Source organism: Schistocerca piceifrons, chromosome 11, assembly GCF_021461385.2.
Source record: "Schistocerca piceifrons isolate TAMUIC-IGC-003096 chromosome 11, iqSchPice1.1, whole genome shotgun sequence".
Taxonomy (NCBI): Eukaryota; Metazoa; Arthropoda; class Insecta; order Orthoptera; family Acrididae; genus Schistocerca; species Schistocerca piceifrons.
In genome coordinates, this window is record NC_060148.1 from 96,135,598 (window position 1) to 96,279,776 (window position 144,179).

At 40.8% G+C, this 144,179-nt stretch overlaps 1 protein-coding gene across 1 annotated transcript; it reads left to right on the forward strand.

Annotated features, from left to right (window-relative positions):
* The first annotated feature begins 42,947 nt into the window (after positions 1 to 42,947).
* On the forward strand, positions 42,948 to 99,384 carry LOC124719748 (beta-1,3-galactosyltransferase 6-like). The gene is made up of 4 exons (XM_047244949.1): positions 42,948 to 43,061; positions 54,391 to 54,578; positions 76,215 to 76,331; positions 99,087 to 99,384. Exons 1-4 carry the CDS (start codon positions 42,948 to 42,950, stop codon positions 99,382 to 99,384), a joined length of 717 nt encoding a protein of 238 aa, XP_047100905.1.
* The last annotated feature ends 44,795 nt before the right edge of the window (positions 99,385 to 144,179 follow it).

Below are 144,179 nucleotides of genomic sequence, written 5' to 3' on the forward strand. Positions count from 1 at the left end.
TTCTAAGCAAAGAGGGGAAGGCAAAAGGTGGAAGGAGTATATAGACAGTCTATACAAGGGCGATGTACTTGAGGACAATATTATGGAAATGGAAGAGGATGTAGATGAAGATGAAATGGGAGATACGATACTGCGTAAAGAGTTTGACAGAGCACTGAAAGACCCGAGTCGAAACAAGGCACCCGGAGTTGACAACATTCCATTAGAACTACTGATGGCCTTGGGAGAGCCATTCCTGACAAAACTCTACCATCTGGTAAGCAAGATGTATGAGACAGGCGAAATACCCTCAGACTTCAAGAAGAATATAATAATTCCAATCCCAAAGAAAGCAGGTGTTGACAAATGTGAAAATTATCGAACTATCACTTTAATAAGTCATGGCTACAAAATACTTATGCGAATTCTTTACAGACGAATGGAAAAACTAGTAGAAGCCGACCTCGGGGAAGATCAGTTTGGATTCCATAGAAATGTTGGAACACGTGAGGCAATACTGACCCTACGACTTATCTTAGAAGCTAGATTAAGGAAGGGCAAACCTATGTTTCTAGCATTTGTAGACTTAGAGAAAGCTTTTGACAATGTTGACTGGAATACTCTCTTTCAAATTCTGAAGGTGGCAGGGGTAAAATACAGGGAGCGAAAGGCTATTAACAATTTGTACAGAAACCAGATGGCAGTTATAAGAGTTGAGGGGCATGAAAGGGAAGCAGTGGTTGGGAAGGGAGTGAGACAGGGTTGCAGCCTCTCCCCGATGTTATTCAATCTGTATATGGAGCAAGCAGTGAAGGAAACAAAAGAAAAATTCGGAATAGGTATTAAAATCCATGGAGAAGAAATAAAAACTTTGAGGTTCACTGATGACATTGTAATTCTGTTAGAGACAGCAAAGGACTTGGAAGAGCAGTTGAACGGAATGGATAGTGTCTTGAAAGGAGGATATAAGATGAACATCAACAAAAGCAAAACGGGGATAATGGAATGTAATCAAATTAAGTCGGGTGATGCTGAGGGAATTAGATTAGGAAATGAGACACTTAAAGTAGTAAAGGAGTTTTGCTATTTGGGGAGCAAAATAACTGATGATTGTCGGCGTAGAGAGGATATCAAATGTAGACTGGCAATGGCAAGGAAAGCGTTTCTGAAGAAGAAACATTTGTTAACATCGAGTATAGATTTAAGTGTCAGGAAGTCATTTTTGAAAGTATTTGTATGGAGTGTAGCCATGTATGGAAGTGAAACATGGATGATAAATAGTTTGGAGAAGAAGAGAATAGAAGCTTTTGAAATGTGGTGCTACAGAAGAATGCTGAAGAATAACTAATGAGGAAGTATTGAATAGGATTGGGGAGAAGAGAAGTTTGTGGCACAACATGACTAGAAGAAGGGATCGGTTGGTAGGACATGTTCTGAGGCATCAAGGGATCACCAATTTAGTATTGGAGGGCAGCGTGGAGGGTAAAAATCGTAGAGGGAGACCAAGAGATGAATACACTAAGCAGATTCAGAAGGATGTAGGTTGCGGTGGGTACTGGGAGATGAAGAAGCTTGCACGGGATAGAGTAGCATGGAGAGCTGCATCAAACCAGTCGCAGGACTGAAGACCACAACAACAACAACAACAACAACATTATTATAATGCAAAATAAAGCTGAAAGCTTATGATATACGCTGGAAAGTGACCAAAATTTTGAAATTGTCCAATTGCATAGATAATACAAGGAATACAGTGTGCCTGGACCATGATTTCATTCTCAAAATCCCATCATTAATCTGCAAGGCGGATTTAATCTGGGGCTGGTGCACATTCCTGTGTCCCGGAAGCAGGTGCTTTAACGTGCTATCAGGGCAGTTGGATCAACTATAACTGGATAAAAACTGCAAAATTCTGGATGTAATTCATTTGAAGCTTCCTGGAAGATTAACCTTTTCACTGCTCTGGACGTGTTAACGCGCACGCCTTTGTACCTGTCCGTGTGTGCTCTGAATGTGTTTACACGCGCCACCAGACCTTCTACCTGGTACTCTGAACGTGTCAGATCCTTTCCACCAACACCAGCTTTTCTGAATTGCGCAGGTGGGAACTTTCCCTGCAATACATCCTACGTTCTTGTAACCTTCCTGGCCTCCACCTTCATTAGTCACTGTCCTCACCCATCCAGCCCCCTCCCTGTTCCCATTCCAGCACTACACAGCCCTCATTTCACCGCCACACCCAGTCTTTTAATTTCTTTTTATTTCTCTCCTTTCCGCTACTTACCCTCTCCCTCTGTGCACCTTCTCTCCTGCCCTCCGTCTAAACTGCAACACTTCACTGTCTGCCACTCCCACCATGCTATCCCTCCCCCTCCCCGCCACAGCCTCCTCCTTATCCCCACCCAGTTGCCACTCCCATCATGCACTGGTGCTGCTGCTCGCAGTGTGGTTTCAGCTCTCTGAGACTGCAGACGTGTGTGCAAGTTGCATTTCCATGAGGGGGAGAGAGAGAGAGAGAGAGAGAGAGAGAGAGAGAGAGAGAGAGAGTCTACTGCTGACAAAGGACTTAATGGCTGAAACCTTTAATTGTGAGAATCTTTTTGTTGTGCCTATCACGACTCGGCATCTCCGCTATATGGAGAGTAGCAACTTTCCTTCTCTGTTATTGTTACATAAATGCTCTGTTTGAAATATTAGATAATAACAGCAACCGAAAAATATATTATTGTATTTTACTGATATTCTCTTGTCTTTTTATGTACATAGATACAGTGAGATACATGAAAGTAAAGTAGTGCGATATGATGGGTACAACTTTTGCAGTGCCTTTGGAACAGCAATAACAATAATTTTGTGTGGCTTAGTGATTGGGTGCAAGTGTTTCAATTGGATGCCATCTCAGTAGATTCTGTGACCCTAACCTACTCCATTTATCCAGCCAGAGAAAGGGGTCCTATGGTTTAACAAGAATCTGAACCACTTGTCATTTCTGGCAAGTCTCCACATCATTGAGAGGTGAATGCTAAGTTAAAAGGCAGACTGAAAAATCTGTAGTCCAATTGGGCTTTGATCTAGGACCTTTTGGTTTTCAGACATGTGCTTACCGGTAGAGCTTCAGGGGTCCAGTGTAGAGTCACACAAAATTTAGCAATAGTAGATAGTGAAAAATCATACAGCTTTTCACATATTATGCAGCATATTATCTTAACCATTTTAGTACTAACAATACATTTTGTTAACAGAGTAACATTTATCACTTTACAGTTTATACATATGGCAGAAAAAATGAAATTCTGCTGGCAATATAGCACCATTTTTCCTCAGTGAAATGACAATCACAGCCAATACCTATCTTAATGTGTTTCAGTTGTTTGTTGTGCCACAGATTCAAGACATTCCAGACTTAATTTTTCAACAAGACGGTGCACCAACTCATTGGGGATTAGATGTTTATGCTTGTTTGGATACAACAGTTTTGGGAGATGAATCGAGTGTGATGGTTCCATCAACCATCCTCCGTGATCACCGGACATAACACCACTGGATTTCTTACTTTGGGATTATGCCAAAGATAATGTTTACCAAACACCAGGCACAGAGTTATTGATATCATAACATCCATCGTCCATGAAATGTTGACCAACACACAAGTGGAATTGGAATATTGCTTGGATATTCTTCGAGTAATGGAAGGAGCACTTGTCAAAATTTTTTAAGAAAGAGAGAGAGAGAGAGAGAGAGAGAGAGAGAGAGAGAGAGAGAGAGAATGTGTGCACAGTTAACTTATATGTGTTTACGTGTTTATGTATCATATTCTCTGTCTTATGCATATTTGTAATCAGGGAATCAGATTCTCTGCCTCATGCATGTTTGTAATCAGTGAAAGACTTATACGACACCCTGTACTTTATACTGTTAAATATTTATTGACATTGTAATTGTACTATTTTATAATAGCACTATCATAGAAGGTGCATGTTAGATGGTTGTCTTGAAGCATGTAATATTTTGTATTGATTTAATGTGGTCAGGTAATTTGTTCTAAAGCTTTTTCACTGTTGTAATGGTCCATTTTGCTTCAATTCTGTGTGTTGCAGCTTTTGCCTGGTTTGTATAAACAAGTTTGTCTCTGTTCTCTAGAATATTCTTGGCAAATTATGTGATCTCAGAGAAATATAGGCAAGGCAATGTAAGGGACTGTCCATTTTTAAATAGTGGCTTGCATGAGTTTCTGTAAGTTGTTTCTATTTTCAGGATCTTTTCCCCACAAAAATGATTCCATATCTTAACAATGATTTCACTTGTGCATTGTACGTATTTCTTATAACCTGCTGTGTTGTGTAACCTATAAGAATTTTCATACAAAAGAACATTGCACAATAGGGTCCAGCCAGAAGAGGCAGTGCAATTGCTAGGGAACAGACCTCTGGGATTTTACTCCATCTGGCCATCTTGATTTTAGTTTTCTATGGTTCTCCTAAGCACCTGGCCTACTCTTGTAGAAATGTCCTTGTACATTCTATGTGTATGCACATAAAATAAAGGAAAGTCAACCACTCATCTGTAGCTGAGTGATGTGTGGCACATAGAAACACACAACAGGAAACAGTATTTACAGCAGCTACTGAGTTCTCACTATAATGAAGATAACACAGGTGATCAGCTGTGGCCTTGCTTTGCTTGAAATGAAAAGATTTAGGAGAACCTGAGAAATCCTTAATGAGGATTGCCAGACATATGTGAAGTCAATGTCCTAACAACTGCACTGCCTCTTCCAGTTAGTCCCTATTCTGCAGTATTCTTTTGTATTGAAATTCTCACAGCATAGACAACACAACAGGCTATAAGAAATGTGTACCATACACACCAGTGTGTACTTCTATTAAAGAAAGAAGGGCTTGAAAGGTAGTATAAATGCTTTTTAGTGTTGTGTGCATCACACATCAGTTGGCTATAGGTGAAGAGTTGTTCCATCCAGGAATTTTCATTGTTGTTATACTATGTGTATGCATGGTTGAGCTATTTACAAAAGCAATTGTGAAAGTAATTTCCATTTGGTAATAAAAAAGGAATTGGATACAGATAAAGAAAGCAATTTATTTCACAAAAATGTGTAACGCACTACTTTTCAACATAGCCCTCATAATTTTCCAAGCATTTCTCATAGTGTGGTATAATTTTAAGTATTCCTTCGTTATATCTCACGAAATAAGCAGCAAACGAAAAAACTACAAAGATGAAACTCGTCTAGCTTGAAGAGTGAAACCAGATGGCGCTATGGTTGGCCCGCTAGATGGCGCTACCATAGGTCAAATGGATATCAACTGTGTATTTTAAAATATGAACCCCCATTTTTTATTACATATTCGTGTAGCACGTAAAGAAATATGAATGTATTAGTTGGACCACTTTTTTTGCTTTATGATAGATGGTGCTGTAATAGTTACAAACATGTAAGTACGTGATATCACGTAAAATTCCGCCAGTGTGGACGGTATTTGCTTCGTGATACATTACCCATGTTAAAATGGACCGTTTACCAATTGCGGAAAAGGTCGATATCGTGTTGATGTATTGCTATTGTGATCAAAATGCCCGAAGGGTGTGTGCTATGTATGCTGCTCGGTATCCTGGACGATATCATCCAAGTGTCCGGACCGTTTGCCGGATAGTTATGTTATTTAAGGAAACAGGAAGTGTTCAGACACATGTGAAACGTCAACCACGACATGCAACAAATGATGATGCCCAAGTAGGTGTTTTAGCTGCTGTCACGGCTAATCTGCACATCAGTAGCAGACAAATTGCGTGAGAATCGGGAATCTCAAAAAAACGTCGCTGTTGAGAATGCTACATCAACATCGATTGCACCCGTACCATATTTCTATGCACCAGGAATTGCATGGCAACAACTTTGAACATTGTGTACAGTTCTGCCACTGGGCACAAGAGAAATTACGGGACAATGACAGATTTTTTGCACGCATTCTATTTAGCGACAAAGCGTCATTCACCAACAGCGGTAATGTAAACTGGCAGAATATGCACTATTGGGCAACAGAAAATCCACAATGGCTGCGACAAGTGGAACATCAGCGACCTTGGCGGGTTAATGTATGGTGCAGCATTATGGGAGGGAGGATAATTGGCCTCCATTATATTTATGGCAATCTAAATGGTGCAATGTATGCTGATTTCCTATTTAATGTTCTACCGATGTTACTAAAAGATGTCTCATGGCATGACAGAGTGGCAATGTACTTCCTACATGATGAATGTCCGGCACATAGCTCGCATGCAGTTGAAGCGGTATTGAATAGCAAATTTCATGACAGGTGGATTGGTCATCGAAGCACGTTCACCGGATCTGACGTCCCCAGATTTCTTTCTGTGGGGAAAGTTGAAGGATATTTGCTAGTGTAATCCACCGACAACGTCTGACAACATGCGTCAGCACATTTTAAATGCATGTGCGAATATTACGGAAGGCGAACTACTCACTGTTGAGAGGAATGTTGTTACACGTATTGCCAAATGCATTGAGGTTGACGGACATCATTTTGAGCATTTATTGCATTAATGTGGCATTTGCAGGTAATGATGCTGTAACAACATGCATTCTCAGAAATGATAAGTTCACAAAGGTACATGTATCACATTGGAACATCCGAAATAAAATGTTCAAACATACCTATGTTCTTTATTTTAATTTCAAAAGCCTACCTGTTAACAACTGTTTGTCTAAAATTGTGAGGCATATGTTTGTGACTATTGCAGCGCCGTCTATCACAAAGCGAAAAAAGTGGTCCAACTAAAACATTCATATTTCTCTATGTACTACACAAATGTGTAATATAAAATGGGGCTTCCTGTTTTTAAAAAATGCAATTGATGCCCATTTGACCTATGGCAGCGCCATCTAGAGGGCCAACGATAGCGCCATCTGTTTTCCCCCTTCAAGCTAGACAAGTTTTGTTCTTTGTAGTTTTTTCATTTGACGCTTATTTCGTGAGATATTTGGCCCGGTCACAATCAATGGACCACCCTGTAGAATGTTGCCACCTGTGTTTTCAACCATGTGGTAACATCTGCTTTTACCTCTTCTTCATTATTGAAGTGCTTACCACCAAGGAGCAACTTCAGACACTGAAAGAGATGAAAACTGCTATTAGTGAGATTGAGACTGAATGGAGGATGGCCAAAAGCACCCTAGCTAAAGCTCTGGAGGAGTTGCTTTCTCACTTTTGTAGTGTGTGGTCAAGCATTGTTGTGAATGGAAACCACACCTTTTGAGAGGATTTCTCTGTGCTTGTTTGGTATTGCACAGTGCAATTTCTTAAGCATCTTGCAGTTAACATCCTTATTAATTGTTTTACCGTGCAGTAAAAAATCAGCCAGTAAAACGCCTTGTCTGTCCCAAAACACTGTGCACATGACTTTTTGGGGTGTCAAGAGTTGCTTGGGTTTATCCTTTCCTGGGGACAAAGTGTGCCTTCATTCCATTGATCATTGTTTCATTTCAGGGGTGTCATAAGGAACCCAAGTTTAATCCCCTGTGACTATCTGGAATAAAAATTTCTCATCATCATCATTGTAACATGTCAAAATGTCAAGTGTGCTACCCATCCACTGTCGTTTGTGTTGTTTGCTAAGAAGTTTTGTTACCCAGCATGTGCAAAGTTTAAGAAAACCCAGTTTTTTCAGTAACAATCTCATAAATTACACTGTGAAATTTGTGGAAGTTGATAAGCAATAGCATTAATTGTAAACCTATGGTTTTAATCATTTCTTTGACTGCACTAACCAATTCACCAGAAGACACAAATGAAAGTCCACTTCATTCTTCGCTGTGCACTTGATCGTGCCCTTCCTTAAACTGTCGGACCCAACTTCTCAGCGCTGAAGCACTCATTACATTTTCTCCACAAATGTCACAGATTTGTCATTGAATGTCACTTAATTTAATCTTCTTAACATTCAGAAAACGAACTACAGATCTCAATTCACATGCTGTGGGACTTTTGATCGATGATACCATTATGAACAATGATTATGAATGACAGACAGAGAGAAAGCTCAAAATGGCATCATTTCATTCTGCTGGAACCAGAGATACTACTGCTTATGAGTGGAGCTGCAATTGCAGCAGTGCTGCAGAGAAAAATCAAAAGGGAACTTACTTTCCAAACTACCCCCATATTTTCATTGTATTGTGATGACAAATCCTACACCATTACTGGATGATTTGTGGAGAAACGAATAAAAAAAAAACAATGAAAAATATATAATGTGTAGTAATTAGTGTAATTTTTATATAATTCTCCCTTTCATCCCATTTTAAATTATCTTGTATCTACAGACCAAGGAAGTTAATGGCATATACAGTTTCTAGTTTCTTTTTAAATGGAGTTACTTTTGGAGTTTGTAGGCATTTCCTTCGTGAAGGATGAAATTGCACTGCATCTGTTTTTTCTGCATTTCTAATTGTGTGATTTGTTTGAAGAACCATTGTGAAATCCTTGATACACAGGCTTCCATTTAATTCTGCATCTCATCTGCAGTCTTCTTTGTAATTATCAGATATGTGGGCTAACATCTACAAATTTCATACATTTTAGGAAAAGGTTGGATTTTTCTTAATCATATATGTAAAGTAGGACCCATATTGGGTCTACAGTTGAGGTGTGAGCTGTGGGATACAACATATTTAATGTTCTGTTTTTCTAATTGGTATACATGTATACTGTTTTCTTCTCGTGCATTGACTTCAGTTACTTGTTGACCATTTTGAAAGTAACATGACACCTATTTGAGGGCAGTTATGTTTTCCTACATAGCTGCTTTTCAAGTGTTAATAAAGTAATGTTTTTTGCATCATATTCACAAATGTTCATCTTGTGAACTGTTAGTCACACAACACATGTCCAACCTATTGTCCAGCTTGGCTCACTGTTGCCCCAAAGTGTCTGCATTGCTGTAAGTCACAGCTTCCCTGGTACAGCCTCATAAGTCAGAGATGTTGTGGGAAAGTGGAGGCATGGAAACAGTGTCTTTGATGTACCCTCATAGTATGTCATGTGAGAAAAGTGCAAGCTGGGTTTCACATGATCAATGTTTTCAAAAACTGTGCCAGTTGGCATTGACAAGGTTATTCAGTTCAAAATACCTCATTATGTTTGAGCTTGGAATATGTTCTAAGATTCTACAACATATCACTGTCAAAGATATTGGATGGTAGTTTTGTGGATCACTTCTACTACCCTTTTTGTAGACAGATGTGACCCGTGCCTTGGTCCACGAACTGGGGACGGTTTTTAGTTCAAGGGATCTATGACAGATTATAGTTAGAAGTGGGGCTAACTCAGCTGCAAATTCAGTATGGAATCTGACAGGGATTCCATTGGGGCTGGAGCTATGTTCATTTTTAATGATTTCAACTATTTCTCAACACCACTGACACTACTACTTATTTCATTCATCTTTTCAGTTGTATGAGGATTAAATTGGGGCAATTCTCCTGGGTTTTCCTTTGTAAAGGAACTTTTGAAAACAGAATTAAGAATTTCAGCTTTTGCTTTGCTACCTTCAATTTCAGTTCCTTTCTCATTTGCTAGGACTGGACACTAACTTTGGTACCACTAACAGCCTTTACATATGGATTTTGTGAAATGTCATTTGACAATATTCTGCTATGGTAGTCATTGAAGGAATCAAGCATTGGTCTCTTGACAGCCAAATGTGTTTCATTTAGCATCTCTTTATATATAGCCCTACACTTTGTTTTACACCCCATGAACCATGGACCTTGCCGTTGGTGGGGAGGCTTGCGTGCCTCAGCGATACAGATAGCCGTACCGTAGGTGCAACCACAACGGAGGGGTATCTGTTGAGAGGCCAGACAAAAGTGTGGTTCCTGAAGAGGGGCAGCAGCCTTTTCAGTAGTTGCAAGGGCAACAGTCTGGATGATTGACTGATCTGGCCTTGTAACAATAACCAAAACGGCCTTGCTGTGCTGGTACTGCGAACGGCTGAAAGCAAGGGGAAACTACAGCCGTAATTTTTCCCGAGGGCATGCAGCTTTACTGTATGATTACATGATGATGGCGTCCTCTTGGGTAAAATATTCCGGAGGTAAAATAGTCCCCCATTCGGATCTCCGGGCGGGGACTACTCAAGAGGATGTTGTTATCAGGAGAAAGAAAACTGGCGTTCTATGGATCGGAGCGTGGAATGTCAGATCCCTTAATCGGGCAGGTAGGTTAGAAAATTTAAAAAGGGAAATGGATAGGTTGAAGTTAGATATGGTGGGAATTAGTGAAGTTCGGTGGCAGAAGGAACAAGACTTCTGGTCAGGTGACTACAGGGTTATAAACACAAAATCAAATAGGGGTAATGCAGGTGTAGGTTTAATAATGAATAGGAAAATAGGAATGCGGGTAAGCTACTACAAACAGCATAGTGAACGCATTATTGTGGCCAAGATAGATACGAAGCCCACACCTACTACAGTAGTACAAGTTTATATGCCAACTAGCTCTGCAGATGACGAAGAAATTGAAGAAATGTATGATGAAATAAAAGAAATTATTCAGATTGTGAAGGGAGACGAAAATTTAATAGTCATGGGTGACTGGAATTCGAGTGTAGGAAAAGGGAGAGAAGGAAACATAGTCGGTGAATATGGATTGGGGGACAGAAATGAAAGAGGAAGCCGCCTGGTAGAATTTTGCACAGAGCACAACATAATCATAACTAACACTTGGTTTAAGAATCATGAAAGAAGGTTGTATACATGGAAGAACCCTGGAGATACTAAAAGGTATCAGATAGATTATATAATGGTAAGACAGAGATTTAGGAACCAGGTTTTAAATTGTAAGACATTTCCAGGGGCAGATGTGGACTCTGACCACAATCTATTGGTTATGACCTGTAGATTAAAACTGAAGAAACTGCAAAAAGGTGGGAATTTAAGGAGATGGGACCTGGATAAACTAAAAGAACCAGAGGTTGTACAGAGATTCAGGGAGAGCATAAGGGAGCAATTGACAGGAATGGGGGAAATAAATACAGTAGAGGAAGAATGGGTAGCTTTGAGGGATGAAGTAGTGAAGGCAGCAGAGGATCAAGTAGGTAAAAAGACGACGGCTAGTAGAAATCCTTGGGTAACAGAAGAAATATTGAATTTAATTGATGAAAGGAGAAAATATAAAAATGCAGTAAGTGAAACAGGCAAAAAGGAATACAAACGTCTCAAAAATGAGATCGACAGGAAGTGCAAAATGGCTAAGCAGGGATGGCTAGAGGACAAATGTAAGGATGTAGAGGCCTATCTCACTAGGGGTAAGATAGATACCGCCTACAGGAAAATTAAAGAGATCTTTGGCGATAAGAGAACGACTTGTATGAATATCAAGAGCTCAGATGGAAACCCAGTTCTAAGCAAAGAAGGGAAAGCAGAATGGTGGAAGGAGTATATAGAGGGTCTATACAAGGGCGATGTACTTGAGGACAATATTATGGAAATGGAAGAGGATGTAGATGAAGATGAAATGGGAGATACAATACTGCGTGAAGAGTTTGACAGAGCACTGAAAGACCTGAGTCGAAACAAGGCCCCCGGAGTAGACAATATTCCATTGGAACTACTGACGGCCGTGGGAGAGCCAGTCCTGACAAAACTCTACCATCTGGTGAGCAAGATGTATGAAACAGGCGAAATACCCTCAGACTTCAAGAAGAATATAATAATTCCAATCCCAAAGAAAGCAGGTGTTGACAGATGTGAAAATTACCGAACTATCAGCTTAATAAGTCACAGCTGCAAAATACTAACACGAATTCTTTACAGACGAATGGAAAAACTAGTAGAAGCCAACCTCGGGGAAGATCAGTTTGGATTCCGTAGAAACACTGGAACACGTGAGGCAATACTGACCTTACGACTTATCTTAGAAGAAAGATTAAGGAAAGGCAAACCTACGTTTCTAGCATTTGTAGACTTGGAGAAAGCTTTTGACAATGTTGACTGGAATACTCTCTTTCAAATTCTAAAGGTGGCAGGGGTAAAATACAGGGAGCGAAAGGCTATTTACAATTTGTACAGAAACCAGATGGCAGTTATAAGAGTCGAGGGACATGAAAGGGAAGCAGTGGTTGGGAAGGGAGTAAGACAGGGTTGTAGCCTGTCCCCGATGTTGTTCAATCTGTATATTGAGCAAGCAGTAAAGGAAACAAAAGAAAAATTCGGAGTAGGTATTAAAATTCATGGAGAAGAAATAAAAACTTTGAGGTTCGCCGATGACATTGTAATTCTGTCAGAAACAGCAAAGGACTTGGAAGAGCAGTTGAATGGAATGGACAGTGTCTTGAAAGGAGGATATAAGATGAACATCAACAAAAGCAAAACGAGGATAATGGAATGTAGTCTAATTAAGTCGGGTGATGCAGAGGGAATTAGATTAGGAAATGAGGCACTTAAAGTAGTAAAGGAGTTTTGCTATTTGGGGAGCAAAATAACTGATGATGGTCGAAGTAGAGAGGATATAAAATGTAGGCTGGCAATGGCAAGGAAAGCGTTTCTGAAGAAGAGAAATTTGTTAACATCCAGTATTGATTTAAGTGTCGGGAAGTCATTTCTGAAAGTATTCGTATGGAGTGTAGCCATGTATGGAAGTGAAACATGGACGATAAATAGTTTGGAAAAGAAGAGAATAGAAGCTTTCGAAATGTGGTGCTACAGAAGAATGCTGAAGATTAGATGGGTAGATCACATAACTAATGAGGAAGTATTGAATAGGATTGGGGAGAAGAGAAGTTTGTGGCACAACTTGACCAGAAGAAGGGATCGGTTGGTAGGACATGTTCTGAGGCATCAAGGGATCACCAATTTAGTATTGGAGGGCAGCGTGGAGGGTAAAAATCGTAGGGGGAGACCAAGAGATGAATACACTAAGCAGATTCAGAAGGATGTAGGTTGCAGTAGGTACTGGGAGATGAAGAAGCTTGCACAGGATAGAGTAGCATGGAGAGCTGCATCAAACCAGTCTCAGGACTGAAGACCACAACAACAACAACATGGAGTAATCTCCATTTCTTTAGAAGTTTCTTTACAGTGTCTGTATACTATGGAGGTTCCCGCCCATTATGAATTGTCTACTGGGTAGATATCTATCCAGTGCATGGTCAACTATTCTTTTAAACTTGAGCCAGACTTCCTCTACATGCTCGTGACTTGAGCTGAAAGTTTTAAGTTCCTAATTGAGATATGACATTATTGATGTTTTGTCCAGTTTACTGAAGATACATATCTTTCTGCTTGTTTTAGTTATCCTTTGTATTTTGATAATCATTGTTGCCACAACCACATCATGGTCACTGATACCAGTTTTGATGCGGACATCCTCAAAGAGGTCATGTCTATTCGTTGCCATTAGATCCAGTATATTTTCAACATGAGTGGGGTTCCTAACTGTCTGTTCTAGGCAGTTTTCAGAGAAGGCATTTAGTAAAGTTTCACAGGAAGTCTTATCATGCCCACCACTAACAAAATTGTAATTTTCCCAATTGATTGTTGGATGATTATAAATTCTCCGCCGATAATTACAGTATGACTGGGAAACTTACGTACAAGTGAACTAAGGTTTTCTCTGAAGTTTTTTGTTACATCAGGAGATGAGTCATGTGGGTGATGGAAGGATCCAATTAATGCAAGTTGTCATTGGTAATATATTTAATACTCCACAGCTCTTCTGGCAGCCTTTTACAATATCAAGCTCAACTGGGTATAAATCACCAATTCCCCTATTCCACAACAACTTTCTCACGCATACATTTACATAATTTTAATACAATATCATATTCTCACTTTATTTATGTCCTCCATTCACTCTCTCTCTCTCTCTCAAAATGCTCACAGAACTAAAACATGATGAAATAATAATTTTCCAAAGTACTTTTAATTACGTCAGAAATATGTGGTAATGAAACTATAGAAAATTTTGGAAAATCATATTATATGAACCTATCCTCCAGGTTGTAGTTTGAATTTATACTATGCATGAAAACATTACAGTCCCTAACTCAGTTTAAGGGGGGTAGGGCGTCAAACAGGCCGACGTGGAGCAGGAGAGGCATCACAGGACATTTTAATTTCCAGAGTCTATACTTTTACAAATAAATTCATAAAACTTTGTCAGCATCACCAATAAGGATTCAGGATTCACACTCATTGCAGTGGAAGTTCGAAAACATAACAAAATAAATTTTTTTTGCGTGTGAAAATTCATCATTTTTTCACTTACTAATGGCTGCATTTGTTGCTATAGGTACACTTTTCTTCATACGTTAGAGAGATTCTTTGATGAATTTTGCACAGCATACATACCATACTTACAGGTGTATGAAACTCTAGAATTTATTTAATTTATGAAAAGACGAAGGAGCTGTTGTATTTTAAACTTCATGTTTAGAAAAAACGCAAATTTTGTAGTTAATTACCTCAGTTTTTACCACAGTTTTTAATAGATTTGGAAAATTATAGAGTTTCATACAGCTTTAGGTATGGTTTGTATGCTGTGCAAAATTCATCGAAGAATCTCTCTTATTTATGAAGAAAAGTGTACCTATAACAACAAATGCTGCCATTAGTAAGTGAAAAAATGATGGAATTTCACATGTAAAAAAATTATTTTGTTATGTTTTACAACTTCCACTACTAAGAGTGTGAATTCTGAATCCTTCCTGGTCATGCTGACAAAGTTTTATAAATTCATTTATAAAAGTATAGACAGTGGAAATTGAAATGTCCTGTGGTGCCTCTCCTGCTCCAAGTCGGCCCGTTTGACGCCCTACCCCCCTTAACAATGCCAGCACGGTTATTATGTGTTTTTGGCAAAAATTTATATCTCTAGAAGTATTGACATTATTGATTTGAAATTTTAATGGTTTGTTGTTGTTGTGATCTTCAGTACTGAGACTGGTTTGATGCAGCTCTCCATGCTATTCTATCCTGTGCAAGCTTCTTCATCTCCCAGTAGTTACTGCAACCTACATCCTTCTGAATCTGCTTAGTGTATTCATCTCTTGGTCTCCCCCTACGATTTTTACCCTCCACGCTGCCCTCCAATACTAAATTGGTGATCCCTTGATGCCTCAGAACATGTCCTACCAACCGATCCCTTCTTCTGGTCAAGTTGTGCCACAAACTCCTCTTCTCCCCAATCCTATTCAATACTTCCTCATTAGTTATGTGATCTACCCATCTAATCTTCAGCGTTCTTCTGTAGCACCACATTTCGAAAGCTTCTATTCTCTTCATGTCCAAACTATTTATCGTCCATGTTTCACTTCCATACATGGCTACACTCCATACAAATACTTTCAGAAATGACTTCCTCACACTTAAATCTATACTCGAAGTTAACAAATTTCTCTTCTTCAGAAACGCTTTCCTTGCCATTGCCAGTCTACATTTTACATCCTCTCTACTTCGACCATCATCAGTTATTTTGCTCCCCAAATAGCAAAACTCCTTTACTACTTTAAGTGTCTCATTTCCTAATCTAATACCCTCAACATCACCCGACTTAATTCGACTACATTCCACTATCCTCGTTTTGCCTTTGTTGATGTTCATCTTATATCCTCCCTTCAAGACACCATCCATTCCGTTCAACTGCTCTTCCAAGTCCTTTGCTGTCTCTGACAGAATTACAATGTCATCGGCGAACCTCATAGTTTTTATTTCTTCTCCATGGATTTTAATACCTACTCCGAATTTTTCTTTTGTTTCCTTTACTGCTTGCTCAATATACAGATTGAATAACATCGGGGAGAGGCTACAACCCTGTCTTACTCCCTTTCCAACCACTGCTTCCCTTTCATGTCCCTCGACTCTTATAACTGCCACCTGGTTTCTGTACAAATTGTAAATAGCCTTTCGCTCCCTGTATTTTACCCCTGCCACCTTCAGAATTTGAAAGAGAGTATTCCAGTCAACATTGTCAAAAGCTTTCTCTAAGTCTACAAATGCTAGAAATGTAGGTTTGCCTTTCCTTAATCTTTCTTCTAAGATAAGTCGTAAGGTCAGTATTGCCTCACGTGTTCCAGTATTTCTACGGAATCCAAACTGATCTTCCCCGAGGTCGGCTTCTACTAGTTTTTCCATTCGTCTGTAAAGAATTCGTGTTAGTATTTTGCAGCTGTGGCTTATTAAACTGATGGTTCGGTAATTCTCACATCTGTCAACACCTGCTTTCTTTGGGATTGGAATTATTATATTCTTCTTGAAGTCTGAGGGTATTTCGCCTGTTTCATACATCTTGCTCACCAGATGGTAGAGTTTTGTCAGGACTGGCTCTCCCAAGGCCGTCAGTAGTTCCAATGGAATGTTGTCTACTCCGGGGGCCTTGTTTCGACTCAGGTCTTTCAGTGCTCTGTCAAACTCTTCACGCAGTATCGTATCTCCCATTTCATCTTCATCTACATCCTCTTCCATTTCCATAATATTGTCCTCAAGTACATCGCCCTTGTATAGACCCTCTATATACTCCTTCCACCTTTCTGCTTTCCCTTCTTTGCTTAGAACTGGGTTTCCATCAGAGCTCTTGATGTTCATACAAGTGGTTCTCTTATCTCCAAAGGTCTCTTTAATTTTCCTGTAGGCAGTATCTATCTTACCCTTAGTGAGATAAGCCTCTACATCCTTACATTTGTCCTCTAGCCATCCCTGCTTAGCCATTTTGCACTTCCTGTCGATCTCATTTTTGAGACGTTTGTATTCCTTTTTGCCTGCTTCATTTACTGCATTTTTATATTTTCTCCTTTCATCAATTAAATTCAATATTTCTTCTGTTACCCAAGGATTTCTACTAGCCCTCGTCTTTTTACCTACTTGATCCTCTGCTGCCTTCACTACTTCATCCCTCAAAGCTACCCATTCTTCTTCTACTGTATTTCTTTCCCCCATTCCTGTCAATTGTTCCCTTATGCTCTCCCTGAAACTCTGTACAACCTCTGGTTCTTTCAGTTTATCCAGGTCCCATCTCCTTAAATTACCACCTTTTTGCAGTTTCTTCAGTTTTAATCTACAGGTCATAACCAATAGATTGTGGTCAGAGTCCGCATCTGCCCCTGGAAATGTCTTACAATTTAAAACCTGGTTCCTAAATCTCTGTCTTACCATCATATAATCTATCTGATACCTTTTAGTATCTCCAGGGTTCTTCCATGTATACAACCTTCTATCATGATTCTTAAACCAAGTGTTAGCTATGATTAAGTTGTGCTCTGTGCAAAATTCTACCAGGCGGCTTCCTCTTTCATTTCTTAGCCCCAATCCATATTCACCTACTACATTTCCTTCTCTCCCTTTTCCTACACTCGAATTCCAGTCACCCATGACTATTAAATTTTCGTCTCCCTTCACTATCTGAATAATTTCTTTTATTTCATCATACATTTCTTCAATTTCTTCGTCATCTGCAGAGCTAGTTGGCATATAAACTTGTACTACTGTAGTAGGTGTGGGCTTCGTGTCTATCTTGGCCACAATAATGCGTTCACTATGCTGTTTGTAGTAGCTTACCCGCATTCCTATTTTCCTATTCATTATTAAACCTACTCCTGCATTACCCCTATTTGACTTTGAGTTTATAACCCTGTAGTCACCTGACCAGAAGTCTTGTTCCTCCTGCCACCGAACTTCACTAATTCCCACTATATCTAACTTTAACCTATCCATCTCCCTTTTCAAATTTTCTAACCTACCTGCCCGATTAAGGGACCTGACATTCCACGCTCCGATCCGTAGAACGCCAGTTTTCTTTCTCCTGATAACGACATCCTCTTGAGTAGTCCCCGCCCGGAGATCCGAATGGGGGACTATTTTACCTCCGGAATATTTTACCCAAGAGGACGCCATCATCATTTAATCATACAGTAAAGCTGGTCCATGGTTCATGGGGAGGATTTTAATGGTATGGTAGTGTTATCCGTAGAATTTATTGTTCTAAGTATGAAAAAGATCAATCAATATTTAATAATACTTCTTCAGGTTCACAGAGAGTGTGTGTAACATATTGCACGCAGTGTTAGACAAGTAGACGGCTTGCTCGGCCCAATAGCCAGTGTCAGCTGTGCCAGTATGAGAACCGAACAAAATCTGCTCTCCCCCCGGCTCGACAGCAAGCTACGCTTTCTTTGCAAGATGACAACTCTTAATAATTTCCTACATTACAAACTGTTAGAACTGTTAATGTCACAGTTCGGAGTATTTCGGTTTCTGTTTGATCCTTTTATGTGCTAGAGTAAAAAAAAAGAAACACCGCCGATATACAGGCTCCTACTTGGTGTTGTATGGACTAACAGTGCAGCATTTCCGCAGGTGGACTGGTAGCAACGAGGGTAGAGGGATGGGTTACCTGTCAGCCATTGTCCCTACACCCTCCATCTCCATCGAACAGTTTCCCCTTCTTCCCCTACTTCTACCCTTTCACCCCTAGCCAATTCACACACCCAAGTCACCTTTAGTGTGCACCTCTCCTCACTGGCTCCTACATTCGTGTATCACATGCCTAGCCCGTATACCTGCCAGACACAGTGTGTGTATTCACAGGAAATTTGGCTTGTCACTGTAACTGGCACAGAAGTAAGTAAATTTCACAAAACAAAAATAATTATTACTGAAATGAAATGTGTTGTGCACACATTGAAAGAACACATCCTAGCATCTGCCTAAGTCTCTTTTAGCCACACACAGAACAGGTTTCAAAACTGCTTTTAGCAGGCTCTAATACAACCTGCTGCAGCTAGCTCGCAACACTGACTCTCCCCTATTACGCAGTGGTACTAGGAAAAGTGTCAGAAAGGGGGGGAGGGGGAGGAGGAGGAGGAGGAAGCAGTAACCAGTACCAGGATGGCCAACATGGCCTATGCTAGCTTAATATATTTCAACACATTTACCAATATTTGGGAAAACCATCTGCTATCTCACACATAAAATTCTCAAACATCTGTAATTGAAGTTTTATAAGACTGTTGCTCTAGTAGCACTATTATCTCTCTCTTTCCAAGCATTAATCTTGACTTGTGAGGTCTGCTGTTATGGTTAATCGGATGTGGCATGTTAATTTTAAGGCGTGGTCGGATGCCTTTCCTGACGCCCCCCCGTATCCCCCGGGATGGAATTTGTGTACCCCAACTGTCTGCGTCTAGTGTAATCCATGGAATAGTGCAAGCCATGTAACTGAGGTGGGATGTGGGGACCGGCCTGGTATTCACCTAGTGGGATGTGGAAAATTGCTTAAAAACCACATCCAAGCTGGCCGGCACATGGGCCCTCATCGTTAATCCGCCGAGCGGATTCGATCCGGGGTCAGCGCGCCTACCTAAGGCCAGGAAGCAGCGCGTTAGCGTTCTTGGCTACCCTGGCGGGTTCTACTAGCACTATTATATAGAAATTAATTTTAGATGGTGAACAATTGGTGCATATCCAGAGTACAGAGAGAACATTTCTAGGAAGTACCAAATGATGTTGAAAGAAGGGACATAATAACAGATAAATCAAACATAGGCAGTATGATAATATTATGGAAATGGTAGTTGCTACTCGCCAGATAGTGGAGGACTGTCAGAAAGGAGGCATTAGGCCAACAAGGCCTTCATTGGAAATAGACAAAAAACACGCACAAACAAACACAATTCACACACATACATGGCTACAGTCAGGTGACAAGTCAAACACAGGACAGAAGAGAAAGAAGGATGGACACTGAGTATAGTAATGAATTAGAAAATAGTAATAAAGGAGAACAGCGCTGGGTTACGGGATGGAAAAGTCATTAGGCAAAACTGAACAATGGATAATCAGTATGGAATATGAAAATATTATGAAAAAGATCGTAGCTACTCACCATATAGCTGAGCTACTGAGTCACAGATAGGCATAACAAAAAGACTGTCAGAAAGTAAGCTTTCAGCCAACAAAGCATTCATCAGAAATACACAACATACACATGCACACTCATGCAAACACAACTCACACAAACATGGCCACACTATCCTTTGAATGATATTGTCATATTCCATTCTGGATTTTCCCTTGTTTAAACGTATGCACTATAATAGAAAGGCAGAAGAAAATAAGATATATTAGACTGAACTACAAAGAGCGAAAGATTACCAGTAAAAGCACAAGTAAAATTTGCCAGTAAAAATACAGAAATACAAACCAAAAAGCAAAGAAGACCAAGGAAAAATTGGGATCAATAACAGGGAGTAAAGAAGTAAGGAATTAGATCAAGAACTGAAAAAGTGTCAAATGATGTCTCTGTTACCAAAAGATTCCACATTATTCCCCCAGCTGGGAGGGTAGTGCCAAGAGGGAGATGATGATGAAAAGTTAAATACAGGGTTACAATCTGTAAGTCAGAACACGGAATGTCAGAAATCTATACACTCTAGGGAAGCTAGAAAATCTGAAAAGAAAAATGCAAAGGCTGAATCTAGGTGTACTGGGGGCTAAGGGGTCAGTGATGTGAAAGGGGAAGAAGATAAAGACCTCTGGTCAAATGATAAATATAAGTTGATGTCCAAAAAAAAAAAAAAAAAAAAAAAAAAAAAAAAAAAAAAAAAAAAAAAAAAAAAAAAAAAAAAAAAAAGACAGGAGGAGGACATATTATAATGGTAGAGCAGAGAGTGAGTTATTGTGAACAGTGTAGTGATAGCATTATTCTTATCAGATTCAACAGATAGCAGCACTAACAACAATAGCTCAGGTATACATGCCAGTGTTATGGGCAGAAGATGAAGACATAGGAAAATATTGAGGGTCTGATCTTGTAATTCAGTGTGTAAAGGTAGATGAAAATCTAATAATCATGGGGGATTGGTATGCTGTCATAGGAGAAGGGATAGGATAATATGAGCTTATATAGATGTATGAGGCAGCCAAAAAACTCTTTGAGCTCTGCAGTCAGTTTCATCTAGCAGTAGTAAATACACTGTCAAAAAATTACAAGAGGAGGAGGAATAAGTTGAAGAGGTTACGAGATGCAGAAAGATGCGAACTGAATTATGAGAGCACGCTACAAATTATTGCCTCAGAATTTTTTTATGTGGAAGCTGTGGTAGAACATTAATAATATTTGTTTTATTTAAAAATCTTTAAGATGTTTAAATCTTAAGATGTTTAAATCTTAAAGATTTTTAAATAAAACAAATATTATTAATGTTCTACATCTTTATTCAATATTATGAAAAGGAAAGTGGAGATGCTGAGTTGCAGATGGGTACAAAAAAAAGACTGTCACAAATAAAGCTTTTGGCCAGTAAGGCCTTTGTCAGAGGCCTCGCTGGCCGAAAGCTTTATTCGTGACAATCTTTTTGTTGTGCCTATCTGTGACCCAGCATCTCCGCTATATGGTGAGTAGTAACTTTCCTTTTCATGATGTTGCTACATCTGTATTCTGAGCTAGAGGTAAACACAAACAAATCCTTATAATGAAAGAACTCAAAATTTTATGTTTTTGGGTAAATACGTGATCAATAAAGAGACATATCCAAGATGTGATCCTCATCATTTCATGAATAGCACTGAGTCGCATGGTGAGTGCACTCCAGTGACTAGGCACACCTATCTCAACACATTGACGAACTATATAGTTCCACAAATTCCATCTGATGTCATTTTCTGGCATTTTCCCCCACCTCTCCCCCTTCCCCCTGCACTCACTATTATGGGGATGTTACCACATTTCTCCATGAAATTTTTCTGAGTGTTGGATTGGAAAAGGGGGGGGGGGTTCCAATTGCCTGGCTCCCTTGGTATCCAGTCTAACTCTGCTGAATTTCAGTGCATGCGGGTTTATGATGGACATTGTATACAGAACAAGCGTTTGAGGTCTGATAGATGTGAGACAACACTGAGTAAGGCCATAACACCTGTCATGCTTACGAACTTGTGGTATGAGTGGAATACCATTTCGATACCTATAGATGATGCCTGCATGGAGCTGTAACAACATGTGTAAAAATGTTTGACTTCCTGTGTACAATGTTGGACAAATAAACTTTTAAACCTTAACAGGTACTGAAATATGAGCTAGTGTTTTTGTATACCTCTAGCCGGAATACCCTGTATATCAGTTTCTCCTTCATGAATCTGATATTAGGTGAATCCTTATTCAACTCTTCCAATAAGTTTCTTACATGTCTTGCTTCTCTGTAGATATCACAAACACTCTCAAAATGCTGCTGACCTTATTTGATATTTCATTTGTGTACACTGAGAACATTAGACAGTGTATTACGCTTTGTGAGATGCCTACCCAATACTGTATGTGTTTCTTTGCCTCCATTATTGTGCAGAGGCTGCTATTTCTAAAAAAAATTCTTGATGTATGGATAGAGGGATTTTGATTTTATGGCACTGTGGTGGGACATTATTAGTGCTCTCTCAACAATGTCTAAAGCTTAGAAATTGAAGAACTGTAATGTATCAAAGGGTGTTTGAGAAAGTGGAATTCACTAGATTTTCATAGATTATTGAGCACTTTGAGGTGAAATGGAAACAATGTATTAACAATTTCTGTAAGAAACTCAACTCGGTTGCATTTATTATAAAATAGCTATTGCAGTATGCAGACAAACAGCTTGTGTGTGTAGTATTGTGTAGACTCTTTGAACCTCACCTGCGGTAAGTCTGGGAAACTGAAAGATACAGGAAATAAAAAGTGTGTTTATACTTTGAGGTTTGCCAGTAGACATCCGGGGTGGTTAAGTTGCAAAATGAAAATGAGGTGAATCTGATAAAAACCTTGTGGCATTTCTTCTGCCATTAGAGATTCTTATGACCCAACAGGTGCCATTACAGTTCTGGATAGAAGAATGGAGAGCAGGAGAAGGACGTGTTGTCAGATTAGGAGCCAGCATCCAAGAGAGTGAAGTATTTCTCTGCTGGTCTTTGGCTCCCAGTCCCCAAGATCCCATGTGAGCCTTTCCTGCACTCCTGTTGGTTGACGGTTGTGAACGGCACTTGCCAGGGTATCCACCTATTATCAGTCCTTACTGTGAGAACTGTGCTTAGCTCAGAATTACATGCTGGGATGTTGAACAGGTTGTGAGAGCGGACTCCCAACAAGCAGCAGACTCTATCACAGAAACAAACAGTGGAAAATTCAGCATGAAATGTAACAATATTATGAAAAGGTTAGTTGCTATTCACCATATAGTGGAGATGCTGAGTTGCAGATAGGCAAAACAAAAAGAGTGTCACAAAATAAGCTTTTGCCCAACAAGGGTAAAAAATAGACACCAGGCTTCAACTTTCAACTGCCAGAGACTGTGGTCATGTGTGTGTGAGGTGTGCCTGCGCACGTGAGAGACAAAGAGAGAGAGAGAGAGAGAGAGAGAGAGAGAGAGAGAGAGAGAGAGAGAGAGAGAGAGTTGCCTATTTTTGACAAAGCCTTGTTGGGTGAAAGCTAATTTGGTGACAATCTTTCTCTTGTGCCTATCTGCAACTCAGTGTCTCCACTATACAGGGTGGTCCATTGATAGTGACTGAGCCAAATATATCACGAAGTAAGCATCAAACAAAAAAACTACAAAGAACGAAACTCGTCTAACTTGAAGGGGGAAACCAGATAGCGCTATGGTTGGCCCTCTAGATAGCACTGCCATAAATCAAACGGATATCAACTGCGTTTTTTTTTAAATAGAAACCTCCATTTTTTTATTACATATTGATGTAGTGCTTAAAGAAATATGAATGTTTTAGTTGACCACTTTCTTCGCTTTGTGATAGATGGCAAGGAAACAGGAAGGAACGTCAACCATGACCTGTAACAAATTATGATGCCCAAGTAGGTGTTTTAGCTGCTGTCATGGCTAATCCGCACATCAATAGCAGACAAATTGCTCGAGAATCGGGAATCTCAAAAACGTCGGTGTTGAGAATGCCACATCAACATTGATTGCACCCGTATCATATTTCTATGCACCAGGAATTGCATGGTGATGACTTTGAACGTCATGTACAGTTCTGCCACTCAGCGCTAGAGAAATTACAGGACGATGACAGATTTTTTTGCACGTGTTTTATTTAGCTACAAAGTGTCATTCACCAGCAGCGGTAGCATAAACCGGCGTAATATGCACTATTGGGCAATGGAAAATCCATTTTATCGGTGGCAATCTAAATGGTGCAATGTATGCTGATTTCCTACATAATGTTCTACCGACGTTACTACAAGATGTTTCATTGCATGACAGAATGGCAATGTACTTCCAACATGATGGATGTCTGGCACATAGCTCAAGTGCAGTTGAAGTGGTACTGAATAGCAAATTTCATGACAGGTGGATTGGTCGTCGAAGCACCATACCATGGCCCGTACATTCACCGGATCTGACATCCCCGGATTTCTTTCTGTGGGGAAAATTGAAGGATATTTGCTATCATGATCCACAGACAATGCCTGACAACATGTGTCAGTGCATTGTCAATGCATGTGCGAAAAATTACGGAAGGCGAACTACTCACTGTTGAGAGGAATGTCATTACACGTATTGCTAAATGCATTGAGGTTGACAGACATCATTTTGAGCATTTATTGCATTAATGTGGTTTTTACAGGTAATCACACTGTAACAGCATGCGTTCTCAGAAATGTTAAGTTCACAAAGGTACATGTATCACACTGGAACAACCGAAATAAAATGTTCAAATGCACCTATGTTCTGTATTTTAATTTAAAAAACCTACCTGTTACCAACTGTTTGTCTAAAATTGTGAGCCATATGTTTGTGACTATTACAGCGCCATATATCACAAAGCGAAAAAAGTGGTCCAACGAAAACATTCATAATTCTTTATGTAATACACGAATATGTAACAAAAAATGGGGGTTCCTATTTAGAAAAACACAGTTGATGTCCATTTGACCTATGGCAGCGCCATCTAGTGGGCCGACCATGGTGCCATCTGGTTTCCCCCTTCAAGCTAGACAAGTTTCGTTCTTTGTAGTTCTTTCGTTTGACGGTTATTTCGTGAGATAGTTGTGTTGGTCACGATCAATGGTCCACCCTGTCTGGTGAGTGCCAACTATCCTTTTCATAATATTGTTCGAAATAAATATTTTAGTAAATAACACCCACTCCCTCCAAATGGGTGGCCACCAGTACAAGATGAATATCGAAAAAGTAAAATGAGGGTAATGTAATGTAGTCAAATTATATCTTGTTGCTGACAGATAGAGATCAGAAAATGAGGTACTAAAAGTAGTAGGTGAATGTTGCTATTTGAGCAGCAAAATAGCTGCAAAATAAACAGGAAAGGAAAGTGGACTGACAACAACATGAAAAATGTTTCTGAAAAAGGGAAATTTGTTAATATCAAATATAATATTAAATGTTAGGTAGTATTTTCTGAGGGTATTTGTCTGGAGTGCAGCATTGAACGGGAGTGAAAAATATAAGCTTTTGATACAGAAGAATTTAGAATATTAGATGGGTAGATTGAATAAATAATGGGGAGGTACCAAATCAAATTAAGGAGAAAAGCAATTTATTGCAGAACATGACTAAAAGAATTGATCAGTTGATAAAGCATGACCTGAGGCATGGAGGAATCATCAATTTGGTATGGAGAGAACAGGGAGAAGGGGACATTGTAGAGGGAGATCAAAGTTTAACTAAAGTTTGCAGATTCAAAAGGATGTTGATTCCACATGATAGACTACTGTGGAGAGCTGCATCAAAACAGTTTTTGAAGTGATCCCAAGAACAACAACAGCAATAACATGTTAAAGGAGAAACGTCTGTTTGGATCATTTAAAGAAAAAGGAAGAAATTCCCTCAAAATCTAGGTATTGTAATCGTTACATCTCTGTGCATACAGGGTTTTTATAAAGAATGGTGCAGTTTCAAAAATTAGCAGTATTGTGTGTTTGAGAAACGTAATGAGAATGACAATACTTTAAGCGATCTGGAAATGCTGCATTGTTCTGCTTGTGTAGACTGGTGTATTCATCCCTTCCAGATGCACAGTGCAAGTTCAAGTTCCATACAGCCATCATGTAATTTTTTAGAGTGCCATATCAGTTAATCTGTGTGTATTAATTTTTTTTTATCTTCAACTTCAAAAACTGATGAAGTGTGCATGCTCTTGTGAAATCAGACTGACATTTAACAATAATGGTTATGGCTGACCTGCTAAACTTAAACACTATCATTGCACATCCAATTTTGACTGAGGTTTTGTGCATACAAAAGGTTTGTGCCAAAATTGTGTAAAAAAAAAAAAAAAAAAAAAAAAAAAAAATCCCTCACAAATGAGATCCATGTGGATTGATCTTCTTGAGAGGATTACCAATGACCACCAATGGTTCAGTCGTTTGACCAGAGGTGATTTTTGAGTAAGATTCTGAGACAATGTGGCAGAGTGAGGAATGGCATGCTGACACATCTCCTCGACCGAAAATGCACGAATCAGCAAATGTAGATCAAAACAATGCTGATTTGCTCTTTTGACAGTAGGCATAGCGTGCATAGAGAATTTGTTCCTCCAGGGCAAACTATCAACCACTATCGACCACGTATTTCAAAAAGGTATCCTCAAAAGGCTCAGGAAAAGCATGAATCGAGTGAGAACGGCCTTGCAAACAAGTGGATGCTGCACCGTGACAATGTCCCATGTCACACGGCCACTACCGCCGTGGAATTTTTGACCTCAAAAGGCATTCCTATTGTTCTACAGCTCCCCCCCCCCCCCCCTATTCACCTTATCTGAGCCGTTCTGACTTTATATTTTCCTGAAATATCTTAGAAGGGTGTCATTTTGGGGCTCTGGAGAATATTCAAAAGAATGTGACCGACGTGTTAAAGGTACCATCAGTTGAAGCCTCTTAGTGGTGCTACCAAACTGGGGAACAATGACTCTGCTGGTGTATAGCTGCCGAAGGGAACTACTTTGACAGGGAGAATATTGTTATTTGAAAACAAATGAAAATTTTGTAGAGAAAAAAATTAATCTTATTACTTTTTCCACACAGCTCGTAAATCAATTTATTATTTTATATGTGCAAATCATATGGCATGAGCAGTGGCAACTGTCAAAATTTTATGCACTACCCACTGTTTGCTTGTCATGTTTTCTGCACAGGCACAGCATCAGTTTCCAAGATGCTGCTGCAGCAAGAAAACACTTTCTGAGTGCTCAGTTTCAAGGTGTTCAGATCTGTGGTTACAGTGCAGTGTGAGTTTCATACATGGTTTAGGAATGATTCACCACACAAGAATAACAAGGGTAGTTGGTACTGACAGTTCATGGAAACTGGATGCCTTTGTAAGGGGAAGAGCTCGTGTGTCTGATGCAAGTGTTGAAAGAGTGTGCGAGGCACTCTCTGAAGTCCTCGCAAGTCACTTAGTAAGGCACGCAGGAATCTGTGCTGAAGATTACAGTATAGGAGATGTTGCATAAGCGACTATGTTTGAAACTATACAGAGTGGGATTAATGCAGGCCCTTACACTAGCAGACAAAGTGAAAAGGTGTGTCTTTTGTGCATAGCTGTAGTTAGAAATGGAGGATGCTGATTTTGTACAAAGACACATTTTCTGTGATGAAGCACTGTGTACATGACAAGGTGAACACACAAAGTGCTCTCATCTGGGGAAGTTAGAAACTACACATGCTGATGGAGCATCACAGTGACTCTCCAGAAGCATATCTTTTCTGTGTGGTGTCGTGTGAGAAAGTGCACTATTTTTCTTGACACATGTCGAAAACCTGGTTGTTACCCAGCTGAACACCAGTTATGGTGATAGCATTTTGTAACTGGATCTCTACATCTACATCTACATCAACGTGATTACTCTGCTATTCACAATAAAGTGCCTGGCAGAGGGTTCAATGAACCACCTCCATGCTGTCTCTCTACCGTTCCACTCTCGAACGGCACGCGGGAAAAACGAGCACTTAAATTTTTTCGTGCAAGCACTGATTTCTCTTATTTTATCGTGATGATCATTTCTCCCTATGTAGATGGGTGCCAACAGAATTTTTTCGCAATCGGAGGAGAAAACTGGTGATTGAAATTTCATGAGAAGATCCCATCGCAACGAAAACGCCTTTGTTTTAATGATTGCCACTCCAATTCACGCATCATGTCAGTGTCACTATCTCCCCTATTTTGTGATAATACAAAATGAGCTGCCCTTCTTTGTACTTTTTCGATGTCATCCGTCAGTCCCACCCGATACAGATCCCACACCGCACAGCAATACTCCAGAATACGGCGGACAAGCGTGGTGTAAGCAGTCTCTTTGGTAGACCTGTTGCACCTTCTAAGTGTTCTGCCAATGAATCATAGTCTTTGGTTTGCTCTACCCACAATATTATCTATGTAATCGTTCCAATTTAGGTTATTTGTAACTGTAATCCCTAAGTATTTAGTTGAATTTACAGCCCTCAGATTTGTGTGACTTTTTGCGTAATTGAAATTTAGTGGATTTCTTTTAGTACTCATGTGAATAACTTCACACTTTTCTTTATTCAGGGTCAATTGCCACTTTTCACACCATACAGATATCTTGTCTAAATCATTTTGCAAGTCGTTTTGATCATCTGATGACTTTACAAGATGGTAAATGACAGCGTCATCTGCAAACAATCTAAGATGGCTACTCAGATTGTCTCCTATGTTGTTAATATAGATCAGGAACAATAGAGGGCCTATAACACTTCCTTGGGGAACGCTGGATATTACTTCTGTTTTACTTTCCGTCTATTACTACGAATTGTGACTTTTCTGACAGGAAATCACGAATCCAGTAGTACAATTGAGGCGATACTCCATAGGCACGCAGTTTGATTAGAAGACGCTTGTGAGGAATGGTGTTGAAAGCCTTCTGGAAATCTAAAAATATGGAATCAATTTGACATCTCCTGTCGATAGCACTTATTACTTCATAAGTATAAAGAGCTAGTTGTGTTTCACAAGAACGATGTTTTCTGAATCTGTGCTGACTCAATGTCAATAAATCATTTTCTTCGAGGTACTTCATAATGTTCGAATACAGTATATTTTCTAAAACCCTACTGCAAATCGACGTTAGTGGTATAGGCCTGTAATTCAGCGGATTACTCCTACTTCCCTTTTTGGGTATTAGTGTGACTTGAGCAATTTTCCAGTCTTTAGGTATTTATCTTTCTGTGAGCGAGTGGTTGTATATAATTGCTAAATATGGACCTATATTATCAGCATACTCTGAGAGGAACCTGATTGGTATGCAATCTGGACCGGAGGCCTTGCCTTTATTAAGTGATTTAAGCTGCTTTGTTACACCGAGGATATCTACTTCTATGTTTCTGATGCTCCTCCCCACTTTCACAGAAATGTACAAGACTTCTTAATCATATTCATCACCAACACTGGGTCAGACTTGTTGCAACAGCAGACAACAACCTTTTCCCTTGGCCACCATGTTCATTGGGTTTAACACCCTGCAATTTCTTTTTCGGGGGTTTGAAACTGAATTTATGTACAGCTCCAATGGTTGAGCCCCTTGAGGAAGCATGTGATCAGATAAAGAAAGCACTGCAGACCCTCACAGAGGACATGCTACAATAGAAACATTGGAAAAATCCGTATATGAGAAACTAGTGCAGAAATGTTACTATTCAGTAGAAGAATTCATAAGTGACAACCTGAAAATATGATCAGGAGAGAACAAGTATATAGGACTGTTAATTTTCAAAGGTTTGTTACTTTTGAAGAAAAATTATTGGTTGTTTAATTAAATAATTATTCAGTTCTGCATATTATGTTACTGATATTATAAAGAAAACTGTAAACCAGTTTTTGTGTTTTGACGAGCCTCATGTACATTAAGTCAATGGCTTGAAATTGTATGTTACAAGAGAATAAACTCCTATTCTATTCTAAGTATGGGAAGGATATGATTACTGCGTAGATGTATGTTGTGTGACCAAGGATGCACATATTGGCGAACTGTGATTAACATATCAAAAACTTGTACAGTAGCCACTGCTTATGCTTTGCTCATATAAAATAATAAATCGACTTCTTATTAATTTTTGAAATCACACCATTCATTTATATACATCCTAAATATGAACAGAAGAAGAAAATAATTCAGACTGGATAACAGTTTGAAGTGTCCATAATCAGAAAGTATGGAGAATCAACTATATTTCACTCCACCAAGTGACAATGCTTTTTCTGGTATGAAGTTCATATACATCTGCCCAAAAATATGCATGACAGTAACTCTACAAAGAAGCTCAAAGTCTATCCAGTGGAAAAGAAATATTTTGATGTTAAATAAATTGAAATTGTAAATGCCCTTCTTTGTAATCACTGGAGTTTGAAAATCTATTCAAATGTGATGATAATATTTTTCATTCATGTGCCCCATGTTACACATACACACACTGTACATGATATAAGCCTATAGAATTAAATAAAAGTCAAATCAAAGTGAGCAGTGAGAAATGGAAGAAGTTGCCATTTCCCGGGTTTATCCTCACAAAAGGGTTGATTTTCAAGTATATGTGTTTGAAGAGGAGCTGATGTTTTCATCCCAGATTTTTTTGTGCATGTGGGGGGTGGGGGGGGGTTTGCCTTATGACATCTTTGTTTAGGAAATTTAGAATATTATATGCAGTGCTGGTTTGAGATCATTTTTCCATACTTGTCATTTGATGCCCTGTCCTTCCACCCATACATTTTCACCTGTGTCATTTCTTGCTGTTAATTGTGATACATTCTGTATACAGGTCTTGCACTCAGTTGCCCCTGACACCCATGTCAGCTTTGTGACTGCTACTAATTGCAATATATCCTGTATAGAAGTTGTACACTTGTGGCACCTTTCAGCTTGGTGCCCCAAGTGTGGCTTATGTCCCATGACCTTAAACTGGATCTGATTGTCAGATGTGGGATAGTCTTTTGGTTGGGTCTGTGAGGGCACTTTGTTGTTTAACGGAGCTAGGAAACAATTATTATGCACACATCAAAAAAAGTCTTGCATCACCTCCGTTTCGAGAGTTCCGGAACCTGTACAGAAAATTGGAATACAGATCAATGTAAACATCATTTCTGCCCCTTTTACTGCTCATGAAAACCACACATTGCATGTTGTACCCGCATACAGTGGCCCAGATTGCTGTACACTGCGGGATCTCCCATACCCAATAGCACACCCTCTTGCATTGATGCATGCCTGCATTCATCATGGCATACTATCCACAAGTTCATCAAGGCACTGTCAGTCCAGATTGTCCCACTCTTCAACAGCAATCGGCATAGATCCCTCAAAGTGGTTGGTGGGTTACGTCGTCCATAAACAGCCCTTTTCAATCTATCCCAAGCATGTTCGATAGGGTTCATGTCTGGAGAAAATGCTGGCCACTCTAGTTGAGCGATGTCGTTATCCTGAAGGAAGTCATTCACAAGATGTGCATGATGAGGGCCCAAATTGTCGTCCATGAAGACAAATGCTTTGCCAATATGTTGCTGATTCGGTTGCACTATCAGTTGGAGGATGGCATTCACATATCCTACAGCCATTACAGCACCTTCCGTGACCACCAGCTGCCCACATTGGCCCCACATAATGCCACTCAAAAACATCAGGGAACCTCCACCTTGCTGTACTCACTCGACAGTGTGTCTTAAGGTGTTCAGTCTGACCGGGTTGCCTCCAAACACGTAACCGACAATTGTCCGGTTGAAGGCATATGCGACATTCATCGGTGAAGAGAATGTGATGCCAATCCTGAGCAGTCCATTCGGCATGTTGTTGGGCCCATGTGTACCGCGCTGCATGATGTTGTGGTTGCAAAGGTGGACCTCGCCATGGATGTCGGGAGTGAAGTTGCATATAAATGATGATTAACTGAAACCCTCAGCTGCCAACAGGTGTTGTTGATTTACCTCGATGTGGACAGCTGAAAATTTTTGCTCCAACCGGGACTCGAACCCAGGATCTCCTGCTTAGATGGCAGACGCTCTATCCATCTGAGCCACCGAGGGCACAGATGAATGGCGTGACTGCAGGGACTTATCCCTTGCACGCTTCCTGTGAGACCCACATTCCGAACTGTCCGCAATTCTACATATGTAATGTACTTTATAGATATTTGCCCATCCATTCATTACTCGCGCACACTTTGGTGATTCCCGTAAGAGTTTGGGCAACCTGTGCGCATTCGCACAGACGAAGGTCAATTGCTGGGTAGCCTTTAACTATATGTATGGAAACAGTAACTGTTCTTTTGAGAACAGTTACTGTTTCCATATATGAAGTTGCATATCATGCAGTTTGAGCCGTAAAAGCATTATTCGACATGGTGACGTTGCTGTCAGGGTTCCTCCGAGCCATGATCGATAGGTAGCAGTCATCCACTGCAGTAGTTGCCCTCAGGTGATCTGAGCAAGGCATGTCATTGACAGTTCCTGTCTCTCTGTATCTTCTCCATGTCCGAACATCATCACTTTGGTTCACTCTGAGACGCCCGGACTCTTCCCTCGTTGAAAGCCCTTCCTGGCACCAAGTAACAATGCGGACGCAATCGAACCGCGGTATTGACTGTCTAGGCACGGTTGAACTACAGACAAAACGAGCCCCGTACCTTCTTCCTGGTGGAATGACTGGAACTGATCGGCTGTTGGACCCCCTCTGTCTAATAAGCACTGCTCATGCATGGTTGTTTACATCTTTGGACAGGTTTAGTGATATCTCTGAACAGTCAAATGGACTGTGTCTGTGATACAATATCCACAGTCAACATATATCTTCAGGAATTCTGTTAACTGGGGTGATGCAAAACTTTTTTTGATGTATGTATATACCTGGTGGCCCAGGCATGCTGTCCTCCGATGACGTTAGTTAACCCTGAGTACTGCAGATGCTGAAAAGTTTGCCTAAGCAGAACAGTAAAGGGGACTCCACATTGACAGAGAGGAGACTCTGCTAAATGTGAGAAACAAACACTTTACAGCTGTAACTGGTCCTACAGCTTGTCGCTAGAAAACTTCATTGCTGTAGGAGAAGTGCTGGCTTCGATTCCTGGACTGACGAAAGGTGTCTGTGCAGAAGAAAGATTGTCCCTGACCAAAACAATGAACGTAAGGGACAAAGCATATTAATTATCTGTTTCAAGGCATATCAACATATGACAGCTAATTTATTAACAACACATAAGGCACCAATTCGTGCTTCACAACTGGCAATATTACATAAATGCTATCATATCTTTGATTGCAATAAAGAACAATGACTATAATGAATATCATAAATGATGCTCCTTTAAGCCTATATTATAGACTGACAGTTTTATAATTGCATTATTCATAATACAAATGTTTAAATACGTGTCTGCCTTGTTCAGTGCAGTGACGTAAGCATCGCTCGGTCTTTGCATGGACACCTCTTAATGTTTCTGCAGATCTGAAGTGCAAGCATGACAATTCATTCTTTTAACACATGTGGATTTTCCAGTTCCATTTTGATGTAACCCCATCCAAAGGCATTGAATCAGGCAATCTCACTGGCCGCCGAATGCAACCACCACAACCTATCTAATCTTCAAAGTACACATTGTTGAGATATTCCCTAACCCGTCTACAATAATGGAGTAGCCCACCATCATGCTGAAATCAGTGCCTCATGGCTAACTCGGGTGCAATGTCTTCTAGGAGATCCCAAGATTCAGCTCATTCTGTATGAATTGCAAATACAGCTGACCAGTTAGTCTGGGAGCCAAATAAGTGCTGTGGTCTCCTTGAATGCCACACCATATGTGAGGTCAGATGGAAGTCTGTTATAAAACGTGGTTTCTGTTGTATGTCAGATGGAAGTCTGTTATAAAAGATGGTTCCTATAGAATGTGGACTTGCAATTCTATGAAAATTTTCCCTTCCCCATGTATTATACCTATGTACATTTCTGTTTGTTTCATTATATTCTGGATTTTGTTGGACAAACATTATTGCCTGTAGGATGTACATAGAGCAGATGGTTTGTATTTTATATTTTCTGAAGATTTCTCTACAAGGGTTTTTACCTTGGCTACCACTCTTACTGCCTTTTCATGTAATCTGAAGAACCTGGCTGTGTAAACTTCTGTCCCCCCCCCCCCCCCCACCCCTGCCCCCATTATCTCAATACCATACTGAAGATGGGGATGCATCACTATGAAGTACAGGGTGATTCAAAAAGAATACCACAATTTTAGGAATTTAAAGCTCTGCAACGACAAAAGGCAGAGCTAAGCACTATCTGTCGGCGAATTAAGGGAGCTATAAAGTTTCATTTAGTTGTACATTCTGTGATTTTATCCTTGCTCAAATGGAAACAGATGAATCTTTCGTTTCAAAGATTGTGTTTAGTGATGAAGCAACTTTCCACACTAATGGGAAAGTCAACCGTCACAATGTCTGTATATGGGGCACTGAGAATCCGCGGGAAACAACTCAGTATGAACGTGACTCGCCCAAGGTGAACGTTTTCTGTGCCATTTCAGCCAATAAAGTTTTTGGTCCCTTTTTCTTCGAAGGTGCTACTGTAACTGGACTACAGTATCTGGAGATGTCAGAGAATTGGCTGTTCCCTCAGCTCGAACAAAAAGCACAACAATTCATATTTCAGCAGGATGGAGCGCCACCACATTGGCACTTATCTGTCCGTAACTACCTGAACGTCAACTACCCGAGGCGATGGATCGGCCGCCAGGCAGCCCGTGACAGAGCACGTCATCACTGGCCTCCAAGAAGCCCTGATCTTACCCCCTGCGATTTTTTCTTACGGGGGTATGTTAAGGATATGGTGTTTCGGCCACCTCTCCCAGCCACCATTGATGATTTGAAACGAGAAATAACAGCAGCTATCCAAACTGTTACGCCTGATATGCTACAGAGAGTGTGGAACGAGTTGGAGTATCGGGTTGATATTGCTCGTGTGTCTGGAGGGGGATATATTGAACATCTCTGAACTTGTTTTTGAGTGAAAAAAAAACCTTTTTAAATACTCTTTGTAATGATGTATAACAGAAGGTTATATTATGTTTCTTTCATTAAATACACATTTTTAAAGTTGTGGTATTCTTTTTGAATCACTCTGTATATTTGTCTCAAGCTGTCATGGTACAGCAAGGCTGAGACTCTTTTTCAGTAGATACACGTATGATGTGGTCATAACCAGTGAGGACATGCTGGAGCACAGTAAAGTCTATTGACAGTGGCATCACTGTCGTACTAGCATTCATCTCTACATATAATCTCCCTGATGGAATCCAGATTTACAGCTACTTTCTTTATGAGATGTCTGCAAAACAATATCTAGTTTTGTAAATCTTTTCTGTATGTTGTTGGTGTAGGAGCAGCTTAAAGGAGTGCCATTTTCATTCCTCCAGATTTTTTGTACTGAAGACTTCAGTAGCCCCAGGTCTGGTGTACCTCTTCTTTGTCCTAACTATGGTGAGAAATAAATATTTATAGGCAAACTGCATTCATAATTTTAATAATGACAATAATAGTATTACGAGGCATGTTTTTTAAGTAAGAACCGTTTTGCCACACCGCGGCTGCAGCGCTGCGGTTGGCGTTTTCCACATGTGCACTGGGTACCTACATCTGTTGTCTACGCACTGACGCCATTACAGTCTCATTCTTCCTTGTTTACGTGTTGTCTACTGAGTGTTTAAGATGCCTCTGATAATCGTGAAGTACTGTGAAGTACGGGATGTTACAAGATTTCTTAGTGCTAAAAGCCTAAAAGGGATCGATATTCATCATGAGATCTGTGCAGTTTACGGAGAAAACGTTATGAGTGATGAAAAGGTAAGAAAGTGGGTGAGAGCATTTAAAGATGGCCGCACAAATGTGCACGATGAACGACGGAGTGGGCATCCTTCGGTCGTTAAAAAAAGTTTGGTGGAGGAAGTGGACAATAAGGTGAGAGAAAACAGATGCTTTACAATTTCCTCCTTGTGGGATGACTTTCCTAATGTTTCTCATAGTGTTTTGCATGGCATTGTGACTGAGCGCTTGAATTACCGAAAATTGTGCACACGTTGAGTACTGAAAATGTTGACGGATGTGCACAAAACCAAACGTTTAGGCAGTGGCTTGACTTTCCTTGAATGGTACCACAACGACGGTGATGATTTCTTAAGCTGAATTGTTGCGGGCAATGAAACATGGGTGGCCTACGTCACACCAGAATCAAAGCAACAGTCCACTGAATGGCGGTATTCAGATTCACCCAGGAAAGTGAAGTTTAAGCAAACAATTTCTGCCCGGAAAATCATGTGCAAAGTTTTTTGGGACAGAAAAGGAGTACTGCTTGTGGAATTTCTGCCTTGTAATGAGACAATCAATGCAGCAGCTACGCTGTTCAATTCAGAACAAAAGATGCGGCAAGTTGAGCAAGGGCATCATTTTGCTGCAAGACAATGCCTGTCCGCATGTGGTGAATCGGACCAAATATTTCATCACATCTTTTCGATGGGAAACTCTTAGATCATCCTCCGTACAGCCCCGATCTTGCACACAGTGACTACCATCTGTTCCTGCACTTGAAGAAACACTTGGGCAGTCAGCTCCTTCAAGACAATGACAAAGTCAAAACAGCAATGATGCAGTGGTTAACAAGTCAGACAGCAGACTTCTATAAGGAGGGTATTTAAAAGCTGGTACAATGTTATGACAAGTGCCTCAATATTGTCAGAAATTATGTAGAAAAGTAAATTAAGGTACAGGCTTTCATGTAAAAATAAAATTATTGAGATATCTTAGCACATCTTTTTTTAATTTCAAAACGGTACTTACTTAAAAAACATGCCTTGTATTCATTCATTCATTCATATCATTTTTGGCCTTATGGACAGTGTTTGAACTCAAATATCTCATTATAACACAATTTTCACTTCTTTCCTTTCTTCATTTCCTCTTCCCAAAATCTCTTCATCCTTTGACTATGCTCTTGTTTCCTTTGTTCCGTCCGTAATGCTCCCGCCTTCCTCTTCTCATTTACTATAAATTTTGCATTCCTAATGAAGAAGCTTGCACAGGATAGAGTAGCATGGAGAGCTGCATCAAACCAGTCTGATGACTGAAGACCACAACAACAAGAAACAGTTTTGTTCCTGAATTCCTTTCTGTCTTTTATCATTTGTTTATTGATCCCCAGCCGCCTTATGTCTTCCTCTATTTCATGATACCAATTTGTTTTAAGGCTTGAATGTTTTACTACACCAAAGATTCTCTTTGTAAGTCTGGTGTTGTCCATTGTCTGTATGTGTCCATAGAAATTTAGTCTGCGTTTTCTGATAATGTCTGTGAGTCTGTTAGTGTGTTGGTGTAACTCATTGGTATTTCTTTTCATCCCTATGCCATATTTGTGTATTGGTCCGAATATTTTCCTGAGAATTTTGTGTTCTATTTTTTCTGTCTCTGTAAAGCCTGATGCTCCAATTGTGGTTGTTTCTGACACATATAGTGCTTCCGGTAATGCAACTTTTTTGTAGTGTCTAATTTTGGCCTGTCTTGATATGCTTTTCTTATTATAATGTGATCATGTGAGTTTGTATGCTTTCTGAAGTCTTTCTGTTCATTCTATGTCGGATGCCTTGTTTGATCCTCCTATTTGTATGTATTCCCCTAAATATTTAAATTTTTTGACTGTTTTTAGGGATCCATACATGGTTTGCATGATGTGTACATTGTTGGTTTGTCGTTCCATGTACTGAGTCTTCTGTAGACCTGTTTTGGCAGCTATTTCATGTAGGTGTTCCAGTACTTCCTTTGCCTCCTGTGTGTTATTACTAAGTATGGCTGTGTCATCTGCAAATGCCAGACATTTTATGATTGTTCTTGTTTCACGTGTTCTTCCTAGCTGTATTCCTTTAACTTGTTCTTCCCATTGTTTGACAATTTTGTCTAAGACAAGATATGTGAAAGCCCATCTCCTTGGCGGACACCTGTGTATATCTGGAAGGGTTCTGAAATTTCTCCCATGAACTTAATCTTCTAGGTGGTGTCTGTGAGCGTTTGTTGTATAATTGACTGGTTTTTCTGTCGATGCTGTATTCTTCCAGTATGTCAAAGAGCGTTTGTCGGTCTATGGAGTCGTGTGCTTTTTTAAAGTCAACAAAAGTAACTACAGTGTTTCTTGTCTGTCTGACTTTCAAAAGTGTTCTCAAGTTCCAGATCTGTTCTATGCCTGATCTCCCTCTTCTGAAGCCTGCCTGGTATTCCCCTATTTGCGGATCTGCTTGAATTATTTGGATCTGAGTTATCACCCTTTTTATGTAGGGGATGGATCAAAGCACATTTACATTCCTCTGGAAACTTCTCTGTGACCCAAATTTCTGAGATAATCTTACAAATTTGCTTCGTGATGTTTTCATCATGGAACTTCCAGATCTCGGCAATAATACCGTCTTCTCCTGCTGCTCTGATATTTTTCGTTTGTTTAATGATACTCTCTATCTCTTCTATTGTGGGTGGGTGGGTGGGTTAATTTTTCTGTGGGTTTCTAGCAATTGAGAAGTTCATCTAAGTATTGTTTGAGGATCTTGCAATTTTCTTTCGTGTTCGTTTCGATGGATCCGTATGTTCTTCAGGAGCAGAGGCTAGGAGGTTGATAACCCTTCATATTTTCTTCGAATGTTCTGTAAAAATTTCTATTGTTATTTCTCTTGAAATCTTCGTCAATTTCTTTCAACCTGTTGTTAACATATGCCCATTTTTCTATTCCGATTTCCTTTGTTGATTGTTTCTGAATCTCGTAAAATTCCTTCCGTGTTTCTGACGTTCTGTTACTGCTGAATTTCTTCCATGCCTGTGTTCTTCTTTCAATGGCTAAATCGCAATTTACATTCCACCATCTGTGTTTTCGTTTCCTAGGAGGTTGCCCCCATCACATTGTTTCCGCAAAGTCTGTCCAAGTGTCTGTTGGATGCCTGTTAATCTCTTCAACAACTTTGTCCCTGTTTATCTTCAAGTATTCCGGATCAAGTTTGACTATTTTGTTTCATGGTGTTTTTTTCTGTCTTGGGATTGTCCAAATCTTAACTTGTAGTAAATAATGATCTGACTCGAAAAATCCCTTACATGTTCTGATATTTAGAATTTCCCTTGTACATTTGGTGGAAATTGCCACATGATCAATCTGGAATTCTCCCCACACGGTGTGGGGTGCTTTCCATGTTGTAAGTTTTCGTCTTGGCTTTTGAAATTGCATCGACATAACTTTGAGATTGAAATTTTGATATTTTATGAGGTGTTCTCCATTTTTGTTTGTACGAATGTGCACTGAGTGCAGACCTGTGATTTGTTAGTACTTTCTTTTTTTACCTAATTGTGCATTAAAATCTCCCATTAAAATTTTCATGTGTCTTTCTGGAATGTTGTTAGTTACTTCTGCCATGTCTTCCCAGAAGTTTTCAACTTCTTGTGGCTTTTTTCTATTATGGTCATTTGTTGGTGCATGAGCATTGATAATTGTGTATGCTTTATTACTTGCTTTGAAGGAGAGTGTGGAAATATGTTCTGATATGGAACTGAAGTCTACGATGTTTTCCATGACTGATTTATGTACAGCAAATCCTGTACCAAACAATGATGGTATGCCTCTTCTGACAGCATGTCCTGTGTGTAGATCCTGTGATTTTCTGTATTGAAATGGTTTTCATCTCTGAAGCGCATCTCTTGAATGGCGAGAATTTTGATATGAAGTTGTTTTAGTTTTCCAAGTTTGAAGAGTGTGTTGGTATTGAAAGTGCCAATGTTGTGTTTGCAGAGAGATTTTGAAAAGCTCCGATTCTTTTCCTCATAATTTTCCTGGTCCCCCAGAATCCGATGACCAGGAAAATCCAGTGCGTTGACTAGGGTAGTGGATTCATTTTGTTCCATCACAATCACTTCAAGTTGAGTTTAGTTGTGGTGATCTTTGAAAAAGATCACAATGATTGCAGACTTGATTGTTGAGATCAAGCCATATTTCACAGCCGCACCAACTAGGTGGACAGATGCTGACCACTAGTTGCTGGATTATTATTATTATTATTGTAGGAACAAATAATACTGCAACCTAAATGCAATATAACAATAACACTTTCATTTATACTACATTGTACGTATGCATTATTTTAATTTAATCTATGCTTACTTCAAAAGCTCCCTCAGGAAATCAGTATCATATTGGTGTTGTCTTCGCTGGAGTACATTTCAGTCATGGAATCGAAAAGTTACCCCAGTATTGGCAGACTGTTGTAAATTAGTGAAGGAGAATTTATTATTGATGAGTAAAGTCTCTGGCATGTGTACTGTTGTGTTTATTAAAGTTATGGAAAAATAGTATGAACTCATGCATCAACCCAATACCTTTTTCACGGTTAAACGTAAATTTTGTATAACTATTTTATAAATAATCTGCACATACCCACTGGTGATTTCTGCACCATGAATAAACTGTTATGCTCCTTGTAGTCCACCCTGTCTATTCATAAATCTTATTCCAAGCCAATAAACATGGTGCTATGCCATATGCTTGTCTCTGTTTCCTCTCTTCAGTCCGTCTGTAGTCATCGATACCATGTAGTATAATTAAAAAGAGTACTGCCTGCTCCCATACAGAACTGGTAGCAGTTATTGCATTATGTAGCTCTCCTGACCTGGTGCTTATAGCTCATTTTACAGTCTTAGCTCTGGTGGGAAAGACTAGAGTGTTACCATCAGTATCTACGTGTATAAAGAAGAATGTCCATTTCTTTGTTTGTGGTACCTAAAACTCTACAATTTTGTTTCAGTCTTGATGGAATTATGCACACATCACCTTCAAGACAAGAGGAAGAGCACTGTCTACATAAGATTTCTTAATCTGACATGAAACATATATGTATGTAAGATATAAAAGGGAAAAATGTCTAAAATTTCTTGATTGATGTACTTAAAGTTTCTACATTCAGATGAAACAATGAAGAAAATTAATGAAAAATTAAATGCCTAAGAAATGGAAGATATCATGGTAAACTGACTTAATTCATGTTGTGAGAATAAACTACAGTGGCAGTACCCGTTTTGGAGACAGTACCATCAGATATCACTAAATTGTAGGATGAGGCACTCAAAAATTATTTGCAAAATTATATTGATTGATTAATTGCCATTGTTACATATGCAATGCAACAAGGCTGGCTGTGAAGAATTTATTGGTGAAGCTAATAGAGGCCACCAGCATCATGGGAGCACCTCAGGTGAAGACGTATTTGGTCCTCGCATTCTGTCAATACCCAGTGATTTAAATATCCCCTTCAATTTCAAGTGATTGCAGTTTCCTGTGTGGCTCCCATTTCACTACGAGTACTGATGAGGTACAGGGCCAACAACTGTGTGTGGCATATATGAATAGTGAGACTGAACAGTTCAAATTTGTAGATGTTCGGATAAATAGTAAACTTGTCACGGAAAGCCCTTGTTCGGGATCTTGTTCAAAGATGTATGCTGCCATTTTTATTTTTAGAACAGTATCTAATGTAAGTGATTTTTTGTTCGACATGAAAAGTAGTCTACTTTACTTATTTTCATTCACTTATGATGTATCGTATTATATTTTCGGATAACTCTTCCTTCTGAAAGTGTATTTTTGGCTCAGAAATGGGCAATTTGGGCAATAAGTGGTGTGAGTTCGCTAACCTGTTGGCAACCCAAGTTCATTAGTCTGGGTATTGTGACATTGGCCTCTCCATATTTATATTCTTTAGTTTCATTTCTTGTTAACAATATCAGCTTATTCCCAAGAATTAGCAGCTTTCACTCAGTTAATCCTGGGCAGAAATCCAATCAGCATTTGGGTCACACTTCCTTAACTCTTGTGTGGAAAGGCGTGTGGTATTCTACTGCATTCGTTTTCAATAAGATACCACAAGGATTCAAAAATCTTAGCAGTAATCCATGCATTTTCAAATCTAAACTGAAGAGTATCCTCATGAGTCACTCTTTCTATTCTATTTAAGACTTCTTTGAAAAATTATGAGCCGTGCATGGAGTGGCCGCACAGTTTGAGGCGCCATGTCACGGATTGGGGGGCCCCTCACGCCGGAGGTTCGAGTCCTCCCTCAGGCACGTGTGTGTGTGTTGTTCTTAGTGTAAGTTAGTTTAAGGAGTGTGTAAGTCTAGGGACCGATGACCTCAGCAGTTTGGTCCCTTTGGAATACAACCACATTTGAACATTTGAAAAATTATGCTAATTCCAGTGTTACACTGTTGACTGATTTTATATAAACTTATAGGTTGTCGTCTTTCCAGGATTCATAAAAGTTTAATTTTATCTATTATTACTTTTCTGTTGTAATTTTATGTACCGATACATTCCATGATCGAGGAACTTTTGTCCTACGGAAGTAGACGTTGAGAGGGGGGGGGGGGGGGGGGAGGGAGAGGGGAAGAACGGATAGTGCCATGTACTGCAGCTAGTTTTCAATCTTTGTAACACTATGAATGACATTCGTGTACACAGGCAAACTTTCTGCACCAGGTTAGCTCAAAGCGCCAGAGCCCTGCCGCCCACGGACATGTTTTCGAAAGTGCTGCTGCACGCAATCGTGCGGCGCGTGCTGTTCGCGACGTACACGGTGGCGGGCGTGGGGCTGGCGTGCCGCCTCACGATGGTGGTGCTGGCGCTGACCGGCCTACCGCAGCCGTGGCCGTCGTGCACCGACCGGCGGCTGCCGCCGGCGGCCCCGCAGCAGCTCTCCGCGCAGCAGCTGCCCGCGCAGCAGCCGCCCCCGCACCCGCCGAGGGACGAGGAGCCGATCAGCCAGTTCCTGGTGGTGCTGGCCGTGTCGTCGCCCGCCTCCGAGGAGCGGCGCCGCGTGCTGCGCGACACGTGGTTCCGGTCGTGCTCGCAGGACTTGGACGCCAAGTGCTACTTCGTGGTGGGGATGGCCGGGCTCGACGAGGAGGACACGCGCCGGCTGCTGGAGGAGCGCGACCTGCACCACGACATGCTGCTGCTGCCCGACCTCGTCGACACTCCTGCCAACCTCACACTCAAGGTTCGCATCTTAACGTGCATCCTATCGTCCCGTCCTTTCTGCTAATTAGTATTTTCTACTGCAGGTAAATTTCGTTATACGCGTCAGCTACATCCACAGAACTGCCGTGTGTACCGAATTTGTGTGAATCGAGAGCCATTTTATATATAAAATGTGGGGTTAGGTTCTCATTTACTGACATATTAAGTTTAAAATCGCAGTTTTCGACAAAGTTCAAAACTTACGTACAATATGCATTAGATCAGTATGTGCCAAGCAAGATCGTAAGAGATGGAAAAGAGTCACCGTGATACAACAACCGAGTTAGAAAACTGCTGCGGAAGCAAAGGAAACTTCACAGCAAACATAAATATAGCCAAAGCCTTGCAGACAAACAAAAATTACATGAAGTGAAATGTAGTGTGTGGAGGGCTATGCGAGAGGCGTTCAATGAATTCGAAACTAAAGTTCTATGTACTGACTTGGCAGAGAATTCTAAGAAAGTTTGATCTTATGCCAGAGCGGTAGGTGGATCAAAACAAAATGCCCAGACACTCTGTGACCAAAATGGTGCTGAAACAGAGGATGACAGACTAAAGTCCGAAATACTAAATGTCTTTTTCCAGAGCTGTTTCACAGAGGAAGACTGCACTGTAGTTCCTTCTCTAGATTGTTGCACAGATGACAAAATGGCAGATATCGAAATAGACGACAGAGGAATAGAGAAACAAAAGGAAAGGCCGCTGGACCTGATGGGATACCAGTTCGATTTTACACGGAGTACGCGAAGGAACTTCTTGCAGCGGTGTACAGTAGGTCTCTAGAAGAGTGTAGCGTTCCAAAGGATTGGAAAAGGGCAAAGGTCAGCTCCATTTTCCAGAAGGGACGTCGAACAGATGTGCAGAACTATAGACGTATATCTCTAACGTTGATCAGTTGTAGAATTTTGCAACACGTATTATGTTTGAGTATAATGACTTTTCTGGATATTAGATATCTGCTCTGTAGGAATCAGCATGTGTTTTGAAAAAGACGATCGTGTGAACCCAGCTCGCGCTATTCGTCCACGAGACTCAGAGGGCCATAGACACGGGTTCCCAGGTAGATGCCGTATTTCTTGACTTCCGCAAGGCGTTTGATACAGTTCCCCACAGTCGTTTAATGAACAAAGTAAGAGCATATGGACTATCAGACCAATTGTGTGATTGGATTGAAGAGTTCCTAGATAACAGAACGCAGCATGTCATTCTCAATGGAGAGAAGTCTTCCGAAGTAAGAGTAATTTCAGGTGTGCCGCAGGGGAGTGTCGTAGGACTGTTACTATTCACAATATACATAAATGACCTTGTGGATAACATTGGAAGTTCACTGAGGCTTTTTGCGGATGATGCTGTGGTATATCGAGAAGTTGTAACAATGGAAAATTGTACTGAAATGCAGGAGGATCTGCAGCGAATTGACGCATGGTGCAGGTAATGGCAATTGAATCTCAATGTAGACAAGTGTAATGTGCTGCAAATACATAGAAAGAAAGATCCTTTATCGTTTAGCTACAATATAGCAGGTCAGCAACTGGAAGCAGTTAATTCCATGAATTATCTGGGAGCAGACATTAGGATTGATTTAAAATGGAATGATGATATAAAGTTGATCGTCGGTAAAGCAGATGCCACGTGCAATTGGAAAACAAAGGAAGTAGGTTACAGTAGATTTGTTCGCCCACTGCTTGAATACTGCTCACCAGTGTGGGATCCGTACCAGATAGGGTTGACAGAAGAGATAGAGAAGATCCAACGGAGAGCAGCGCGCTTTGTTACAGGATCATTTAGTAATCGCAAAAACGTTACGGAGATGATAGATAAACTCCAGTGGAAGACTCTGCAAGAGAGATGCTCAGTACCTCGGTACAGGCTTTTGTTGAAGTTTCAAGAACATACCTTCACCGAGGAGTCAAGCATTATATTGCTTCCCCCTATGTATATCTCACGAAGAGACCATGAGGATAAAATCAGAGAGATTAGAGCCCACACAGAGGCATACCGACAATCTTTCTTTCCACGAACAATGTTGTTGTTGTGGTCTTCAGTCCTGAGACTGGTTTGATGCAGCTCTCCATGCTACTCTATCCTGTGCAAGCTTCTTCATCTCCCAGTACCTACTGCAACCTACATCCTTCCGAATCTGCTTAGTGTATTCATCTCTTGGTCTCCATCTACGATTTTTACCCTCCACGCTGCCCTCCAATGCTAAATTTGTGATCCCTCGATGTCTCAGAACATGTCCTACCAACTGATCCCTTCTTCTAGTCAAGTTGTGCCACGAACTTCTCTTCTCCCAATCCTATTCAATACTTCCTCATTAATTATGTGATCTATCCACCTAATCTTCAACATTCTTCTGTAGTGCCACATTTCAAAAGCTTCTATTCTCTTCTTATCCAAACTATTTATCGTCCATGTTTCACTTCCATACATGGCTACACTCCATACAAATACTTTCAGAAATGACTTCCTGACACTTAAATCTATACTCGATGTTAACAAATTTCTCTTGTTCAGAAACGCTTTCCTTGCCATTGCCAGTCTACATTTTATATCCTCTCTACTTCGACCATCATCAGTTATTTTGCTCCCCAAATAGCAAAACTCCTTTACTACTTTAAGTGTCTCATTTCCTAATCTAATTCCCTCAGCATCACCTGACTTAATTCGACTACATTCCATTACCCTCGTTTTGCTTTTGTTGATGTTCATCTTATACCCTCCTTTCAAGACACCCACGAACAACACGAGACTGGAATAGAAGAGAGAACTGATAGAGGCACTCAAGGTACCCTCTGCCACACACCGTCAGGTGGCTTGCATAGTATGGATGTAGATGTAGATGTAGAGTTTCCTACTACTTTTACCAAAAATAACCATTATCGTCCTTTGGAAATGCATTTTAATGCAAAATTAATACACTTAAAAATTTAATGCTAAGGCACATAGTAAAACTAAACTCCATCCGAACAGGGCATGAAGGCCCAACAGCAAGACCGACCGCCATGTCATCCTCAGCCCAAGGCATCACTGGATGCGGATATGGAGGTGCATGTGAGGAGCACACCACTCTCCCAGCTGTGCGTCAGTTTACGAGACCAGAGCCACTGCTTGTCAGTCAAGTAGCTCCTCAGTTTGCCTCACAAGGGCTGAGTGCACACCGCTTGCCAACTGCACTCGCAGACCGGATGGGCACCCATTCGAGTGCTAGCCCAACCCGACAGCACTTAGCATTGGTGACCTGACGGGAACCACTGTGGCAAGGCCATTGACGAGGCACATAGTTTTCCTTATTGTGGGCCTTCAGCATATATTATGTCACAGTAGGACATTATGCAGAGAATTGTAATAAGGTATGCTGCTTGATATTTTATGAAGGACAGACAGAAAGAAATTTCATCATTAGATTCAGAGAACACATGAGAGAAACAAATAACAACCAATCCACGTTCTTTACACACCTTGAAAATAATAAAAACAAAGTCGACAACTCTGAAAATGCATCACAAATCCTGCACAAAATATGAAAAGGTACAGTCGTCGATATTTTGGAGGAATCTGAAATACACGTACACACCATGATTATCCATACAATATACTAAATAAACAAACTGATTTCAAATGCAGACAGTTTTTAAAAACTTTTATTGAAATTTTGCATAGAGATAACAAATAAACAAAACACTGAAGATTACAAACACATCAGTAACAGTTCCATAGAAACGTGACCCACAACAACTTTAGTATCTTTGACTAAACAGTTAGCTGTTACCCTTGAATTTCTACAACTGTCATATAATAAAAAACATATTATAATATATGTGCAACAGCAAATTATAGAACAATGTTATAATGCTGCTGAAAACTAATATTACATGCAACTGCAGACAGCAATAATGGTTTACACAAAGTTGACATATGTCCATCTACAATGTCAGGAAATGAGTACAAGATCAAATGCAAAAATAAACCTTATAAATTATATTTTATACAAATTATAAACAAAGCTGAAATAAGTTATGTTCTAAAATAATGCATCAAGCAGCATACTGTCTTCCAGTTCCCTACCTAAAATCATTTTCATTAAGTCCTCATACAACCTAAATAGCTTCTGAATCATCTGAGAGACATTTCATAAACAGGGTGTTACAAAAAGGTATGGCCAAACTTTCAGGAAACATTCCTCACACACAAATAAAGAAAAGATGTTATGTGGACATGTGTCCGGAAACGCTTAATTTCCATCTTAGAGCTTATTTTAGTTTCGTCAGTATGTACTGTACTTCCTCGATTCATCACCAGTTGGCTCAATTGAAGGAAGGTAATGTTGACTTCGGTGCTTGTGTTGACATACGACTCATTGCTCTGTCAAGCACATCAGTACGTAGTATCAACAGGTTAGTGTTCATCACGAATGTGGTTTTGCAGTCAGTGCAATGTTTACAAATGCAGAGTTCGCAGCTGCCCATTTGATGTAAGGATTAGCATGGGGCAATAGCTGTGGCACGGTACATTTGTATCAAGACAGATTTCCAGAACAAAGGTGTCCCGACAGGAAGACAGTCGAAGCAATTGATTGGCGTCTTAGGGAGCACGGAACATTCCAGCCTACGACTCGCGATTGGGGAAGACCTAGAACAACGAGGACACCTGCAATGGACGAGGCAATTCTTCATGCAGTTGACGATAACCCTAATGTCAGCGTCAGAGAAGTTGCTGCTGTACAAGGTAACGTTGACCACGTCACTGTATCGAGAGTGCTACGGGAGAACCAGTTGTTTCCGTACCATGTACAGCGTGTGCAGGCACTATCAGCAGCTGATTGGCCTCCACGGGTACACTTCTGCGAGTGGTTCATCCGACAATGTGTCAATCCTCATTTCAGTGCAGATGTTCTCTTTATGGATGAAGCTTCATTCCAACGTGATCAAATTGTAAATTTTCACAATCGACATGTGTGGGCTGACGAGCATCTGCACGCAATTGTGCAATCACGTCATCAACACAGATTTTCTGTGAACGTTTGGGCAGGCATTGTTGGTGATGTCTTGATTGGGCCCCATGTTCTTCCACCTATGCTCAATGGAGCACGTTATCATGATTTCATATGGGATACTCTACCTGTGCTACTAGAACATGTGCCTTTACAAGTACGACACAACATGTGGTTCATGCACGATGGAGCTCCTGCACATTTCAGTCAAAGTGTTCGTACGAAACTTCCTGGCAGATTAAAACTGTGTGCCGGACCGAGACTCGAAAGGCAAATGTCCCGAGTTTGAGTCTCGGTCGGGCACACAGTTTTAATCTCCCAGGAAGTTTCATATCAGCGCACACTCCGCTGCAGAGTGAAAATCTCATTCTGGAAAGTGTTCGTACGCTTCTCAACAACAGATTCAGTGACCGATGGATTGGTAGAAGCGGACCAATTCTGTGGCCTCCACACTCTCCTGACCTCAACCCTCTTGACTTTCATTTATGGGGACATTTGAAAGCTCTCGTCCACGCAACCCCGGTACCAAATGTAGAGACTCTTCGTGCTCGTATTGTGGACGGCTGTGATACAATACGCCATTCTCCAGGGCTGCATCAGCGCATCAGGCATTCCATGCGACGGAGGGTGGATGCATGTATCCTCGCTAACGGAGGACATTTTGAACAGTTCCTGTAACAAAGTGTTTAAAGTCACGCTGGTACGTTCTGTTGCTGTGTGTTTCCATTCCATGATTAATGTGATTTGAAGAGAAGTAATAAAATGAGCTCTAACATGAAAAGTAAGCGTTTCCAGACACATGTCCACATAACATGTTTTCTTTCTTTGTGTGTGAGGAATGTTTCCTGAAAGTTTGGCCGTATGTTTTTGTAACACGCTGAATAATGCACAATAATTTTTTTTTACTTACGTCTATTTTTTTCAATGTTTCTTTACAGCCCTCCAACATAGTCTCCCTGCTTCTCTATGACTCAATCCCAATGTCTTGGAAGCTCTAGTATTCCATCCAGGACCATCTTCTGTTCATCTGTCAAATGGCTCAGGCAACAGTGGTAGAAAGCTCTTCCTGAGATAGATAACAACATCCACACATATTTTTTCAACTTAAGGAACATGTCAAAGTCTGGTGAACTCATATTCAGGCTGTAGGGAGGATGCAGCAACACTTCCCATCCGTATTTGTGAACGTTTGGGCTGCGACACTGCCGATATAAGGGTGAGCATTGTCGTTGAGAATTTGGGCCACAGCCTCGACCAACTGAGGTCGTGTTTTGTACATTTTTTCTGCACAGGTTTTGCATGGAGGTACAATAATACACTGCTGAGACACTTGTTCCACATGGGATCTAACTGTCATGTTGATTCCTTGGTGATCATGAGCGAAAATCATCTGTTACTTGAGCTGTGACTGAGCACATAAAAATGTTTGTGGAGGGGGAGAATCTGAAGCTCTCTACTCATTGGACTGTCATTTCAGCTCCGGTTCATCAGTTGTGACAATTCGACCCAAGAATGCTTGACCTTCTTGGTCTAATCATTGTCTGAGCAAGGTTACAATGTCCAGCAGTTTCTGCTTGTCTTCAGCAGTCGAACAGTGTGGGATCCATCTGGCAGAAATTTTCCTCTTCTTCAAATCATCTGTGAGAATACGAAATACTACATCTACATTTATACTCCGCAAGCCACCCAACGGGGTGTGGCGGAGGGCACTTTACTGATGTTGGGGGAATTCTCGTGGCTTCAGAGACTTCTTCACAAGTGGCACTGTGATCTTGTTCAGCAGCATCTGCCACAAGCTTCACACTTTATTCATCTGTTGACATTTTTGGCCTTTGGATTATCATCTATGCTCATATGGTCATCACAAAAATAATTAACCAAACGTGAAACTGTACTACAGTCTACTGTGAACTCACCACAAACTTCACTTAACGCACTGTTGATTTCTGTTGGGTTTTTGCCTTATAAAGTTTTGATCATGATGTATGACCTCTGCCCTTCAACAGTCACAGTACCTGAGACTCTTGCAGTGTCCATTTGTATTGCTTACCAATTTTTTGTTAGAGTACACTGTGAAAAAACAAAGACACATACTTCTTGCTCGAGCTCCCAACTACATCTGTCATAATTTTTATTGTTGATGCATCAAACAATACACAGAATAATACCAACCGGTCACTTATCCATGAAATACCTCTCATACATTGGAAGAGTCTGATGATGCTGTAGTCGGCTCAATTTCTGTAACATATTTTCTTACATGCAAATCTTCATTGCTAAGATCTTTGTAATGAGAGTTTAGGAGGTCGCAGACATTCTGTTCGTCGACATCAGTGAATCTAATCTGCTGTGCCACGTCCACAGCTTATTTTGTTGCAATGGCGAGGTCACTACTTCTCCTAGAACTGGCACAGAATTGCACCACAGTTTCCTCTATTTACCATTCACACATTTTGGAATGATACCAGTCCGTGCGTCTCTAATAACATCGGTCGCCATCTTAATATTGAACTGTTGGCAGAAAATCTGATGGTAAGCTTGTCACTCAATTCACATTCTTCTATGAGACTTGAGAAAGTTTTATGCAAGTAATATGCCCTGAATGTAGAAATAACTCCTGGTGCACGGGTTGCGGGACAGATGTAGTGTTCAGCGGCAGAAATGGGCTCCAGTGTTTTAATTTGAATCAATAATGGAGAATGGGTGGCTGGGAACATTGCCAAGGAGGAGAAGAATTCTGAAAGGTTATTTTTATTTCTCACAGCAGGCCTTCAGTTCCCTATTCAGTTCATTAATATAATAATTGCTGAGAATGGCAGAAGTCATCCATTCTTTTTCACTCCACCTGAGTCACTCTTGTCGCGACCCTTTAGTGCCCTAGGATTTTGAGAGTGGTAGATAATAAGGGGCTTTAATTTGCTGTCCCCTGTAACATTTCCTCTGGAAAGAATAGTGCACCAGTCCTTGGCAGCCTTAAATCCAGGTGCTGTTTTTTTCAATAGAAAGGAATGTGCAGTTTGGCATCCATTTCCGAATAAGCCTGTTCCATCGAGGTTGAAAACTGGCTTCAGAGTATAGCCTTTTTCTGTCACAATTTCTTTCAACCTCTTTTTAAGATCCTCAGCTCCAGTGTCAGCTGCCTCTCCTGTCATTTTTAATGTTGTGAAAGTCAAAATGGTGCCGTAAGTAATCGAACTGAGCTCAGCTGGCTGAGAAAGTTGCCAGACCTTCCTCTTCTTTCATTAAATCTGCATATGAGCTCTCAACTTTAGCACGAATAGCAGCTCCAGAGAGAGGCACATGCTGTCAGTTGTGGTGCTCGGTCGAAAGGCTTAGCATTTTTTCTTTTTTTTTTTCTTCCAATGTCTCCGAGCGAGATTTGGTCACTCTAGGCACACTTAATTCAATTGAAGATTGGGTGGTTTTTCAAACTGATACCACACTGTTGTGATCAGTTCTCACAGTGGATAAACTACGTTCTAAAGCATGCCGAATGTCAACAATACACTCACCTTTCTCATTGCAATCCAAAACTTGTAACTTTGTTTCTAATGAATAAGATCTTTGTACACTTATATTTCCCTTGAAATTCCTTTTACACAGTATTTTAAATGCAGAGCCTGTCAAGTGCAACTTCACAGCTCTGCTGATCGGAACTGATGCTTCAGGTCTCATCAGACATGATGTAATGTCCACCAACACATTTCTGCTTCATGTACTCATAACAAATGGCGGCATTGGACTTAAAACTAAAATTTCGTATATGTGAAAATGCAGATAATGAATCTGCTTATAATGGGGTCATCCTGTATTCCTTCCCTCACCAATTTTGTGGAGTACCTTTTTATTGACCAGTAAAATTGCGGGCATTTGGCTCTAACTAAAATTTTTATACTATTAGTATTTCAGGTGTGAACATTTCTTCCATCTTCAGAGCTAATCAGAAAGACTGATGGTAAAGTGCTTCCATCCACCCTGTATACAAGTAAGACAAGTCAGCTGTATTTGAGTATGTGGCAAATCGTAGTGGAATAAATACCGTGTGTGAGTCAGAGGTATGTGCTGCCGTGACACATCTGTGAAAGATGTTGTTTCACTAATTCTGGTCAACAGGGGGTATCTAAGAGAGTTACCTATTGCCTGTGCCAGAATCAACATGTTTTCAAGCTTAAAACCATTATCATAATTAATTAAGTCATTTGTAAAACATATTTCAATAACTTCCCAGAAAACTCTATCCCAAAAGGATGAAATAAATGTTAAAACTGGATGTCCTCACAGTCTGATTCCCTGTGTACAGTTCTCAGTCACAGCAGATTTTTATTGGCTGCAGCAAGCATCTGTGTTCAACCATCATTTAATTGTGGGCATAGGCCTCAAATTTTTTTTACATCTATGCATGTCTATATCTAATAAGAAGCAATGAGATTCTTATCCTATGTGTTGTGCATGTAATGCATATAATGTCAGTCAATTTGATTGTATAGCAAAGTAGTGGATTGTGGTGTGTACCAAAGCAGTGTTATCAGGTTCTATACTAAAATTAGTGTAACACGCTGTCCACTTTCGTTACAGGAGCAACTGACAGTCATTTGCTCCTGACAGAGATCTACATCTAAATCTATATGATTACTCTGCTAGTCACAATAAAGTGCCTGGCAGAGGGTTCAATGAACCACCTTCAAGCTGTCTCTTTACTGTTCCACTCTCAAATGGCATGTGGGAAAAACAAGCCCTTAAATTTTTCTGTGCGAGCCCTGATTTCTCTTATTTTATTGTGGTGATCATTTATCCCTTTCTAGGTGGGTGCCAACAGAATGTTTTTGCAATTGGAGAAGAAAATTGGTGATTGAAATTTCATGAGAAGATCCCGTTGCAATGAAAAACGCCTTTGTTTTAACGATTGCCACTCCAACTCATATATCATGTCTGTGGCACTATCTCCCCTAATACAAAACGAGCTGCCCTTCTTTGAACTTTTTCAGTGTCATCCGTCACTTCCAACTGATGCAGACCCCACACCATGCAGCAATACTCCAGAATAGGGTGGACAAGTGTGGTGTAAACAGTCTCTTTAGTAGACCTGTTGCACCTTCTAAGTTTCTGCCATTGAATCACTGTCTTTCGTTTGCTCTACCCACAACATTATCTATGTGATCATTCCAATTTAGGTTATTTGTAATTGTAATCCTTAAGTATTTAGTTGAATTTACAGCCTTTAGATTTGTTTGACATATCGCGTAATCGAAATTTAGCAGATTTCTCTTCGTACTCATGTGAATAACTTTACACTTTTCTTCATTCAGGGTCAATTTCCATGCTCCACACCATACAGATATCTTATCTAAATCATTTTGCAATTTGTTTTCATCATCTGATGACTTTACAAGACAGTAAATGACAGTGTCATCTGCAAACAATCTAAGATGGCTACTCAGATTGTCTCCTATGTCATTAATATAGATCAGAAGCAATAGAGGGCCTATAACACTTCCTTGGGGAACACTGGATATTACTTCTGTTTTACTCAACAACTTTCCAACTATTACTACAAACTGTGACCTTTCTGACAGGAAATCACGAATCCAGTGGCACAGCTGAGGCAATATTCCATAGGCATGCAATTTGGTTAGAAGACGGTTGTGAGGAACAGTGTCGAAAGCCTTCTGGAAATCTAAAAATATGGAATCAATTTGACAGCCCCTGTCAATAGCACTCATTACTTCATGAGTATAAAGAGCTAATTGTGTTTCACAAGAATGATGTTTTCTGAATCCGTGCTAACTATGTGTAAATAAATCGTTTTCTTCTAGGTACTTCATAATGTTCGAACACAGTATATGTTCCAAAACTCTACCGCAAATCGACGTTAGTGATATGGGTCGGTAATTCAGAGGATTACTCCTACTTCCCTTTTTGGGTATCGGTGTGACTTAGCAATTTTCCTGTCTTTAGGTACGAATATTTGTGTGAGCGAGCGGTTGTATATAATTGCTAAATATGGAGCTATCGTATCAGGTGCAGGTGATTGTTGAAAGCTTGAGGTTTTGCCAAATTTTGGTGTGGCAAGCAAAATGAGATTGTTTTATACAAGAATCGCACCAAACTACTGATAAATACACTTCAATCTGTCAGTTTTCATTTTGCCTTCTCCTGAACGGGTCTTATGACCACACAATATAGAAAAGGAATACCGGAAAAGGGGAAGAGCTCTTTACCATAATTTTCATTTTCTGTCAGTAGTGATGCCATCATTGTTTAGTCTTTTTGTGTCAGTTTGCATTCATTGAGAGCTAAATGAATTTTTCCTTTGCAGGTGCTGAAGGCGTTCGTATGGGCAGATAATAAGGCTCTCGCACAATACGTGATGAAGTGCAACGATGACTCGTTTGTCAGGCTGACGCAGATAATGAACGAGATCAAAGAAGGAGACACAGCCCCTTCTGCGGCTTCCATATACTGGGGTTTCTTCGACGGGCATTCCCCCGTAGAGGCTGTGAGCAAGTGAGTAACGGAGCTTGCAGTATTTTTCAGTGACTTTCCTCTTGGACATTCTCACTGTAACTGGGCTGTTGTATACAATTCACATATCTCTTATTTTCAAAAGTTGTAATTTTGAAAACAAGGGCTGGTTTTAGTATGATTATTTATTTAATTTATTCTGTGCATGGCATTTTTAAAAATCTTATCTCATTTGTATTGTAACCGGTTTTCATACAGAAAAGGTAAAAATGATGACATCATTCGTTTAATGTATAAATGATTATTGTCCATTTACTTATACACTTGCACCATGTGCCATCAATGCCATAATGAAAGAGAGCCTTCAGTGATGTGGCATGAGTCAATTAATACATTAACAGATGCAGTCACAGCTGGCTACTGTTGTAAAGCATACTGACAACAAATTATGACTAGTGCTAATATACTCAAGCTCATGGTTACGGTGATTACTTCTAGATTACTTTGCATGCTTATGTTAGGAGAAAAACACTTACATTGAAACAAACTATTTCCCCTCTTACAATAGTGAACTGCTGTTTTCATCTAAAACTGTACTACAGACAAATCATTTTATCTTTACACAGATGATGACCAGCCATCAGTGTACTGGCAAAGAAATATTGGAAGTACATAGAATTTACAGTCTTGAGTTAAAGTTCTTCAGATATGTTGGAGAAATAGTGGATAATGAGTTATTCTTTTGAAACTTCCTGGCAGATTAACACTATGTGTTGGACGAGGACTCAAACCCAGGACCTTTGCCTTTTGCAGGCAAGTGCTCTACTGACTGAGCTGCCCGAGCGTGACTCACAGCCCAGCACCACAGCTTTATTTCTGCCAGTACCTCATCTCATACCTTCCAAACTCCAGAGAACTTCTCTTGTGAAACTTACAGGACTAGCACTCCTGGAAGAAAGGATGTTGTGGAGACATGGCTTAGCTCCAACCTGGGGAATTGTTTCCAGAATGAAATTTTCACTCTGCTGTGGAGTTGTGCTGATATGAAAGGTCCTCGTGGATTAAAACTGTGCCACACTGTGACTTGAACCCAGGAACTTTCGCAGGCAAGTGCTCTACCAACTGAGCCACCCGTGCACAACACATTTACATCTACATACATACTCCGCAATCCACCATATGGTTCATGGCTGAGGGTACCTCATACCACAACTAGCATCTTCTCTCCATTCCACTCCCAAATGGAACGAGGGAAAAATGACTGCCTATATGCCTCTTTACGAGTCCTAATCTCTCTTATCTTATCTTTGTGGTCTTTCCGCGAAATGTAAGTTGGTGGCAGTAAAGCTGTACTGCAGTCAGCCTCAAATGCTGGTTCTCTAAATTTCCTCAGTAGCGATTCATGAAAAGAACGCCTCCTTTCCTCTAGAGACTCCCAACCGAGTTCCTGAAGCATTTCCGTAACACTCGCGTGATGATCAAACCTACCAGTAATAAATCTAGCAGCTCGCCTCTGAATTGCTTCTATGTCCTCCCTCAATCTGACATGATAGGTTGTATTAGTGTTTTATAAGTGGTCTCCTTTACAGATGAACCACATCTTCCCAAAATTCTACCAATGAACCAAAGACGACTATCCGCCTTCCCCACAACTGCCATTACACGCTTGTCCCACTTCATATTGCTCTGCAATGTTACGCCCAGCTTTACATCCACCAGTACCTCACCTCCTACCTCTCTGTGTTCGAGTCCTGGTCTGGCACACATTTTTAATCTGCCAGGAAGTTTCATATCATCACACACTCCACTGTAGAGTGAAAATTTCATTCTGGAAACAGCCCCCCAGGGTGTGTCTAAGCCAGATTACCACAGTATCCTTTCTTCCAGGAGTGCTAGCCCTGCAAGTTTAACAGGAGACTTTTTGCAAAGTTTGGAAGGTAGGAGATGTACTGGTGGAAGTAACGCTGTGAGGGCAGGTCGTGAGTCACGTTTGGGTAACAAGAGAGTGGAAGTTTTATTCTGGACTTATTCTTTTAAATTGCTTCTAAACATTAGGGGATTTTCAATCTTCCATTACAGACATTTTCACCAGAATATAAAACTGCATTCTGGAGACACAAGAGGAGTTCATAGTCTATATGGAAATGATTTCTACTTCTAAAAATGGAAAATCCAGGATGGAATTTAACAATTGTTTGATTTCTGTTTCTGTTATTGTTGTTGTGAACTGCAGAATTCACTCTCAGTTCATTCTTGTTATTAATAACGAATACCAATATGTACTGACTTGTAAGTGTGAGAACCCTGGAACCCTGAATTACCTTCTGCAAGAAGTTCGGATATCTATTTTACACAATATTCCTATTGGACATTTATGTAGGACAAATACTTTTTTCACCTGTACTGCAAGTCCCCAGAAGATAATGCCATAGGAAAGAATTGAGTGAAAATCTGCTAGCAATCTTGTCTGCGGATCAACACAGTCAGAGACATTTCTAAGTGCAAAGCAAACAGATTTGAGCTTTCTGTTTAACTTATCCACATGATGGTCCAACCTCAGCTAATTACTCATCTGGACTGTCAGGAACATCATATATGAATCTGAATACATCCACACCAGAGACAATCAGGAGAAGAATGAAACAGGCTTACAGCTAGTTCATAGTGAAAAGTTTAATCAATAGTCTGTGCAGTTCCAAACAAGTCAAAGTGAGTTAAATGTATCTGATGTAGAGATCCATGAGCATACACTGGGTGAGGTTCAAAGACAGTACAAATTAAGAACAAGGACATAGAACAAGCTGATGAGCTTTTATATTTAGGGCAGTTCAAGACATTGACTGTAGGGATAACAAGGAATACAAACAGAAAAGTAAAAATAGTTGGATGTGCTTTTAGCAAGTTAAATAGGACTTTAAAAACTAAGCTTTAGATGTGTCTGAAGAGGAATCTACACACATCAAAAAAAGTTTTGCATCGCCCCAGTTCCCAGAACTCCTGAAGATAGACATTGACTGTGGATATTGTATCACAGGCACATTCCCTTTGACTGTTCAGAGATGTCACTAAACCTGCCTAAAGATGTAAACAACCATACATGAGCGGTGCCTATTAGTCAGAGGGGGTCTGACAGCCGATCAGTTCCAGTCATTCGACCAGCAAGGAGGTACACAGCTCGTGTTGTCTGCAGTTCAACCATGTCTAGATGGTCAATACCGCGGTTTGATCATGTCCCCATTGTTACTTTGTGCCAGGAAGGGCTCTCAACAAGGGAAGTGTCCAGGCGTCTCGGAGTGAACCAAAGCAATGTTGTTCGAACATGGAGAGGTACAGAAAGACAGGAACTGCCGATGACATGCCTCACTCAGGCTGCCCGTGTGCTACCTACGGATTATGGCTTGGAGGAACCCTGACAGCAATGCCACCATGTTGAATAATGCTTTTTGTGCAGCCTCAGGACATCGTGTTACAACTCAAACTGTGAGTATTAGGCTGCATGAAGTGCAACTTCAGTCCCAACATCCATGCTGATGTCCATCTTTGCAACCACGACACCATGCAGCGCAATGGAGATGGGCCCAACAACATGTGGAATGAACTGCTCAGGACTGGCTTATGTTCTCTTCACCGATGAGTGTCGCATATGCCTTCAACCAGACAATCATTGGAGACTTGTTTGGAGGTAACCCGGTCAGGCTGAATGCATTAGACACACTGTCCAGCGAGTGCAGCGAGGTGGAGGTTCCCTGATGTTTTGGAGTGGCATTGTGCGGGGCTGACGTACGCCGCTGGTGGTCACAGAAGGTGCCATAACGGCTGTACGATACGTGAATACCATCCTCCGACCAATAGTGCAGCCGTATCGGAGGCATATTGGCGAGGAATTCATCTTCATGGATGACAATTCACGCCCTCATTGTGCATGTCTTGTGAATGACTTCCTTCAGTATAGCTCGTCTAGAGTGGCCAGCATACTTCTTGCAAAGAATATACATAATTTCAAACCTTTATGAAATTTCTTTCCCCTGTCACCCCCACAAAATGATTAGAGTGAGTCGCCACACGCCCCATCACCCACCCCCCCCCCCTGTCACCCCCACAAAATGATTAGAGTGAGTCGCCACACGCCCCATCACCCACCTCCCGGCAGGCAAAGACCAGCTGACGCAACTGTGCATGCGCAGTATGCTGCTGCCATCTAGCGGCAGCCCACAGAGTTACCCAGAGCTTCCTCACACAGAGAGAGCATTCCATAGTGCCCCTGAGTGCTACAACACCAAGAAGAATCGCTTCTCGGCTTTTGGCAAGATCAATGTGTAGTTTTTTTTTTTTTTTTTTTGTAGAAGTAAAAAGGTTCAAGGACACACACTTTATTTAATGTTTATAATAATAAACAATATCACCAACAACTTTTATTTCATAACAAGTTCCGGATCCTTTGACCCAAAGACAAACACCTTCTTGTTCATTTATTCTGCGATGATTCCGAATCCTCAAAACAAAAGCCGTGTTACTAGTAAAATAAGATGTTCTCATGTCCCTATTGAACACCTCAGAAACTTGAAATGTACGAAAGGCAATTACATCTCTGTTATTAAAAGCCTCCAATCCAGAAACACCTTTAATGGTACTACCATCGTACCGTACAATAGCAACAGTTATCCAGCCATTACCATGCTGTGCAGCTGTACTTTTGGTAACAGTAAAGTTCAAAACACCTCCACAAAACGTAGACGGGCCCTGAAGGATCACTTGACCTCCAAGACCTGACGCGGTAGTAATTTCAACATCATCTATTGCCTTATAAACAGGAAGGCGCGAACGCCTAAACATTAAATAAAGTTTGTGTCCTTGAACCTTTTGCCTTTAAAAAAATAAAATAAAATAAAACTACACATTGATCTTGCCAAAAGCCGAGAAGCGATTTTTCTTGGTGTTGTAGCTCTCAGGGGCACTCTGGGATGCTCTCTGTGTGAGGAGCCTCTGGGTAACTCTGTGGGCTGCCGCTAGATGGCAGCAGCGTACTGCACATGCGCAGTTGCATCAGCTGCTCTCTGTCTGCCGGGAGGCGGGTGGTGGGGCCCGTGGCGACTCTAGTTTTAACAAGTCGCTGCTGCATTTTCACTGTTCCTGCAGTAAAAATTCAGCAACGCTCATAACATTTTAATTTATTACTTGTTTACTACCAGCTCCATTGGCAATACAGTTTGCAGACAATATGCAGCTATATCACTGTTTGTACCTGCAAAATTATATAATTTTATAACTCATAGTTAAGGGGTTATGACATCATAAACAATGAAATAGATTGAAACCTAGGTTTTGCTTAAAATGGAACACAAATTACCCAGTTTATATTCATCCAGTGTTTCATAATGAGAGTACTTGGTGACTACCATCAAACCTCAAGCATAATTTCAAACCTTTCCTAATTCTTTTTCACTTACCTGTTTAAAAATAAATATTTAATACATTAACCCATCTGTAAATTAATCAGATGTTTGAAGCTTTTTTACTCATGGGAGTTTGATTCTTTAAAAAAACTGGGGGTTTGCTGGTGCTTACAAGAATGAAGTACAGAAATCTTAGTGTATCTCTAACTATAGGTGGTACCTTTTCATTTAATCACCTGAAATTACATCCTTGTATGATTGAATTCAGTGTATTCAATGAGTTACATATTAGTGTGATGTCCCACAGCTGTTATTGAAAGTCCTCCATAGTTCTGCTGCTGATGTCTTCCTGCAATTAGGTTCATGAAATGTTCGAAATAATAGATGTAATACTGCATCATTGTGCTTGGCACTTCTCCAATTTGTTGGCACAGGTATCATTATAATGATTAGTTTGTCTAAGATAATTTTTCATATAACTTATTACCAATATTTAAATGAAACTATTTTGCTGTAAGACTATGAAATATTCCAGGGGATTCTTTACCAGAGGTTAAATCATTAGTATTTCAAAAATAAAAATTTTCTTTGCATATAAACACACATACTTAGATAGTCATACCTATCTTTCCACACTTTTGTTATCTTTCTAATTAAACCAAATTATAATGGGCAAATTCAGATCTGTTCTTTAATATTTTATTCTATATAGGCTCATAATTGTAATAACATCAAACACTTTTTTCTTCTACTGTCAGAATGAGCCTAGAATATGTACTACTGGCCATTAAAATTGCTGCACCACGAAGATGACATGCTACAGACGTGAAATTTAACCGACAGGAAGAAGATGCTGTGATATGCAAATGATTAGCTTTTCAGAGCATTCACAAAAGGTTGGCGCTGGTGGCAACACCTACAACGTGCTGACATGAGGAAAGTTTCCAACTGATTTCTCATACACAAACAGCAGTTGACTGGTGTTGCCTAGTGAAACGTTGTTGTGATGTCTCGTGTAAGGAGAAGAAATGCGTACCATCACGTTCCCGACTTTGATAATGGTCTGATTCTAGCCTATTGCGATTGCAGTTTATCGTATCGCGGCTTTGCTGCTTGCATTGGTTGAGATCCAGTGACTGTTAGGAGAATATGAAATTGGTGGGTTCAGGAGGGTAATACAGAACACCATGCTGGATCCCAACGGCCTCGTATCACTAGCAGTCGAGATGACAGGCATCTTATCCGCACGGCTGTAACGGATCGTGCAGCCACGTCTCTATCCATGAGTCAACAGATGGGCAGGTTTGCAAGACAACAACCATCTGCACGAACAGTTCGACAATGTTTGCAGCAGCACGGACTATCAGCTCGGCCACCATGGCTGCGGTTATGCTTGACGCTGCATCACAGACAGGAGTGTCTGCGATGGTGTACTCAACGACGAACCTGGGTGCACGAATGGCAAAACGTCATTTTTTTGGATGAATTTAGGTTCTGTTTACAGCATCGTGATGGTCTCATCCGTGTTTGGCAACATCGCGGTGAATGCACATTGGATGCATGTATTCGTCATCGCCATACTGGCGTATCACCTGGCGTGACGGTATGGGGTGCCATTGGTTACACATCTCGGTCACCTCTTGTTCGCATTGACGGCACTTTGAACAGTGGACATTACTTTTCAGATGTGTTACGACCCGTGGCTCTACCCTTCATTCGATCCCTGCAAAACCCTACATTTCAGCAGGATAATGGACGACCGCATGTTGCACGTCCTGTACGGGCCTTTCTGGATACAGAAAATGTTTGACTGCTGCCCTGGCCAACACATTCTCCAGATCTCTCACCAATTGAAAACGTCTGGTCAATGGTGGCCGAGCAACTGGCTCGTCACAATACGCCAGTCACTACTCTTGATGAACTGTGGTATCGTGTTGAAGCTGCATGGGCAGCTGTACCTGTACACACCATCCAAACTCTGTTTGACTCAATACCCAGATGTGTCAAGGCCGCTATTACGGTCAGAGGTGGTTGTTCTGGGTACTGATTTCTTGGGATCGATGCACCCAAATTGGGTGAAAATGTAATCACATGTCAGTTCTAGTATAATATATTTGTCCAATGAATACCCATTTATCATCTACATTTCTTCTTGGGGTGCAATTTTAATGGCCAATAGTGTAAATGTTAGTCCACATTGCTTAAGAATTCAGTGATAATATTTTCAGGGTTGCTATTTAAGTATTAAAGATTCATCTTTTCTACTTTAAACAAACAACACATTTATTACTTCTTTTACTTTCAGCTGCAGTGTAGCTTTCTCGACAACATAAAAGTTCTATTCCCACTTCTACCTATTGCATTTACCTTGTAGATGTCCTAGAAAATAATATAACAAAAATTATTTCTATTGAAGGCATCACTTTTAAGATATCAAACAAAATTTAACATTTCCACTTCAGATGTAATCTATCTAAACTACTCTCATTCAGAAACTAAGATAGATAAATTATTGAGTTCACATGATAACCATTAAAACTCTGGATAGCAAAGTGTTACAGTTTGGCATGTATTACATCAGAAATGCTACAGCAATGTGACTCTTGCTGGATCCAAATCCTCTCCAGGTGTCAGACATTAGTCAGTCCCAAACCTTTTAACTAGGCTAAAATGAATAACACTTTGACCCCCTTACAATACATTCCATTATAATATGATATGTCAAGTTAATTCATGATTAATATAATATTCTGGTCCAGATTTGCTCCTCTCAAGTGTTATGGTGGATGGTTTATTTACTGTCCACCTGACATCACCACCTCTGTAGCCAACCGTGTTGTGGTTCCCATCACTGCTAGGAGTTGTCTCTTTGTTTCATACACCAGTGAAATAGATAACAATATTCATAAAAACAATCATCATTCCTATAAATAATTTTCACTCCTTGTTTGTACCACATGATTATAATTAAAAGTGCTGCTACTCACGGGAGTCCAATGTGAGCTGTAATTATCAAATGGCAGCAAAATTTGGTTGATATGCTAATGCATTAATGCAGAATTGGTTTGTGCTGGAAAAAAAAGTTTGTTTCGATTTTGGCCAACAGATGCAAATCTGGCACTGAATGGAATCTTGCCAATGTCTCCAGTGCTCATATTGAACACATTTTGTAAGTGGCAGTTAATAACAACATCAACATTATGCCTTTCTGACTTGTCTGACCTTCTCTGCCCGTATCCCACTTCTAATCCATTACTTATGGGAACATTTTCTATATGTCTTTCTTGCCTTCACAGTAACAGATGCACATAGGGTGGCCAAAATTGGAGCTAATTTTTTTTCCAGCGTATATTGGTTCCACATTAACAGATTAGAAAATCTAGCAAGTTTTGTTGTCATACGATAATTACAACCCACATTGGACCTATGTGAGTAGATGGCACTTTAACTACAACCACCTAATAGATACAAGGTGGGGCAGAGTGGACTCTGATTTCACAGGTGAATTGTAAAAAAGCCAATGAAGGTAATTGAAAACGGTTTTTATTTCTGAAAACTACATTCAATGCCATTTTATTTTCATTAGGTTTTGAAAATTATTTCACCCAGGTGATGACCTTGGCGAGCGATGCACGTACTGAGTCATTTAAAAAAGTTTTTGAAAATTCTTCTCAGCATATCTTGCATTATTCCAGCGATGACATCTGTAATTGCCCTCTTAAGAGCTTCTGAGGTCCTTCATTGACCTTTGTAAACCTCTTCTTTGAGATATCCCCGTAGAAAAAACACACAGGGACTCAAATCCCAGGGGCGAGGGGACCACGGAACACCCCGTCATAAGGAGATCAGGTGGCCGGGAAACTGTTCGTGCAAAATTTGGCATGAACAAGCAGCAGTATGAGCTGTGGCACCATCCTGTTGAAAAACCAAAAGGCTTCTGTGTCATATTCCTCACCATACACACCCATTTTGGTGAGTACAAATTTCTCCATCACCTCACAATAGCTCAATAGTTGCACCTCAAGATTAAAAGAAGTAAGGTGTAGTAACACCTATGGAGGACACAGGGCACTGAACTGTCACTGTGTGACTGTGCAGAGGTCTTTGGTGAAGTTTATGAGGGTTTTCCGTCTCCCAGTAACAAAAATTTTGCTCATTTACTGAGCTGGACAGTCGAAAATGTGCCTCATTGCTAAATCACAGAATAGTGTCGGTTTGCACAGAGGTTAAGATTGCATTGCAAGCATCTGTATGTTTTACACAATCTTCTGGACTAACAACCATCAACTTGTAGGGGTGTTAGTGGAGATCAGAGTGCAAAATTTTCCTTATCGTTCTGGATGATATTTCAAGAGCAACAGGACATTTCTGCGCAGAGCACTGTGGATGCTGTTCGATGGATGCTCTCACTGCCACAATGTTTTCAGCTGTCCCCACAGTTTTAGGTCGGCCAGCTGGTTTTCTAGAAAGCGCACATCCTGTTGCCCTAACACTAGTAATGGATTTCCTAATGATTTTAGCATCAAGAACCCTACCACAACGATTCAAATGAAACCACATATGAAAAGCCCTCTGTGTCACCGCCAAACTATTGTTGTTTTTAAAGAACACTTCTACAACAAAGCCTCGATGCTCACCAGATCACGACATAGTGATGACTGAAAATGACGTCATTTGCCCCACGTAACACCAGTACTCTCACTCCGCTACTGCACCCGCGTGCTCTTCAGTGGTTGTTTAAAATTGGGGAGTCCACCTTGTATCTCAGGGTATCTCAGGGAATTGGATTTCATTCCATGTTAAATAAGTGGTGTGTCACAAAACAAAAACACACACTCACTCACACACACACACACACACACACACACACACACACACACACATTTTGCAGAAAACCTAGAAAGAACACATTGTCCACTACAGAGTATCACCCAAAGGAGTACTTTATCAAGGACCTAACAAGTCCAGAAAGGATGGAGTATGCAGCAAGGGAAAGCAAGGACAAGACAGACTCACCTCATGGGACAACTTCTCACATACTGGTGGTGTTGTAGATGGATTGAGAACAACTGCACAACTGATCTCATTAACAGTGAGATCCTGGCAGCTTTGTAGCTTCATTGTTCAAATTTTTCATTAAGTGAGCCTTCCACAGCATGCCTCTGGATCACAATTATTACCTCGCCAAGTCAATGGCAAGCACCTCATACTGATGGCATGACACAGCTACGTAGTGCCGCAAACAGGATACGTGTGTTGTATGCTGCTCCCGTGGCACCGTGCTCTCAGGGATCTGACTGTCTCTCCACATAATGGCCAAAATATGTACTTGTTTTATTGCACCAAGATTTGAAGGAACTTTCCTGCACTTATTTGTAACATAACTGTTAACACTTTGGAGGTGAAGTCCAAAATACACTATTTTGATCAAAAGTATCCGGACACCTGGCTGAAAATGATTTACAAGTTCGTGGAGCCCTCCATCGGTAATTCTGGAATTCAATACGGTTTTGGCCCACCCGTAGCCATGATGACAGCTTCCACTCTCACAGGCATACCTTCAATCAGCTGCTGGAAGGTTTCTTGGGGAATGGCAGTCCATTCTTCACGGAGTGCTGCACTGAGGAGAAGTATCGATATCGGTCGGTGAGGCCTGGCACGAAGTCGGCGTTCCAAAACATCCCAGAGGTGTTCTATAGGACTCTGTGCAGGCCAGTCCATTACAGGGATGTTATTGTCATGTAGCCATTCCACCACAGGCCGTGCATTATGAACAGGTGCTCAATTGTGTTGAAAGATGCAATCGCCATCCCCAAATTGCTCTTCGACAGTGGGAAGCAAGAAGGTGCTTAAAACATCAATGTAGGCCTGTGCTGTGATAGTGCTACGCAAACCAACAAGGGGTGCAAGCCCCCTCCATGAAAAACACGACCATACCATAACACGACTGCCTCTGAATTTTACTGTCGGCACTACACACGCTGGCAGGTGACGTCCACCGGGCATTCGGCATACCCGCACCCTGCCATCAGATCGTGTCAATGCGTACTGTGATTCATCATTCCACACAACATTTTTCCACTGTCCAGTTGTTCAATGTTAACGCTCCTTACACCAAGCGATGCGTCCTTTCTCATTTACCAGCATGATGTATGTCTTATGAGCAGCCAATCGACCATGAAATCCAAGTTTTCCTACCTCCCACCTAACTGTCATAGTACTTGCAGTGGATCCTGATGCAAGATGTCTGCCTAATACACATTATGACTCTCTTCAACAGTCAGTGGTCTCTGTCAGTCAACAGATGAGATCGGCCTGTATGTTTTTATGCTGTATGTATCCCTTCATGTTTCCACTTCACTATAACATTGGAAGCAGTGACCTGGGAATGTTTAGGAGTGTGGAAATCTCGCATACAGACACAAGTGACACCTATCCACCTGACCATGTCGAAGTCCATGAGTTCTGCAGAGTGTCCCATTCTGCTCTCTCACAACGTCTAATGACTACTGAGGTTGCTGATATGGAGTACCTGGCAGTAGGTGGCAGCACAATGCAGCTAATACAAAAAATGAATGTTTTTGGGGTGTCCAGGTACTTTTGATGACATAGTGTAGGTTGGGCTGGAACTTTGTGCTAAAAAGACCACACCGGAGTATAGGTCAGGCCACAATTTTCCGATGCACGAGCCACCTGTCACTCGAACACTGTACTCATTTTGTATGAAGACAATGTACAGATGTCTCGTGACCTACCACTTGACTAGTGCTGCATTCTTTTCTGAATTTCTGGGATTATTTTGAAAGAAACTTTAGCGAACGTAAGAGCTGCTGTTGAGGATGGCAGAGCCAATATGATCGCTTTAATGTAATGTTGTGTGTGTACTGGTTATATTTCGCAGCTAGTTGTAATTCTGCTGCAAATACATCATGTTTGCTGAGTGAGCAAGATATTTTGAAAACTTGCTCAAAAAGTCATCTCCACTCTTTTCTTGGTAAGATAATTATACTTTCTGCCATCATTATTTTAGAATCTGTAATCTATCAAAGAACTGTGAATTATGAATTGTGAATTGTGGATTATTTGTCTCATAATGTACATAATATAAATCATTTGATTCAGATACAGGAGACACATCAAAATTGCAGTAAAATTTCTCCATAAACAAGGAACAGCTGATGTTAACAAACAGCATCATAATAATAATACAATTTTGTTATATATATGTACAATAAAATCTAACATTTAATTACCCATTGCTCAAATTATCATTTGATCATCTATGGATTCTTGTATTCAATAGTAGAATTTCTCGCACAAATCTGTTGTAGCCTCATTTTTAAAATTTCTGGCTTTATATTAAATATGTTTTCCCCATTAACTTGTTATATGTTGTCATCCCCATATATTGTGGAGTCCCTGCATATATTTTCAAGTGGCGTTTGGGTAGCATAAAATTTGTTTTAATTCTCATGTTATATTGTTTCTCATCAAATAATTTTTGTCTGCTGTGTAGGAAGATTATAATTTTGTAAACATATATGGAGGGAACAGTTGGGATTTATAGTTTCTGAATTAATAGGTGACAAGTCTCTGTTTGCTGGACAGTACACATGTATCTGACAATTTTTTATGCAGTTTCAGTATTGGATATACACTACTTGAACTTCCACAGAAAATTATACCACATCTAATAACAGATTCAAAATAGCTATGATAAGCCATATGAAAAATAAATCTTGAAGCTTGACCATTTTTTACTATGTATTAATTTTGATACATCAGTAACATATGTGCCAATAACCATTTAAAACTGGTATAAAGGTCTGTTTTCCCAGACCTAATATTGTTGTATTTGGCCAGTCTCCACTCTGTTAATTTAAATAAATGTGCCTTCAATGTCACACTTACTGTATGAAAGTGGAAGTGGGGGGCAGTTTAATAATGTGACTAGCTGTTCTGGCAATTTACAATTATTATGTTTAATTGGCTGATTAAAGATTGGTATGCCAAGGATGAGCCATTTTTAATTAATTATTTCCCACAAATGTATTCAATATATTCTAGCCATTAATTCTTCCAGTTATAGCCATTAATTCTTCCAGCTAGCAGTACCCTACTAATATGTCAGTTTACACTGTCTTTTTACAGAAAGGATGGCAGGTGCGGTGTCTTGCACCTGTTTTGGAAACAAAGTGCTATTTGCTCTACAACCTATAGAGATTACATTGTACTGCACAAGAAACTTTTTGATTTATCAGTATTGTAATGATTTTTCAGCAATTTATAAAAATCAGTGTATGAGGGGTGTTTAGTAAGTAATGCAACACATTTTTTTCTCTGCCAGTTTTGGGTTAAAAAATGCAGAATTTGTAGTGGAATATTCTGTGATAACTTCAAGTTGAACAAATATATTTCAAGGAAGACGCAATACATGAAAGTCACAGATCAAGTAAACAGAGTAAGACGTGTATACACTTTAACAGCAAATCATAACTGAATCCGAGTCTAGCGGCCGCTGGCTGGCTGGCCACTTAGGTGGCGCTGCTGCTACACAGCTAGCAGACAGTGCCGCATGTAGAGGACTAGCGTAACTGCGCGGTGGCACTTTGAAAGATCGGCGAGTCACAACACTTTTCCCCCATTAGAAATTTTTTGCACAGGTCTCAATGGAGACGGCCTGAAGATTGCTAATGTCCATAGGTGTCGTTTGGCCGTAAAGTCTCGAGGAGGAGGCTTCCCGTACGGACGGGAGTGTCCCCGATGATAATGGGTTGAGATGACAGGAGACGTGGGGGTCAAATCTGCTGGGGCCCCGTGCACCAATCTGCCCATTGCGGCAAGTCCGGTTGTTATAACAGGAGACACGGGTGATGTGTCCGCGTCAGAAGGAGAAGGAGGGGAGTAGAGTTGCTCCGACAGATGACGGTCATCACGTACCTGCATGGGCACGTCTCCTGGTGGCATCCGTTCTTGTACTGGCACCGATATGACGGTGAGAGGACTACGTTGTGAGTAATGAGGGATTCCAATATCCCGGGCGTCAGGTAGATCCGAAGGTCGTGTAGCGGCATCCGGAACAGGCATTGCCGGCACACGAGGCCGAAGCTGGTCCGAATGACACACTGCAACACCCGTGTCCATCTGGATTTCATGCAGGCGTCAACCACGATGTCGTAAGATGCGGCCAGGATTCCATTTCGGCAGCCTGCCATATCCTCGTACCCATACGAGGTTGTCGGCGGTGAACCGGCCAAGCGAAGGCACCTGCGGCCGTGAGGTGGAAGGCCGCAGAAGATGAAGTAGTGTGCGGGGCTGTCGGCCGTGTAAGAGCTCAGCCGGGCTGTGGTCGCCCATGGGGGTGAAACGGTAAGAAGCCAGAAACTGGAGAAGCAGAAGAAGTCAGGAGTTTCCTCATCTGAGCCTTAAATGTGTGGAACGGAGGGGCCTTGACATGCATGATGCCGTGACTGGCACAAAAATCCACAAAATTGGAAGAGGCAAATTGCGGACCATTATTAGTAACAAGAGTAGAGGGAAGGCCTTCCTAAGAGAAAATGCGAGCTAGAGCATTGGTGGTTGCCGCGGTGGTAGGCGATGTGCAACGGACAGTGAAAGGAAATTAGAGTAGGCATCAATAATGAGAAACCAGTAAGTACCTGAAAAAGGTCCCGCAAAGTCAGCATGAATATGCTCCCATGGCTTCTCAGGCAAAGGCCACGGTGACAAAGACGACTTCTGGGTGGCGGCCTGTGATGCACAAGGGCCGCAGGCAGCGACTGTGTGTGCGATTTCAGAGTCGATGCCGGGCCAGTACACATGACGGCACGCCAGAGATTTTGTGTGAGAGACACCCCAGTGCCCTTCGTGAAGGAGGCGCAAGACCGAAGCACGCAAAGATGCAGGTACCACAACACGCGGTGTAGCATTGTCGGTGGAGAGGAGGATAACACCATCCCTAGCCGTGAAGCGGTAAGGCAAATTGTAGTAGTTCCACAATGGATCAGAAGTCTTAGCAGACAGATGATCTGGCCAAGCCTTCTGAATACAGCGTAAAACCCGGGAGAGGGTAGGGTCAGAACCCGTAGCAGCTGTCAGCCGGCCCCGGTGATGGGGAACCCGTCCACAACCCACTGCTTGGCAACATCCAGGTGGAAACACAAAAGTTCGTCCCTATCGAATGCCAGATCAGGACCTGTGGGAAGGCGAGACAGTGCATCAGCATTCACATGTTGAGCCGTTGGCCGGAAATGAATCTCATAATTGAAACGAGACAAGTAAAGAGCCCAATGCTGGAGGCACTGTGCAGCCTTGTCAGGAAGTGACAATGATGGATGAAACAAGGAAGCAAGTGGTTTGTGATCCGTAACAAGATGAAATTTGGATCCATAGAGAAAAACACCAAACTTATGAAGAGCATAAATAATGGCCAAAACTTCTTTTTCAATTTGAGAATACTTTTGTTGGGCATCCGTGAGCTTTTTGGAGGCATAAGCAATGGGTTGTTCAGAACCGTCAGAAAAACGGTGCACAAGGACTGCACTGACCCGGAATTGAGAGGCGTCTGTGGCAAGTACAAGATGTTGGCCAGGTCGATAAGTAGCCAGCAAGATGTTGGCCAGGTCGATAAGTAGCCAGGCAATTCTGGAAAGCCGCATCGCATGACGCGGACCAATGAAAAGGCACGTTTTTATGCAACAGGCAATGCAACGGCTGAGCCACCGAAGCAGCAGATGGTAAAAACTTGTGATAGTATGCTATTTTCCCCAAGAAGGCCCGCAGTTCCTTAACAGATGTAGGGCGAGGAAGGGCATCGATCACAGTGACAGTTTGCTGAAGTGGACGAATGCCATCCTGAGAAAGTTGAAACCGCAAGTACGTGATAGATGCCTAAAAAAATTTTGATTTCTGAAGATTACACTTAAGACCGGCAGTCTGTAAGACATGAAAAAGTGTGCGGAGATTTTGAAGATGTTTGTCAGTGGTGGAGCCAGTGACAACAATGTCGTCCTGGTAATTTATACACCCAGGGACAGTGAGCAATAATTGTTTCAAGAATCACTGAAACAGAGCAGGGGCGCTGGCAACCCTGAATGACAATCGTTGGTATTTATAGAGGCCAAAAGGCATGTTAAGGACCAGAAACTGCCAGGAAGCAGTGTCGAGAGGAAGTTGATGATAAGCTTCTGACAGGTCAAGTTTAGAAAAATACTGGCCTCCAGCAAGTTTAGTGAACAATTCTTCAGGTCGAGGCATAGGGTAAGTGTCGATAAGGCATTGAGCATTTACAGTGGCTTTGAAATCGCCACAGAGATGAACATCACCATTTGGCTTAGCAACGACAATGACAGGAGAGGACCAATCACTGGAAGTGACAGGAAGCAAGACCCCTGACGCAGTGAGATGATCCAGCTCCCATTTGACCCAATCACGAAGGGCCACAGGAATGGGCCGAGCCCGAAAAAACTTAGGCCGAGCAGTGGGTTTGAGCGTGATATGAGCTTCAAAGTTGTTTGCTCGGCCTAACCCAGGAGAAAAAAGGGACAAAAATGTCATCGACAAGGCATCTAATTGGGCATAAGCTATAGCATCAGTGACGATATTGACAGAGTCATCTATGGAGAACCCAAAAACGCGAAAGGCATCGAAACCAAAAAGATTCTCCGCGTTACTATGGTCGACCACAAATATGGGAACAGTGTGAACAACAGATTTGTAAGATACCTCAGCATCAAATTGTCCCAAGAGAGAAATCTTCTGTTTATTGTAAGTCCGTAATTGCCTAGTGACAGGTGACAGGATTGGAGAACCCAACTGAAGATATGTCTGAGAATTGATGATAGTGGCAGCAGAACCAGTATCCACCTGCATGCGAACATCTCGACCAAGTATTTGGACAGTGAGGAATAACTTCCCTGAAAGGGAAGAAGTACAATTGACAGACAACACAGAATCAGAATCAGCATCATGTTCACAAACATCATGTATATCGGATTTTCAAATGGATGACACATGACCCTTTTTTTTGCATTTGTGACACACGGTCCAACGTTGTGGAGAATCTTCTCGTGAATGTTTTGTAAAACACCATGGACACGAAGGAAGTTGCCGTGGGTTTTGCTGCAGTTTCTTAGAGGTTTGTTTACGATTAGGCCGAGGCTGTGCGTGGGAGCGTACTGCGGCCACGTCATCCAGCAGGGACACACTACATGCTTTGTCAACATCGCACAGAGGTTGTATTTCCCCAACGTCACCCCACGCCTTTCTTTGCGCTCCAGCGGTACGAGAAATTTCAAAAGACTGAGCAATGGATAGGACTTCATCTAGAGTTGGATTTGCTAAGTGAAGGGTATGTTGCCTAACTTCTTTGTCGGGCGCCGATCAGATAATAGCATCCCGTACCATGGAATCGGCGTAGGATTCTTTGTGAACTTCAGTAACAAATTGAGACTTTCTACAGAGGCCGTGAAGTTCAGCAGCCCAAGTGTGATAGGATTGATTCGGTTGTTTTTGACAACGATAAAAGGCAACACGAGAGGCTACCATGTGCGTTTGCTTTTGAAAATAGACGGACAGAAGTGAGCACATTTCAGCAAAGGACAAAGACGCAGGATCTTTCAAAGGAGCCAATTGTGACAACAACCGATACATTTGAGGTGAAATCCATGAAAGGAACAGAGACTTACATGTTTGTTTGTCCGCGACACGAAATGCCAAGAAGTGCTGTCGAAGACGTTTTTCGTAATCAGACCAGTCTTCTGCCGTCTCGTCATAAGGAGGAACAGTAGGTAGAGACAACGATGAGAGACGCCCCGCATTTGATGCCGTGACGAAATTACGAATTGCATTTGTAAGAAGCGTTTGCTGTTCTGTGAGACCTTGCAATAGTTTCTCTAAAGTAGCCATGGAAACACGTGGGTCAACGATGGAAAAGAAAAATCACTACCTCGTCGCCAATTGTTATAACTTCAAGTTGAACAAATATATTTCAAGGAAGACGCAATACATGAAAGTCACAGATCAAGTAAACAGAGTAAGACGTGTGCACACTTTAACATTCAAATCATAACTGAGTCCAAGTCCAGCGGCCGCTGGCTGGTTGGCCGCTTAGGTGGCGCGGCTGCTGCATGGCTGGTAGACAGCGCCGCATGTAGAGGGTGCGTGTAACTGCGCAGTGGCCCTTTGAAAGATCGGCGAGTCACAACGTATTCCTGCTTGAGCCCTATAGTTTCATGGCATTTCGATAGGAGGCGGTGCTATATGTAGCCTTCAAAATGGCATCTGTAATGGAGGTGTGTTCCAAGAAGAGGGCTGTCATTGATTTTCTTTTGGCAGAAAATCAGTCTCACCGATATTTACAAGCACTTGCTAAGTGTCTATGGAGACCTGGTAATGAACAAAAGTGTGGTGAGTTATTGGGCAAACCACCTTTCACCATCACAACAAGGTCGCATAAACCTGTCCGATCTCCTGTGCACTGTGTGACTGCACAGAGCTGTGACTCCTGCAATGTTGGAATGTGTGGACACTCTGATTTGAATTGATGGACAGATCACAATCAAACACCTCACTGCACAGCTGGGCATCTCTGTTGGTAGTGCTGACACATCCATCCACCAGATGAGGTACTTGAAGGTGTGTATCCGGTGGATTCCTCACCACCCTACAGCCCGAATGTCACATCTTATGATTCTCGTCTGTTTGGCCTAATGAAGGATGCATTCTGTGGGTAGCAGTACACGGATGATGGGGAAGTTACTGATGCAGCAAGATGTCAGTTCTGATGTCGACCAGTACAGTGGTACTGTACGGACATACGGTCCTTCCAGTAAGGTGGTGCAAGCCCGCCGCATTGAGTGGAGAGTACATTAAAAAATAGTTTTGTAGCCAAAAGAGTGGCGAATAATATGGTGTGTTGGAATCCTGAATAAAACCAACCATCTTTCAGAAAAAAAAAACATGTTGCATTTCTTATTGAAAGTTCCTCGTACATGCCATATGCGTACACAAAATTTCTTGTCAGTGCAGACACTGTTTAAGACTGAGGTTCTTTGGTTATACACACATCAAAAAAAGTTTTGCATCACTTCAGTTCTGAGAGTCTCGGAACCTGTACAGATAATTGGAATAGAGAACGACATAAACATCATTTCCACCATTTTTATTGCTCATGAAAACCACACATTGCATGTTGTACCACCATACAGCTAGACCTTCAGAGGTGGTGGTCCAGATTGCTGTATACAATGGTGCCTCTGATACCCAGTAGCATGTCCTCTTGCATTGATGCATGCCTGTATTCGTTGTGGCATACTATCCACAAGTTCATCAAGACACTGTCAGTCCAGATTGTGCCACTCCTCAATGGCGATTCGGCGTAGATCCCTCAGAGGCGTTGGTAGATCACGTTGTCTGTAAACAGCTCTTTTCAGTTTATCCCAGTCATGTTCAATAGGGTTCGTGTCTGGATAACATGCTGGCCACTCTAGTCAAGTGATGTTGTTATCCTGAAGGAAGTCATTCACAAGATGCGCACGATGGAGGCGCGAATTGTCATCCACAAAGGCGAATGCCTCGCAATATGCTGCCGATATGGTTGCACTATCGGTTGGAGGATGGCATTCACCTATCGTACAGCCATTATGGTGCCTTCAATGACCACCAGTGGTGTACGTCAGCCCCACATAATGCCACCCCAAAACAGCAGGGAACCTCCACCTTGCTGCGCTCGCTGGACAGTGTGTCTAAGGCATTCAGCCTGGCTGGGTTGCCTCCAAACACATCTTTGACAATTGTCTGGTTGAAGGCATATGTGATACTCATCGGTGAAGAGAACGTGATGCCAATCCCGAGCAGTCCATTCGGCACGTTGTTGGGCCCATCTGTACTACGCTGTATGGTGTGGTGGTTTCAAAGATCGACATTGGGAGTGAAGTTGCGCATCATGCAGCCTATTGCACACAGTTTGAGCTATAACATGATGCCCTGTGGATGCACGAAAAGTATTATTGAAGATGGTGATGTTGCTGTCAGGGTTCCTTCGAACCATAATCCATCGATAGCTTGCAACTGAACTCGGGCTCGTTTACTACCTATTTTTCACGTGGTTCATCTGCAAAGGGGATTGGTAGTAAACGGTTGCATTTGTGCCACTATTATTGAGTCAGATATTGGCAGGCTTTTGAACAGCAGTGAATTGAACTATACACGTTCACATTGAAACTTATTTATTCAAAAGAAACACTTTAACGTTGTGGCCATGCATTTTTAAGTTCACAGATAATAATCGGTGCAATTCGTACACTGTTTGTCTCACACCCACACACTTTCACTTTGTTCCTTCGCATACACTGGTGTCCATGCTTGCATTCGTGGCACTTTGCCGCTCCCAACTAGCCACTACCACGGCCAATGACCAAAGACCTCATTTTGCCGTTCATATCCACAGTCCTGAGTCGGGTCACATGATATCACACTAGTCAAAATAATCCCTAAACATGGCCACAATTCGTTTACAGCATTTTATAATATTTAAATACTTAAATCTAAATACATTATATAATCTTACACATTTGTCACCACACTTTTACAATTCGTTGCAATTAATAGAAAACCAAAACACTATACAACGGAAATACAATGACCATCAAAACACAAACAAATATTTTCCGGTCTATTTTGCCCACCATATTATCTCTGTTGCCTTACACGATGTCATCGACAGTTCCTGTCTCTTTGTGTGCCCTCCATGTCCGAAAGACATCGCTTTGGTTCACTCCGAGATGCATGGACACTACGCTTGTTGAGAGCCGTTCCTGCCACAAAGTAACTGTGCGGATGCAATCGAACTGTGTAATTGACCCTGTAGGCACGGTTGAACTACAGACAACATGAGCCGTGCACCTCCAACCTGGTGGAATGACTGGAACTGATCGGTTGTCAGACCCCCTCCGTCTAATAGGCGCTGCTCGTAGCACGGTTGTGTAGATCTTTGGGTGGGTTTAGTGACATCTCTGAACAGTCAAAGAGACTGTGTCTGTGATACAATATCCACAGTCAACGTCTATCTTCAGGAGTTCTGGGAACCGGGGTGATGGAACTTTGTGTGTGTGTGTGTGTGTGTGTGTGTGTGTGTGTGTGTGGATTTCTCTTCAGACACCTCTAAGGCTTAGTTTTTAAAGTCCTATTTAACTTGCTAAAAGCGCTTCCAGCTATTGATCTTTGTAGAATGAACTGTCTTTGTGAAGTGAACAACTTTCAGTGACCACTTGCTGTGTCCTCTCAGGTGGTGGGACACCGACTGGGTACTGTGTGACTACTACCTGCCGTATGCCCACGGAGGAGGCTTCGTACTGGGCTCCCGGCTGCTGCGTTACATCACTCGCAACCAGGACGATCTGCTGTAAGTATTGCTGCCTCTACATCTACATCTATATCTGTGTCTTCATCTACATTAAGACTCTGAAAACCACCTTACAGTGCATGGTGGAGGGTACTTTGTGCACCAACATCACTTCCCCTCTCTCCTGTTGCAGCTGCAACGGATCCGCAGGAAGAACAATTGTCGATGACCCTCCATGTGAGCTCCAGAGCCCTCTGATTTTTCCATCATGGCCTTTTTGTGAGATATGCATAAAGGGAGGCAATTAATTAGTATCTATTTGTCGTTGTTGCTGTTGTGGTCTTCAGTCCTGAGACTGGTTTGATGCAGCTCTCCATGCTACTCTATCCTGTGCAAACTTCTTCATCTCCCAGTACCTACTGCAGCCTACATCCTTCTGAATCTGCTTAGTGTATTCATCTCTTGGTCTCCCTCTACGATTTTTACCCTCCACACTGCCCTCCAATGCTAAATTGGTAATCCTTCGCTGCCTCAGAACATGACCTACCAACCGATCCCTTTTTCTAGTCAAGTTGTGCCACAAGCTCCTCTTCTCCCCAATTCTATTCAATACGTCCTCATTAGTTATGTGATCTACCCACCTAATCTTCAGCATTCTTCTGTAGCACCACATTTCGAAAGCTTTTATTCTCTTTTTGTCCAAACTATTTATCGTCCATGTTTCACTTCCATACATGGCTACACTCCATACAAATACTTTCAGAAACGACTTCCTGACAGTTAAATCAATACTTGATGTTAACAAATTTCTCTTCTTCAGAAACGCTTTCCTTGCCATTGCCCAGTCTACATTTTATATCCTCTCTACTTCGACTATCATCAGGTATTTTGCTGCCCAAATAGCAAAACTCCTTTTCTACTTTAAGTTTCTCATTTCATAATCTAATTCCTTCAGCATCACCCGACTTAATTTGACTACATTCCATTATCCTTGTTTTGCTTTTGTTGATGTTCATCTTATATCCTCCTTTGAAGACACTATCCATTCCGTTCAACTGCTCTTCCGAGTCCTTTGCTGTCTCTAACAGAATTACAATGTCATCGGCGAACCTCAAAGTTTTTATTTCTTCTCCATGGATTTTAATACCTACTCCGAACTTTTCTTTTGTTTCCTTTAAGGCTTGCTCAATATACAGATTGAATAGCATCGGGGAGAGGCTACAACCCTGTCTCACTCCCTTCCCAACCGCTGCTTCCCTTTCATGTCCCTCGACTCTTATAACTGCCATCTGGTTTCTGTACAAATTGTAAATAGCCTTTAGCTCCCTGTATTTTACCCCTGCCACCTTCAGAATTTGAAAGAGAGTATTCCAGTTAACATTGTCAAAAGCTTTCTTGAAGTCTACAAATGCTAGAAACGTAGGTTTGCCTTTCCTTAATCTTTCTTCTAAGATAAGTCGTAGGGTCAGTATTGCCTCACGTGTTCCAACATTTCTACGGAATCCAAACTGATCTTCCCCGAGGTCGGCTTCTACCAGTTTTTTCATTCGTATGTAAGGAATTCGCGTTAGTATTTTGCAGCTACGATGACAATAGAAATACTAGATGACTATTTACAACAAATACATGACGACTCAGAAAGAAGAAACAGATTTCAGTTGTTTATTACAGACAACCTGTGAAAGACAGAAACACGATGTGCATGTCACTCTATAGAGGAAGGTTCAAAGTTTTGTGTCTGCACAAACATTATACCGTACACCCAACACGAGCCCTGTATGTTGCTCAAGAATCATCAGAATAGTAGTCATTTCATTCTACAGACAAATTGACAGGTCCCTGTAAATTGAATCAACAGCTTCAGCAATTCAGATTCTCAGAGCTTGAAGAGTAGCTGCCATAGATGGGACAAAGACTCTGTCTTTTACCTGTGCCTACAGAAAAGAATCACAAAGTGTAAGGTCTGGTGACCTGGGAAGCCAAAACTGATGAACAAGATCTTGTTGCCCACCTCTTTCAGTCTGATATTGTGGGTTGGTATTGTTAATATGACACCATAGCTGAAGGTGAAAGTGAAGTGGGGTGCCACCATGCATAAAATTGAGATCACTGGAATTTTCATGAAGTTGAGGGAAGAACCGATTTTGCAGCATTGTCCAGGAATGACATCCCTGTCACATTTACCTCTGCAAAAAAGAAAGGTCAATAAGCTTTTAAACAGAAACAGCACAAAATACATTCATTTTTGGTGAGGCTCTTTTCTGTTCAATGACAACGCTAAGATTTTGTGAACCCCTGTTGTGTTGGCAGAAGAGCCAATACCGTGTTACAAATGAGGTCGAAATGCACGCGTTTTAGCTCACGCAGGCTGGCGTGAGGAGGGAAGAACTATACTGACGTGAGGTCTGGAACATGATAAGGAATTAGAATTCAGAAAGTGGACGTAATTAGTTTGATACTGTGGTGTGCGTACAGTAAGACCTTCAGTACACACACCATCAGATTATTTGACTTCTTGCTCTAACAAAGTAGGCGAGTGTCAGCAATATGTCTCGTGGTCTTATCGTGGCGTGTTTGTCTTCTGCCATTGTTGTTGTTGTTGTGGTCTTCAGTCCTGAGACTGGTTTGATGCAGCTCTCCATGCTACTCTATCCTGTGCAAGCTTTTTCATCTCCCAGTACCTACTGCAACCTACATCCTTCTGAATCTGCTTAGTGTATTCATCTCTTGGTCTCCCTCTACGATTTTTACCCTCCACGCTGCCCTCCAATACTAAATTGGTGAGCCCTTGATGCCTCAGAACATGTCCTACCAACCGATCCCTTCTTCCAGTCAAGTTGTGCCACAAACTTCTCTTCTCCCCAATCCTATTCAATACTTCCTCATTAGTTATGTGATCTACCCATCTAATCTTCAGCATTCTTCTGTAGCACCACATTTCGAAAGCTTCTATTCTCTTCTTGTCCAAACTATTTATCGTCCATGTTTCACTTCCATACATGGCTACACTCCATACGAATACTTTCAGAAATGACTTCCTGACACTTACATCAATACTGGATGTTAACAAATTTCTCTTCTTCAGAAACGCTTTCCTTGCCTTTGCCAGCCTACATTTTATATCCTCTCTGCTTCGACCATCATCAGTTATTTTGCTCCCCAAATAGCAAAACTCCTTTACTACTTTAAGTGCCTCATTTCCTAATCTAATTCCCTCAGTATCACCCAACTTAATTAGACTACATTCCATTATCCTTGTTTCGCTTTTGTTGATGTTCATCTTATATCCTCCTTTCAAGACATTGTCCATTCCATTCAACTGCTCTTCCAAGTCCTTTGCTGTCTCTGACAGAATTACAATGTCATCGGCGAACCTCAAAGTTTTTATTTTTTCTGCCATTAGGTCAGATGATAGAAATGCCACTTGCACACTTAGAGTAGCAGATTGACAGTGGCCAACTTTAAACAGAACTTGATTAATTTTCACACACATTTATTAAAATAATAACAAGCATAAAAATTACTTAACTTGGTTCTGGATGCTATTTACAATTGACAACCTGAAGTTCCTTTGGTATTGGTACATTAATCTTATTCTCACATATCTCTGATACTTGACAAAAGTGTCTATACATTTATCTTCATGGCTATGTACAGGAATATGGTAATCTTATTAGGCGCAGACTGAAACTTGACTATAGACTGGTACAGACAAATGCAGACTAATGCAGACTGACTAGTCGGAGGTCTGTACACTCGTTATAATACCTCACGCGTTCATGTATCACTGCGCGAGTGTGATCCGCGAGGAGAAAAGGTTTTACGTTAGCAGCAATCTCAGTGGCTGCATTACATATTAATACGCGGATCGGCAGTAGCAGAATTTGGTCCGTCTCTATGGCAGCCCCATCTCGTAGTGTGGAGAAGGATGAGCGCTGCGCTTGCGCTGTTGTGCTTAGCGGGGCGCGCTCTAGTGGGAAAGTTGTGTATGCGCTGACTACGCGGAACTATGTACACAACAGATACTTAACTTTAATCCATTGATGATGAACGTCGCTCTTGATGGTACATGATTCACAATATTATCTGTTCAGAATACATTATAGTAACTGAATATGGCGCCTTGCTAGGTCGTAGCAAATGACGTAGCTGTAGGCTATGCTAAACTATCATCTCTGCAAATGAGAGCGTATGTAGGCAGTGAACCATCGCTAGCAAAGTCGGCTGTACAACTGGGTCGAGTGCTAGGGAGTCTCTCTAGACTAGACCTGCCGTGTGGTGGCGCTCGGTCTGCAATCACTGATAGTGGCGACACGCGGGTCCAACGTATACTAACGGACCGCGGCCAATTTAAAGGATGCCACCCAGCAAGTGTGGTGTCTGGCGGTGATACCACAACCCCCCCCCCCCCCCCCCCCCCCCCAAATTCTTACATTATGGTGATTTTCATTTCTCAGTAGATGAATCATTGATTCATCCAAAAAGATTAGTCATTCAGAATAACTATACTGTGCTGTACCCTGGAGAACTGGAATGCAAAATTTGTACCTTCTGTTATGGTTGTTTGGATGCAACTTGCAAGGCTTCATATGCAGGCATTGTTTCAGAACATGCCACGCCGTTGTCTGAGGAAGTTGAAGTCCTGGCCTACCTGACTTGTAGACTTTGAGGGTTCCATGTGAACCCATTTCAGATATGCTCGCTATTAGAATTTTTTGTGCCAGTCATAAATCTGCTTGTGCAGAGGTGGCTTCTTGCTGAATTGACATCAGAATGCACATTGCACTTGAACAATTGATTGGATTCATGCAAATTTCAACATACAATGTGATTTCTCTCATGGGATAAATGCCATTTTGGTACAGAAAAACAACTGTGCAGCTTTGTCAAAACTTCGAACCTTCCTCTATCCAGTGAGATGTGCAGTGTGTTTCCATCACTTATATTTTGTCTCTGATAAACAATTGAATCTGTTCTTTCTTTTTGAATCACCTTCTATATACATTTCTACACAGATACACACAACCCAATGTTTATAACGGTTTCATAGTTTTAAATTCAGGTTTGAAATCCCATTAGAAGCTTCCACAGATAAACTGTTAAGGTCTTCCATTGTCCATTTAAATGTTTTGAGAGAGCATTCAAATATTATACAAGAAACTATCTACATCTACATCTACATCTACATCCATACTCCACAAGCCACCTGACGGTATGTGGCGGAGGGTACTTTGAGTACCTCTATCGGTTCTCCCTTCTATTCTAGTCTTGTATTGTTCGTGGAAAGAAAGATTGTCAGTATGCCTGTGGGCTCTAATCTCTCTGATTTTATCCTCATGGTCTCTTCGCGAGATATACATAGGAGGGAGCAATATACTGCTCGACTCCTCGGTGAAGGTACGTTCTCAAAACTTCGACAAAAGCCCATACCGAGCTACTGAGTGTCTCTCCTGCGAAGTCTTCCACTGGAGTTTATTTATCTATCATCTCCATAACGCTTTCGCAATTACTAAATGATCCTGTAACGAAGCGCACTGCTCCCCATTGGATCTCCTCTATCTCTTCTATCAACCCTATCTGGTACGGGTCCCACACCGGTGAGCAGTATTCGAGCAGTGGGCGAACAAGTGTACTGTAACCTACTTCCTTTGTTTTCCGGATTGAATTTCCTTAGGATTCTTCCAATGAATCTCAGTCTGGCATCTGCTTTACCGACGATCAACTTTATATGATCATTCCATTTTAAATCACTCCTAATGCGTACTCCCAGATAATTTATGGAATTAACTGCTTCCAGTTGCTGACCTGCTGTATTGTAGCTAAATGATAAAGGATCTTTCTTTCTGTGTATTCGCAGCACATTACACGTGTCTACATTGAGATTCAATTGCCATTCCCTGCACCATGCGTCAATTCGCTGCAGATCCTCCTGCATTTCAGTACAATTTTCCATTGTTACAACCTCTCGATATACTACAGCATCATCCTCAAAAAGCCTCAGTGAACTTCCGATGCTATCCACAAGGTCATTTATATATATTGTGAATAGCAACGGTCCTACGACACTCCCCTGCGGCACACGTGAAATCACTCTTACTTCGGAAGACTTCTCTCCATTGAGAATGACATGCTGCGTTTTGTTATCTAGGAACTCTTAAATCCAATCACACAATTGGTCTGATAGTCCATATGCTCTTACTTTGTTCATTAAACAACTGTGAGGAACTGTATCGAACGCCTTTGTGCTCTTCACCACAGGTACATTCAGGGAAGGACGTACCATCCCCATTGGTGCAGCAATGCTCCACAGCTGCTCCCAGTCAGTTGTGATCCAATTCAGTGTGCACCGGTGCCATCAGTGTAGATCGAAACCTAGTGGTTGCTCCTAGAGAGTTTTAACTAGTTCGTGATGCTTCAGGGAAGACTGCTCCTACCATTGACTGTCCCAGGCTTCTTGCAAGTTGAAGTAATCACCCCGCAAGCTGAAGGCTGCACACCGTGATAGTTTTCGCAGCCACTGGGCTTCTGAAAATAAAATTTGTGAATGAATTGGTAATTCTGAGGTGATACTGCATGAAGAGTTTGACAGAGCACTGAAAGACCTAAGCTGAAATAAGGCCCCGGGAGTAGACAACAATCCATTAGAGCTACTGATAGCCTCGGGAGTGACAGTCCTGACAAAACTCTACCATCTGGTGGGCAAGATGTATGAGACAGGCGAAATACCCTCAGACTTCAAGAAGAACACAATAATTCCAATTCCAAAGAAAGCAGGTGTTGACAGGCGTGAAAATTACCAAACTATCCCGGGTTCGATTCCCGGCGGGGTCAGGGATTTTCTCTGCCTCAAGATGACTGGGTGTTGTGTGTCTTTCATCATCATTTCATCCCCATCGATGCGCAGGTCGCCAAAGTGGCGCCAACTCGAAAGACCTGCACCAGGCGAACGGCCTACCCGACGGGAGGCCCTAGTCACACGACATTTGATTTTTCATTTCAGTTCAATAAGCCATGGCTGCAAAATACTAACATGAATTCTTTACAGACGGGTGTCCCTATGACTTATCTTAGAAAATAGATTAAGGAAAGGCAAACCTACATTTCTAGCATTTGTAGACTTAGAGAAAGCTTTTGACAATGTTAACTGGAATACTCTCTTTCAAATTCTGAAGGTGGCAGGGGTAAAATACAGGGAGTGAAAGGCTATTTACAATTTGTACAGAAACCAGGTGGCAGTTATAAGAGTCAAGGGACACAAAAGGGAAGCAGTGGATGGGAAGGGAGTGAGACAGGGTTGTAGCCTCTCCCCGATGCTATTCAATCTGTATATTGAGCAAGCAGTAAAGGAAACAAAAGAAAAATTTGGAGTAGGAATTAAAATCCACGGAGAAGAAATAAAAACTTTGAGGTTCCCCGATGACACTGTAATTCTGTTAGAGATGGCAAAGGACCTGGAAGAGCAGCTGAACGGAATGGACAGTGTCTTGAAACGAGGATATAAGATGAACATCAACAAAAGCAAAACGAGGATAATGGAATGTAGTTGAATTAAATCAGGTGGTGCTGAGGGAATTAGATTAAGAAATGGGACACTTAAAGTAGTAAAGGAGTTTTGCTATTTGGGGAGCAAAATAACTGATGATGGTCGAAGTAGAGAGGATATAAAATGTAGACTGGCAATGGCAAGGAAAGCGTTTCAGAAGAAGAGAAATTTGTTAACATTGAGTATAGATTTAAGTGTCAGGAAGTTCTTTCTGAAAGTATTTGTTTGGAATGTAACCACGTATGGAAGTGAAACATGGACGATAAATAGTTTAGACAAGAAGAGAATAGAAGCTTTGGAAATGTGGTGTTACAGAAGAATGCTGAAGATTAGATGGGTAGATCACATAACTAATGAGGAGGTATTGAATAGAATTGGGGAGAAGAGAAATTTGTGGCACAACTTGACTGGAAGAAGGGATCGGTTGGTAGGACGTGTTCTGAGACATCAAGGGATCGCCAATTTAGTATTGGAGAGCAGTATGGAGGGTAAAAATCGTAGAGGGAGACCAAGAGATGAATACACTGAGCAGATTCAGAAGGATGTAGGTTGCAGTAAGTACTGGGAGATGAAGAAGCTTGCACAGGATAAAATAGCATGGAGAGCCGCATCAAACTAGTCTCAGGACTGAAGACCACAACAACAACAGCAACATTCACCAATGATTGTGATCTTCTTACAGATGATGGTGTAATGTTACTAAGTACTGGTAGCCAGTACGTGTTTGTGACATGAATACAACCCCCTCTAGGAATGTGCACTCTCGGAATTTTAACAGAAAACTGCACTGTGATGCAGTATGCCTCTCTTGCAGCACCTGCCGCTGGAGTTAGGTGAGCCTTGCCAACATGCTTTAACACTTTGAATGAAATGGACTGCTCTCCTTTGACTCTTTTCATTTCCCCTATCAATTGCAGACTGATGAGTAATATTCAAGCATCGGTCGAATGAGGTTTTTTTAAGATGGATCCTCCTGGGTGGACTACGCTTTTGGAGAATTCTTCAAATGAATCTCAGTCTGGCATGTGCCTTACCCACAATTAGTGTTATTTGGTCATTCCACTTTAAATCACTCTGTACGCATACGCCTACATATTTTACAGGTGTGACTTGTTCTTCTGATTCTTCTGCAGTGGTGAAATGATGTTTCTTTCTGCCTAGGTATACAAGGCCTGTCTAAAAACAAGTATCCGACCTTTGATTTTCCCGTGCAAAATAGACAATAGCGTGGCACAACTGTACACAGTAAATGAAGAGACCTTTATGAATGTGAGTGAATTTTGTTCCCACCTGTCAGTCGCTGAGTGAGGTGCTATGCAACATGTTGATTGTATTACTGATTCTCTCAAGATGACTGAAAATTTGAGCAAAGATACTGCATCAAATTTTGTCAAAAGCTTGGTGATTCTCAAAGCGAAACAATTTGTAAGATTCAGCAAGTGTTTGGAGGAGATGCGATGGGTGTAACACAAATTAAGAAGTGGCTCAACCGTTTCAAAAATGGCCGCACATCAGTGGAGAGTGACCAGTGTTGTGGCAGGCCCCAAACTGCTCAGAGTGCAGCTGTTGTTGAGAGGGTGCGAACTTTGGTGATGGCAGATCGTCGTTTGACTGTGCGGGAGATTGCCCGAGAGGTTGGAGTGAGTAAATATTCTGCACATGCAATTTTGTGTGACGATTTGAATGTGCACCGAGTGGCTGTGAAATTCGTGCCAGAGTTGTTATCGCTGGAACAAAACGACCTCGGTTCTGGCATTGCAGAAGACCTTCTGGACACCACCAACACTGGTCCTGGGTTTCTGAACAACATGATAACTGGATATGGTTCATGGGTGTATGGGTATGACTCAGAAAGAAAAAGACAGTTATCGCAATGGAAGCATCCCGAGTCTCTGAGACCGAAGAAAGTGCAGCACGTGTGAAGCAAAATCGAGGTGATGCTGACTGTCTTCGCCGGCCGAAGTGGCCGTGCGGTTCTAGGCGCTACAGTCTGGAACCGAGCGACCGCTACGGTTGCAGGTTCGAATCCTGCCTCGGGCATGTGTGTGATGTCCTTAGGTTAGTTAGGTTTAAGTAGTTCTAAGTTCTAGGCGACTGATGACCTCAGAAGTTAAGTCGCATAGTGCTCAGAGCCATTTTGACTGTCTTCTTTGATGTCCATGGAATTGTGCATCATGAATACACACTGGAAGGACAAACAGTGACAAAGGAATACTATCAAGATGTTCTCCAGCAACTCTGTGATGCAGTTTGGCACAAAAGACCAGACATGTGGATGGCGAAAAACTGGCAACTGCATCATGACAACACCCCTGCACATTCATCCCACTTGATCCCAAATTTCCTGGCGAAACATGGAATTACAACCGTTCGCCAACCTCCCTACTTTCCAGACATGGCTCCTTGCGGCTTCTGGTTGTTTCCAAAACTGAAGACACCACTGAAAGGATTCGATTTTGAGAGTAGAGAAGAGAGAATGCGGAAAATGATGATGGAGCTGAACACCATTCCAAAAGAAGACTTCCAGAGGCATTTCCAGCTGTGGAAGGATCGGTGGGCTAAGTGTGTGCAAGCACAAGGGGCCTACTTTGAAGGGGATTAGAGTCCCAACCCCATCAGGTATTGAAAATATTTTTTCTGGCCAAAGGTCGGATACTTTTTAGACAGACCTCGTATACTCACAATATGGCACCTTTGTTTATGTTGAGGGTCTACTATAATGATTCTCGAAAATTAGCAAGCAGGCTTTCACAACATTGTATGCATTTCTCGTCAAGTATCTGCCAGTTTACATTTTTCAGTTTGTTCCTTCCTCGACGAGGAGGGAGCATTGTGTTTGGTTTAAGTTAAAAAAGGAAGGGCAGACCACTCAGATCCCAAGATGAGAGGGACCCACCTGTGGTGAGGATAAGAAGAGGCAAAGGTGAAGGGGAAGTATCAGAGAGAGTAGGAGGTCAGAAACAAACGCTGTCTGAAAAAGAACACTGAATGTGAAGCTACTGCAAATTGAATTTATTTATTTGAAAGAAGTAAACACAACACACCATTCTTTTCAGAAGATGTTGAGGTTTAAATCTGAAACACAATATCAGGTATATGGCCCCCTCTACTAGTTTATAATTGCAATCATTTGGTCCTTGAAATTAACCTGCTCTCACATTTGCCCATCAACTTTGTCAAGGACACGTCAGATTTATTATTTGAGTTCCAACAGATTACAAGGTTTGTTCTTTTAAACTTGTGACTCAGTGTACCTGTGTAGGAAAAAGTCACTAGGAAAAAGTCACACATCATAGCTGTGGTCTCTTTGCAATGAGATCAGACTGTGTGCGAACTTTTCCCACACCAGAGCAATTGTGTCTCCTGAAGTGTGGCAAGGCACACCTGTATTGAGGTGCAACCATATATTTTTGAGGTTCATTTGTTCTGAAAGGGGCCAAAGGAAAGCAGTGAGCATCACATGATGATGAAATCCATTCTCTCTGACAGCCCTTTGTTGTTCATCTTCAAAAAAGTGATGACCAATTGAGCGTCCACTCTAAATCCCACACCAAACCATAACTCGCTGAGGATGCATGTCTTTTTCATGAATTATTCTTGAGTTCAGAATGAGATTCTCACTCTGCAGCGGAGTGTGCGCCGATATGAAACTTCCTGGCAGATTAAAACTGTGTGCCCGACCGAGACTCGAACTCGGGACCTTTGCCTTTCGCGGGCAAGTGCTCTACCACCTGAGCTACCGAAGCACGACTCACGCCCGGTCCTCACAGCTTTACTTCTGCCGGTATCTCGTCTCCTACCTTCCAAACTTTACAGAAGCTCTCCTGCGAACCTTGCAGAACTAGCACTCCTGAAAGAAAGGATACAGCGGAGACATGGCTTAGCCACAGCCTGGGGGATGTTTCCAGAATGAGATTTTCACTCTGCAGTGGCGTGTACGCTGATATGAAACTTCCTGGCAGATTAAAACTGTGTGCCTGACCGAGACTCGAACTCGGGACCTTTGCTTTTCGCGGGCAAGTGCTCTACCATCTGAGCTACCGAAGCACGACTCATGCCCGGTCCTTTCTTTCAGGAGTGCTAGTTCTGCAAGGTTCGCAGGAGAGCTTCTGTAAAGTTTGGAAGGTAGGAGACGAGATACTGGCAGAAGTACAGCTGTGAGGACCGGGCCTGAGTCGTGCTTCGGTAGCTCAGATGGTAGAGCACTTGCCCGCGAAAGGCAAAGGTCCCGAGTTCGAGTCTCGGTCGGGCACACAGTTTTAATCTGCCAGGAAGTTTCATATTCTTGAGTCCTCCGATCCCCATATTTGGCAATTATGCTTCTTCACAAAACTGTTTAAATGGAAGTGTGCTTTGTGAAACAGTGGCTCTCTCATCTCTTTTCCAGGGCCCATTGCACAAACTGCCATCATTTTACATCTTCTGCTGGTCTAAGTTCCTGTGTTAAAGGAACTCTGCACAGATGTTAAATTCAAATCTTTTTTAAGATTCTTTGCACTGTTGCTGGACACATTACACATTTCTTGAGCATCATGGTGACACAGTTTTCACAGACCCACATTAACACAGAGTGGTTAGCACACTGGGTGCTTCGGGAGGACAACAGTTTAATCCTGCGTCCGACCATCCTGATTTAGGTTTTCCATGATTTCCCTAAATCTCTTCAGTCAAATGCCGGGATGGTTCCGTTGAAAGGGCACGCCCGACTTCCTTCCGAATAGACCGATGACCCCGCAATTAATTCCCCTCCCCCCAAATTAACCCTTAACCCACATTAACAGAATCACCAACAGCAACAGCATTTGCCTCCCTCCAGCCACTTTGAGGGTGTCCACATCTGTTGATGTCTACTGTTGAATCTTTTTTTAATCAAACTGCTGACAGTGGATTCACTTGGTGCATTGTTGTGTCCAAGAATAGTATGAAATTCCTGAACAGTTTCTGCAGAACTTTCACCAGCCTTCTAGTGAGTTTTCACAATCAACATTCACTGTTCCATACTTTATCTTTCTGTGCTGATGCTGCACAAACACTGACCTGGAAAATAAAAATGCAGTATCAAAACATAACCTCAAAGATCACTGATAACAAAACATGCAAACACAATGTTGCCAAAAACAATAAATAAATGTAACAGGCTTTTTAGATCAGGCATTCTTTTTGAGACACCCATTAGTACTTTGGTAAGCACTGTGCCACCTTTAGTCCAGAGATGGTGGAGACCAGCTGAGGTGTAAAGGTAGATTAAGAAGAACGAAATTATAAAAATAGTGTGATTAAGAACTAGGAGGAGATAATATGATTGCTTTTATATTTTAATCTTCATTTTTGTCACCTGCCCCCCTTTTCACTTTTTTCCCTGTCACGTACTAGTTATTAATTGCACAATTCATTTAATTTTTCTTCCTCTAATCTATCTTTACTTCTCCATTTCTTGATTATCTCTGGACTGAAAGTGGAACAGTGCTTAGCTATGTACTATCTTTGACACCTCCTCTGTCTTGCACCTCTCCTTTCTTCTTTCTCTCCTTTACATCCTCACCTCTACCTGAGCTCTGAGTGACCTGTCTTTCCTTTCTAACCTTTTCTGACCCCTCTCTCTCTCTCTCTATCTGTCTGTCCGTCTGTCTTCACCAATGAAAGAAATATTATTTTGCAGAGCTAGGATAGTGTTACACTTCCACATTTATATGTGCCTGTCAGCAATTTTTTTTTAAAAAAAAAAAAAAAAAAAAAAAAAAAAAAAAAAAAAAAAAAAAAAAAAAAAAGGTATCTCCTGAGGGTAAGAACCAATGACCAATTCTGTCTCAAATTTTATAGTTCTCTCAAGTGAATTTTCCTTTTGTTACAGCTAATGTTTCACCATTTCTGTGGCACTCTTCTGTGACTCGAACAAACCTGTGGCCATTTGCGGTGTCCTTTTCTATATACACTCAGCATCATCTTGTAAAGATGCCATTCTCACAACCTGTGCAAATATCGACATATGTGTATGAGCCTAGCAGGCAATGGTGGTCGCACATGTCAGTCTCAATACTTGGACTTTAAAATGGTAGTTTGCAGATGGTAAGAAAGTTTTTTTATATTGTTTGGTCACACAAAATGGTCCAAAGTTTAGTTACAGTGCTGATCAGATAGTTCAGTTAGAGGCAGTGAAACACAGTATTCTGAGAAGCTTGACTGTAGTGGAGAAGGCTATAAATAACAATAAATGGTTATTATTACTCAGAACCCTGCTGTAAGATAATTCAACTCAGTTTCCTGATTTGCTTTAGGACAAGGGAGGAATAAGGAATTTTTGAGATGGCGCAGAATGGGAGAAAATGGCAGGGAGGTTATTTAAATGCCTTGCAGCATAGGTGTCTATAGATTCTATATACAGCTGTGCCAGCATCAATGGAGAAGTAACATAAGGTGTGTCCCAGTGATGTGTGTTGGGACCCTTGCTGTCCATATTGCATGTTAATTACCTTGAGGCAGACAATGTTAGTAGTTACCTCAGGTTGTTCCAGATGATGCAGTTATCTGCAGTGAAATACTGTCTGAGAAAAGCTGCTCCAATATTCTGTCAGATCTTGGTAAGATTTTGAAAAGGCACAAAGATTGGCAACTTGCTTTAAATGTCGAGAAAAGTAAAACTGCAATGGAAATTCCATACTGGAATATCAACAATCATGATGTTAAAGGTGACATGTTGAGTTGCAGACAGGCACAACAAAAAGACTGTTACACATTATGCTTTTGGACAAAGCCTTTATTAGAAAAGAAAAACATAGACTTAATCACACAAGCAAGAGCACCTGACACACACATGACCACTATATAAATGAAGTATCCTATGGCTACAATATCAGTGAGTCACAGTTGGAATCTGTCAAGTCATACAATTACGTGGGGGTAACAGTTTGTAGGAATATGAAATTGAGTGATCATTTAGGCTCAGTCATAGGAAAAGCAAATGTCAGACTTTGATTCATTGGGGAAATGCAATCAGCCTGCAAAGGCAATATCCTACAAAACCCTTGTGTGACCCATCCTAGAATATTGTTCAACTGTGTGGGACAAGCACCAAATAAGACTAACATGGATATTGAATGTATAGAAAGAAGGGCAGCACAGTTGGTCATGATTTTGTTTGGCCCATGATGGAGCTTCAGGGAAATTCTGGTGAATCTGATCTCGGGACCAATCGAAGGCAGGCACCAATTATGCCATAAAAGTCTGCCTACGAAGTTTAAAGACCAGTTTTATGTGACGAATCTAGCAATATACAGCAACACCCTATTAATCACTACTGTAGGGATCGTGAAGAAGAGATGAGGTATGAGGTGTTTAAGCTGTCCTTCTTTCCGTGCTTCGTACATGAACGGAATGGGAAGAAACCCTAACAACTGGCACAATGATAAGAACACTCTGGCATGCATTTCACATAGGTTTGCAAAGTGTGGATGTAGACTTTTAAAGTTAATGATTTACAGGTGGTCTGCCTCATTTGTAAAATTAACGCAAATGGTTTGTACCTTTTCAATTTATCTGTACATTTGACTACAGAGATTGACATTCAATGCTCACATATATTGTTTGTTGGCTACACCAATTTTAACACTTTACATCATTCTCAATAACCCACATCATAATCTATACATATAAAGAAGAGCGTCTGTTTGCTTGTTTGTTTCCAATTCATACAAATCTACAGTTTTATTCCAATGTTGATGACATTTTGCACACTTCACCTTTACCTTCAGGATGAGAGGAAGATCAATGTCTATGTAAGGTTTTGTAATCTGACTTGAAATATATGTGTATGTAATATATAAAGGGGACAGGCTACAAAAAATCTCTAAAAGCTCATGGCCAATTTACTTCAGATTTCTACATGGTTCCCTGATCAACATTTGAGCAGACAGGCTGTATTTTGATATACATAATTCAAATATATATAATATATAACATCTTGAAAAGTACTTGACAAATTTACCTCAATGTTCTTGGACAGTTTACGATAATTTCTACATTCAGATGAAACAATGAAGAAAATTAATGAAAAATTAAATGCCTAACATACAAAATACATCATGGTAAACTGACCGTAATTCCAATCATGAGAATAGATTACAGCAGCAATACCTGTCTTGGAAATAGTACAATCAGATGTCACTAGATTGCAGAATGAGCAAAAGCTTGAGAACTTATTAGCAACATGTTTATTGATTTGTTGCCATTGTTGCATATGCCATACACCCTATAAGATATTTTAGTCTGTGTTTCATTTGAGCTTGATAAAATTATATCTTTGCTAACTGTAAAAACACTTTCATTATGTTTTCATGAAAGGGAAGTTTCACAGCTTCCAATGTAGAAACGGTTAACTCAGTATATCCTTTTAAGTATTTAGGGTTTCTTTCATCCCTCCTGACTGTAAATCTGTATTTACATTGTCAAAAACATTAATAAATATGTGAAATATTTATTCATTAAGCATATGCACATATTTTTAGAGTCAAAATATTTTTTGCAGAAAATTAGGTACACTGAAAAAATAAAAGTATGTATTTTACAGTTAGATTTTTGGTACATTATGTGTCACAAATATATTTCTTTAATTTGTAATTTAAAAAGGAACCAAAGCATGATGTATGATACATTTATTATTACTAAACTTTTCATTTAAAATTGGTGTATATTTGCAAAAGTCAGAACGGGGAGCTTAAAACCTGGTTTTAATGAGTGCCACAGGTGAAGACTTATTCATTGACACCCAGTCATTCAAACATGCCATTCAATTTAAAGGGATTGCATTTACCTATGGAGCTTGCATTCACTGTGAGTATCAACAAGTTAAACATCCCAGGCAATGTCGGGACTACAACTAGTCGTCAATAACCCAGATTAGTGCTGTGCTTGAGGACAAGTTGAACTGCTTGAGCAGTTTATGCCACACATTAAAAATTCTTGGTTCTGTTCAGTCTGTCAATCACCTTGTGATCTAGCAACTTGATGTTATCTTCCTGTCAGGTCTTGTCACTGTAATTCGTTCTCATGATAGCAGTTACAGTTAGTTTGATGTGATTTGTTTTACCTATTGGCCATTCTTAATTTTAATCTTTATTTCATCTGAATGTTACCATCTTCTTTTTGAGCTGAACAAAAGCCGATACCGTTTTTACCCATTATTTTAATATCTGAATCAAGATCGAAATGCTCATTTGAAATCCACTTGGTAAACCATTACTGTTCTCTAATAGCAAAATAAAAGAATGAACTGGCTTCATAGTTAGGCAATATTTTCTGAAAGACAGCACTTTTGTCTTAGAGTGTTAGTATTACTAAAAATTCAACATAAATGTCTGTGTATCCTTGTAAGTAGTTCTGTAAGAAAACTCTTTGTTAAAATATAACAAGATTTTGTACAGTGGTAGGATTTAATGGTATTTCCTGATATGTTTCACAAAATTTTCTAATTTTAACCATCAAGTGGATGCACCTGTGCAAAAAGTCTGCCAGCCACAAACAACATTGTCTTGTACTCTTCCAGTGTTGTTTTACAATTGCGAGACCTTATCTATTCCTTCATTAGTGATTCAGGTAATACTGTGACGAGTTGCATTCTCATATGTCCAAGAGAGTAGCAGTAATATGAGATAAACAGTGAGCAAGGTGAGAAAATGACACAGCTCGCTGTGCAAGAAAATGTCCAAGATTTCGGGCAAGAAGCACAATCCCACAATTAGGCAGCAATCTATGAGATAATTAGCAATCGAATAAGGAATAAGGAGTTAGCTAGTACCTGATGGAAATGAGTGCAGCTGCATCAGATCCCAGCTAACTGCTTATTCAATTGCTTATTCAGTATACTGAAAGTGGGTCATTACTGAGGGATAACATTTGTGTGTTGTAATGAAGGTTTATTTTATAGTTGTTTGAGTAAACAGTGATATAGGATGTATAATGTACTTTTGTTTCATCATTGTTAAACTAAACAAAGATTAATCTGTGATATTGCTCGTACATGATTGAACAGTTCACAGGTGAACTGCTGATTCATTGTGTCCAACGGACACAATATTTTAGTGATCAAACACGATGCCATCATCAGGTGTGCTGGCAAACTGAGCTTTTGAGAACATGCGGCGGACTGATATCCCCTACCCCTGCGACCCACTCCGTCCACTGTCCTCGTTGCGAGTCAGCAGTCACAGAGATGCTAGCATCGCCTTCTGTGATGGTGTTGATTCGATTTCTCTGTACACCCTGGTCTCCAGATCATTTTAATGCTGAGAGTCTTCATAATTAAACTCAGTACTGATTCCCAAATTTTCCTAAGATTGTAGCTGCAACTCAGTTGATGAGCTCATTCCTGGTACGAATTTCTATGCCCTCTCTAACAACACTGTCCCAGTATTTGGAAGTCTGTGCCAAAATCCTGGTATGTTCGTACTCCATTGCATGATTCTCAGACAAACAGTTCTCTGAGCTGGCTGGTTTGGTGGGATATAGCAGTCGAGCAGGTGCTGACAGATGTGAAAATTACCGAACAATCAGTTTAATAAGTCACAGATGCAAAATACTAATGCGTATTCTCTACAGACGAATGGAAAAACTGGTAGAAGCTGACCTCTGGGAAGATCAGTTTGGATTCTGTTGAAATATTGGAACACGTGAGGCAATACTGACCCTACGACTTATCTTAGAAGCTAGATTAAGGAAAGGCAAACCTACATTTCTAGCATTTGTAGACTTCGAGAAAGCTTTTGACAATGTTGACTGGAATACTCTCTTTCAAATTCTGAAGGTGGCGGGGGTAAAATACAGGGAGTGAAAGGCTATTTACAATTTGCACAGAAACCAGAAGGCAGTTATAAAAGTTGAGGGGCACGAAAGGGAAGCAGTGGTTGGGAAGGGAGTGAGACAGGATTGTAGCCTCTCCCCGATGCTATTCAATCTGTATATTGAGCAAGCAGTGAAGAAAACAAAACAAAAATTCGGAGTAGGTATTAAAATCCATGGAGAAGAAATAAAAACTTTGAGGTTCGCCGATGACATTGTAATTCTGTCAGAGACAGCAAAGGACTTGGAAGAGCAGCTGAACGGAATGGACAGTGTCATGAAAGGAGGGTATAAGATGAACAACAACAAAAGCAAAATGAGGATAATGGAATGTAGTCGAATTAAGTTGGGTGATGCTGAGGGAATTAGATTAGGAAATGAGACACTTAAAGTAGTAAAGGAGTTTTGCTATTTGGGGAGCAAAATAACTGATGATGGTCGAAGTAGAGAGGATATCAAATGTAGACTGGCAATGGCAAGGAAAGTGTTTCTGAAGAAGAGAAATTTGTTAACATTGAGTATTGATTTAAGTGTCAGGAAGTCGTTTCTGAAAGTATTTGTACGGAGCGTAGCCATGTATGGAAGTGAAACATGGACAATAAATAGTTTGGACAAGAAGAGAATAGGAGCTTTCGAAATGTGGTGCTACAGAAGAATGCTGAAGATTAGATGGATAGATCACGTAACTAATGAGGAGGTGTTGAATAGGATTGGGGAGAAGAGAAGTTTGTGGCACAACTTAACTAGAAGAAGGGATCGGTTGGTAGGACATGTTCTGAGGCATCGAGGGATCACCAATTTAGTATTGGAGGGCAGCGTGGAGGGTAAAAATCGTAGAAGGAGACCAAGAGATGTATACGCTAAAGCAGATTCGGAAGGATGTAGGTTGCAGTAGGTACTGGGAGATGAAGAAGCTTGCACAGGATAGAGTAGCATGGAGAGCTGCATCAAACCAGTCTCAGGACTGAAGACCACAACAACAACATCAGTCGAGTGTGCCTCTGGTGTTCTTGGCAATAATCCTTGATGGTGTGCATGTTCTGTGCAATATATGTCTTCCCACATTGACATGGAATCTGGTGTACACCAGCCTTCCACAAACTGAAATCATCTTTGACACTTCCCAATAATACTTATTTTTTATTGGGCAGGCAAAAGATGGTTTTTACTCTGCACTTCTTCAATATGCATCCAATTGTTCCTGATAGTGTGCCAGTGTATGGCATCAAGGCAGTGGCCGCCTATTCCTCAGTGGCTTCTTCCATCTCCACAGATTGTGCTGTTTTGATGGGATGGGGGCATTTGTAAACTGCCATTCTGGGTACCCGTTTTTTCGGAATACAGTTCTGAGATGTTCCAGCTCCTGGGGCAGACACTCTGCACCTGAAATGGTGCATGCCTGTGTACTAGTGTTTTTAGTACCCCATTCCTCTGTGACGGGTGGTGGTAGCTCTCTTCCTGCAAATAAAGGTCAGTGTGTATTTTCTTCCGATACACACCGTGGCCTATCAGATGTTCTCTTGACCATGACGTCCAGGAATGGTACTGTTCCTTCTGCTTCAGTCTCCATAGGGAATTTGATGTTGGCATGAATAGAGTTCAGATGTGTATAGAAGTCAAGGAGTTTGTCCATTCCATGGGGTCAAATGATGAACATGTCATCTACATAATGGAAAAAACACATGGGTTCACATTTGGATGATGCCAGGACTTCATCCTCAAAGTACTCCATATACAAATTTGCGACCACAGGCGAGAATGAACAGCCCGTTGCAGCTCCTTCCATTTGTTTGTAGTTTTCTCCATTAAACAGAAAAAAAAAAAAAAAAATGTGGAGGTCAAGTCACTCCTGAAAAGCTTGCTGGTCTTCTCATCAGATTTCTGAAGTTGTAAAGACATTCTGAAAAATCCACAGAATTGCAGATAGGATGCGTGCACTTATTCACATAAGGGCTTAGTATTTCCTTCAGGTATTTTGTCAGCAAATATGCAGGTGCCCTAGTGTTGCTGACAATCGGGTGCAATGGCACCCCATCTTTGTGAACTTTAGGGAGTCCATAATGTCTTGGTAGTACAGATCCGTGAGGTAACAGTTTTTTCACGACGCCCTCTGGTAAATCTGTGTCCTCGAGAAGAGCCATACTCTTGTTGTCCACCTCCTTTGTGGGGCCACTATTGACCTTCCTGTAGGAGGCATCATCTCATATGTAGGTGCCCTAATGTTGTTGACAATGGGGTGCAAAGGCACCTTGCCTTTGTGAATTTTAGGGAGTCCACAATGTTTTGGCCGTACAGATCCTTGAGGTGACAGTTGTTTTGTGACACCCTGTGTTAAATCTGTGTCCTTGAGAAGAGCACAGGTCATCCCCATTTTCAAAAAGGGACGTCGAACAGATGTACAGAACTATAGACCTATATCTCTAACGTTGATCAGTGGTAGAATTTTGGAACACATATTATGTTCAAGCAAATGACTTTTCTGGAGACTAGAAATCTACTCTGTAGGAATCAGCACGGGTTTCGAAAAAGACGATCGTGTGAAACCCAGCTCGTGCCATTTGTCCACGAGACTCAGAGGGCCATAGACACGGGTTCACAGGTAGATGCCGTGTTTCTCGACTTCCGCAAGGCGTTCGATACAGTTCCCCACAGTCGTTTAATGAACAAAGTAAGAGCATATGGACTATCAGACCAATTGTGTGATTGGATTGAAGAGTTCCTAGATAACAGAACGCAGCATGTCATTCTCAATGGAGAGAAGCCTTCCGAAATAAGAGTGATTTCAGGTGTGCCACAGGGGAGTGTCGTAGTACCGTTGCTATTCACAATATACATAAATGACCTTGTGCATGACATCGGAAGTTCACTGAGGCTTTTTGCAGATGATACTGTGGTATATCGAGAGGTTGCAACATTGGAAAATTGTACTGAAATGCAGGAGGATCTGCAGCGAATTGATGCATGGTGCAGGGAATGGCAATTGAATCTCAATGTAGACAAGTGTAATGTGCTGCGAATACATGGAAAGATAGATCCCTTATCATTTAGCTACAATATAGCAGGTCAGCAAATGGAAGCAGTTAATTCCATAAATTATCTGGGAGTATGCATTAGGAGTGATTTAAAATGGAATGATCATATAAAGTTGATCGTCGGTAAAGCAGATGCCATACTGAGATTCATTGGAAGAATCCTAAGGAAATGCAATCCGAAAACAAAGGAAGTAGGTCACAGTACACTTGTTTGCCCACTGCTCAAATACTGCTCAGCAGTGTGGGATTCGTACCAGACAGGGTTGAGAGAAGAGATAGAGAAGATCCAATGGAGAGCAGCGCGCTTCGTTACAGGATCATTTAGTAATCGTGAAAGCGTTACGGAGATGATAGATAAACTACAGTGCGAGACTCTGCGGGAGAGACGCTCAGTAGCTCGGTACGGGCTTTTGTTGAAGTGTCGAGAACATACCTTCACCGAGGAATCAAGCAGTATATTGCTCACTCCTAAGTATACCTCGCGAAGAGACCGTGATGATAAAATCAGAGAGATTAGAGCCCACACAGAGTCATACAGACAATCCTTCTTTCCACGAACAATATGAGACTGGAATAGAAGGGAGAACCGATAGAGGTGCTCAAGGTACCCTCCGCCACACACCGTCAGGTCGCTTGCGGATTATGGATGTAGATGTAGATGTAGATGTAGATGTAGCCTGGTTTTCCACCTTCTTTGTGGGGGTCACTATTGATCTTCCTGTAGGAGTCATCATTTAGCAGACTCTTCTCAATGTAGTCCTTGTGGATAAGAACAACAGTAGCATTATCTTTGTCAGCAGGTAAGACAGCAATCTCAGGGCACTGTTTCAGGTCCCGATTCGCCACCCTCTTTGCTGGTTTGATCAACAGTAACGCTGGGAGATACTGAAGAATCACATTATATACCTCTTGCTCATATGTTTTTACCCTGGTAAGACATCTACTATTGACATGTGCACAAAATAGAAGTGCGCCTGCTCCTGTTTTAAAAAAACAGTGTGCCCACTCGACTGTTAAGCATAGTTATAGCTCATTATTTTGGATAGCTCCTAATTTCTTACATATCACACACACTTGCTCCAAACGAATCAAATGTCACGTGACTGCGAGAAGCAATACAGTATCGAGCGCTGCGGCATACGGGGAAATCTCGAGTCTGTTCAAATGTATTACTTACGCATCATAGCACATCACTCCTTAGCCGATGTCAGTGTGTAGTAGGATAGTTAATCTCCTCAGATCTCCTAGCAGAGTAGTAATACAGCCTATTGAGAATGAAATAATTATCAAAATTGGTCTAACTGACAAACAGTATATCTAGGGATTGACTGTTAACCTCTGTAGTCAAATTTAGTGTACTCACCGACATTCTACACCAACAGTACAGTACACACAGACAATTGTCGGCAGGCTGTACTACAAAGACGACGTGGCTGTGGGTACGTGGCTGGCCCCCCTGAAGAACGTGCGGCGCGTGCACGACCCGCGGTTCGACACGGAATCGGTGTCGCGCGGCTGCCACAACAGTTACCTTGTGACACACCAGAAGAGCGCCGACGAAATGGTGGCCATGTGGCAGCGGCTGCGCTGGGGTTCCAACCAGCCGTGCCCGGAGGGACAGGAGACGCGCCACCGCCTCTCCTACAACTACGACTGGACCTCGCCGCCCTCCCGCTGCTGCCGCCGCCGTGACCCCTCCGTCCCGTGAGGTGGCGTAGCGGTGCGGAAAGGCCCCGCTTCTACTCGCTGTCTTGTTGTGTCGTAACTCTGTTGTATCTCTGTAGAGCTGAGGGTGCTGCTCGCAGCTGTGTTTCCTCTGTCTTACTTCATCTTGCACAAAGCCGACTCTCTCTATGCGAATGCTTGAAAGGTAGCTAACATTTCACTGGGACTTCTGTGGTTCTCTGTTTACGGTATAAATAATAAGGAGCACTGTCCCCCTTTAAGTTTTTTTTTATTTATGACAGAGTTCAAAAGCTTGCCTCTGTCGCAGGGTGGCAGATCAGGTATTTCGTTTACTGTACGCACAGTGTATCTTGGCAGTTCTGCAGAGGATACTGGAAGTACGAGCGAACAATCACCACCTGACACACGGCTTACTCCAGTAGTTGAACAGAGGTGTGGGACAGAATAAGCCCCACCTCCTCCTCACAGGTCGAGCAGTGTACTAAACTTGACACTGCATTCGCCGTGTGTACGGCAGTGCCGTATTGCCGAGGTGCGCCGTATCGTCTCCGAGTTGAAATCGGCAATAGACGAAAACAGACCATCGTTACCTACACTCCCAGACAAGTGGCAGGTTATACTGTGCATGTAGTAAGTGTACTGTCTGAGGGAATCCACCAGTATCAAAATATATCCACTTCTGTACATCTACGACGGTGAGCAGTGCTTTTGATGAAGTATATGACAAATGTGATACACGGGACTGCAGGTATTTTGACTGACTTTGATTCCGTCAGAAACCGTTGTGCACAGTGACTGCAGATTGTAAGGAAGGAGAGGCACACAACAGTCAGTCACAGTCCCATTAGCTTTTATTATGATTGCAAATCTATATCTCAGGTACAAATAGCCACCTTCAGTGCATTTTCGGTACAATTCAACAGACTCACAGCAGTGCTTGTCACCGTATGTTCTTACAGGTGTGTAGGCAGAAGGACCCGTACGTCTGTAAGAACTTACATTGACATGAACTGCTGCGAGTTTGTCGAATTGTAATGAAAGTGCACCGAAGGTGGCTATTTATAGCCAAAATGTAGATTTGGAAACATAATAAAAACGAATGCGATTGCGACTGACTGCTTTGTGTCTCTTCTTTGCTGCAGATATTTCAACTCTGTCGGTTCTTTCCTCGACTGAACTTCTGATCTGCCACCTGAAGATAGGGAATAACCTCTGAAATATGTTGTAAAACGTCAGTGAATGATTACATTGTGATTTTTATTCAAATTAAGAAATATTGATGTTTTACGAAAGTTCAAATACTTTAGGATTAATGGAGACCACTCACCGAAAAGCAGAAGCATTGAGTTGTCAATAGGCACACACAAAAGAAGGACAACTGGCTGGCATCTGGAGTTATCCTTTGATGAGTTAGAGTACACAATCACACACACAGTGTGTGATTGTGTACTCTAGTCTGTCAAATGATAACTCAGAAAGTTAGCAATCTTTCCTTCTTCTATGTGTGCCTGTTGACTACTCAGTGCTTCTGCTTTTCAGCGAGTGGCCTAAAGTATTTACATCCTAAAAGAAAATATTAATATTAACAGATGTATTGTGAAGGGCTTTCCACAACCGTACCTTACAGGTAAGCAATAATTTTGTTAGTGATATGCTGTTTTTTGTTACAATATTTTTGTTTTCCTGTTTTAACCAACTGTGTTTCCAAGCTACAGTTCTACATTTAAGGACAATGCCAGCATTTTCTAGGTGCTACACATGCTTCAGTTTATCACCTCCATCACCCAAATGTTATGAAACACGTAATAAGAACACAAGAAGGAAGCTAAGTATTTGTAGATAGACAACAAAATTAGAATTAGTAGATAACAGTGGACGGATCAGTGAAGCAGTGTTTACAACTACTTCCAGAATCCGTACGACCACAAACTGGCGACCTATTGACAACAAATTTTAAATCTTTCTTTGTAAGTAAATGTCTACTTTCACTGAAAGAATTCTAGGCTTTTAAGTTTCATCATCATCATATCCCACGTTTTTCCATCCTATTTGATGTATCGACAAATGGGGTTTCTCGATCGATTACAGTTCTTAAATTTCTCTCCCTCTCTGATGCTGCTCCAAGTATGTCCTCTCTGCTGAATGTCAGATTTCAATATGTCCTTGTAACTGCACCTTGGTCTTACTCTCGGTCTTTTGCATCTGAGTTCCAGATCGTACATTAGTCTCGATGGCCCGGTTGCGACCGTGTGTCTCATATGTCCGTACCATTTCAAGCTCTGTGACGTTATTTTGTCTTCCAGTCTTAAAACTTGAGCCTGTTTCTGGCTTCCTCATTCCAGAGTCCAGCTCTCCACGTCTTCCTGACTGTTGTGTGAACATACCTCACCTCACCTCAGCTGCCAGAATTCTGCTGATGTATTTACTTCTCTTGGTGCATGTTCATAACAATATGTCTGAATGGGACTATAATAAGTTTGCTCTGTTCCATTTGAGATCTTTAACTATGCAGTCACTAGCTGCTTGAATTCTGTAAGCAGTTTTTTTGTTTATAAAACAAGTAGCAGAGACATCATTGTCATGACATTTGAAATGATAGTTTATCTGTGCTTGTTGCCCTTTCATTTCACATGTCTCATCAGCTACACATATCTTTTCACTACCATCACCTCCCTTATCTCCTGACTGAAGATGAGACTGTATACTTTTGGAGCTTCTGCCCAGGCGTTTAACTGATGTTGACGGTCTTCTTTAGAGTCACTCCCGCAGACGTGTGTTATGTGCAAACAACACAGATTTCATTTTTTTGCATCGTATGGCTTGGTGTACTTTTCTCCAGATATCACTGACCATAGTAATGAAAAGAAGAGGAGAGAGAACTTCGCCTTACCTACATCCAGATTTAATCACTGTATGTGTTTTGACATTACTATGGGTTGTAGAAATTCTAGATTCTGTGTATCATGTCATCATTATTCCAGTTTTTTTCCAGGTATTGATTCCCACACTGTTTCCCCATTCACAGCATCAAATGCTGTCTTTATATCCAGAATGGCTAACCACAGAGCTTGGTTGCATTCATAGTATTTTTCCATCAATTGATTCAGTTCTTGATCTCCACTTCCTCAGCCCATGCCGTTCTTCCAAGGGATTTTCTTCAATGAATAGTCTGATCTTATGTGCTATAATTCCTTGATAAAGTTTGCCCAGTTGGTGTGTTAAAGTGATACCCTAATTATTACAATATTTCTTTCCATCAACTTTCTTGAAAACTGGGATTATGATGTAGACTATGAGGCGAAATTGTACTTGACAGCTAAAGCTGCAAGATGTTATAATGTGTAGATTTTTGTAAGTAGTGGAAGAGGCAATAGAAATAGCTGTAGAGTATGAAATAATCTATGTAGGAAAATAGAAATTGTAAGATAGAAGCAGATACAAACATTTGCAAATAAGCATAGAAACTATTACCTTAGTATGCAGTCTGTACTTAGCAAAACACTTATATTTATAGGAATTATAGTATGTATTAACCTTGTAGATAAGAGTGATATATATTAATATTTATATAAATTATATTATGTATGAATCTTCTAGATAAATATGATATATATTACATATTTGTACACAAGTATGTTGCATATTAATCTTGTACATAAACATAAACTTAATCCTGTACATAACATAAAAGTCATCATTTGGTGACTACAAGCAAAAAGAAATGTAAATGAAAAGAAAGGGAGAAAAAATTGCTCACAGAATACTCGGCTTGTGCTTCAGTGAAAAACTTTTGCATTTGCAATTCCACATTCAATAATACAACATTCTTACGTCTACTACATTATTCTATACTGTGAAGGGTAGTTACAGTTTGAATTATAACCTCAAAAAAGCAAAGTAGAGCTGTTACTAAAGTATCTGTTACAGATGGTTGAAAAGTGAAGGCAATGAACTCTAAGTTTATTTGAGCTAAGAGACCACACCGTTCCTCCTTGTAAACAAGCTGTAAACCAGTTAGGAACAAAATAAACTCTTCTGGTTTGAACACAAACTATACTTGAGCCAGAGTGTCTATTAATGGAAAAAAGAAACAGTTCTAAACTGGAATTAACCCTAACAGTTACTGTGGCAAAAAGCCGGTCTCAAGTAACTAAACAAAGTTTCAGAACTAAAGCCATCACATACAAGGTGCTAGAATTAGAGCCCAGGAAAATGTCAGTCTACAACTAAGTTTGGCAGAGATGGCAACAAGAAAGAATTGCCTTAAATATAAGTGGAAAGCAGAAGGCCTCTATAATGGAAGCAAAGACTGTTGAAAACTGTTACTAACTAGTAATTACGCAAAGAACTATGCAGGGAAAAGTTGAAGTGCTGGCAGGACAGTCACTTGTTAAAATCCCACAATTTTAAACATGGCTGACAGTAAAAACTGTAAATAAATTTTTAATATAAAAAGTATACAGCCAACTGGTTGCAGAAGTTTATTGTATTAGTCTCGACCAGGTTTCAACATCACCAAGGGTGTCTTCTTCGGAAGGAAAATCACCAGTGTTAAGTATTTTTCTTGTGACATCTTGTTATGCAGTAACAGCCTTGGATACTTGGGCATTTAGAAACCTCAAAATTAGAAACATGGCTGACAGCAGCAACAATAGATAAATTTTCAATATATAAACTATAGAGCCGGCCGACTGCATAAATTTATTGTAATAATATTCACCAGTTTTCAAGTTAAAATGTTGAGAACTCTGACTAAACTCAAGTTAAAATCCCTGAAGAACAGTCCAATATTAAGGTTCCAGTACGACAAAAACATAATCAAGTCCAGTGTATCGCAAATGAAAACAGATCCAGAATTTGTACAAGATCACTCACAGGAACATTAACACGAACTCTTGTGTTGTCATTGTGGCAGCTCCAAAGTGACTTCCTGACACTCAGAGTGAACTGGCTGCCCAGGGATTATACACCAGCCTAAGTACAGCCCTTGGTGCCGGATATGGTTGGTCTCACCTCCTGTCGCGCAGTTGGTGTAGGAGAGTGATCGTCTGGCCAGCGACCTCTGCCGACACTTCGGTCACGGTCTGATGGCCGTGTGTAGCGAGTGTAATGTATAAGGAAGTGGGCTGCCTGCGAAACTTGAACATAGTGCGGGTTGCTGGTTGAGTAGGTGTAAGCCTGTGATATAGCAGTTACTTGTTGGTTTGTTCTTAGGTACGTGCCTGAAATTGTGGCACTTACTGAAATCTCCGCAACAGAGGAACCAAAACAAAATACTGCATTGAGAAGTAGCAGTATTTCACAGTAGTTCCACATGACTGAATAGGTCATTTGGATTGGTCTGACTCAGCTGTAATATTTCCTATGCTGCCAAAAATGAATTACCACACAGAATCGCACTGTACCAGTGGTCTGCACCAGTCAGACATTACTGTGGGGTGGAGATTTCAGTGTGTGCCAGGACTGTGAACAAGCGATGAATGGTGCGTCTTCATATTTTTGTGGCGCAATGACTGCTCCATTAAATTTCAAGAGTGCAGTCACATAAATTCCACTTCTTTTTCTAATATTTTGGCTGTATATTGATAAGCCATTTTCAGAGCGATCCAAAACAGTGACACTCCATCACTTGCTCTGTCCTGTTAAACTCATGGACCACACCACTGTGTAAATGGCCACAGATATGTGGGCACAGGAGACATCAATCAGTGACTAAGAATTACAGTGTGCACAAATTGTATCTGTGGCTGCACGCTCGATTCACGGTGGGATGTCAGCGTATCACTCTGAGCTGCACTGTCGTGATGTCTTTGTAACTTTATTACAGAAAGCATTGGACTCTGTGACTGCAAGCTAAAGCCACTATCTCCGTTAATTGAATTCATCACCAAGTGAATCCCGATTGCCTCTTTCACTACCGAGTCCCAGAAAGATGATGTAGATGCTACAGTTTGGATGGTTTCATGCAACAGAGGCTGATCAGTATCAATACAGTGTTCTGCCATAGTTGATTTATTTGGTTCTGTTACAGCAAAATAAATCATTTGCGGTAGACCACAGTACGTTGTACAAAGCTGTCAAAATTTTAGCATCTGTGTCATCTTTCTGAGACTTGATGGTGAAAGAGGCAAATGAAATTTGCATGGCAGTGGAATTAGTTAATAGGGATGGCTTCAGCTTTGGTAAGTCATGGAATCTGGTACTTTCTGTAATAAACTTACAAAGATATCATGACAGTTCGGCTCAGAGTGATACACTGACATCCCGGCATATACCAACTGCGCAGCCACAGATATAATTTGTACACACTGTACTTCTTTGTCACTGATCGACGTCTCTACCACCAGTGTGTCTGTGGCCACTTGCACAGTGATACAGTCTACTAGTTTCACAGGACGGAGTTAGTGCTGGACCATCAATCTTTTGTATCACTGTGAAGATGGCTGGACGATGTACACCTGAAATATTAGAAGAGGAAGTAGAATTTATGCATCTGCACATCCTAAATTTAATGGGCAAGTAGTGAATTAACTACATGACTTTAATTTTTTGATGTGATAATTAAAACTTTATGACTATCCTTCACAGTCTAGTATAATGCCTTACACCCATAATATGTTGTATTATTTGAAGTACAAGTGCAACAGTAGAAGTTTTTCACTGATGCAGGGGAATGTTTTGTGACCAAATGAAGGTGATAAACTGAAGCAGATGTCCATCCATCCATTCAGGTGCCATATATCCACCCTGTGTTATTCTGAGACTCACACAATACCTCTGCAGTGTCATGGAGAACCATGCCATGGTGGGTACCACTCCCAACGGCATTTTAAACCACTTTGGTTGGAATCTGTGCACCACTTCAGCCTGCATTTCACTTTTGTCGTACTCTCAAATGTGACATTATGTTTCAAAGTGATTGCGCATTGTGTAACTGTGGTGTAACTTGGGAATGAGCCTTGTATTTACCTAAATGGGTGTGGAAAACCACCTAAAAGCCATGTCTATGCTGGCTGGCACACTAATCCCCATTGTTACTCCACAGGGCAGATTCAATCTGAAGTCAGTACACCTCCCCTTGTCCCAAAAGTGGTCATTTTAATGCTCTTGGCTATATACACCTACACCTACATCTTCGTACATATTCCACAAGGCACCATATGTTGGAGGGTACCTTAGACCACTAGTAGCCATTTTCATTCCTGTTCCACTCTGCAAATGGAGTGAAGGAAAAACAATTGTCAATATGACTCCATAAGAGTCCTAATTTCTCTTATCTTATCTTCATGTCTCATATACAAAATGCACATTGGCAGCAGCAGAATTGTTCTACAGTCAGTTTCAAATGATCACTCTTTAAATTTTCTCAATAGCGCTATGTTAAAAGAATTTTGTCTTCCCTTGACTTCATGAAGGGTCTCCATAATACTTGCGTGTTGGTCAAACATACTGGTAAAAAATTTAAATGGGTGAGTTAAACTGAAGCAGATGCCTAAAAACCACATTAATGTAGCCCTTGAAAATGTAAACTCAGCTCTGAAACACAATGAAATAAAACAAGGAAAAAATGTATTGTGACTGAATATGACATATTACTAGCAAAAATGTTGAGAACTAAAGCAAAAAATTATTTTTTTTATTTAGTAGGCTCACCTTTTATTACAAAAAGTTTCAGTCATTGCCATTGGCAGATGTGGCATGAATATTCACAAAAAAATTTTGTTCACAGATAAAAAAAAAATAGGGACTGAAAGGGTGGGTCTGTGGCAGTTAGGGAAATTAATTCAATATAATGTATAGAAAATAGATTGTCATAAATTTTAAAAGAGGTGGTGTTTCTTTTTGTTTCACTAACCAAAGTTTTTTCAGTTCTGTTGGCAACCATATGATGCATCTTTATTCTGTAAACCATAGTATGTAGTAATTGATCTTTGCTTGGTAATCATGGCCACTGCAGAAACATTATCTAAACAAGATATTATTCTTTGCTGGATTCTTCTTTTACCCTTGATATTCCCTTCTGTAATCAACAGCACAAGTATATATATGGTGTTTCATGGGCTGTGTGCTAGGTTGCAGTTTTTCTTCTCTTTAACAAAACTTAGTGGTCGATTAAAACAGTGTTCTGGACTGAGACTGGAACTCGGGACCTTTGCCTTTTGTGGGCAAGTGCTACCGGAGCACAACTCCCAGCCCGTCGTCACAGATTTTGTTCTTCCACATTTCACAGAAGTTCACCTCACAGGAGAATATTTCTTGCCATTTGTGTATTTATTGCAATAATTCAGTGTTAGTTAATCTCGGAGTTCATGGTATTTTAAGCATTCTGCAGTAACTCCATATTTTAAAGGCAATGATCTTCTTTGCTCTTAGTGTATTTAGTGTCCAGCCTTCAGAACTGTATAGGAGTACAGACTAGATATAACATCTTACAAATCAAACTCTGTGGTTTATGTGTAGATCTGTACTTATTAGAATTTTCTTTAGTTTTATGAAAGCATTACAGTTTTTCTCCACATGACATTTTAGATCCATACCTGATCTACAGGTTTCACAGAGCCATCTTCTGAGGTATTTAAACTTGTCTATTCTTTGTTTTAAGGAGCCACTGCATTGTAAATTTTCATTCGTAAAGGAGCCAGGCTGTTCTATTCAATTAAATTTATTGCCCATAACACATAATTTTACATACATGTGTGTTGCAACTAAGTATAAAGTTTTTACAATTACAATTTTTTTAGTTTATATTATTTCTTATTACATTATAATTCATGATAAATTCAACTTATAAGGGCATTTTTGGATAAGCCACTGCTTGACTCTATTTTTAAAAGTATCTCCTATCAATATCTTAACTTCATTTGGTAACACCTGTGACATAGGGGATTTTTGCTGTTAAAGTTAATCTTCTGTTAACCATATGAAAATACTTTCTGTAAATTGTTTCATAGTTGTGGGTATCCATGTTTCTTTTTGTGATCTTACAGTCTTCTTTTGCTAGTATTATAGTTTCTAGTATATACATGGCATAAACTGCGGGAATATTGTGTCCAGTGAATAGGGGTTTGCAAGAAGTTCCTCATTTTACTTTTGCTATGATCCTCAAGGCTCGCTTCTGCAGTATGAAAACCCTTTTCATATTAGTTTGGCATGTCCCACCCCACAGTACTATACTATAAGACAAGAAAGGGTGCACTAACCCATAATATACTGTCCTTAGATATGGTGATAATCTTCTTAATATATATAGACTAGGTGTTATTTTTTTACAGACTTAATCGACTTGCTGACTCCATGAAAGTCGATCATCGATGCACAATCCCAAGAATTTACAATCTGTACAGGTTTTTGGTAGAATTTCATCAATCACGGTGTTTTGTCTATTTGGACCACTTAGTTTAAAAAGAATAATACTAGTTTTTCTATGTTTACTTTAAAGTTTTCTCTTTCAGAATTAGCTCTTGCCTTTTCAATAAAGTTATGTAGCTCTTCAACTAGGCTGCCTCACTGTCTGCTTACCAGACACCAGATGTATTGTCTGCATACGTAGTGATCAATTGCTTATTGTCAAGAGAATTTACATAGCATGTGAATAGGACTGGACCTAAAATGGAGCCCTGAGAAACACGAAGATGTATATTTCATATACTCGATCTTCTCCTCTCCGATATTTCTCCATTAGAGTACATAATCTCCGTGCACTGCTGTCTACCCTTTAAATATGTTTCTAATAATTGCAGCCCTTTAAATATGTTTCTAACAATTGCACATTTTTTTCCAGGGATACCACTCTTCGCTTAGCGAATGTTTTTGATGAAGAGTCCGTTAATCTTAATGCCTTTTGCTATATTACCAAGTGCTCCCTGAAAGTCTTAGTCCCAGCTATAAACTGTCACCTAATTTTACATCAATTATAAAGCATTTATGTTTTATATTTACTTATTTCATTTCAACTACTCTAATTGTCATATAAAAGTCTAATTTTGTGGAGCACCACTAGTGTCGCACCTGTTTCCGCCTCACACCTCCCTCCCCCTCAACCCATCCAATCACCACTCTTTTGTTACCACATTTTAAAGCTACACAAACAAACTTCAGTTTCAGTTTATTGTGTTGTGCAGTGAAACATTTCTCTACTTGGGTAAATTGTATTCACTATTACTGAAACTTTCTGTGTATACAGACCTATTTTATGTAGTTTTGGACAAACTGTTTTGTGAATATTAACTCCACATCTGTTGACAGCAATGGGCTGTAGACTTTTTTCTAATTATTGGTCATCAAGACTAAATTAAATAAAAATACTGATGCCAAAGCGAGTCATAAAATTTCCATTCAATAATATATCAGTTCCTAAAAGTCACCATGTGGAAGATAAATTACCCACAGCTATAAAGTTCTTGTGTTGTAAATGTAAATTTTTTGTGTTGTGCGTACAGCAATAACTGACTGATCAACTGTTGGCCTTTTTAATGCCTTGTGAGGTGGGCACATGGGAGAGTGACTATAAACCAGAGACTTGCTGCGGTGCTCACAAAGTGTGCGTAACCACAGTAGCTGAGAAATTGTGAAAGAAAAATGCATGCATGCCAGGCAGCAATCATTCTTTGGAATTTACATTACAATTTTGAGTCTAGATCATGAATGTTTTTGTTTTCTATGGTTCTTAACCCAGAACAAAATACAAAAATTACAGTGCTCTCAGAATTTTACCAGTAAACCACATCGTGATGCATAACAGCTCTCTTTAGTGTCTGCCACAGGAGTTGGCTGTGAATCTCAATCGCAGTTTCACACTTACTAAAAGAACTTGTGGCAAAATGCTCTGCTTTCCTTTGCATCTTTTCTATTTTCTCTATCAGTCCTATCTGGTAAGGCTGATACTAATGAGCAATAGTCAAGTACTGTTTGAATGAGGGTTTCATAAGGTACCTCCTTTGCGGGTGAACCACACTTCTACTGAATCTCATTTTGCCATCAGCCTTACCTGTAATTAGTGGTCATTCAAAATTAAATCACACTGTATGCATACTTCTGTTTATTTAATGGAACCCATTAGAACACAAAGGTAGGTTTACATTTACTTTGTAAATGAAATGTAGAATCAAATTTGTCAGTTCTTAGACACACTTGATGTTTGTCAATTACAGTGTCATCTCCCTTGAATGGGGAACAATGCTTTGAGTAAACTATACTTATTTTTTGGTGTAGAATCCAAATATGCAATAACAGTAGGAGGTTCCCATTTGAAAATACAAAGACTCATGCAGAAGGCATGATTAGGAGGTGGCCATTTGTAGCACAGAGAGGTGCCACATTTACTAAAATTAACATTTCACTTAGAACAGTTTTTTTTGTGCAATGTGTCATTTTCGAGATATTTAGTTGTCCCAGGTTGGGGGAAAAAATACACTGTATATTATGAAAATTAATGGTCTGATTTCACTCTCTTCAGGTACACCCAAAATTGTTTTTACATCTGAAAATTTCGCTAAAATATGAATGTCGCTCCGTTTCCTATTTGCTAGAAATTCTTGAATTCAGTCACACAGCTTGCCTGATATTACACATGCTCATATTCTGTTCATTAGGTGGCACTGTGGAACTGTCCTCTGCCTCCTGGCAGTCAAAGGACAACAGCATCAATTTGAGTGCAGATGCCTACTGCTTTCTTGGTCTCATGGATGAACAGAGCAAGCTGCATTTCACACAACAGCAACTTACAGAATTCATTTTGATTCTACAGAGACAATTTTTGCAGTAATATGTGTGCATAAAATGTGTTCCAAAATTGTACAACAGACTGATGTCAGTGGTGTAGGACTATAGTTGTTGTCTTCTTCTGTTCAGTTTGTGAAAACCAGAATGACCTGCTCTGTTCGTCCAGTGACCTGTGGCACACTGCTCCTAAAAGAGGAGCAAGTTCTTTTACTTTCTCCATGTAGTATCATGTAGGTATCTCATTAAGTCCAGAGACCTTTCCCCTGTCAAGAAATTTCAGTCAATTTTCTGTCCCACCGTCGATTATCCTGAAACCTGTCATTTTGATGTTCCTGCTATTTGAAGGTATTGTGATCCCAACGATACCAGAACAGAGGCAGTTCAGTGACTTTCAGGTGGCAAATTCTTCTACACAGTCCCTCCTACACTACACGAACGTCCTTTTCAGAATTCACTTTCATTTTCTCAGGTGAGTGTCTCAGGTAGGAATTTTTCTCTGCTGTTCAAGATTTGTGAGGAGATCTCAAAAACAGCATTTAGCAGTACCTCTGTAAGTTCCAAATTCGTAGTTACTGTCATTTTTAAATGAGGAATTAACTTCTGCCATCTTCTGCAATTTTGAGATTTCACACTTTCTCCAGCACACATTTTTAAGGCGAACTCACTACCTTACAACAGCTGCATACTGACTTTACACAGGTTGTACAAACTGAATATGCACCACGTCTATCCTCTATATTTTGCACGCAGTTTGGAGGAAACATTGCTCAGCAGCATCCAAATATATAATCATAATTGTACCTGAGTAGATGCTGATAAGTAGTATCCCGCTATGTGTTGTAATGGAAATTAATTGGTTTGTGTATGGTACTAGTACATCATAACCATTTTCCTAGTAGTGCAAGTAGTATTTCCTCACATAAAATGTAGGGATTATTGAAAACAGGTGAAATAACGACACCATATGATAATATCCTTTTCAACAGTTACTGTATGTGTCTAACTTTTAATGTCTATTGCCTGGCTCTGCAATGCTGTGTCTATGTATCATATGTATCGCTGCTAAACTAACTGACTGCTCTGTGTAAATAATGAAGTAATAGAAAGCAGTGGAATCAATACGGGTAACCACTGACCATAAAGTGGAAGCATTTAGCCATGGAAAGGCATGTGAAAGAAGACTGGAGTGTAATAACTTGTTGTGGCCCATGTTGCATTACATTCAGCGTAGTTTATATTATTACAACACTGGTTGCAAGTTGCAAATATTACAAGCTCCAGGCTTGGGGGGTTTGCTCTGACATTTGTTTCATAGTGTGCCACCGGCTTTAATTACAGTGATAAGCTGCATGCTACAGTGTATATTAAATGAGAATTGTTTTAAAGTGATTTGCTGCAAGGGAGCATTTGAAAACTGGTGGCTTTACATCTATATACAAGAAGCCGAGATGAAGTTCTTACACATTTTGATATTCGACAGTGGATCACTTGACTGAAATGATAAGATGTGAGAGTATTAATTGGAGCATCTGATGCTGTTTGGGCAACTCCCAACCAGTCACTTTTCATCCTTACCTAGAACTAGGACTACTCAACTGATCAGTATGTCACAACTGAGACTTTGTATTCACATCTGTCGATTCATCAACTCACTACCAGTTACCTTACAACCCAACTGAGGTCTCAGGCTATGCTACAGACTAATCAATCACCACAATCTACATTCCAAAAAATAATATAGACACAAAATAAATGTTGTCACTGTTGTGTTCACTTCTGTTTCTTGCGTGTATGACATTGTGAAATGAATCCGATGTCTCCCTCTAAGATCTCAGTTTGTAAACTCTGTTTCTTCTCCAGCGCACACTGATAAATGAAGCTACATCTACACAATTACTCTGCAGTTCACAATTAAGCACCTGGCAGAAGGTTCATCGAACCACCTTAAAGCTACTTCTCTACCATTCCATTCTCGAACAGTGTGTGAGAAAAATGAGCACTTAAATCTTTCCGTGCGAGATCCTATTTCTCTTATTACGACGACCATTTCTCCTACCGCAGCAAAAATGCCTTTGTTTTCGTGACTGTTACCCAGATTCGTGCATTTATTATCTGTCAGTTGGATCATGTACAGAGCAGTGTACTTCTTGATACCAGACATGTTAACACTGTGCACTCCATAATGTAGACGAAGGTGTCTCTGTGCACTCTTATTTAAATTGCCACCACCCGGATGCTGAGAATACCACACAGAATTGCGTGAGTCTCTTTGTGGCAACAATGAGGCCACTGATCAACAATTAGGGTACGCATTAAAACAAAAAGTAGGTTTTTGTTCAAATATATGTACATCAGCCTTACAATACAAAAGTTTTCATTACATGATATTTTTTGAAACTTTTCAGGGTGGGCTGTTTCCATCATCATTTCACTCAAATTGGGAAAAATATATTTAAAAACAAAGACGATGTGACTTACCATACAAAAGTGCTGGCAGGTCGATAGATACACAAACAAACACATACATACACACAAAATTCAAGCTTTCGCAACCAATGGTTGCTTCGTCAGGAAAGAGGGAAGGAGAGGGAAAGATGAAAGGATGTGGGTTTTAAGGGAGAGGGTAAGGAGTCATTCCAATCCCGGGAGCGGAAAGACTTACCTTAGGGGGAAAGACAGGTATACACTCCCACACACACACATGTCCATCCGCACATACACAGACACAAGCAGACATTTGTAAAGGCAAAGAGTTTGGGCAGAGAAATGTCTGCTTGTGTCTGTGTATGTGCGGATGGATATGTGTGTGTGTGTGTGTGCGCGAGTTTATACCTGTCCTTTTTCCCCCTAAGGTAAGTATCTCCGCTCCCGGGATTGGAATGACTCCTTACCCTCTCCCTTAAAACTCACATCCTTTCATCTTTCCCTCTCCTTCCCTCTTTCCTGACAAAGCAACCATTGGTTGCGAAAGCTTGAATTTTGTGTGTATGTATGTGTTTGTTTGTGTATCTATCGACCTGCCAGCGCTTTCGTATGGTAAGTCACATCATTTTTGTTTTTAAATATATTTTTCCTGTGTGGAATATTTCCCTCTATTATATTCATTTCACTCAAATTGTTTAGAAATGAACCACTGTCACAATCGAAATCATTGTCATCAAAATCATTGTCACTCTTTTTTTTCACTTAGACATTCCTTTAAAAGCTCTGCAGTCTCTTCCTCAGAAAGAACTGTGTGTGAAGAGCAAGCCATTTTGTCTCTACTAACTTGCAACCTTTCTCTCAACACAACTGCTGCAGTTCAGCCCTAGTTGACACGGGCTTCCCTAGATGGCAGTACTGTGCAGTATTCATGCCTAGGACAGTCAGATGTGACAGCTACGAAAAATTGTGTCGAATGATGATCGACATCAGAGTGGAAGAGAAAATTCGCAATGTTGAACACCACTCGCCATTTGAGTGGAAAGGGCTAAACTTGTTGTTCTACTATATTTGCCGACAGTTGCATATTCTGTTTTGTAGATCTGATTTAAGAGGTCCATCCATAGAAATACAAAACTTGTACTGAGTAAAAGCGTACCTGTGTATGACTACTCATCATCCGTATACTCTTTTTATTGAACAGGAATGGTGGAAATATAAATTTTTGCCTTTACTTACCTCTCAGACTTGTTTTGTATCATAATCGAAATCCACTTGAGAAATTTATAAGATTATGAGATTGAATTTCTGGACAATACTTACCTTCAAGAGGTAAAATATGTAGGATGCCCTACTGCTAATAGACTCACATAAAAGTACACGACACTGTTTTAGTTTTCAAAACTATTAGTTCCTTCCTTGTGGAGGAGAGACAGGTAGGGCATTCCCAAAGCTAACCTGAAGTTAAGTGCAGGCTAGCAGTTTCGTTTCATAAATTTATAGTTTTCTCAAATTATCTGTTTTTTTTTTTTTTTTTTAAATCTGATGGATTTTTTTACCATCTTGGAGTTTGTCGTATAGTGAAAGTGTAGTTCACTAGATATCTCACAGTCTTTTACAGTGATTGTGAATATTTTTTCTCAAGTTTTCCTTCCAGATTTCTTGTGTCTTAAGAAACAATATTGCTTCTGAGATGAGAGTACAAACTACCAGTGGTATGTTGAACATTTTAAACAAAGGCATACATGAATTTCAAATATTATTTCCAGTAGTGATTCAATCTGAAACAGTCACATGCTCGGTAGAAGAATGCAAGTTCACAAGCTTTGATGCCGTACTGTGTTTGATCTCCAGTTTGTTTACATATCCGCTGCTCAATGCCTCCACTATTTGATCAGTGACTAGAAAGAGAGAAATGTAACACATCTGTCTGTGGAATAATGAATTTCTTCGCTTAGCTTCCGCCTCCAATAAATGTTGCTGTAGAACTATTGATGTCCTGAATGTTAAATGTTTCCCCATAGTACAATCATCTTGCTGTATGGTTTCCTCACATGTTGAAGTAATCTTTAGATCACCTAAATATATCCTGAGCAAGAGAAAGTGTAGAAAAACTAGTGAGTAGAAAGAGAGAGAAATGGGGATGAGGGAACAAAAAGAAAACGAGGAAAAAACAGGAACAAAATGTTCCTCCAAAGAGTCTAGTTCATATTGCTGTAACTTTTTATTTGTTTTAGTATGGATGTAATTTAAGCCATTTGCTCATAGAATGTGTAGTTTATGTCTCCCGAAAAAAAGTGAACCTAAGTAAACACTGGTATATTATGAAGATAAAAGTAGTTTAAATGTATAATAGTTTGGCACATACTACATGCCCATGCATTTTCATGTATTGCATGTGAATTCCAATATCAATGTATTGTCAGCACTGAAATAACTGAATGGTCTATTTAAGTCACTAAACACAACATTCTCTCAAAAAATATAAATGTTAAAACAGAGAAAGAAAAGAAAGAGAGATAGACGAATTAGCAATTAACTGTTATATATAAGTCTTTGAATAATGCATGTTTTTCCTCAATTTTTTTCCACCAGTGAATGTATTTTCATGTTTAACATGTTGGTGTTTTAACTATTGATGTTACATAATCATTGAGGTATATTCACTTTAAAAGAACATTCTGTGAAAATGTAGTAAATGTTATGTGTTTCCCCCTTGTACACTCTTTCCAACCTTTGGTCTCCTCAGGTGTTGATCCTATCAAAAGATGCAAGACGTTATAAATCTAGAAGTTTCATCAGCGTTGTAGGGAAGTTCTGGCAGAATGAGAGTGTAAATACTTCAGAGTGAAGGAGACCACTCACTGAAAAACAGAAGTGTTGAGTCAGTGGCAAGCACAAACACAAAAGAAAGAAAATTTGCTAGCTTTTGGAGTATCCTATCTCTGAAAGCTAGCAAGTTTTCTTTCTTTTCTCTGTGTGCCTGTCAAAGACTCAACACTTCTGCTTTTTAATGAGTGGTTTTCTTAACTCCAAAGTATTTACATAAATGTGTCTTCAGTGAGGCAAACTAAATAAGAGAGAGCTGTAATGAACTTTGTAGCAGAAAAAGAAAAGAATGTAACTGAGCAGTTGTGTATATTATTGCAGTAAGTTCAAATCAAATGCTTTAACTTCTCATTGGTCTGAGTACTGATATTAGTTACTATGTTGAGTAACAAAATGTGTGGTTCATCCCTCATGCAAACATTTGTAATTTTGTGAGCATAAGGAAATTATAACGTTATTGTCGCTGAGTAGTATATGTTATTGAGCTTTTGAATCCGGCACATGCCAGTTTAGTGCTTATGTGGCATTTGTGTTTGTGATGATGTAGCCTAATCTCGGTAATAACTGAGTCATTGATCAATGTCATCAAGCAGTCAGTCACAATACTCATGTATGTGAAACGGAAAAGCAGAAATGGTAATTATCTTTAATGCATTAGTTTTTGAAGAATACATTTTTCCCCCATAGACAGTGCCACCAGTGAGTGCATTTTTCACATCTGTCTAAGAAGTCTATATTCAAGAGATGTTATTACATAATGAATGAGCAGTGGTTGTCTGTAGGGGGAAAAGAAATAATAATAAAAAAAATTAATAACTTGTTCAGGAGAAAAAGCTATCAATGTTACGTGTAATCTCTTGCGGCCTATGATCTTGGCCTTTTGTCACATTAAATATTAATATTACCGGTGCCTAATGACGTGAGAACTGACTGACCTGAATATATGTTCTGTGAGGAAAAAAGTGAGAGAGACAGAGGAATAGATGGTAACAGAAATACATATATTATTAAAAGAAAATTTGCAAAGAATCTCCTCTTACCAAATATCATAGCCTTTTTAGAAATTCCTCTTAGTATTTGTGTTGCAAAATGTTGCATATTAACACTTCTAAGTATGATAGTTGGCAAAGTCTTGTCCACTGTTGCCTCCTATCCAGCAGTGAAGGATTCTGTCAACAAGTATTATTTGTACCTCACTTGACTCCTGTGCTAATCTCTATGCTTTAATGGGTTTTTAACTTTTTTCTGAAGGAAAAAGTGTTTTCTCCACAATAGGCCATTTAACTTATTGGGAGAAGTTTAACAATCGCTTCATCATTTATTTTGCAGAATGTAAATGTACATACATTTAGAATCAATTCATGTATTGCGAGAATAAAAATTTGTTCGCACCTGTAGGTCAAATTCCTTGTATATGAATGTGAGAACAACACCCAGGATGAGTGCAATTGCCTTCATACACAAAAGTATTTGTCTTGTGTGTGGAGACAAATTCCTGTTTATACATAGCATGAATTGGTTTTAAATGTCACAATACACTTGTCGTTGATGTACATCTCCTTTCGAAGTCCTTCATTGACTAGTATTGCTAAGTAAATGTTGAAGTAAAAGTTCAAATACATTATGACTATGTACCTGATTGTGAATAAACTAATTAGTGTTTAATTTTTTTTGACAGTTTTATGATAACTGAATAACTAAGTGATTTAAGCTACATACGTTGTATATTCATTAAAGAGGCAATGTTGATTTGGGGCAATATTTTACCTAGTCTCTCCAAATGTCTTTGAGATCTTCCCAGTGTATATTGAATCCCTGTACCATATTAGTGTTGAATTATTTATGTTATCAAATAAAAATGGCATAATATTTGCTAGTGATACTCAAACAAACTACCAAAGAAATCTTAATTTGTGTGTATGATAGTGACTATATAGTAACTGCCCATCCCTTGTCTTCCTTCCACAGCCTCTATATATTTTTGTGATGGAATAGTGTATTGAAGGTTAGGTAGCAATGAAATGTTAAAGCCATGGCAAAAGAAGTGTGGTGCTCATATTCTAGTCAGTGAAAATATTGCTTGTCCCTTTTCTTTTCTGCCTGTACCTTCTTGTACTGATTTTTCTTACATGTTGTGTTAACTTAATGTGCATTTCACCTTGTGTGAAAAAAATTGATCATCCAATAGGAGAGAATGTGACATGGCTGGTTGGTGATATTCTGCTCACTTTGTATTTTGGTTTTCTATCTGACAGTATTTCTGCATAGTGTTATATGTTTGTATTGCATTGTTAGAAGACCTCTAGTAACCTTGAACGAAACACAAAAAGTGCCCATTTGGAGAAAAACATGAAAATTAATTTATGATGATATTTTACTAATTTTATAACCTAACTTCATAACCAGTCAGCTGATGCATGAATGTATACTGCTTTTTGTCAATATAATGCATAAATAAATTGTCGCCCAAAATGAAACCAAAAGAAAAAGCCTAATCTCTGATTATATTGTAATCACTGAATAGCATATCACTCGCAAGATTTTTTTCTTTTCAGTCATTATGTATAGTAAGTTCTGTTATGTGGGCATTGTGATAACTGATGACAAATCAATCCAGTTCATTGAACTGCTCACTCAGAAAGAGAGAGAGAGAGAGAGACAAAAAGTAAGTGTATTTTCTGATGATGATCTACTTAATTAATACTGTGTGTTCCTTCCTTGTCTTTCACCACCTGTCTGTGTATTTTTGTGACTATTTAGAAGCTGAAATAAATGTTTTGTGTGATGCATATATTCCATTTGAGATGGTTATTTGATTTTTATTTGTATTGTCACAAATCACAACTAAAAATTAAGTAATACATAGATAAGCCAAAGAAGAAATTCAGCATATTTTGCTGAAGTGTTTTTAATTGTGTCAATTTAAGAGATAAGAGTTCTCACTTATTTTGCATACTTTCAAACTTTTTTTTTTAATTGTTTGGGAAAAGCTTCTGGAGTATATATGGTGTTCATAAAGTCTGGGAACACTTTCAATTATTTGTTGCACAAGAACCAAAGATTGTACAGATATCATACATATGTCATTTTGAACAGAAACCCTGAAAGTTTTTTTTTCACGTATACCGCCACAGCGTAGTATGGTGATTTGCCGATAGTCAGCACTAGCTGCAGACATAGCGAGTTCACGAAATGGCCTCCCCAATCACCAGATCTCACTCCGTGACACTTTTTTCTGTGGGGACACATTAAAGATCTGGTGTACGTACCGCCTCTATCACGTGATGTAGCAGAGCTCCGGGAGAGAATACGGGAAGTGACTGCCACAGTTGACGATGCCATGCTGGGACGGGTGTGGCGAGAATTCTATTACCTTATTGACGCCTGCCAGTTCGCTCATAGTTCGCATATTGAATGTTTGTAAAAAAAAAAAAAAAACACTTTCAGAGTTTCTCTTCAAAATGCAATATGTATGACATCTGAATGACGTTTAGTTCTTGTGCAAGAAATAATTGAAAGTGTCCCCGAACTTTATGTACACACTGTATAATGTACATCCTTGGTACGCATTAAAATTGTCTAGGGATTCAAAACTGCCAAATTGGGAAAATATTGTCAGGTGTGAATGTCTTGCTGTAATTGTGTAGTGTTATTAGAAACACATGCCTTTAGGGAGTACAATTTATTTTTTTTTTTTTAAAGTTACACATTATTCCTCATTCCTTTATCCATTTGGCAACATTTTAAGTTCTCAACCCATCAAGATACATTAAAAATTAATAATTTTAATAAAATTAGAACAGTAGGGTGATTCCGATGTCTTAATACCACATACCAGTAATGAAGTCAGCAATATCAAAGAAGTAATAAAAACTATTTACATTTATTATTAATACTCATCTTTGGTGCAGGTTCACTAGGTCCTGAGCTTTTTATTTCGAAAAACTTGTTCCAGTCTGCTTGAAACTTTTCCTTTTATTTTCTTTAGGCAAGGAAATGACAGTAATAAATGTAAAGAATCACCTTATGCACTCAATGTGTCTGCCTGTAGGCCTCATTAAGGGGGTTAGGACATCAAATGGACTGACTAGGAGCAGGAGAGGCACCACAGGACATTTTACTTTCCACTGTCTATACTTTTACAAATAAATTCATAAAACTTTGTCAGCATGAGCGGGAAGGATTCAGAATTCACTCTCACAGCAGTGGAAGTTCAAAACCAAAGCAAAATAAATTTTTTTACACGTGAAATTTCATCATTTTTTCACTTACTATTGGCTGCATTTGTTGCTGTAGGTACACTCTTCTTCGTAAGTAAGAGAGATTCTTTGATGAATTTTGTGCAGCATGCAATCAATACTTACAGATGTATGAAACTCTAGAGTTTTTCAGATCTATTAAAAACTGTGGTAAAAATTGAGATAATTAACTATAAAATTTGAGTTTTTTCTAAACTTGAAGTTTAAAATGTAACACCTCATTCATTTTTTCATAAATTAAATAAATTCTAGAGTTTCAGACACTTGTAAGTATGGTTTGTATGTTGTGCAAAATTCATCGAAGAATCTCTCTTACTTATGAAGAAAAGTGTACCTACAGCAACAAATGCAGCCAATAGTAAGTGAAAAAATGATGAAATTTCACACATAAAAAAAAATTATTTTGCTGTGTTTCTGAACTTCCACTGCTATGAGAGTCAATCCTGAATCGTTCCTGGTCATACTGACAAAGTTTTATGAATTTATTTATAAAAGTGTAGACAGTGGAAATTAAAATGTCATGTGGTGCCTCTCCTGCTCCAAGTCGGCCCGTTTGACATCCTACCCCCCTTAAACATGCCGATGAAGTTATTCTCGCAGCTGTTAAGGCAACGAGATGCATCTGACTGCAGACTGTGGTGTACAAGAAGCAAGTGGTGCCCACTGTCTTGGCTCCTGAGGTGCACTCGGATCATTCCAGCAACTGGTAGTGTGTGTCGACCAGACCAGGCTTGTGGGATGCAACAAAGCTCGAAATTTGCAGCATTGTCCCCAGAACGCTTTGGTATTGTGGCTTGGTGCTGGCTCGACCATCGAGGAGCAGCCACACTGTCCAAGAATGAAAACAAGACGGTTTTGAGACAAATAAAATTTTGTCGTAATCTTGGCTGTCATGTCGAGCACTCGAGGCGTATGTCATATGAAAAGTTCTACTCTAATTCGTGAGTCGCTCGTATGATCCGTGCACCCATTGAAGGAAATATTTGTTTATAAAAGGGAAGCAGTGGACTTGAGTAGAAGTTATCTTTTGCTCCAATAACAGCCGCAGAACATGAAGAAGTCAAGTCTTTCCTCAACTACACATGGAATTTCAGAATCACTGATTAGCAGGACATCTACTTCAAGAGAATCAACTACATCTGCCAAAGTTTTTGTAAAAAGAGAAAAAAAGGGGAAAAAAAGTTGAGTGACAGATCTCATGAACTATTCTGATCCAGCTTCAAGTACAAGGAGCAAGCCAGCAACTACTGAAAACTAAACCAAAGGAAAAAAAACACTTCATTCAGTGATCATGATAGGGCACAAAGCATTGGAGTAAAAGGAAGAAAATAGAGAACTATAAATATACAATATCTTGAAATCCGATGAATGATAAATTATGGCATTGCTCAAAGACAAGGATTAAACAGAAGGAGAAACTATAAGTGAATGGACATAACTATATTGTTTAAACTCAGTGACAATCCATTAAGGAGAAAGCAAAAGGAAATATTGGAACAATTCATGAAATCTGAAGACAAACCATACTTATACAACTGTTCTATAAATACAAGGGCTATTCATAAAGTAGGGAACATTTTGGCATTAAAAAATACTAAGTACAAGAAATACATTTTATTATACATCTGAAAGAGCAACTGACATACTACTTTTCCACATAGTCACCAAACACATTGAGGCACTTATCATAGCGGTGAACAAGCTTTGAAAGACCTCTGTTGAAAATTCTGCCGCCTGAGACTTCAGCCAGTGAGTCACGCCTGCGTGGAGCTCCGCGTCATCATCAAAGCGCTGCGTTGCAAGCCAGTTCTTCATCTTGGGAAACAAGTGGAAGTTGCTTGGTGCAAGAGCGGGGCTGTAGGGTTGATGAGGGAAAATTTCCCATTTGAAGGAATTAAGGAGTTCTTTAGTGCGGTTTGCCATGTGAGGTCGGGCATTGTCGTGCAAAAACAAAATTTTGTACGTCAGCTTTCCTCGGTGTTTGTTTTGAACTGCTCTTCTAAGGCTGTGCAAAGTTTGACAGTACCGGGCAGAATTTATGGTTGTTCCATGTTCAACAAAATCAATAAGAAGCACACCTTGCCTATCCCAAAACACTGTCACCATCATTTTCCTTGCTGGCAAGGTTTGCAAACATTTTCTTGGTTTTTGGGGGGACCTTGTGCACCCCAGCTCCACGGACTGTAATTTTGTCTTGCAATTGAGGTGTTTCACCCAAGTCTCATCACCGGTTATGATTTGATTCAGTTATAAATCACCATGTTTGTGGTAGTCCTCCAGAAATGTCAACATTGCCCCCATTCGCTGTTCTTTATGGTGCTCTGTAAGCATTTTGGGCACCCATCATGCACAAAATTTACGTAGCCTAGCTTTTGAGTGACAATTTCAAACAACAAAGTCAGTGAAACTTGTGGAAAAGAGAGCGGTGACGGTTTTCACGAATCGTTTCATCAACTTCAGCTACAAGATCGTCAGTCACAATGCTCGGGCGTCCACTCATCTCTTCACCGTGAATGTTGGTTTGGCCATTTTTAAACCGAATGCACCTTTTCCACATGGAACATTCACTCATTATGTTGTTTCTGTACACTTCGAACAGTTCCTGATAAATTTCTATAGGTTTTATGTTTTTTGCCAACAAAAACCATATCACAGACCGCACCTCACAACTGACGGGATTTTCGATTGTAGCGCACATTTCAAATTCGAATATTGAAAAAACCACACACGCAGAGACATTCCCGCTGTCACAAATGGATGCCGACTGAGCTGCCGAGGAGGCACATACCAAGATACACGCGATTGGCGTGCGCCTAGCGGCATGAGACAGAGATGTTCCCTACTTTCTGAATAGCCCTCATATTACAGCAACTTCGATTAAATTTATATATCAAGTAAACAATGGTGGCATATGGATAAAAGAATGTTTTAACTACAATGGAGCAATTTTTAAGCGGGTTTTGAGGAAAAGAATTTTTTGTCGGATCCAGAGAAGAAGATTTCAAATCCTGACATCACCAGGGTTGCAATCATAGCTCAGCAAGACTGCTGGGGTGCTGCTATACGACACAGTGTAGTCCACCTGTCACTGTGATCGAGATATCGGCTGCACCGGGCAGTACGAATCGTCACAGTACATCGCCACGCACATGCAGTCGCATTGGTTTCATGATGAGAGAGTGCAGTTCACCGGAAAGGGTGAGTTGTTCAGAAAATACAGAAATCCATTTTGAAAACTTTTTTTTTATCTAGGCAATGACACAGTGTTTCAGAGTTAGCACATTCAAGAAATCTGTTTGGTAACCCTTTATTACCATAACAGAGGGTAATAATAGAGAATATTTGCATTTTTATGGCCGCCATTACTAGGAAAAATGGCCACAGAGGCTCCACAATGGTTTAAAGGCTTATTACAACAAATGTTTGACGAAATGATTTCTATTATTAAGGAACTATCTGACGAGGTAGAGTCTAAAAGTAATGAACTGTCTTTCAGGCAGAAAAGAAGAACTAAAATTAGATATAAAAGAATGTGTCAAACAGGAAATAGAAGCTAAGTTAACTAACATTCCAAATACTTTCACCCATTTGCCTCAGGAGTTGAAAGATGAGGTCAATGACCATGTGATTTAGTTCATGAGGAAGCAAAAGAGCAATTCAAAGAATTAGATGGTAAAACTAACAATTGCCATTAGAGAATTCAACCAGGTTAAAGAGTAAATCTCAAAGGCAAATGACCATGTAACTGTTTTAGAACAATGTAAAGAATTTAGAGAAATAATAACACACCTGAAACATTATCTACAAGGGCTATTCAGAAGTAAGGGAACATTTTGGCATTAAAAAAAACTAAGTATAAGAAATACATTTCATTATATACATCTGAAAGAGCGACCGATATACACTCCTGGAAATGGAAAAAAGAACACATTGACACCGGTGTGTCAGACCCACCATACTTGCTCTGGACACTGCGAGAGGGCTGTACAAGCAATGATCACACGCACGGCACAGCGGACACACCAGGAACCGCGGTGTTGGCCGTCGAATGGCGCTAGCTGCGCAGCATTTGTGCACCGCCGCCGTCAGTGTCAGCCAGTTTGCCGTGGCATACGGAGCTCCATCGCAGTCTTTAACACTGGTAGCATGCCGCGACAGCGTGGACGTGAACCGTATGTGCAGTTGACGGACTTTGAGCGAGGGCGTATAGTGGGCATGCGGGAGGCCGGGTGGACGTACCGCCGAATTGCTCAACACGTGGGGCGCGAGGTCTCCACAGTACATTGATGTTGTCGCCAGTGGTCGGCGGAAGGTGCACGTGCCCGTCGACCTGGGACCGGACCGCAGCGACGCACGGATGCACGCCAAGACCGTAGGATCCTACGCAGTGCCGTAGGGGACCGCACCGCCACTTCCCAGCAAATTAGGGACACTGTTGCTCCTGGGGTATCGGCGAGGACCATTCGCAACCGTCTCCATGAAGCTGGGCTACGGTCCCGCACACCGTTAGGCCGTCTTCCGCTCACGCCCCAACATCGTGCAGCCCGCCTCCAGTGGTGTCGCGACAGGCGTGAATGGAGGGACGAATGGAGACGTGTCGTCTTCAGCGATGAGAGTCGCTTCTGCCTTGGTGCCAATGATGGTCGTATGCGTGTTTGGCGCCGTGCAGGTGAGCGCCACAATCAGGACTGCATACGACCGAGGCACACAGGGCCAACACCCAGCATCATGGTGTGGGGAGCGATCTCCTACACTGGCCGTACACCACTGGTGATCGTCGAGGGGACACTGAATAGTGCACGGTACATCCAAACCGTCATCGAACCCATCGTTCTACCATTCCTAGACCGGCAAGGGAACTTGCTGTTCCAGCAGGACAATGCACGTCCGCATGTATCCCGTGCCACCCAACGTGCTCTAGAAGGTGTAAGTCAATTACCCTGGCCAGCAAGATCTCCGGATCTGTCCCCCATTGAGCATGTTTGGGACTGGATGAAGCGTCGTCTCACGCGGTCTGCACGTCCAGCACGAACGCTGGTCCAACTGAGGCGCCAGGTGGAAATGGCATGGCAAGCCGTTCCACAGGACTACATACAGCATCTCTACGATTGTCTTCATGGGAGAATAGCAGCCTGCATTGCTGCGAAAGGTGGATATACACTGTACTAGTGCCGACATTATGCATGCTCTGTTGCCTGTGTCTATGTGCCTGTGGTTCTGGCAGTGTGATCATGTGATGTATCTGACCCCAGGAATGTGTCAATAAAGTTTCCCCTTCCTGGGGCAATGAATTCATGGTGTTCTTATTTCAATTTCCAGGAGTGTATTATTTTTCCACATAGTCGCCAAACACATTGAGGCACTTATCATAGCAGTGGATGAGCTTAGAAAGACATTTGTCGATAAAATACTGCTGCCTGAGACTTAATCCAGTGAGTCACGTCCACCTGCAGTTTTGCGTCATCATCAAAGCGCTGCGTTGCAAGCCAGTTTTTCATCTTGTGAAACAAGTGGAAGTCACTTGGTGCAAGATCAGGGCTGTAGGGCGGACATGGGAAAATTTCCGATTTGAATGAATTAAGGAGTTCTTTAGTGTGGTTTGCCATGTGAGGTCGGGCATTGTTGTGCAAAAACAAAATTTTGGACCTCAGCATTTGAGTGACAATTTCAAACAACAAAGTCCGTGAAACTTGTGGAAAAGAAAGTGAAAGCGCCGTTATTGTGAAGTGATGGTTTTTACAGTTCGTTTCATCAATTTTAGTGACAAGATCGTCAGTCACACTGCTTGGGCGTCCACTCTTCTCATCATCATGAACATTGGCTTGGCCATTTTTAAACCAAATGCACCATTTCTGGACAAAACTTTCATTCACTCATTATGTTGCTTCTGTACACTTCGCACAGTTCACGATAAATTTCTATAGGTTTTAGGTTTTTTGTCAATGAAAACCGTATCACAGACCGCACTTCACAACTGGCGGGATTTTTGATTGCAGCACACATTTCAAATTCGAATATTAAAAACACCAGACACACAGAGACGTTCCCACTGTCATGGGTGGATGCTGACTGAGCTGCCCAGCAGGCACATACCAAAATATACACAATTGGTGTGTGCCTAGTGGCATCAGACGGAAACGTTCCCTACTTTCTGAATAGCCCTCATAATTTTGAGGAACGATTACACAAATCTGTAAAGTCTCCTGAACAAGAGAAAGTGGAGTCACTTAATAGAAACACTCTTTCTAAAGAAGGAAAATCTCGTTCTGGGTCATGTGACTTTATTAGCGTGAAGCAAAGATGCTGGTAATCACAAGCTGCCTTTAATGCTGATCGGCAAATCTGCTGGGCCTAGAGCTTTTAAGAACTGCATCGTGAAGTCCCTGCCTGTATATTATAGCAACCAGAAAAAAGGACTTGACGAGACTATGGGAGGCTATTCAGAGTACTAAGCAGCTAATCCATAAGAAGGTAGGCATGAATAACAGTGGTTATCAAATCTCAAGAATGTGAGTCAGAAGGCAGTTATTGTGTCGAAATCATGTACAACCTGTCAATTTGTTAAAGAGGATAATAGTGATGTGTACTATAAACTACATCTGATAGTTTCAAGGTTTGCATGATTTAATGGCAGCAAACTTCTTTGGCCAATTACCCACAGGTAGGGGAGGAGTAGCTTATATATTGGTGTTGGTCAAATGTTGGTCAAAGTATGTCAAACTTTATCCCATTAAACAGTTAAATAGCGATACAGGAAAGTATTGTTCGGAAGAGTATTTTCAAGATGTGGGTAAACCATAATGTCTATTAATTCATAATGGTTCACAATTTATTATCCATAATTTCAAGGAATTCTAGGCTCGAGAAGGGCTAAGACACGTAACTATGTCCAAGTATGGCCCACAAACTAAGTGTTTTGAACGTGTTATGAAGGAATTAGGACAACTGTGTAAAACATATTGCTCTATGAGGCACACTACCTGGCCACAACTAGTGCCACAATTTCAAGTAATCCTTAATGAATTAGCCTATCACATATGTCAATAGGATTAGCTCTTGTAGAAATTATAAATAAAATCTTTATAGGAGAACCCTTGTTAAAATTGTTTACATGACTGAATTCACCGATGATTGACTTGGAAAATTTGCAAGAGAAGGTACAAGCGAATCTGATTATGCAAACACAAAAAAGATCCATAACCTTAATAATAAGGCTGCTGTACCACGCTTTCAAGCCTAGTTAATAAACTGAACTATAAATTGACATTTCAAGGAAAATTTTGAAGATGTATAATGTACATGTAGTACATGAAAAGCCAAGAATAACAATGGTTTTAGCTCTATTATTCTATGATAGTAATAGAAAGTGGAGGAAGTTAAAGTACTATGAAATTTGCATAGATATGCTTTAAATCGTAATGTCTTAGCATAAGCTATGAATATACAAGATATACAACTTTGCTTCTGCCGTTTGCTGATAAGTGGCAACAATGGTAAGTAGTGGTCAAAAGAAACAGATCGCAGACATCAGGCAGTTAGCTTGGACCTTGGTCAACATAACCTCATTCAAACATTAGTCGATTTGTGTGTGCATCATAAAGTTGTTTTTGATGGAAAATGTCAGTTTACGAGCCTAATTCTTGTCATTTGCAGGTGTTACTGTTTTGTTTCACTATGAAGAAAATAACGGCTGAGTCTCATCAAATGCTTGCATGTACAATGAGTAAGGATGCTATTAGTGAAAGAATGTGTCATGAGTGGTTTCAATGCTTCAAGAATGGTGATTTTAATGTTGTAGACTGGCATAGTGGTGGAAGAGAAATGTTTTCAAAGATTCATAATTGGAGACATTGCTGAGTGAAGACTTGCGTCAAACTCGAGAAGAATTGGTATGATTAGTGGGAGTGACACAGCAAGCCATTTCAAAATGTCTCAAGGCTATGGACATGATTCAGAAAGAAGGAACTTGGGTCCCATGTGAGCTGAAACCAAGAGACGTTGCACGGCGTTTGGTGTTTGTAAACAGTTGCTTCAGAGGCAAAAATGGAAGGGATTTTTGCATCACATTGTGACTGGGATGAAAAATAAGTTCATTACAATAACCCTAAACGCAAAAAATCATGAGGATATCCTGGCCTTGCTTCCACATCGACGGCCAAACCGAATATTCACGGCTCGAAGATCATGTTCTGCATTTGGTGGGACCAGCTCGGCGTCGTGTACTATGAGGTGTTAAAACCAAGTGAAACAATCACAGATGCTCATTATTGAATGCATTTAATGTGTTTGAGCAGAGCATTAAAAGACAAATGGCCACAATACAGCGAGAGGCACAATAAAGTGATTTTGCAGCACAACAATGCTCGACCCCAAGTTGCGAAAGAGGTCAAAATGTACTTGGAAACATTAAAATGGGAAGTTCTAACCAATTTGTTTCATTAAAGCCTCAAATGTTGGGGAAAAAACAGCAGAAGCAAAGTTGTACATGTTGCAGTAAGCTAAATATTCTGGAATTCACAATAAGAAGTTATTGGTTTTGTACATTTTTTAAACATAAAGACAGAAGAATTGAATGGCTGGTGGCAGGTTCATTCTGTAGGGAACACTAAACAACTTCTCTCTCCAGCACCATGATCAGATGGGGTCCCTGCGATGGAGGGTGGTAAGGGAATCTGTCTATGGGGGCAGTGTCTGCTTTTCTTGATCAGTGCTAATGTACCCATCTCCCTATTTCCATTTCTTACTTCTCCATTAGAAGTGTCAAATCTATCTTCCCTCTGTCCATATGCAAATTTCCTGTTGCAGGATCCCTTCTTTTTACAGTTTGTATCGTAGAATTTATGACCTACAATGGTAGAATTGCATTGGCAGGCATTTCATGTATGACAAAGACAATAGTCTAACAGAATTTTTTTAGGGTTGAGTAAGTGACACATGTTAGTCACACCACATGTTGTAGGGGAAAAGGGTCCAGGTAGGAGATGGAAGGCAAGACAAACTGATGGCGTGATAACATGCGTAGTCGAATAAGAAGCAAGATCCTAAGAGTTAACAAGAGAATGAGAAGGTCTGATAACTAGTTTTCAACAAGGAGTAGATCCTTAAGGAATAAGTTTTGATAACAGGAGAAAAAGTGCTAACATTATCCTTGTGTATTCACAAGATAAAATCTTTTGTATTGTCTAAATCTAGTGATTATAAGAAAGTAAATGATAATCTATACACACCAGTGTGCAGAAGAAAGATACATAAGCATGAGAAGTATGTGTACATGGTAATGTTATATGTTTGAAATCATTTTGACTATTTTTTGACCATGACTGTCTCAAGAAATATGTAAAGGTTTCTTTAAATTAATGCTACCAGTGTTTGTGACTGGTAGTGGTAATTTAGAGAAACCTTTACAGATGTTATATGTGTTAAGTAAAAAAAAAACTTAGAAAGGAGGAAGTTAAGATATTTAGAGAGAGAGAGAGAGAGAGAGAGAGAGAGAGAGCAATCAGGTAACGTCAGCAGAAAGCAGTTATGGGAGAAACTTATCATTTAGAGTGAAAGAGGATAGTAAAAGGGGACTAGTAACTGTGTTTACTGGTGATGCTGAGATGTGGCATAATACCCAAATAGTGGATGATCTGTAGGAGAGTAAAAGGGTAGGCAGATCTGTAGGAGGAATGGCCTATAACTTGGTCAGGTGAATCCGTGTGAGGAATGACCAGTACCATTTAATGTAGGTAGGAGAGAGATAAGATTGGACAGACCCCTAGAGGGGATGGTCTATACCTTGTTCAGGTGAATACACTGAAGGAATGACCTGTACCATATTTTTTAGGGAAATAAGGATACACCCACATCTGTTTGACACAGTGATTGCCCAAAGAAGGTGTGTAAGTGCAGTAAATACTGAAGTATGAAGCTGTATAATGACTGGTGGCCACAATATGACAGTTTTCTCCAAATTAGTTCTATAATCAAAATGATTGGAGCAGGAATGTTCCATGCTTGTAGACTAGAGCCTGTACTGATATTTGACTCTACAGACCAAATAGTAGGCATTTACCCAACAAGCAAGTCCACAGGTAATAATAATGTGAGAAAGAGTAAAATGTAACTAACTATGTACATATACAAAAAGTAAACAAGAAACTCTGTAGTTTACAGGCTTGGCAGCAATGCATTGTTAAATAATTAAATAAATAAACATAAAAACCATAAGTAACTTGAAGAAGTTTTAGAGACTGGTCATTATGACAATTTCTTGCATCACACAGGATGCGAACTAAATGAGATAGAGGTACACAAAATAGACTAAAATTTTTAGCGCAATTTACCTGAAATGAAACAACAAAATTGAAAAGACTTATATTAAATATGAAGTTTTATTTATTTTTAAACAAGGAAAGTGTATCAAGTGTTTATAAGTAATTAGATTGTTTATAGTTGTATGTTAATGAGAAATCAATTTTTTTTTGAGATTGTGAGAGGTGCCAACATCTTTAAGGGAGGAGTATATGAAGTGTTACATGCCGTTTAGGCAAATAATGTTTCACACTCCTTCTGTAGTACAATGAAAGATAATCATGGCAGAATAATATTAAGCAGGGAGTAAGATGCAAACAAAACATATACCGCGCACAGGTGCTTGTTTTTGTGCATGCTGACATTAAACAGGAGTTGTGGAATATGAGGAAGAGGCAGGAGTGACACCAAACCTGCTGTGGGCAGGGCCTTTTACATTTTGGTGTTGCAGCTTGGGGGGGGGGGGGGGGGGGGGGCTCGACCATCGAGCAGCAATTGCACTCTCCAAGAATGAAAACAAAAGACAAGATGGTTTTGTGACAAATAAAATATATTGTAATCTTGGATGATGTGGAGTCTTCAAGTATGAAAAGTTGTGTTCTATTCTAATTAATGAGTCACTCTAATGATCTGTACACCTATTCAAGGCAATATATGTTAATAAAAGTACATGCTTTTTCATGATACAGGTGGAAGTTTTCTTCTTTTGCTCAAATAACAGCTGCAGAACATGAAGAAGTCAAACCTTTCCTTGACTATGCATGGCATTTCAGACGCTCTGATTAGCAGGACCTTTACTTCAAGAAAACCAACTAAGGTGACCAGATTTAAAAAAAAAAATAAAATAAAGTAAAATAAAATTAAAAATAAATAAATAAAAAAAAGGTAAATATGTCAGATGTTATGTCATGAAGCATTCTGACTCAGCTTCAACTACAAGGAGCGAGCCAGCAGCTACAAAAAACCTTAACCCAACAGGAAAAACATTTCAATGGGTGACAGTAACTGAAATTGAGTGCATCAAAGTGAAAGCATTCAAACATTTCTTTATTAAGAAAGATACTGTTCACTGTGCTTATTTTACTTCTTGCACACAGAAAAGACGCATGATTTAGGTATTAATTGCAACAAAGCAGGTGAATTTTTTCCCCTGTTATGTTTTTCTTCCCACAAAATTTTCATCCTTTTTTTTGTTTCAAATATCTTTGAGATTATCACTTATATGGCATGTGCACAGCACCAGAAATATTGAATATTAACTCAGGACTTAGCCAACTTTATTATCTGTTATATTCTTTTGATTATTTGGAATTCATGTTTATAATTACTTTCACAAACTGCCTTTTGGCTTCTGTCTCGGGTTCTTCCACTGACGTTCGTCTCATGATTTTCCTGACATTTCGCCAGCACAAGTGGCTGGCATTGCCAAAGGTCACCCTCCATTGCTGGTGGTGGAATGGAGGATGAAACTCTGACAATGCCAGCCACATGTGCTGGCGAAATGTCAGAAAAATCATCAGACCAAAGTCGGCCGATGACCCCGAGACAGAAGCCAACAGGCCGATTGTCAATAAATGCCCACGAAAGCTTTAACAATTTTGTATAATTACCTGAACAAAACTGTGCTGATTATGAATACCAGTAATTTCAAACTTTGTTATCATTGTTGATATAACATCCCCCACATGAACCATGGACCTTGCCGTTGGTGGGACGGCGGAAATACGGAAGCGTCCGATCCCACCCGTCTGCTTTGACCCATGACGTCACAAATATGGCGGAAACAAAAACAAACACACACACTTTCCACAAGAAGCCTAATGACACTAATGAGACAAGCGCGGGAAATGGGGTGTTTTGGGTGGGGGGCAAACTAAATATAAACAAATTTAGATGCCTTGCGTAGCTACAACGTGTAAGTGAAGGCAGCCACGCATGAATATCCACCCACCTCCCCAGGGGTCGTAACCCCTGCAACCCATACAAGATGCTTCAGTAGCTGATTAGTGTTTTTTGTCTTTTTTTAAAAAAAAAAAAAAAAATCTCACGGGATAGAACAAACAGATCAGAAAGTTAAATATAATAAACTAAAACAGAAATTCGAGGAAACAGATAATTAAAATAAGTAATAAGTGTTTTTAAATTTAAAAAAAATCTCACGAGATAGAACGAAAAGATCAGAAAAGTAAATAAAATAAGATAAAACAGAACTGGAGACAGCCACACACAAACCAAACTCCGCGCCGTCATCGTGTCACACACGACAACACCCTTACGTCACAGGTCAAAGCCGACGCGTGGGATCAGACGCTTCTGTCGACCCGGGACGGCTTGTGTGCCTCCTCGATACAGGTAGCAGCACCATAGGTGTAAACACAACGGAGGGGTATCTGTTCAGAGGTCAGACAAACATGTGATTCCTGAAGAGGGGCAGCAGCCTTTTCAGTAGCTGCTGGTACTGTAAACGGCTGAAAGCAAGGGGAAACTATGGCTGTAATTTTTCCCGAGGGCATACAGCTTTACTGTGTGGTTAAATGATGATGGCGTCCTCTTGGGTAAAATATTCCGGAGGTAAAATAGTCCTCCATTTGGATCTCTGGGCGGGGACTACTCAAGAGGATGTCGTTATCAGGAGAAAGAAAACTGGCGTTCTACGGATCGGAGCGTGGAATGTCAGATCCCTTAATCGGGCAGGTAGGTTAGAAAATTTAAAAAGGGAAATGGATAGGTTAAAGTTAGATATAGCGGGAATTAGTGAAGTTCGGTGGCAGGAGGAACAAGACTTGTGGTCAGGTGAATATAGGGTTATAAATACAAAGTCAAATAGGGGTAAGGCAGGAGTAGATCTAATAATGAATAAAAAAAATAGGAATGCAGGTAAGCTACTACGAGCAGCATAGTGAATGGATTACTGTAGCCAAGAGAGACAACACAAAGCCCACACCCACCGCAGTAGTCCAAGTCTATATGCCAACTAGCTCTGCAATGAGGAGATTGAGGAAATGTATGATGAGATACAGAAGTTATTCAGATAGTTAATGGATATAAATATTTAATAGTCGTAAGGGGACTGGAATTCGACAGAATGAAAAGAAAGAGAAGGAAAAGTAGTGGGTGAATATGGAAAGGAATGAAAGAGGAAGCCATAGGGCAGAATTTTGCACAGAGCATAATTTAATCATAGCTAACAATTAGTTTAAGAATCATGAAAGAAGGTCGTATAGATGGAAGAGAACTGGAGACACCAGAAGGTTTCAGATTAATTGTGTAATGGTAACACAGAGATTTTGGAAACAGGTTTTAATCTGTAAGACATTTCCAGGGGCAGATGTGGACTGTGACCACAATTTATTGGTTATGAACGGCAGATTAAAACTGAAGAAACTGCAAAATGACAAGATTTTAAGGAGATGGGACCTGGATAAACTGAGAGAACCAGAGGTTTGTATAGAGTTTCAGAGACAGCATTAGGGAACAATTGACAAGCACAGGCGAAATGACTACAGTAGAAGAAGAATGGGTAGCTTTGAGAGATGAAATAGTGAAGGCAGCAGAGGATTAAGCACAGATCACACCCATCCACAAGAAGGGTAACAGAAAATATTGCCAATATCATTGACATATATTTGCTGTAGAAATATTGAATGTATCCTGAGTTCATACGAGAAGTATATGTACATGGTGATGTTATATGTTTGAAATCATTTTGACTATTTTTTGACCATGACTGTCTCAAGAAATACGTAAAGGTTCCTTTAAATTAATGCTACCAGTGTTTGTGACTGGTAGTGGTAATTTAGAGAAATCTTTACAGATGTTATATGTGTTAAGTAAAAAAAAATTAAAAAGGAGGAAGTTAAGATATTTAGAGAGAGAGAGAGCAATCAGGTAATGTCAGCAGAAAGCAATTATGAGAGAAACTTATCGTTTAGAGTGAAAAAAGATAGTAAAAGGGGACTAGTAACTGTGTTTACTGGTGATGCTGAGATGTGGCATAATACCCAAATAGTGGATGATCTGTAGGAGAGTAAAAGGGTAGGCAGATCTTTAGGAGTAATGGCCTATAACTTGGACAGGTGAATCTGTGTGAGGAATGACCTGTACCATTTAATGTAGGTGGGAGAGAGAGATAAGATTGGACAGACCCCTTCACAGCCAGCTCATATTGCCTGATATCATTGACATACACTCCTGGAAATTGAAATAAGAACACCATGAATTCATTGTCCCAGGAAGGCGAAACTTTATTGACACATTCCTGGGGTCAGATACATCACATGATCACACTGACAGAACCACAGGCACATAGACACAGGCAACAGAGCATGCACAATGTCGGCACTAGTACAGTGTATATCCACCTTTTGCAGCAATGCAGGCTGCTATTCTCCCATGGAGACGATCGTAGAGATGCTGGATATAGTCCTGTGGAACGGCTTTCCATGCCATTTCCACCTGGCGCCTCAGTTGGACCAGCGTTCGTGCTGGACGTGCAGACCGCGTGAGACGACGCTTCATCCAGTCCCAAACATGCTCCATGGGGGACAGATCCGGAGATCTTGCTGGCCAGGGTAGTTGACTTACACCTTCTAGAGCACGTTGGGTGGCACGGGATACATGCGGACGTGCATTGTCCTGTTGGAACAGCAAGTTCCCTTGCCGGTCTAGGAATGGTAGAACGATGGGTTCGATGACGGTTTGGATGTACCGTGCACTATTCAGTGTCCCCTCGACGATCACCAGTGGTGTACGGCCAGTGTAGGAGATCGCTCCCCACACCATGATGCCGGGTGTTGGCCCTTTGTGCCTCGGTCGTATGCAGTCCTGATTGTGGCGCTCACCTGCACGGCGCCAAACACGCATACGACCATCATTGGCACCAAGGCAGAAGCGACTCTCATCGCTGAAGACGACACGTCTCCATTCGTCCCTCCATTCACGCCTGTCGCGACACCACTGGAGGCGGGGTGCACGATGTTGGGGCGTGAGCGGAAGACGGCCTAACGGTGTGCGGGACCATAGCCAAGCTTCATGGAGACGGTTGCGAATGATCCTCGCCGATACCCCAGGAGCAACAGTGTGCCTAATTTGCTGGGAAGTGGCGGTGCGGTCCCCTACGGCACTGCGTAGGATCCTACGGTCTTGGCGTGCATCCGTGCGTCGCTGCGGTCCGGTCCCAGGTCGACGGGCACGTGCACCTTCCGCCGACCACTGGCGACAACATCGATGTACTGTGGAGACCTCACGCCCCATGTGTTGAGCAATTCGGCGGTACGTCCACCCGGCCTCCCGCATGCCAACTATACGCCCTCGCTCAAAGTCCGTCAACTGCACATACGGTTCACGTCCACGCTGTCGCGGCATGCTACCAGTGTTAAAGACTGCGATGGAGCTCCGTATGCCACGGCAAACTGGCTGACACTGACGGCGGCAGTGCACAAATGCTGCGCAGCTAGCGCCATTCGACGGCCAACACCGCAGTTCCTGGTGTGTCCGCTGTGCCGTGCGTGTGATCATTGCTTGTACAGCTCTCTCGCAGTGTCCGGAGCAAGTATGGTGGGTCTGACACACCAGTGTCAAAGTGTTCTTTTTTCCATTTCCAGGAGTGTATATCTGTTGTAGAAATCTTGAATGTATCCTGAGCTCAAACATATTGAGTTATCTCAAACAGGATGACATTCTTCATCCCAAACAACATGGACTCTGAAAACATTGATCATGAGAAAACCGACTTGTTTGATCATGATATCCTCAAAGCCATGGCTCAAGGAAATTGGATAGATACAGTATTTCTTGACTTCTTAAAAGCACTTAACGCAGTACCATAACAACATTTATTAAGAAAAGAATGATTGTGTGGGGCATCACAAAAATGTGTGGCTGGACAGAGGAGTTCTTGGTAGGAAAGACAAAGCACGAGATTCACTGTCAGATGTAGAAGTAACTTTGGGTGTGCTCCAGGGAAGTGTGATGGCATCTTTGTTGTTGTATATTAATGGCCTTGCATAAAATATTAATAATAACCTCAGACTTTTCACAGATGAAACAGTTAGCTATAATGAAGCACTGTCTGAGAAAAGCTGTACAAACATTCATCCAGATCTTCATAAGGTTTCAAACTGTTACCAAGATTGGCAGTTTGTTTTAAATGTTCAGAAATGTAAAACTGTGCACTTTGCAAAATGGATTAAAGTACAGTAGAGTCTCATTAATCCAAACTAATTGGGACTGGACCTTGTTCGGATTACCAATTTGTTCAGATTAGCTGGAATTACGGTGACAAGTTTTTAGAATGAAGTATACCAAGCAGATAAGTAGGTACACGATGGTAACAAATGGCTTAGCCACAGGAAGGTAGGAGACGAGATACTGGCAGAAGTAAAGCTGTGAGGACCGGGCGTGAGTGGTGCTTCGGTAGCTCAGATGATAGAGCACTTGCCCGCGAAAGGCAAAGGTCCTGAGTTCGAGTCTCGGTCGGGCACACAGTTTTAATCTGCCAAGAAGTTTCATATCAGCGCACACTCCGCTGCAGAGTGAAAATCTCATTCTGGAAACATCCCCCAGGCTGTGGCTAAGCCATGTCTCCGCTGTATCCTTTCTTTCGGGAGTGCTAGTTCTGCAAGGTTCGCAGGAGAGCTTCTGTAAAGTTTGGAAGGTAGGAGACCAGATACTGGCAGAAGTAAAGCTGTGAGGACCGGGCGTGAGTCGTGCTTTGGTAGCTCAGGTGGTAGAGCACTTGCCCATGAAAGGCAAAGGTCCCGAGTTCAAGTCTCGGTCGGGCACACGGTTTTAATCTGCCAAGAAGTTTCATATCAGCGCACACTCCGCTGCAGACTGAAAATCTCGTTCTGGGTCATGTGACTTTATTAGCGTGTAGCAAAGATGCTGGTAATCACAAGCTGCCTTTAATGCTGATCGGCAAATCTGCTGGGCCTAGAGCTTTTAAGAACTGCATCGTGAAGCCCCTGCCTGTATATTATAGCAACCAGAAAAAAGCATGGATAGATGGCAAGCTGTTCAAATAATGGTTTCATGGCCAGTTTGTTCCCTCTGTTCAATAGTTTTCTAAGGAAAATTATTTGTCTCCCATGCAATCCTTATGACTGATAATGCACCATCTCACCCCAGCACTGAGGAATTATGTGATGGAGAAATTATGGCGAAGTTTTTGCTGCTGAATGTTACACCACTTCTACAGCTGATGGACCAGGGCATACTGCAAACATTAAAACTGATTTATACGAGGGCCGTTCAGAAAGTAACCTCCAGTTGATTTAAAAAAATACACCAAGTTAAATAAAAATATTTTAATATATACATCTTACAACTACATCTTTGCACTATTTTTCTACATAGTCTCCATAGCGATTGAGGCACTTATCGTATCTCTTCACAAGCTTTGAAATTCCTTCTGCATAAAAATCACCCGCTTGTGCCTGGAGCCAGCCTGTGACCACATCTTTGAGCTCTTCGTCGTCATCAAACCGCTGTGACCCAAGCCATTTCTTCAAATGCATGAAGAGGTGATAATCACTTGGCGCCAGGTCTGGGCTGTAAGGTGGATGGTTGATAACGTCCCACTTGAAGGACTCAAGAAGGGCCGTTGTTCTGCGAGCAGAGTGAGGACGGGCGTTATCGTGCAAAAAAACGATACCGGAAGTCAGCATACCACGGCGTTTGTTCTGTATAGCCCGTCGTAACTTTTTTATTGTTTCACAGTACACGTCTTGATTAATGGTCGTACCACATTCCATGAATGCAACCAACAACACCCCTTTGGCATCCCAAAACACCGTTGCCATCAGTTTTCTGGCAGAAAAATCTTGCGAGGCTTTTCTTGGTTTGGTAGGCGAATTTGAATGTGCCCACATCTTTGATTGTTCTTTCGTCTCAGGGTTCACGTACTTAATCCAGGTTTCGTCACCGGTCACGATTCTGTTTAACAATGGTTCTCCTTCGTCCTCATAACGTGACAGAAAGTCTAATGCAGAGGCCATTCTTTGAGTTTTGTGGTGGTCGGTAAGAATTTTGGGCACCCATCGTGCACAGAACTTACGGTAACCCAATCTTGCTGTCACTATCTCGTACAAGAGAGTCTTAGAAATCTGTGGAAAACCAGTAGACAACTCCGACATTGAGAAATGTCGATTTTCACGAACTTTTGCATCAACTGTCTGAACGAGTTCGTCAGTCACCAATGATGGTCTACCACTCCTCTCTTCATCATGAACGTTTTCTCGTCCACTTTTAAATAAACGTACCCATTCACGGACAACTCCTTCACTCATAACTCTTGGTCCGTACACGGCACAAAGCTCATGATGAATAGCTGCTGCAGAATATCCTTTGGCTGTAAAAAACCTTATGACAGCACGCACTTCACATTTGGCGGGGTTTTCTATTGCAGCACACATTTCAAACTGCCACAAAAACTAAACTAGCGCAGGTACGACATTCACTTGACCACGGCTTGATGCCGACTGACCTGTTGAGTGCGTGAACGCACAGATGGCGTCGCTACTCCCCCCACAACCCGCACTGTGACCAATCGGAGGTTACTTTCTGAACCGCCCTCGTAGAAAACAATTTTTAAGAATGCTGATCCAAGATGATAGCATTCCCTTAGTGGACAAAATAAAAAAGACCAATGTTTATTGGGCCGGTGAGGCATGGCAAAATATTTCAGAAAATACACTGAGAAATTCGTGGGAAAACTGTGGACATCTCTTGAATTTCAGGACAACCTAGTTGAAAATGAAGAGGTGAATCTAGTGCAAATGATACAGACAATTGCTGGCTGTGAAGAAGCTTGTGAAGGAGACGTAGATGAGTGGATGGCAGTGGGTAGGGCAGGTGTGGAGAGCTTTACTGACGCTGATTTAGTTGCTGCTGTGACTCGACACCAGGAAGAAGTGGACTGCTGTGAAGGAAGTGACGATGAGCCTGAAAGTGACAAAGGAGAGCTGGTGCCACGCAGTGACGCAGCAGAAGCCCCTGACCTCGCGCCACGTTATTTGGATCAACAGCCCACTGCTACACCTGCTGATTTGATGTTTATGAGACGAAGGCGCAACTATGCGTCATCTAACAGACTGTCTTCATTACACCAAAAAACAATGACTGAGTTTTTGTCATTTAAAAAATAGCGATAAAATGTCCGCTGTATTTTAGTTTGACAGTTTTTCCTTCATTGTTATGCATTGTTTAAATCTAATACATCTTTACTGTGTAAATTAAAATAGTGTGTATGTACAGCAGTTTACCACACAGTTTTCCCTACTTACAAGGGAACCTCCCCATCGCAACCCCCTCAGATTTAGTTATAAGTTGGCACAGTGGATAGGCCTTGAAAAACTGAACACAGATCAATCGAGAAAACAGGAAGAAGTTCTGTGGAACTATGAAAAAAATAAGCAAAATATACAAACTGAGTAGTCCATGTGCAAGATAAGCAACATGAAGGATGATTTGAGCTCAGGAGTGCCGAGGTCCCGTGGATAGCGTGAGCAGCTGCGGGACGAGATGGCCTTGGTTCAAGTCTTCCCCCGGGTGAAAAGTTTACTTTCTTTATTTTCGCAAAGTTATGATCTGTCCGTTCGTTCATTGACGTCTCTGTTCACTGTAATAAGTTTAGTGTCTGTTTTGTGACCGCACCGCAAAACCGCGTGATTAGTAGACGAAAGGACGTGCCTCTCCGATGGGAACTGAAAACATTTGATCGGCGGGTCATAGGTCAACTGATTCCTCCGCAGGAAAACACGCCTGATATATTCTATACGACACTGGTGACGGCATGTGCGTCACATGACAGGAATATGTTGTCGACCCACCTAACTTGTACACTTGGCAAATGGGTAAAAAGATTCTTCTACCTTGCTCGATTTAGGTTTTCCTGTGGATGTGACAATTGTCTGAAAATAAAAATTAAACTTTTTCACTCGAGTGAAGACTTGAACCAAGGACCTCTCGTTCCGCAGCTGCTCACGCTAACCACGGGACCACGGCGCTCCTGTGTTCAGACTATCCTTCATGTGGCCTATCTTGCACGTGGGCTACTCAGTTTGTATATTTTGCTTATTTTCTTCATAGTTCCACACAACTTCTTCCAGTTTTCTCGATTGATCTGTGTTCAGTTTTTCAAGGCCTATCCACTGTGCCAACTTATAACTAAATCTGAGGGGGGTGCGATGGAGAGGTTCCCTTGTTAGACTAACATTTTTCATGTTCGGATTATCGGGGTTTGGATTAGTGGGACTCTGATGTACAATAGTGATCACAAAGTTTCCACTTGAAGGCTGTACAGCCTAGAATCAGTATGCCAATCAGCCAGAATTCCTGTGAGCGCTCGGGTAATGATCCCTCTGATGCACTACATTGAAGATACCCATTTGGCAAAACACTGTGTCCTGCTGTATGAGGAAGTCCCTTAATGCCTGCTGCACATCCTCGTCCGAATGGACTCGTCAACTCTGCAAGGCATTTTTAAGGGACTGAAGGCACGATAATCACACGGGGAGACATTAGAACTATAGGGCGAGTGCTCAAGTGTCTCCAACTTGAGGTGGCGTAACTTCTGGATTAAGGCATTTGCATTATGGGGGCATACATTATCACAAAGCAGCAGAACCCATGTTGAGTTTTCCTGGACATTTTGCCTCGATTGCAGGCTGTAATTTCTCCAGTGTTTTGCAGTACTATTCTCCAGTGGTGGAGACCTCAGATTCCTTGAAATCACTAAGTAATGGGCTCCGGTGATCGAACAACTGAGTGAGCATCTCCTTTTCGGCAGATTGTTTGGCGACTCCATGGCATATTGTGTGCACCACGACCAAATAGTGGATAGAATTTTGTTGTCTTATTGTCAGCAAAATCGATTTTCGGTCACTTAGTGATTATCCTCAGTGCTAGAAGTTAAAAATTTTTACATAACGATCAGAGAGTATAAAACCGAAAATCACAACTACACCTGCCTATGAACATAACAGTTCGTAGGAACATACCTGTAATATACAATTAAAATTAGTAGGCACTGGTATCAAGCTACAACCACAAGCTTAGAGCGACCACATAAACTGAGGCCGCTGTTTACATGCACCTGTACAGCAGATCTCGCTGTGACAGGGCTTGGAACACCCTCTGTGTGACATGTGTCACATGAAGACTTAATATTACTAGTTTTCCAAGATATTAACACAAAATACCTCCTGTGCATTTGTGAATTATGAAGTAATTCAAATTTAAAATGTATGTAAAAAACATAGGAGGAAGGAAACATCTAAAATACACTGGCGTATTGTTTTCTTAAAAAACCAACTTACAAAACATAAAACAGATCGATAATAAGTTGTCAGAGTGCAGGACAAGTAAAAGAGAAAAAGAAAAGGAAAAAGAATAATATATGAATAACATGAAATGAGGTATAACACAGCTCCATCTGGCGTGGGAAGTTAGAAGTACACCATTCGTGATTTACGTAAACTGTTACGTTAAGACTAAGGAGTCAAATATAAAAATAGTTATAGCATGAAAATGCCATTACATAATATTTCAAATTCCTTGAAACACAATATTCATTACAAAAAAGTTTTAAAGGTGTAGACAAACAATTTTGCTATCATATTTAACTGACATGATGATGTACATCTCGTTTGTCCCTTTGGACAAGCCAACATTTTTATAACAATGGTTATACGCTTCCGCATAAGCACTGGGTCAGAACCCATACATACATGACATTAAACACACACGGTTGCATAATGTAAAACATAGCACCCACAATTTTGCATGGGAAGTTAGAATCAGTAATATTAAGTCTTCACGTGAAACATGTCACATAGAGGGCGTTCCAAGCCCTGTCACACCATGGCCTGCTGTACAGGTGCATGTAAACAGCGGCCTCAGTTTATGTGATCGCTCTAAGCTTGTTGACGCCAGTGCCTACCAGTTTTAATTGTATATTACAGGTATGTTCCTACCAACTGTTATGTACATACGCAGGTGTAGTTTTTTTTTTTTTTTTTCTTTATTGTAATTTTAAGCACCTCATACAAGGCGGGCTGTCAGCAGCACATTATGTCACTCTTCAGCCTTAAGGGGTACAATAATATGACATAGAGGTGACACAAACAATACAAGAAAAACGGCGGGCAAAAAATGTAGATACAAAAACAATAAACATGAAGCCGTTCACGCTGGATGAAAAAAAAAAAAAACCACTAACACTTGTTGACACGGAGCACAGAATACGGACGACTGCGGCGGAACACGTGAACAGTGGAAGTGTGACGATGAAAGAACACTAACCGCAGACGAAGGCACACACACAAGACACTGATGGCGACGATCTCCGGCGCGCGAATGTTCACTGAGAGTGTGCGAGTCCGGGGACCTGCCAAGAGAGGAGGAGGGGGGGTGGGAGAGGGAGAGGGGAGAGCAGATGCCATGGGCAGGGGAGATAGGGGGAAGGGAGGAAGGGGGAGGGGAAGCCCGGGGGAAGAGTGGTGGAGGGAGGGTACGGGGGAAAAGGAAAGAGAAGGAAGGGAGGGTGCCTAAAGGAAAGGACACAGGAAGTGGGGCGGAGGATCAAAGTTGATAAGGGGGGTAGATGGAGGGGAGGAGGACATCATCAGGGAGGGGGAGCTGGCGGAAGCCACCTTGGGAGAGGGTGAGGAGGGTGGAGAGATGGAGACCGGGTGGGACGTGGGAATACAGGCGCGGCAGTGGGCGGGGGTGGGAGAGGATGGGTGAGACAAGCGGATGAGGAGGATCGAGTTTGCGGGAGTAGGTGTAGTTGTGATTTTCGGTTTTATACTCTCTGATCGTTATGTGAGAATTTTTAACTTCTAGCACTGAGGATGGTCACTAAGTGACCAAAAATCGATTTTGCTGGCAATAAAACAATAAAATACAGCCAATGCTGATTTTCCTTCCAATTCTTGAACTTCCTGGGATGAGGGTGTGACTGACAACACAACTGCATCATCAATACTTTCGACACCGGTTACCAGTGGGAGTGCCAGTTTTCGTCCTCCGCTACAATGCACTTGAGGTATGTGTTGGCTCCAATATTGAAATGCATCACGTGCCTCATGCAAACAGCCATCCGGTTTACTTTTTGTTCGACATTCGGCACCCAGAGTAACCACTACTGCAGACCTTACAGTATCCTAACTACTGCTGGACAATGTGTTGCACACTACTGAAGCTGATGTTAATATCCTCTGCTATAGTTCAATTCTCTTGTCTTGGCGGTTCGTGCATGCCCGCCCAGATGTGGGAGATCGCTGCATTG

Coding starts and splice junctions, on each gene's coding strand:
- LOC124719748 (XM_047244949.1), top strand. CDS start 42,948: ATGGCCGGGCTCGACGAGGAGGACACGCGCCGGCTGCTGGAGGAGCGC. Junction 43,062..54,390: donor CTGCCAACCTCACACTCAAG/GTTCGCATCTTA, acceptor TTTCCTTTGCAG/GTGCTGAAGGCGTTCGTATG. Junction 76,332..99,086: donor CGCAACCAGGACGATCTGCT/GTAAGTATTGCT, acceptor AATTGTCGGCAG/GCTGTACTACAAAGACGACG.